The 144,179-nt window shown below is 39.6% G+C and overlaps 1 pseudogene; it reads right to left on the reverse strand.

Annotated features, from left to right (window-relative positions):
* Positions 1-22,674: 22,674 nt before the first annotated feature.
* Positions 22,675-114,565, reverse strand: LOC131858101 (probable glucan 1,3-alpha-glucosidase; annotated as a pseudogene).
* Between the last annotated feature and the right edge of the window lie 29,614 nt (positions 114,566-144,179).

A 144,179-nucleotide genomic window follows, 5' to 3' on the forward strand; every position in this document is an offset into this window, starting at 1 on the left:
CATCTTGGTCTACATGTCAATCTAGGATATAAACTTGTGAAAGATGTCACAACTATCTGCACAAGGGTTGTAGGTAGTGAGATGAGTGGAGATGAAAATATACCTAAAGAAAATCACAAAAACTACTTTAGTGAAAATTTGATCTAGTTTTTCTCTTATGATTCTGTGATAGGAACTGCAACATGAATTGCAACAAGAATAGAGTGATAGGAATTGCGATAGGAATAGAGCAATAAGAACTGCGATAAGAACAATGCATCAATCTGTTACAATAATTGTAATAGTGGAAACTATTACAAGAATAGTAGCAAAAATTGTTACAAGAACAACACAAACTATTATAGCAATAGTAGCAGAAACTGTTACAGTAGCAAAAACTGTTACTGAAGCATAAATTGTTGCCAAAAACTGTGACAAGAAGTGATAGGAATTGTCATAGTCTATTAAATACCAACAACTTCTGTATACTTAAAACAAGATTCACACTTAAAATACTTCAACAAACAGACTAATGTTTAAAAGAATATCAATACTTGCAACAAATATAACCAAATTATAGCTAATTAAATGACAAAAGCATTACTATAAATTAACACACATTACTGAATTAATTCAACTATACGAAACCATTAAGTAACCAAAGAAGTGGGCTCCACCTTCTTGGTTTACTAGGTGATAGAATGATTTACTAAAACTCTTTTACTCCAAACTAGTTGATGTCTATTATTTCCTATTTGAAAAATACATTCTCCTTTCTCATGTCATTTCTTATGTATTATATAAGAAAGACATTTATTAATTTACATAATGCTTCCCTATAATCTCTCCACGAAATCAGATCTCAAATGAGAGATTCATGCAAGATATTTCTAACATGGTAGGTTTGTTTGGTAATGAATAACCAATATATCAAATTGGTTTTAATAATATTTATTTTTATCCCATGACTATAATAATAGGTATCATAAGAGTGGTTTATGGCCAACACATATTACATTTATTTTATGGCCATTGCGATAGAATATTATAATATATCTATCAAATATAGTAAACAACATTTATTGGTTGGAAATAATTCATCGGAAAATGAACCCACGTCACAATTCATAGGAACTATGTCATAGGTTTGACAAGAAGTAAATATTATAAGTGACAAGAATCATGTCATAGGTGCGACAAAAAGTCTGCATTCTTCTTCTTCAATCAACATGTTGCATTGTATAGTTTCTTAATATTGTTGAAGGAAGTATAAGTAAATAGAATCTAATAAATATTATTCATTTATATTATTGTATACATAAGAAGAACTATGTTGCATATCTTTTAATTGATAATTCCATTCTTCTACTTCAATTAAACCAAAATCGCATCTCTTAATTGCACCAATATATTTCAATTGTGTGAACAATTTCAAGCACATTAGCAAAATATAAGGGATCCTTGAAATTTTATTCTAATATGCAATTTCAACCAGCTTATTGTGTAATGTTGTATTAGGTATTATGGTTGCCCTTGGCGGATATGTGGAAGTGGATGGTAGATGATATGAATGAGATAATGAAAATGGTAAAATTTGTTGTGGATATAAAGTGACTAGGATTAGATAGGATGGGTATGGTGGAGATGGTAATAATGGATATTGTGGTTGTTGTGAGCATTCATTTTGACATGCTTTGTAGTATGAAGATTGTTTCCAATCACCATGCATACCAGATGGAGAAGAATTTTCTGAAGAAACATATTGTCTTTCTAATCCAATAGAATTATGAGACATTTTAAAATCATCGTGCATACCTTGGTCTTCCCAATTTGATGTGTGAAGTTGTTCTTGAGTTACTAAGAATAATTGTTCACTTCCATTGTTGTCTCGTTGAGGCTCACTTATAGTGTCTATCTCCTTAACCATGTCCTCTTGAATAGCTTGGCATTTGCACTTATCCTCTTCCTTGCAACAAATGGTCAAATTTTCATCTATTGGTTCATTTCCAAAAATCCATTGTCCCTCTAAAAATTCATCAATTACATGTTCTTGCTCATGTATAGGAATTAAATTTGTAGATGCACGTGACAATGGTAATGAGAGATTAAGGTAATCTAAGTTGCATTCCTTAGGTAGAGGAGATATAAAAAAATTACCTTGCACAATTTCCTCACCAATTTTCTTTTTGGTTAAATTCAAAAGTAGGGGTCTATGGGTGGCAACTCCCACCCCTAGCCACATTATCTTTCTTTTGCGGAGTTAAAATTCTACATTTTTGAAACAATTTTCCTTGAAAATTGATTTGTTTGAACTACCTTGAAAATGCAACACTTTTAATATATATATTTTTAATTATTTCTTCAAAAAAAATTCTTTCTTATTAATTGACTCACAACAATGGGTGTGGATATATAAATGGTTTTATCTTATAAAATCTACCTACAAAATCAAACTATGCATCTATATGATTTAAAACAACACAAATTACAATTACTCACCTAGGCAAGGTTGACAATTACGTGAGATTTCTTTCTAATGCATTGGTCCTAACTCAACTAAGCATGCTAACAGGCCTTTGGTACCTTTCCTCAGCAACGATGCCAAAATGATAGGCCAAAACAAGGGTGAAGAATGAGTGAAATTAATAACTAGATTCATCTTAGTCTACGTGTCAATCCCGGGGGTAAACTTGCAAATGATGTTGTGGCTATCTGCACAAGGGTTACAGGTAGTGAGATGAGTGGGGATGAAAATGTAGCTATAGAAAATCATGAAAACTGCTTAAGTGAAAATTGGTCTAGTTTCTCTATGTTAATTTTGTTGCACGACCTATGACAGGAACTGTGACAGAAACAAAGTGACAAGAATAGTCCAACAGTTTGTTACAGTAACAACAATGATGGAAGCTATTACAAGAATAGTAGCAAAAATTGTTACAAGAACAACACAAACTATTACAAGAATAGTAGCAAAAATTGTTACAACAACAGGAAATTTTGCCAAAACTGTGACAGGAAGTGACAAGTACTGTGTCACAATCTATTAAATTCCAGCAACCTGTGTATACTTAAAACATGATTCACACTTTGTATGTTTCAACAATAGCCTAATGTTTAAAAGAATATGAATACCTGCAACCAATATAACTAGATCACGACTAATTAAATGACCAAATCATTACTAAAAATTAACACATCGCTGACATAAATCAACCAAACTAAATCACAGAATGACCCTGCCTCCTTGGTTTATTGAGTGATAAAATGATTTACTGCAAACTCTTTTACTACAAACTAGTCATTGTGTATTATTTCCTTTCTGAAAAATAGTTTCTTCTTTCTCATGCCATTTCTTATGTATTATATAAGAAAGATATTTACTAATTTAGATAATGCTTCCCTATGATCTCTACGCGAAATCAAATCTCAAATGAGAGAATCATGCAAGATATTCCTAACATGGTAGGTTTGTTTGGTAATAAATAACCAATATATCAAATTGCTTTAATATTTATTTTTATCCCATTACCATAATAATAGGTATCATAGGAGCTGTTCATAGCCAACACATATTACGTTTAGTTTATGGTCATCTAAGTTGTCGAATCGGGTACGGGTACTGGTACGGGTACGTGGGTACGAATTGTCGGTACGATAGAATTGTTTTTTGGAGGTTGAGTACGTTCATACAAATATATATATATATATATATATATATATTTGTATGAACCAAAATAAAGTCTAGCATGTCATATACCAATACATATGCTAAACAAAAACATTAAAAATTTCTAATTTTGAAATATAACTGATAACATACTAATTTAAATTCAGTTTTCAATATCAAAAACTAAAAGAGCAAACTACAATCACTAATCGGTAATCAGTTCTGAGTTCACTAATCAACACCATATGGGTCATCACCAAAATCAAGATTGTCATCAACATTAACATTAGATGATGGAACCCCACTACCACTTGCACTAAAAGTATGTTTGCTACTTGACTCCTCAATAACTGAAGATTGTGCAGCAATAGAGAGATCCAAGTCAGTACGCTTAGGTTCTACATCTCACAACTTTGTTGCTCCTTCCTTGTACTCATCATTTTTGTGAGTAAGAAGTCACAAGTTGGAATGCACGTAGACTAGATCTTCTGCTTTGCTTGATGCCAATCGATTGCGCCTCACTGAGTGGATGAAGGAGTATGTACTCCAATTCCATTCAACTGAAGAAGAACTAGCAACCTATTGAAGCAAAGGGAGCTCTCATTAGAGTCTTTAAATCAACAATTTTTTAACTCAAAATTAAACTTTCAAAATAGTAATTTTTAAATTGCAACCAAACTTAGAGAGTGGGTAAAAATTTATAAGCTTACTTGTGATAAAACTTTGATCGTGAGAAGTTGGAGGTGTGGCATTTTGTGGCCATTGAGGTACCACCAAGAGTGAGCATCCTTCTTGTATTTGTCACGAAGAGTAGTGTCGTGCCCAAACTTTTGGGCAAAAACGAAACAACAATTTTTTTTTTTAAAACAACATGAACTCACAACATATCCTACATTATAATAACTTCCTTAGAGTTTTGTCTTAACTAGGATGTAAATAAAAATTGTTTTCTAAGGTTGGATTAATTAACCAACTCGAACAAGCGACTTTATTTGGTGGAGATTAATTAGTGTCGCGGATTAGTTAGCTAGTTCAATTATCTTAATTAAGTTGTCACTAATTTAAAATGAGGGTTAATTGGTTATCTTAATGTATTAAATCATTCCCGACCAAATAATGATAATGCTATTAATTAATTGATGCACACACAAATTTATTATTTAAGTCCAACCGATAAGGGTTCGAATTTTCTATAATGCCATTTGCCAACTAAATCCGATATCAAGCTAAAGTCAGTTTTAATTTCCCTAAACCCTTAATTTTGACGATTTAATTAATCCGGCCAATATTGGCCTTAAGGATCAGGATTCCAAAGAAAATAATTAATAGTCCTCAATTATAAATTTGCTTCCAATTTTTTTTTTTTTTTACTTTAATGACCATATACATTCGAATATATTTAATAACTGTAAAATATCCCTAGCTAAATCATTTAAATCAATTATACGATTAATGTAAATGACATTAATTCCTCCATTTTAAATTTTAAGAAAAAGGCTACACAACAATTTAATTCTCTAAACAAATTAAATTAATAAATTTCTTTATTTAAATAACTCTAATGACTAAAGTTATATGGGGGAAATTCATCTTCAAAATTGTAAGGCATTCCCCCCCTTTTATTTTAATTTTAATTTCAAATTTTAAATTTTAAACCCTAAATAGGGTTGAGTAAATTTTCCCTATACCTGATTTTTAAATTCTCTTTAAAAATCTATATTTCTTATAATGCTAACCCTAACCCGAAATTGGGTTAGGGTTGCATTTCTATTTTTTTCTTTTTTTCATTTAACACCCCTTTCTTTTTCTTTTTAATAATTTATACTCTAACCCGAAATGGGTTAGGGTTTATTATACCATGTTTTTTTTGTTTAGTGTGTGTGTGACTGTGCAGGTACGGGGTCGGGTTAGGGCACGGCGGCCATGGACGGCGAAGAGGTTTCGAGGGGCTACGGGCGGAGGTGGTGGCGCGGGCTCCCCCGGACGCCACTGTGCGTACACACAGTGGCGGACAGTATTACCGCCGCCCACTGTGTGCACACACAGTGGCGGACAGTATTACCGCCGCCCACTGTGTGCACACACAGTGGCGGACAGTATTACCGCCGCCCACTGTGTATACACACAGTGGCGGGGTGTCGCCCACTGTGTGTAGCACAGTGGCGGCCGCGGCCGTTCCACTGTGTCTACAGACAGTGCGGTGCCTCCCGCACCACCCCACTATGTGTAAACATAGTGGCTCGGCCGTGAACTTCCACTATGTTAACACACAGTGGCTCGGCCGGTACCCCCGATTTCCCTCTTTATTTTTTTGTTTTCTAGTTTTTTTTTATATGATATTTTTTTTTATAAAAATATATAAGTATATATATATATATATATAGATACAACCATGATCAGAACATATATTTTTTTCTTTTTTTAAAAAGTTTTCATTGAGTCTATTTTTTTTAAATGCAGGGATATATATATATATATATATATATATATATATATATATATATATATATATATATATATATATATATATATATATGAATATCAACCTAATAGGGTTAGAAAGCTCTTTTTGAATAATTTTAACACATAAGCATGCAACCCCTATATATTTTTTTTTAACAACAATACATAAGCCTATGATATATATTTTTTTGTTTTACAGCTTGCAGAAATGGATGAAATATTGGCACATTCAATGATTTTAGATTTCATTTCCTAGGTGTGATTTATCTTAATATACAACATTTAGAAGTTATCTTTTTTTTTTAAAAACAGTTATGCAACATGTTTTCTACAACAATCTACTTGTTTAAATACTAGTTCTTTTTCAGCTATGCCTAAACAGAGTTAAAAGTAACAAAATAACAGTAAATAAACTTTGCAAGTATATACTTAAAACATAATGCATTCCCTTTTTTTTTCCATTTCCTTTCTTTACTTAAAATTGCAGAAATAAACAAGGCAACAAAATTCTTTTTTTTTGAAACAGAATTTGATACAATTTACAGCAACATAATAGATTTCAGAATTTAAATAAAATGTACTTTGCTTATAGAATATTTGAATACAATGGCCCACATTTACAATGGGTGAAAATAATCCAACTAGTCTCTCATTCTTAATGACGAGGACTTGAATAAAAGAATACATTTCTTTATACAGAAGGTAAAAGAAACAACATAAGTCTCTTAATAATATTTTTTTGCAACAAAACATGGTACTATTTTTCTTTGCTTTTCTGCATCTAAATAAGAATCTGCAACCAAACAAATCTGCAACTCCTAGTCTCCTCTCCAAGCAACCTGCATACAAAATTTTAGGGTTGTGACCATGGGGTGCTCACCTCTCAGCCTAGGCTTACTAGAAGCCACCCCCGAGCTTGGAGAACCAAGACCTAGACGGGGTTACAACCAAGCAACACAACAAGCAAAGGGGAAAATCAACACAACATACACATCCCTTCCCAAGTTGAACTCCATCACAAAATATGATGTCTTACTAGGGTGGAAGTGGACCAAGTACCCTAGGGGAGAATTCTGCTAGATAGAATTCACAGCCAACTCATGGCATCCATGAAAGCATAACCAAAAATCATCCTTAACCTCTACACCCTTATGACCCCCAAAGAGGCAAACATGCCATATTTACTCCCCTTATGACCCCTAAGTGAAATAACACAAAAGAAAAGCAGCAAGGGTCTCATGGACAGACCCTTGAGATCACTCTCATAATGAGAGCCTCTCACCCTAAAGGCTGTCAAGCTCCTTCCACCCCCAAGATCATTCTGTCCTCCCAAGGAAAGGATGGTCTTGAACACTCCCCAAGCACAACAATACATAAAACATAAATAAACAAGAATGCACATAAATTTTACAAGTACAACACAAATAAAAATACAACAATTTCCATTCAAGCATTCAGATCATATTCACATTTACATATGAAGGAAAAGATAACACCAACCTTGAACTGCCAAGGGAATCTAGGGGAAAGCTTGATGAAGAGCAACCCAATCCTCAATCTTTTTCTACAAATACTTAGCCCAAATTTTCTATCCCCAAAACTGGTTTTCCTCCAAAAATTTCTCCAAAAATCTCCAAGGATGGAGAGTGGGTGATTAGCTCCCTAAGCTTCCATTCCTAGCCTAAGAAGGCCCCTCTCACTCCTTCCAACCTCTTGGATAGAGTGAGGGATCCCCCATTGGATTGGTCTTCCCTAGGTCTTACACACTCCCTAACCAAGACACCTAGAGAAGGGAAATGGAATGGGGAAGAGGGATTACTCCCATCAAAAAGGTTATCCTACCAAGGATGGCACTCCTATAGATGGAATTCGTCCATCTTGGGAAAACCACTTTTTTGGGTGGTTAAACAAGCCCCAAGGGAAAGACACGTGGCCAATTTTGGCCTTCACCCATAAATACCCCATGAGGCCCAATAGAAATGCTCTAAAATTGACTCTAGGAGTTTATTTGACCCTTAGAAAGTCCACCTAAAGTTAACCTACGGGTCAACTCTGAGTTGACCCTCCTTGTGGCTCACTAACCTAGATTTATTGGTTCCTTCAAGGATAATTAGGAGATATAACAATTAACAAAAAATAAAACTCTCCAAAAAGGTGACATGACAAATTGCCAACACAACATACTACATAGGTGTCAAGTGACACTACAAAATAATTCCACATCATAATACACACGTGGCATTGTCCCTTAAACAATTTAAACAATTTCAATAAATACAATTTACACTCATGCAACATTTTACATTTATGAATAAAATACAATACATACGGGGTGTTGCCTCTCCAAATAGACAACCCCTGGTTTTACAAACGCACATAGGCCTAGGCTTGATTCTCCATAATATTTCCATGGTCACATGGATAATTTCCTACACATCTCAATTTAAACATTAGTACTTCCCAATAGCCTCATATAATATAAAACACATAATTAAAATACAATACAATCATTCTGCACAGACTTGTCATTATAAAATACGATTGTCACATATCAAAGCAATTCATCATAATCCTCAAAATTTGATCCATTTACAAGATATGCAAACATATTTCTAGCATTATAATAAATCCTGAAATTCAGATAATAACATACATTGTCACCATGTTACCCTATTCTAGGATCATATAAGATTCTATAACCACAAGGCATAGAAATGAAGCATCAATATATATCAATATTACCAAATTCGTGGAACCATATAAAGTTCTATATCCATAGTGTGTCAAAACAAGCATCCATAATAGTTCCAATATGAAAATAACTGAAGAGATAGGATGGGTCGGGGTAGGGCCTCACAAGCAGCACGTTTGACCAATGTAGGCTGCAAAATCAGCAAATTCACTTGTGATTACATCTTCCATTTCAGCATCAGGGAAGAGTTTAGTAAGAGCTTTCCTAAACCCTTCACCGACTTCTGTATCATGATATGGTGGCACTCTTGTTGGCATAGAAAGGATATCTTCACTATAATATTTGGGAGTCAGTGAGTAGGCAAGAAAATGGAGTGGGGTGGTCATTTTGTTCCGTCACTCAACACAAATTGACTGCACCTGTTTGAAGAATGTTTCTTCAGGGTCCTACTCTTTTTCATTTATGAAGGATTTTATTTTCTCAATCATTGAGTCTATTTCATCAAAAACCTCCCCCAAGCATGGCTTGTCTATGTCAGTATAGCGGATCAAACCCAGAATGGGCTCAGTGAAACTAAGAAGATATTCTGCATGATCCCACCAGGTGTCATCTAGAATCTTTTGCTTCACATTTGTTTCCCTCTCAGTATTGGATTGCCTCCATATGTTCCATGCTTGGCTAATAACCATACCAAAAAGTGCCTCTCGAACCTTCACAAATCGTCGCAAGACGATTGTGTTGGATGCAAATCTAGTCTCAACAACCTATTTGAAAATTAAAAACCCAAGTAATTAAAGTAAAGAAGAGTGAATATATATAATTTAAAAAATAAATAAATTACTAAGCATAGCATAAAATCAAAATATTACATTATTTGAAATTTGAATTACCTTCAATAGCTCTAGCCGTGAGAATGATCTAAAAATAGCTTGCGATGTGGTGGTTTGTTATGAACATTTGGATCTCTTTAGCTTCAGCATAGACTTATTTGATCCAAGCTATTTTTGTACCCAACTTTTGTAGCATGAGGTTGAGTGAATGCACAGCACAAGGTGTCCAAAATATATGTGGGAATCGTGTCTCAACTATCATACAAGCTGCTCTACAATTCTTTGCATTGTTCGTTATAACTTGGACAACATTTTGAGGACCTACTTCATTAATGCACTGTATAAGGATGTCAACAATAAATTGTGCATCCTTAACTTTCCCCTCACAATCAACCACTATTAGAAACATTGCCCCTTTAGGGCATACCGCAATCACATTAATTAATGGTCTATTTTTTGCATCCTTCCATCCATTGGAAATAATAGACACACCCGTTTCTTTCCATGAGGCCTTAATGGGAGCTAATGTAGTTTCTATATGTTTGACCTCTTTCGACAGTATAGTACGCACCTTCTCATTCCTTGGGCTCTTGTATCCCTTTGGACCTTCATTTATTTTTCTTACCATGTCTTGCCAATAGGGGGATCGAACCACATTGAATGATAAACCGTTTGCATAAGGCATCTAGCAATGGATTGGTCAACAATATCTCTGTCATCATTATTAAATGCCCTCTCCAATGGTCCCTTTTCTCTCTTTGAATGGCTTTCTACTACGATATCATGATCTTGAGATGATGAAGTATGTGGTCTCCGTGAGCCCTTTTTTTTGTTCAGTGGATGTGCCAATCTACTTTCAGCTTTTGCATATGCTTCTTCTTGCTCCTTAATATATTTTGCTACTTTAGAATCTGGTATAGGAGCATTTTTTTTCCTGGACATGCTTTAATTCCTTTTCTCGGAATTCCACACAAATGTCCCTTCACCCAACTGTAGGAACTTGTATATTGAATACCAAACCCCAAACATATCCAAATACATGTCCCCCCACCTGGAATATGCTCTACTATTTGTACATGCCTCCATAATAGTGAAGTCAGGTCAACGGTGAATGAAGGATTGACAACAGGATTGGAACTAGTTGCCATAGAAAAAAAAATTTAGCACCCTGCAATTTATATAGACAAGCTTCAAAATTATTAATAAAAATTAATTAATTAAATCTAAAATATTTACACAAATTTAAAATCTAAACAAAAACTACATAGATTTATTATTTAATCTTGATATTAAAATATATTAATATATTATTTAAAAATTTTAATAAAATACTAAAAATTAAAATATATATATATTTTTTATGGTTGGTAAAAGTTTGTATTTTTATTGCATCATAAAACAATAAAGGATTACATAAAGTAGATATCTGATCTTCCCATCTTTCAAAACAACCCATCTTTAGAAAAAACCCATACAACCATCATCATTAAAGGAACCCTCTTCACCTAAACAGACTCATAAACAAACTCATAACAATGTAAAAAGCCATAAGAAACCCCCTAAAGTTGGGAGAGCCACAAAAGCCAGCCATCTGCAATAAACATATCCCACTATAAACCATCATTTTACAAAAAAGTCCTATTCCTTCTTATTGCAACACGACTAAATAATATCTGTGTATATTTTATAACAAAAGAGAGCCACTTAACAGCAAAACCACCTTTATTATATGAGATTTTTGCCACACTGCCTAACCAGTCCTGGCTCCTCCTATGAATCTTGCACCAATCTCCTGCCTTCCCCTGATCTTGGTTCGCCTTCCTCTAGGAATCTCCCTCGGCCATGCTCGTGTCAAGCCATTGTCTTCTCTCTCATGGCGCAAAATGACTTCCTTGAGTCTCTCCCAAGTCTACGCTCTTTCCAACTCATAAGCCTCCTTGTCCACCTTCCCTACCCACCTAACAAAGGAGACAATGTCAAATTCGTTAGCATCCCTTACATCCTCAAAACCTTCGGAATAATCCAAACCTACACCAGGCACAACCCACTCCAAAATGGAATCCAAACCTTCTAACATCTCCTCTTCAAAAATTGAAGTGACAACCCATTTTACCATCTCTGTGTCATCCCCTAACCCCAATCCCCGGGCGATGATCATGGATATTATGTCCAAATTGACTTTCCACTGCATTTTATTCTCCATAAAAATTGGCCCCAAGACCCCTAAGGCAGCGTTGACGGCCTCATCTTCCTTGAAGCGCAACAAGCCCTACATTCTATCTTTACTAATGGGTCCCTTGAACCCCTTCTGTTGTTTTTTTGTGTTCACTGTGAAATTTGCTTCCATGAAATTAAAACTAGGCATCACACTTCCAGTTCACCTTCTCTCAAAACAGTTTTTTCAACTAAATAACACTACTCAACACTTTATATCTTAAGCCAGGCGAGTTTCATCTCCTTAAATGCCAATTGCAACCAAGATTATGAATCTAACAACCCACCCTGTAAACGTGCCAACTCAGTTCCAATCATCCTTCGGGACTTCAAACTTGCACTGCCAATGACCTGTACATGCTCACAAATACTTTTTGAGGATTTGGAATGAGGTGTCCTGAGAAAACATGTACATCCACCACCATTAAAAAGATGGGATAAACTAAAACGCCGCCATTCCCAACTTTAAGGTCCAATCGGGATCAAGTCGTCCTTTCCAAAACATTTAAGAACCACCCACCACCACACTTCCCAAAAATATTGCACGATTAACCACTGCAGGATGACATCATCTTCCAAGCACCACACAACCACCATCCAACTGTAAATCATAGCACTAACACTTCATCTAAAATAAAATCGTCTTGAAAATCTTCAATTCTCGATTCACCTTCCTGCTCAAAAGATAAAGCCCATTTTGATAGTCTGTCTGCAGTTTGGTTTCCATCTCTGCGAATGTGACTTATTTTAAAATTGTCAAAAAAAATTTAAATCTTCAATGATCAAAGAAATAAACCCTTGTAAATGTCAGGCTCTGATAGCCCCATTCATTATGGCCTGAATTATAATCAGACAATCCCCTTCCAGATGAAGATTACAGATACCTAGACTTCTAGCCATTCTAATAGCTAAAAAAGCAGCATGAACTTCTGCCTCATTATTTGTGCACCTCCTTTATCTTTTTGCTCCACATTTGATTTAGTCACCTATTTCATCCCTAATAACAAACCTTGCCCCTGCCAAATTTCTACAAGCTTGTGCTGTCCCAAAATTCGCCTTGAACCAACCCTTGTCAGGAGGATTCCAACACACACCCAAGACCTTATTACTAGACCATGAACCATGTCTTATTTTGATTCCAGGCCATGCTCTTTGTATTTTGCTATCCATAGATGTAAAAGGGGTTGTCAGTGCTAGGGACTGTGAGGTTGCCACACCAACAACTTCTTCAATCACCCGGTTGATTTTGCCCAGTATCCTTATAACATCCTCTTCTTTATCCTGAAAAATTCTGCGGTTTCGCTCTTTCCAAATTTCCCATATGACTAAAGAGGGGCTAATATGCCACACACTTGAAAGAGTAGACTTACTTGGCTGTCTTGGCAAACTTTCAAAGACTTCTTTAAGGGTTTGCTGAAGAGGACCTTGCCAGCTTAACTTCTCTTGAAGATCCAACCAACATCTCAAAGCAACATCACAACTTAGTAATAAATGATCAATTGATTCCTCCGACCTGCTACACGTCACACATTTGAAGGGCCCATAAACCCACACCGTTTCCTCCTCTCCCCAGTAAAAATTCTGCCTTTCACTGCTAACCATGCGAAAGCACCAGCTTTCGGAAGGCAATCTTTCTTTCAAAACAGATCCCAAATCCTTGAATGAACCTCCTCGTCTTCCAAGAATTGATAACCTAGTTTTACTGAGTAATTCTCATCCCAAGCTCCACATCAAATCACCCTATCCTCTGATCCTATGAGAAAAACCTTCCTCTGGTCCAAAACTTCCATGAGACATAGCTGAGACTGATTAAAGAGCCCTGTTGAAGACAAATATTTCCACACCCATTCCTTTCCAAAGTCCCCTTCTACAAATACCATATAGTCTTTTACACAGTCACCCCAAAGGGGCACCAAATGATTCTGAATAGTAGAGAAATCTGCAATGTCTTTGATGGCTGAAAACCCTACCCAAGAGTCATCCCAGAACTTAGCTTTAGAGCCTTTACCAATTTGCCAAGATAGATGATTAGTGACCACCCCTTTGCAACTCACTATGAACTTCCATATAGCCGAACCTTTGGGAGGTTTACTAATTGTGAAAATTCTATGATCTTCTAAGGAGTCCAAATATTTAGCTCGCAAGACTTTAACCCACATTTGATCCACATTAGTATAGATATTCCAACCAACTTTGCCCCTAGATATTCATCTTGTGCCAATCTCTCAAACCTGCACCACCCTTAAACTTTGCTTGGCAAACGTTTTCCCACGCCCATAAGGGGATTTATCTTGATCATTTGCCCCATTCCATAAAACATTCTTGATTCTTTGTTGGATCACACTATTCACCTTTTTCAGAATCTTTAGACACATCATTGAGAAGATTGGTATTGCAGATACAACTGATTTTAACATTAAAATTCTTCGAGCCGAAGTAAGCCATCTACTTTTCCATCCATCTATTTTATTAAGACAGCTATCAATTAGATTTTTCCACAAATCAGACTTGTTCGCACCACCAAAGAAAGGGATGCCTAAATATTTACTGGGAAGGGTTCCCAACTTCATGCCCAAAATTCTACAAATCTCCCTCTGTTTACACGGTTTGGTGTAGAAAAAGAAAATTTCAGATTTGAACCAATTAACGCGATGTCTTGAAGCCTCTTCATAAACATCCAAAGTTCCCTTGATAATTCAGGTTTCTCTAGCTGACGCATCACCCACCAGGAAAGTGTCATCTGCAAATTGCAAGTGGGTAAGGGAGTTCACACCTTCTGCAATTTGAACACCTTTCCATAAACCTTCACTCCACTTCTTAGAGATTAGTCTCCCTAGAACCTCGCCATTATGATGAAGAGAAAGGGGGAGAGAGGGTCACCTTGTTGAATACCTTTCTGAGACTCAAAAAAACCTTGAGGGCTACCATTTATAATAACATAAAAGCGAGGGGAACTGATACAACTATTAACCCAAGCAATCCAATCCTTACTGAAGCCAAATTTCGAAAGGACTTGCACAAGAAAGTTCCTATTTACCTCGTCATAAGCTTTCCTTATATCCACCTTTACCATCATCTTTTATGTTCTTGCCATCCGAATAGAGTGGACAACTTCATGTGCAAGAATAATACCCTCATAAATTGATATACCTGAGGCAAAACCACTTTGTTCACTTGATATCACATATTCCAGAACAAGTTTTAATCTGTTAGCCATTACTTTGGATATCACCTTGTATATTGTGTTACATAAAGAAATCGGGCAAAAATCATTAAAAGATGTGTAGTCCACCTTCTTTGGGATCAAGGCAATAAAAGTGTTATTGAAATCCTTTAACACAAAGCCTCCTTTCCTTGATTCCTCCACCACATCCAATATATCAATTGCAAGAATGTCCCAAAAATTTTGATAAAAAAGGGCAGGGAAGCCATCCGACCCTGGGGATTTATCAAATCCTAGCCCAAAAACTGCTCTTTTCACCTCCTCCAAAGACACCGGATCCATTAGCATTTTGTTCCGTTCTTCCTTGACACATGAAGGAACAACCTCCAAAATCTGGCGAAGATCCCCACCAGGGTTAATTTCACCATTAAAAATTTCAGAAAAGTGTCTACCCGCCTCCAAGTTAATTAGATTCATATCTGAGACAGACACCCCATCTCTATTCTTAATTGAAAAGATCTTGTTCTGAGTCCTCCTTACCTTTACTGAAGTGTGATAAAATTTTGTATTTTTGTCTCCATCTTTCAACCACGTTTTCCTTGACTTCTGTCGCCAAAAGATTTTCTCTTTGGCTAATACTTGAAAGTAGCATTTATTTAGAACTTTTTCTTTATTAAACACCTCTTCATCCATTCCCTGGGCGATGATTTGTTCATGGAGTATTTTTAACTCATCTTCAATCCCTAGCTTCTCACTGAAAATATTACTAAAAGACTCTCTATTCGATTTCTTGAATTGCTCCTTTAAGAACTATAGCTTCTTGAAAAAGATAAAGGCTTTGTTACTAGATTTTTCCAAGATATAATGCCACCAACACTCCACTAAGTTTCTGATGTTACTATCCCTTAACCACATAGCTTCAAATTTAAACGGGCATCTGTCCGGAGCATTGTCATCCTGAATTCTGTGGCATATTGGATAATGATCTGAACCTGTTATAGGTAGGATTTCAACAACACAGTTCCAATGACTTTCTGACCAATCCCCAACAATAAAAAACCTATCTAGCTGCTCAACAATATTAAAAAATCCACTCCTATTAGTCCAAGTGAAATCCCCTGTTCTAAAGGGAATTTCAAAAAGCCCACAATCCATCACAAAGGCACTAAAATCTCTATGACTCTGTCTATTCCAACCCACACCACCCATCTTATCTGAGGGGCATAGTAGAGCATTAAAATCTCTGCCAAGAACGAATAAACTTTCCCTATCATGCCTCAGAATGTTAGATAGATCAGACCATAGCTGCATTTTCAAATTTGTATTATTAGGCCTCTAAATATTAATAAGGAAAAAACTAGTGTGTCGTTGTTTCGATCTGATTTTTAGCCACTGCCACCATCTGTTTGTTCTGATAACATCCACCTCAATAATTGAGTTCCACCAAAGAGCAACAAGGCCTCCAGAAGCACCTTGAGCTCCAACAAGACTATATTTTCATGATTGGAACTTCCTAGAAAAAACACCAAAATCTTCTTCTTTAATTTTTGTTTGTTGTAAAAAACAATATCCAGCCTAACTTGATCAAGACACCTTTTGATCAAGCGGATCTTGTCAGGGGCATTGTAACCCCTGACATTCCATGATAGGGTCCTCATTGCTCCCGAGAAAGGCTATGCCTTTTCTCGATCTCAATTTACTTTGGCCTATTGCATTGCCCGCCATCTCCAATTTGGCCTTATTAGATTTGGCTCCCCTCTTCTTCTTTTTCTCCCACCTTAGCTTTTGTTTGGAGAGAAAGCGTCATCTCCAGTGATCTTTTATCTTGCATTCCTGCGAGGGCCGTTAACCCCAGTTCATCCTCTCCATCATGCGAGAATGAAGACTCGCCCTCATAGTTTGAATCTAGGAAATCCCCTCCACTGTCCTTTACTCCTTCAAAAGAACTTTCCAAATTTCTTATCGGGGATATTTGAATGTCTTTAAAAATATGTTCCTCCATATTTGATTCAGGATTGTCATTCTGCATTTCTGAAAATACCTTTACACAATCCGGGTTTGGGAGCATAGGGATCTCCATCTGAGTCATAACTATGAAGTCTCTTGCAGGCATCATTGATGTTTCAAGGGGTTCATCCCCGTCCTCCATAGGAGAAACACCCTCTCCAGAAACCTTAAACTCTGGGATTGTAGGGAAATTTTTTGCTTCCTGATCATCAATGATCTCCCTTTGAAGATTTGCCCTACCCTCTGAGTTGGCCTCCTCTAGACCCAAATGAGCTACCTTCTCACACCTTCCCTGAGGAATTGTTGCACAATCGGATCTATTCATAATTAAGTCCACCTCTTCGTCCAACCTCATAGAATCTCCTTTGGTTAAACAACATGAATTTGAATCCTTAACAAAAGTTTCATCATCTTTCTGAAACTAAAAAACAACAGTCTTTTAAAAAACACTACCTGAGTCATTTCTACACTTGGAAGAAGATTGAATCTTGCAGTCCTTTTCATTCCAGTGTTGTTCCCAATGATTACCTTCTGACAACCTAATGATTTCCTCCACTAGCTGAAAATGCGTCACTATTTTGCCTTTTTCATCTTTTTTACAGGAACCCGGAGGATGAATTTTGGCAATACATTTGGAACAAGATTCCATCTCTTCCTCTAGAAGTATCTTTTGCTTCCAAAACCCCCAACCTATTTTAATCTCTATGGTATCAAGGAGATTGTGAATCGGTTAGCAATTTATACACATCCTAGAAACCATACTAAAATAAGAGGAATCTACAGATTCCTTTGCCATAACAAACTCACCTAGTTTGTTGCCAATTTGTTTTAGGGTTTCCAAAGCCTTATATTCCTGAGGAAGTCGTGGCAGTTTTATCCAAATGAGGACAATGTCCACCAAAGCCTCATAGGGGTTAAAGTTAGGTTTCCAGTTTAAGATGGTGAGCCCTTTCCCTTCCAGAAAAAAACAACCCATTCTCTATAATCCAATCTCGATCTTGGGTTGTTGGGCAAACGACTTGATAGAAGTTGTTTCCTAGGGTTTTGAGATCCATCCCTTTTCCCCAATTTTCATTACACATGTCCCTAAACTTAGTAAAGGTCGGCTATGCTCCTCCCCATTTAACAAAAAAAAAGCTTTATCAGGTAAAGAAAGGACCCTATTGTATTCTGCTTTAGGGTTTACCTCTAAAACCTTTGCTGCTTCAGGAGAGGGTTTTGGTCGCCAAAACTTCTCTTGGACCGTCTGAAAATCCACCTTCAAGCCTAAGTAAAGATCCTGATAGCCACCAAATCCACCAGATTTGCGTGCCCTAGTTGATCTAACACCACGCTCACCAAAACGATTCCAACCTTTTGAGGTCACCGGAGCCTTCCATGTCCATCTGTTTTGGCTATTTTGCTTTCAAAAACCATTATTCCTGCCATTGTTGAAGCTCTTGCTTAGAGGCCATCCAGATCCTGCACCACCTCTATAGAGGAAACCCTCATGTTTCCTAAACCTAGACCTACCGCTCCGATCCGCCATTATAAACTAACAATTTTAGGATTGAACAAAAAATAATATTGGATTATAGTGTCATTATCATTAGAACTAGATCATCTCTCCGAAGTAAACTAAAATTAAAATATATTAATATAATTATAATATGCTATTTTATATTGAACAAATCATAAAAATAAAACTATAAAATTAAAATTATAACAATGAAAATAAAACTATGAAATTAAAATAATAACAATTTATAAAACTATAACAATAAAATTATAAATTTACAACAATAATAATAAAAATAAAATAACAATAAAATTATAGTCCACGTTATAAACGATAAAATATTTATCGGGCAGAAGACTTCATTCTGATTTTTTGGCATTCATTCTACCTCTAGGGTGTCGATGTGGATTCTTGGGATTAGCAGAGCTTCTTAGATCACATGGATTACTAAATAGCAGGTACATTCCTACTGGTCCGAATTGATATGAGGTGGCATCAGGAAGTTAAATCACAAATAGCAAGTACCCCCTCTTCGATTTTTGCCCTCTAAGATCGAATTAACTTAAGAGATCAAGTGAAGAATTTATTCACAACAGAGGACCATGTCCATGATGCTATTGAAGGTCTCATTAGAATTGCCCTCAACCTTCACAGACACTGGTGCGACGCGTTGGTGCTTGAGGCTGTCCTGCTGCCGGTAGTTGATGTACTGGAGTCAAATGAAAAAGCTGTGGAGCTTCTCAACGGGTTCATTAAACCAGTTGTCGCAGATTGTGTTGCCAACTCACTGCTTAGCCTGCCAACGAATAGAAGGTTGAGCATTCTCAAGGTGTATTTCCAGCTTGAGAAGCAGAACAGATTGGTTATGAGGCATCTGGCGATGGAAGCGGTAAAGGAAAGAATAAAGACATTTGGTGAAAACGCCTGAGAGGTTTGTCACTGTGCTGTAAGAAATGGAAACATGGCCCCCTTCCGCAGACTTTCCAATTCTGATGAATGGCGGTACTCAGAGCAATCCACCAACAACGTGGTTAATGTTGGAGAGTATACTGCTGAAATAATAGAGGCCATTCATGGCAATTATTAGGAATAGTTTGTTAAATATGAATATGACTAAAAATGCCATTTTGTAAATTTCAGGCATTTGGGCCTAAAAATGCCATTTTGTAATTCTCAGGCATTTGGGCAATCCGTTATGTAATAGTTTTTCCTGCTTTTAATATAGGGCGCTATCCCCTTACTTGATAGCACTTATCCTTTTATATATATATATATATATATTGGGCAAGAAATTACCTGTGTTCATGTGACAAAATCCTCTACCTGTTCGGACGGAATACTTTGCCTGTGCAAAATCCTTTGTGTGTGACGCCTTTGTTTGGATAAGGCTAGACCCTACGTGTCTCGCGTTTGTGTGGCAGTCGTTAGCTTGTGTGTGGCTCCTGTGTGGCTCCTCTCTCGGCTTGTCGCGTTTGTGTGTGGCTCCCGTGTGGCTCCTCTCTCAGCTTGCGTCGTGTCTGTGTGTGGCTCACGTTTGTGCAAGGTCGTGCAAATATATAAAAGAAAATGATGCAACGTGTAAGAGATTTATTGCCATTTTTTGGCACTTCGAGAAGGCAAGTTGGTAAGAAACGAAGATTTCTTGCTATTTTTCAACTCGGGTCTGCGTGGAAACGCTTCAAATCTCAACGTCGGAGCAAAAAAACAGGTAAAAAAACGAAAAAAAATTAGCAAGTTCGATTTTAGGGTTGAAAAACGATTTTGACCCAACTCCATTACGTATCATTGTAGATTTTGATTTCGGGTCGTTTTGTACTTGGAATCGACGGGATAAGGGCAATGATTCGGTAACTTAGATGGCCATTAAAATAGAATATTATAATATATCTTATCAGATATAAAGAACAACATTTATTGGCTGGATTCAAATTCCTCACTAAGGAATGGACTAGAAAGCTGCTCCCTAAGAAAAGCCATGGGAAAAAGAAATAATTTTCTGCATGTGGAGGATTTCTGATTTTTTGACTATATCTAGTAGCCATTGGGCGGATAAGGCTAGTTTATGCTTTTGTTTATACTTCTCTGTTTATTGCCCTGCATGGCAAATGACAAAAATTCTGATTAGTATTACCTTACCGCTAATAAACTCTCGTAGTATGGTTTTTGTTTTTGATAGAGGTAAAAGACTGCTACTTTGTTGATTATATGCGGACAATGGTTCTGCCACTGTCCTTCTAAATTGTTCCTATGGGTCAGCCCCCTCGTTTTTGGCTGCTTTTAATATCAAAAACATTTATTGGCTAAAAATAGCTTGCTGGAAAATGCACCCACGTCACAAGTCACAGGAACCATGTCACGGGTGTGATAGAAAATCTATCACAAGTCACAAGAATCATGTCACAGGGGCAACAGGGAGTCTGTCACAAAAAGTCAACATGCTTCTTCTTCAATCAGCATGCTGCATTATATAGTTTCTTAACATTGTTGAAACAAATATAAGTAAATACAATCTAATAAATAGTATTCACTTATTTTATCTAAAAACTAAATTAAATATTACTTATTTATATTTAATCATATGCAACATAAAATGGTAGAATGTTATGACATGGAATGAACATGGAATATTAAAATATGATTTAAGGCATAAAATGGAACATAAATAGCTCTCCTAACCATCCCTCCCATTCAACAAAATGTGCCCATACTTTCTGTCCTCTCCAAAGAAATTTCTTTCAATATTTGTAGTGATTGAAAATTCTAAATGTTGGGTAGAGGTCTTAATATAATCACACAACAATAGGAAGATTTTTTCCCTATGTCACATTAATGGCAATGTGCTAATGTTTCATGCAAACGGTGGTCGCTCCAGTCTAACGCGTGTGAAAGATGGTTATTTGGAGACTAGGCTTGGCTCCTTTTTTCACTATATGTTGCTAGTTGCTAGGAAGATTTCCTTGTGCTGCATCAGTCCAAGCTCATTATATAGTGTAGTGTGGGTGTTCTTTGCATGAGTTACCATATAGAGGGGTCATTTCAAGCTTACAAAGATACTTGTTATCCCCAATGAGGACACCCTCAATTTATTAAGCTAATTCTCATACTAGATGATTGGTAACTTCTAGACTAGAGATTTCATTCTAGCCAATTTTAAGGACAAATTGGATGCAAGGATTCCAAATGTAGAGGTGAGAAAATGGATTCAAAGCAAGGTATTGTCAGGAGTGGAGGACGTGATAGCTCCAAGGAGTTGTTTGTGGATCTTGAAGAAATCCCAATTTGAGGTTTGAGTAAAGAGGATTTATCACTACAAAAAAGGAAATTGTGTCACTTGTTTGTTAATTGACCTTGTACATTGGCCAAAAAAGGGTTAGCCTAAGAGATGGTTGCTTGAAGGTGTCAACCCTATTTACCTTGCCTATCTTCTCAACAAATGGGGTTGCCCATGCTAAAAAGCTAGTGCTTCTGAAGTTGGGTGTCCAAATGGCATGGAGCTATTCAGGTCTCAAGGCCTAGATGAAGCAGACGATCCAGGGTCGTGATTTCTGCAGGTAGTTTGGACAACTGAAGATTTTCTAGTTTCCGTGTATGGGTTTCCCAATGTGGGATGGTCTTGGGGCAAACTTGTCTTTGACTATTGCAATCAGATTCTAAGAATTTAAATGAACCTTATTTTAAGAGTAAAGCAAACTGTTCTCTCCAGTACAACTCGAGGCTACTTTCCAATTTCTGGCTCGAAGTGGAATGTAAGCTTATGTGTCAATAGTACAAAAGTTAATTAAATGGTCCACATGCAAAGGTAATTAAGTTTGAATGCATTCTATAAAGTGCTTCAATACAAACCAGAGCCTGGGTAGACAGACTGCTCTTATTAATTATGCATTAATAATTTAATATGCAATAACTAGCAAGAATTGAAACATTACCAGCATCAGGCTTGCTATCTTAACTCTAATATCTAATCCCTGGCTAGCTGTAAAGAAAACTTTCATAAAAATAAAAGACTGTCCAATTTTGCAGCGCAAAGTTTGAAATGTCCACGAAAACTGTGTTTAATGATATGTAGAGACCAATGAATTCCAGCCCTATAAATCCACTTCAAATATGTATAACATGGGCCAGACAAAATCTAAGAAACTTGTTGCAGAGATAAGAAATTAATAAAGGCATGACAAGAAAATAATCTGCATTTGAATTATGAGGAAAATTGCATTTGTTGATTTTGTCAGAAAGAGATTCTTGACCAACATAGTTTCATACCCAGATCAAATGGTCTACACTCTACAGTATTTTTATTGACCAATCCCCATCAATCTTGACATTTGGTTTCCTCACAATAACTGCACTAGTGTATGATCTTGGCCGCAGCATAAGTGGACCAGACTCAATAGCAACTCTTCGATTTGATGGTTCGACAAAAGCAGCTCCTCCTCCTGAGATCTTTGACTGTAGACCCAATATTGTGATTCTCTCGATAATACAGTTTGAAGATAATGTTTTCTTGTTTGACTCATCAGATGCAAGGTTCATAGAGGTAAGTCTACCATTTGAGAAAACAATCCGTTGATGGATATACACCCCCTTTTCATAATCATAACTCCTCCCATCATCCACAAGAGCTCACCTTCGGCCTCCAATGATTGATTTAATGCTATGACCTGAACAACAAACGCACTCAGAGATGAGAACAAGTATTTAATAGCACCTCCACATGTTCATCAGCAGCAGCAACAAGCCATTTAGTTTGTATAATATTCTTCTCAAATTCAAATCCATGAATTTCACTTGCTTAAAGACATATCCTAAGATAGAAGATGATATACAGATAAAGATATTATAAAGAAAGACAAGATTGTAAGTAGTGTCACTAGCCAGTTTCCTCAACTTCTGAAAAGCCCACCTTGCTATTCAAGATTGTCAATATGTTTTTTGAAATTAACTCTCAAATGTCAATCTAATTCACATTGAATCACAAGTGCACTTATGAAACAATATTACAAGATGATATCAAAAGGTCTTGAAAACAAATCGGCACATAGAATTCCCAATTCGGTTGGCTTAGTACATAACCCATTTAACTCTATCTGGTAGGATATCCTTAACAGCCAAATTTGAATGAATTTCATATATGCCAGAAATTGTGGTTGTGTAACTGCCAAGTAATTTTTATACACAGATCCATTGTTCATCACTATCCCGTCTTCAAGTCTCTAGACTCTTTATGTTATTAGTGGTATAGCTGAAAGTCTTCCAATGAAATGCAATTTATATCTATCCATCTCTAGAATGGTATGGTCAATTATAAATTTGTAAACAGAGACCCTCATTGTTATCTATTTACCAGCTTTCTTTTAGTCAAGAGGTACAAAAGAGGAAAAACTTTCTGCCGTTTAATTTTCCAACCAATGTTAATTCCTAGGCATCAGCAAACAGTTGCAACTGGAAACATCTGAAATCTAAGTCAAAGGCCTTTATTGAGCCAATGAACAAAATCAAAATGTAATTGTAGGCAATTGGCTCAGTAAAGCACTTGATCCAAGTAATGAATCTCCAGTTACAAGAGAGAGAGTGCCTCAGAATTCCCAAAGGTTGAAAAAATGTAGACCAATTATATTAGCACAATACCACAATCTTGTTTGTGCTCCCCATTGTTACTCATAAGTATTATAGGCAAAGGTGGAATCAAAATACAATCATTGTATAAAAAGATACATTACTAGAGTCTTCAAATTTTCAAAATTTAATCCAACCCAATAAGCTTCCTTTAATCTTTGCAAAGCCATTGCAGGCAAAGTAAACTTTGCCATTGATATCTAATGAAGCCTGAACAAAGGAAAGCAAATCAAATAAGGCCATCTTTTCACTTTTCATTTAAGTGCCCCCAACAAGTTAGAGATTCAAGGTGATGAACCATTGTAACAACAGAAGCAATAGAGTGCTTGAGTATTTACAAATTCCTGTCCAACAAACAATTAGCGAATTAGCTTAGTTTCCTTTCTAAGAGCAGAGTTGCCTATCAATGATTAACTGAGTCAATCAAACATGAAGAAGTTGTCCGTTAATATCATCTTGAACCTACTACTAGAAATGTGCATATGATAAGGTTTGTGTGGCCCACTCAAGCCATGAACAAAACATAGGAACCGAGAACAAATAAATGGCCTTAGTCAATGCAAACTTTCCTAATCTATATGTGCAGAATTTGGACCTAAATGCACAGAAATACTACCTAAGTGGATTTTACGCTAATAGGATAGATCCTCACATACTACTAGACATTTTATGAGACAGCATCAAATATAGGGTAATTTACAAATTTGGGGATTGTTTATTATCTAAGACTGAAATAAAGGATTTATGCTCACAGATAAGACATGTGCATTACTGGTTACGGCCAAAATACTGTTTTGAAAATTCTAGCCTACTCTTGCTGATTTTTATTCGATGCTTATGTCTTATTTTTTTATCTATCAACCTTACTGAAAAAGGATTACCTATGAAAATGGATAATATTATTGATGTCAATGCCTTGGCTTTTTGATATTGCAGATAAAACTTTGATAATGTTGTTGTCCCAATTTTTTTTATTTTCAAAAAATTGACAACCCCTATGAATTTTTACACAAAATGTGTCGTTTTTGTCTCTAAAGCACGTTTTACGAGGTGCAAAACTCGTATTTGCTAATGTCCAATCGTCAGGGGGTGTGTTTGCCATTGTTGTCCAAGTTCTGGTTAGTTTTGGCCTTCATTTTCCTGTGCAAAACTCGTATTTGCTAATGTCCAATCGTTAGGGGGTGCGTTTGCCATTGTTGTCCAAGTTTTGGTTAGTTTTGGCCTTCATTTTCCTAGCTTTCTGTGCAATTTCGGGTTTCAGAACAGTCACTGCAAGTAGGAACTTTTTGCTGTCATTGCAAGTTAAGTCACTGCAAATAGGAACTTTTTCACCTCACTGCAAGTGGTAGGAATTTTTGGATGACATTACAAGTAAATGCACTTACTTGTAATCGGGCCTCTAAGACCCGATTACAAGTTAGTTCATTGATTTAATTGTCAAGTTACTTACAAAATCAGGTCTCTAGAGCATCATTACAAGTTGCATTATAACACTTGCAATTGGGTCTTTAAGACCCAACTGCAATTCAAGTTTCTTTGTTGGTGCATTTTTGTCAATGTCAAGTCGGGTTTTATGTCCATCATTGCAAGTCTCTTTATGCCTTCTTTCTTGCAAGTTATCTCTACTTGCAGTCGGGTCTCTAGAACTCATTTGCAAGTGGTTTTCAACATTCAAACATCACTTGTATACAAGCTCCCAAATCTCAATTTTCAAAAAAGTGTTTCATGTTATGCCTTTCTTAAAACCCGATTTGTCTTAAGTGTATGTTTTATGCAACATGTAACACAAAACCCGATTATTGTCTCTTGCTGTTGTTATGTGTTGTGCCTGCTACAAAACCCGATTGCAAATGCCTATTGTTGTTGTTTCTTCTTTATTATGCCCTAATGTTTCATTTCAGGTTTCAAAAGGGTGATTGCAAGTTCATTATCAATGGCTTTCTTTACTTGCAGTCTATGAGACCTGATTGCAAGTGATTTCAAAGTTGTAAAACATTGCTCTCCTCCACAAAACTCCCATGTTCTAATTTTAAAGACAGATTATGAAGGTTTTCCCACTCATTTGCAAGCTATTCCTAGACATGCAAGACATGCTTACTTGCAATTGGGTCTTCAAGACCCAATTACAAGTGGAAGTGTAACAGATTTTCCCTACATTGCACTCACATTCCACCTCCCAAGATCTGAAATTGGTCCAAAACGAACTCAAAAAAACTTGAAAATGAGTCTCTAGGATCCAATTACAAGTGCAAACTTGTATTTTCCCATTACACATGAAGTTGCATGTTTGTTCTCCACAACTGCAAGTCAATGCTCTTGTTTTTCCACACATGTAATGGAGTCCTCAAAACCCAAAACTCACTTGTGAACCCATTTCTACATCAATTTATCCCTTCCCTTGTCAATTCAATGCTCTTGTTTTTCCACACATGTAATGGAGTCCTCAAAACCCGAAACTCACTTGTGAACCCATTTCTACATCAATTTATCCCTTCCCTTGTCAGTCTTGTTTGCACACACGATCTATCAAACCAACAAATCAAGGCATGGGCATTGTTTTATAACAATTTCATCTTGAATAAGGTGTTATGGGTTCTTCATCAATAAACAAAAGAAGAAGAGATACAACAGTAATTCATGGGGCAGCCCAAGGGTCAATAATCCTCATGAAATCATCCAGTGACAAAGTGAATCAAGCAGGGAAAAGGAACGCAACGAAGAGAAGAATTTCCCCCCTGAAGAAATGGTACTACCCCAAGCATGTGATAAGGTTGAAGTTTGCTAGCCAAGGACACAAAGACTATCAAGGGTGAAAGTTCTTGTTCCGGTTCAAGATGTCATTCCCGAACCGGAGTACTTCAATCACAGAGTATCTTATAATAGCATGAAGATCAAACAGAGGATGATGTAAATAGAGTCGTTTCTTGGACACTTGAGTAGTTCAATTATGCATTTGTAATTTAGTTTTAACAAATTACATGTAAAGTGAAAGGTTGTAATTGAAAGTAATCACATTACTTGCATTCTTGTAATTTGTAATCGCATGTAAACAAATTACAAGTCGAAAGACAGTAGGACTATAATTTGAATGTCATAGTTAGATAATTAGTTGTGGAATAAGTTTCAGTAAGTTAGACTTCTCCCACATTTTGCTCTCAGCCCCTCTCCTATATATAGACGAGGGTGCTCTATGTAGTCTTTATCTTTTGGCAAATGCAACAAAATTCTATCAGTTTGTATGTGCACTCTACGACTTTGAGCTTAGATGTAAATCAAATTGCTTTCAATAAAAGAGGCAAGTTGTGTTGAGACTTTGTGCCAATTCAAGTTGTTATGTGACGACATTTTCTGGATTTGATTGTGATTTTTGTTCTATTGCTCAAGAGGGATTTAAATTCAATCTTGCAAACTTTGAGCTACTAATTGTATTTAGAGTTATAGGTTTGGTTTTCAGCCTTGGTCTTGCGGACTTTGAGCTGCTTATCACATTTGGAGCTAGTGTAGAAAGTTCAAGGAGATAACTTGTAGATTTTATGTTGCTTTTATTTTTAAGACTTGTGCATGTAAAGTGAAGTGCATCATATAGACAGACTTTGAGCTACTGTGTGTTGTACACTATTATCATTTTGAGAAGGTTGATAGGACAGTAGGAGTGTTGAAGACTTTGTGCTTTCATTTCTATTTACCCACTCGAGGAAGTGACAAAAGTCTTTGTGCTTTCATAGAAACTTTGCTTCCCTTTATGTTCTAAAAATCCAACAAAAAGTATCATTTATGTATTTACCATTGTTGCTGTAACTTCTTTTTTGAAATAAGAGAAAGAATATCGTTTGTTCTGAAGAAAGAGAATAAGATGATATCCCACCCAAATTAGATTAGTGTTAGTAGTAGTAGAGGGGGAGCCTTCCCTAAATTATGAGAGTTTTATTCTCACACACTGTGGCTGAAACCACAATTTTGCACATCTTCCCAGGTGTACAAAATTTTCAACCAACAAATGCAATTATTACTATCAGCTTAATTGAGTGCAATATTGTTTAAACTATTTGTAGAGGTGACGTTTATGACCACCATGATGAAAACTATTCCATTTTACCTCTTCAAATTAGAATAATATAATTGTTTCAAAGAAAATCTCTTTGTAGTTAACATTGGTGACTAAACTGATCTTATGTCTCGTAGGATGGACAACTATGTTAGACTCTAGCATGAAAGCGGTGACAAATATGATATAGATAGCAACTATCAAGGATTGCTACAGCAGGTTTAATGAGGTTCATACTCCAGTCCTCCCCAAGGATTGTATAGTAATGCGTGTTTATTGCTTTCCTTGCAGTGGTTGAATAGGATTGCAGTAGAGGTAAACATAAACCATAATGGCTGGCAACTTTTATTTACATTGTGGGGGGCAGGTATAGGAAAGGCAGTTTATAATGGTTTCAGAGCTATGTTAATCCTCATCTCCTTTGGTTTACCAAAAATAGAAATCTTATGATGATAGGGATATGTATATAGTTATCATAGACACTCATGGAGTAGTTAAACACATCAAGTATGAATCAAACATGAAGCATACACATGACTATATACATACACAAAGTAACACACAAAGACAAGTATTGTTAGATCCTTCTCATTGACTAGAATGCATCCATAGATTTACCCTAACACATTTTGGAATCAATTTTTTTATGCAAGGAAACAACAAATCAATAACATGCCAAGTAAACTCAATCTACCATAAATGGGTTTAAGAAACGATGACCATTTAATGAATAAGAAAATTATGATAAACATTATGACTAGCTAATTATCCTATAACCAAGAATTGCTTAGTTTGGTAGGAGACTCGAAAGGATTTTAGTAAACTGCCCAACCCAACTAAGCTTGAGAGCACGCAATATCCAAGGCCATTTGCATCATGTCCCACAAGAGGCAGGAACGTCCAACCAAAACTAGATCCATCCCTTGGGGTAGTCAATTGATTACTTATCCCACAAGAGGTAGGAACGTCCAACTAGGACCGGATCCATCCCTTGGGGTGATCAATTCATTACTTTAGCCCACAAGAGGTAGGAACATCTAGCTAGGACTAAATCCATCCCTTGGGATGATCAATTCATTACTTTAGCCCACAAGAGGTAGGAACATCTAGCTAGGACTAAATCCATCCCTTGGGATGATCAATTCATTACTTTAGCCCACAAGAGGTAGGAACGTCCATCTAGGACTAGATCCATCCCTTGGGGTGATCAGTTCATTACTTTAGCCCACAAGAAGCAGGAACGTCCAACCAAAACCAGATCCATCCCTTGGGGTGACCAATTCATTACTTCAGCCCACACGAGGCAAGAACGTCCAACCAAGACTAGATCCATCTCTTGGAGCAATCAATTCATCATTTAGCCCACAAGAGGAAGGAACGTCCAACCAGGACCAAATCCATCTCTTGGGGCAATCTAACTTGCTTCTTATCTTAGTCATAGGACTATCACTTCTCATTACCCTTCCATGCAAGGTTAATTCTCAAGAACCCTTCTCTTGCTCATAAATATGCCCAAGCCTACACTTTCCTTTGCATTGGGAGCATAAGTTCTTGCTTCTTAAGACATCACGGTCATCTCTAGAGATAAAGGTTCTCTTATGCCTTTCATTATAAAAGAAGGTTTTGTCTTTTGATATTGTGTGTTTACAGTATTCCTTTTCCCTTGTTTGGGCAACATCAAGTCATGTGGCTTTGTTAATAGCAGCACCTTTGCAGACTATTGTTTGCACACAGAAATCATCACCGTGCACCAAACCTTGGCTAGAAACCAGAACTATAAATGTTCTAAAAAGTAAAAAACCCTTGAGCATATGAAGAATTGTTCTCTCCATCATACTGATATTGCGGAGTTTTCTCTGATCAGTGTGAATCAGAGAAACGGGACTCGCCCGGACTTGCCCAGACTCGGCGAGTCCGAGTCCGAGTCATGCTCGGCGAGTCCCAGGGGCTCGGACTCGGACTCGTCCGAGTCTGGCGAGTAAAATCGCCAGACTCGCCGAGTTGGCGAGTTTGGCCCAAACTCGCCAAACTCGGCGAGTCCCGAGCCTCAGACTCGGCCGACGTAAGGCAAATGAAAAACACAAAAAAAAAATATAATGCAAAGTTTTTTGAAGTCCGTTTTTTTATGTTAATTGTCTTCTAGCCCTAAAAGTGACTTTCATTTCATTCACTTGCAAAAAAAGGAAGAGCAACGTGAGTTGGGAAGAAAAACAAGGGTGCATAGAAGAAAAACCGGCAAGGAGGAAGCTCAAGTTTTCTTCAATTTGTCACATTGGAGTTGCATTGTGTTTCGATTTGGTGCATCAAGAGTTGGATAGGAAGACTTTGCAGCTCGTTTCAAGCTTGTTGTAAGAGGTATGGTTGTTTTTTTGAAGATTAGTTTGTTTCTTGTATGCAAAAATTCCATTTTGTATCCATTTATTTTGAAAGTTTTACATCTTTCAAAATATTTTCTCTGTGTGTATGTAGCATGTAGTATGTAGTTGTAGTGTTGTACCATGTAGGGTTTGTAAATTTCTTTTTTTTTAAAGTAGGGTATGACAAACCCTACTTTAGTTTTTTTGAATGTATGTAATATGTATTAATTTTATTTTGTATTTGTAATGTTTTATTGCAGCAAACTTCACTTTATTATTTCAATTTGCCTCAACTTCAAGTTTCACAAAACTATCCTAAAATGTCTACTTCAGCTTCTAGACCCCCCATTAGAAAGGACCTTGCTTGGAAATATCATGAGGATTTTCCAGGGCAAGGGAAGGGGCAAACTAAATGTATGTTTTGCAAAACAATTTTCCATGGACGTATATATAGGCTGAAATACCATATTGCTGGTGTGCGTGGACATGATGCCGAACCATGCCTAAAAGCAGTCCCTAAGGCCGTATGTGATTGTTATGTAATGGTTGAGGAGATTGAAAGAAAAAAGAAACAAAAGGAGGATCGAGCGGCCATTGGGAGAGAGACAATTTTAGGAAGAGGGACACAGTTAGGTTGCGTTGGAGGCCCTTCTTCCTTACCTCCATATCGTCCCACTCAGTTTGCTACTGCTGGTGCTTCCGTTTCTGCTTCTGCTTCTATAAGTGGCAGTGCCACTGCCACTTCTCATGCTCCTACCACTAGTAGTTGTAGTGGGAATGTTACCATTGGACCTAGGATTCGTAAATCAAGGTTGGATTCCTTCTTTGTGCCTCGCACTACTCCTGGGTCCCAACCGATGCTTGAGGGCATGGGTTGGAACAAGGAGGTCCATGATGCTGCTAAAATGGCAATTGGCAGGTTTTGGAGCTACAACTGTATTCCATTCTTTGTAGCCAAGTGAATGTTTTACTAACTTTTATGTTTGATAACTTTGATTGTTTTAATTTTTATATTTAACTTATCTCATTGAATTTTTATACTTATCTCATTGAGTTTCTTTGCGACAGGTCTCCTTATTGGCAACAAATGGTTGATGCCATTACCATATGCGGGGCGGGGTTCAAAGCCCCTAGTGAGAGTGATTTGAGGGGACCCATTTTGTCTCAAATGGTGGATGATGTGAAAAAGGATTTAGATGAACAACGCCACATATGCAGCACTAAAGGTTGCACCATCATGACTGATGGTTGGACGGATAGGAGAAATAAAACTCTCCTTAATTTTTTTGTTTCTTCCGCAGGTGATTGATTAATTTTAGTTTCATATAGTCTTTAATTTTTTATTTTTTATCTAATGGTTTAATGAATGATCATTGACCTAGCTTTATTTTTTTATTTCAGGGGGCACCGTTTTCATCAAGTCCATTGATGCCTCCGCCCGTTGCAAGAATGCCACCTACCTATGTGAGCAGATAGAGGAGGTGATTGAAGATGTGGGTGAGGAGAACGTGGTACAGGTGGTGACCGACAATGCAGCAAATTATGTTGCTGCGGGTAAACTTTTGATTACAAACTAATTTTGTTTGCAAATTAATTACTATCTTGTAGTTTGTACCTCCATTAATTACAATTTACAATGCAACAAATTATGTTGCCGTAGGCAAACTATTGATGGAGAGGCACCCATCTATAGTTTGGACTCCATGTGCTGCTCATTGCATTGACCTCATGTTGGAGGATATTGGAAAAATCCCATGGGTCAAGAGATGTGTAGAAAGGGCAAGAAATGTCTGCAAATTTGTATATAATCATTCATGGGTATTGGCTCTTATGAGACAATACACAGAGCAGAAGGAGTTAACTCGTCCAGGAATAACAAGATTTGCCACAAACTTCCTCACATTGCAGTCCATGCTTAGGTCTAAGTCTGCCTTGAGACGTATGATTGTTGGTGAGGAGTGGTCTTCCTCATCCTATGCTACCACCCCTACAGGGATAGAGATGGCAGACTCCATTTTTGATGAGCAAGGCTTTTGGGTCCCTTGTGATGAGATACTGAAGGTAATTTTTTTATAAACTCTACAATTTAACTTCATGTTTTATAACTTATTATATGTATTCTCTTATTTGCTCATTTTTCTAAATTACACAATATTTTCAATTTTGCAGTTTGTTAAGCCCTTGGTGGTTTTGTTGCGAGTTGCAGATGGAGATAAGCCCGCAATGGCTATATATATGAGGGCATGGATAGGGCGAAGGAGGCCATCAGATTCGTCTATCGAGCAGATGAGAGCAAGTATGGTCCCATTTGGGAGATCATTGATAGGAGATGGCATCATCAGCTTCATAGGCCCATCCATGCGGCAACCTATTATCTGAATCCGGCATTTCGTTTTATCCCTTCTTTCAAGGTTGATGTGGAGGTCCTTAATGGGCTATATGCACTGCTGGTACTTCTCAGATAGACCTTTTTCGAGAGCTACAGATGTTCTCAAATGCACAAGGGGAGACCTTCTCTCGTCCTGTCGCCAAAGATGGTAGGACAACTATGATGCCAAGTAAAAATAAATTGTTAGGCTTAATTTTAGTTTTATTCAATACTATATTGTAACTTGTTAAATGAGTTCATGAGTGAGACTGATTTTATTTGTTTTTCTCATTTCAAACTCAGATCATTGGTGGAACTTTTTTGGCCCAGACACACCAAATATTCAGAAGTTGGCCATTCGCATCTTGAGCCAACCATGCAGCGCATCAGGTTGTGAGCGCAATTGGAGTATGTTTGAGCACATACACTCCAAGAGGCGCAATAGATTATCTGTGGAGAAGATGAATGATCTCGTCTTTGTTCACTACAACCTCTGCCTGAGAATGAGAAAGAATGCAATAGTTGACATGTCTCCTATCATTCTAGATGAGGTTGATCTTGAAGCAGAGTGGGCCAATGAGAATCAGACAACTCCTGGGACTCCTACAGCTGTATTTAGTCATGATGACATTGATTGGATTGACCAGGTAGATATAGAGGCTGAGGCTGTAGCCATGGCAGAGGAGGAGCAAAGAGCACGAGCAAAGACAGGAAATACTAAGACTCAGAGTGACATAGTTGTTCTTGATGTTGGCGAGCATGACACAGCTGTTCCTGATGTTGGTGAGCATGGCATGGTGTCACAGGGAGCGACTATGGCTGTTGAATCATCCAGGACCTACTTTAAACGCCTTCGCAGGGGGCCAGGGCGAGAGGGTGCAGTTGCACGGCCCTTTGAGCCTTAGGCTTGTACACTTGTAGTTGTATTTAGTATTTACTATTTACCTTTGGTATTTGTATGAAACATTTGATGATGATCATATGATGACATGGATTTTTTATTCCATGAGTTTTGTAATATTGTATACATTTGACAATATTTATATATCTATGTTTGTTATTTTCTTCAGCTACAATTTGCGTTTATGCTTATGTGATTGATGTATACTTGTGTATGTAATCAAATGAGCTGAGTTTGATGATGTTTTTGTGTCTTTAAGGTGTATTCAATAAAGGGTGTCTGAAACAAGTTTTAAATCTTTAAAAATCTCTAAATTTCTTGAGTTTTTCACTTTCCCGAGTCCCGCCGAGTCTGGAGCCGAGTCTGGAGTCCGAGTCCGAGTCGGCCTTGCTGAGTCCGAACCGAGTCCGAGTCCCGTTTCTTTGGTGTGAATACAATCACCAAAACAATGAACTTATCATAATTTGAAACCTTAGCAACCAATCATTATGATGGCTGAAAGCCTTAGACTCTAGGAAACTTCAAGACTAGAAAACTGCTGCTGAAAATCTGCTTATTGCAAATGTTTCAACCTTGTAGATTTATGCTTGAAACCAACGATATTGTGCACAGCTATCAAAATGTTTGAAAGTCTGTCATCATATATCTGAAAACTTGCCTGAAATGATGAAAAAAATCCTGCTGATATCTGATGTAAAATCCTTTGAAGTTCAGTCACTCTTGACAAGATTGTTAAGGGTTTAACTAAAAGGGATAGATGGTGATCACAACTTTGCTGACTGTCAAAGAAAGCCTACTGCTCACTAAAATCCTGTTCTGCTGATGACGAAGGTCTGATATGAAGATACGAATTGGTATCACATCTATTAATAGGTGGTTTGCTTTGTTTGGAATGTAATCACCACTACCTTTAATCCCAAGTGCTTCACTTTGATATTAATCGCTGTCATATATCAGAGGTTTACACTTTGATCGCTGGTTTAACACTCCGTATTTCATGAAGTCACTGCTTTATAGATTAGAAACAAATTAATGATGATTGCCGGTTGTGGACTGGAAAATTGTGATGTCTTATAAATAAGACAATTTTCCATTTAATCGATTTTAGTTTTACTTAATATATTCTGTCTTTTAAGAATGAATTAAGGAGGTATTTGGCAAGGCATGACATAAAGACACAAGTCCATGCCATGTTCTCTACAAGCTTTGGTTAATGTTTAACCTACCATCAAGTCAAATGATAAATTATATGGGCTTTCATAATGGAGACTCATCCTCAAACCCCAGGAGATATGTTACACGCTTAAATAAACAAATAATGAGTGTCAAATCAAATATACTACCACATTGTAGTGTCAACAAGCCCCTGATCTGTCGATGAAGCTGAATGGTTCTGAATGAGCCCACCAAGGATCAAGTCTTGCTGAGTGCAAAACCTCAACATCATAAGGGATGAGGCCGATATCAGGCCCTCAGTAACTTTGGTGGAGCTATACCTCTCCCTCTCCCTCTCCAACAAAATAGATTTCCTGCAAGTCTTGGGTGAATCTGACAAAAGAGATTCCCTTCAGTTGTGAGTGAATATGACGAAATAGTGTGTGAATTTGACAAAAGAGATACCCCTCACTTAAGGCATCTAATCTGATGCTGACAACACAAGGCGAGTTATTAAGCCCTTAAAAACACTCAATAACAAAATAATAAATACAGCAGATCATGATTACTGGCACTTAATAATAAGTTCCTCAGGATTAATTCTACAATGGTTCATACCAAAGAAACGGGACTCGGACTCGGCTCGGACTCGGACTCGGGACTCGGCGTCAGACTCGGCTCCAAACTCGGCTGGACTCGGGATAGTGAAAAACTCAAGAAATTTAGAGATTTTTAAATATTTAAAACTTGTTTCAGACACCCTTTATTGAATACACCTTAAAGACACAATAACATCATCAAACTCGGCTCATTTGATTACATACACAAGTATACATCAATCACATAAGCATAAACTCAAATTGTAGCTGAAGAAAATAACAAACATAGATATATAAATATTGTCAAATGTATACAATATTACAAAACTCATGGAATAAAAAATCCATGTCATCATATGATCATCATCAAATGTTTCATACAAATACCAAAGGTAAATACAACTACAAGTCTATGGCTCAGAGGAGCCTGCACTCTCCGGCCCCAGCCCCCTGCGAAGGCGTCTAAGGTAGGTCCTGGATGATTCGACTGCCATAGCCGCTCCCCGTGACACCATGCCATGCTCACCAACATCAGGAACATCCGTGTCACTATCTGCCTCTGAATCTCCTGTCTGTGCTCGTGCTCTCCGCTCCTCCTTTGCCATGGCTACAGTCTCAACCTCTATATCTACGTGGTCGATCCAATCAATGTCAGACTCGGAGGTTAAATTTTCTCTACTTCTATCGACGCAGTTTCCCCCATATTTTTCGACGGGGGTTTGGGGGCAGCGCCCCCAAGGTGGGTGCGCACTCCCTGTCGCGATACAGGGCGAGGTCGAGGGGCAGTGCCCCGTGAGGCCAAAAAAACTTATTACAAGTCTGAATTAGGGTTTCTTTGAGAGTCTTCCTTAGGGCCTGGTTTTGCTCTTGTTGCTAATTGGGTCTTGCTTGGTGAGTGAGTATCATTCTTGAAGGTCCAAGCTAGGTCAAGTTGGTGAGTGATAAAGTCTGGAATGTCATCCTGATCTTCAAATGCCCTGAAATTTGGCTAAGTCTGGAATGTCCTGATCCTGAAATTTGACTAAGTCTGGAAAACTGAAGAATCCTCCAAAAACTAGATTTTGCAATATAACTCCTGGAGGCCCGAAACCACTCTCAAACATCCTGACAGTATATATGGAATATAACTTAAAGTATAAGTGGCATTTCCTTTCTTATACTTAAATGTTATATTCCATAAAATAATCCTGACGGAGAGACCAAAATGTCAAATTTCGCCCTTCCAAAAAAACTTTTTAAAATGTTTTTTTTTTGGTCATTTTATTAACCCAGCCAGTAGCCGAGTCTGGGGCTCAGGACTCGCCGAGTTTGGCGATTTTGAGCCAAAATCGCCAACTCGGCGAGTCTGGCGAGTTTACTCTCCAGACTCGGCCGAGTCCGAGTCCGAGCCCTTGGGACTCGTTTGGCCTGACTCGGACTCGGACTCGGACTCGCCGAGTTTGGGCGATTTCGGGCGAGTCTCGTTTCTCTGGTTCATACTATTTTCATCCCATGTTTAATGATCCCTTGTTCCTGTTGGTCCTTCTAAAGCATCATATAGTCATAATGTTAATTCCACCCTACTTAAAAACCTGTCATTTGACTCTACAGATCCTAGCAAACTACTCAGAAAAATTTCTCATTTGACTCTATATAATCCTAAAATAGTCATGTTGACGTGTTTTTTATGACAACGTCTAACACAGAATAAAGTTGCTCAATGGTCACTTTACTCTCTCTTGATCAAAGTTCAATTGTATGCTAAGATTGCAATAAGTTCAACAATTGACTCCAAGGTTCTGATTATGAAATGGATGTGACTCTGTTGGCTTGATGTGATATGCTGGTAATCCAAGGGGACTTATGTTTGAATCATTTTTTCACTCTTTGTTGTGGCTGGAAATTCATCATCGGATATAGCAATTCTATGATGCTTTTGCTTCGAACAAACTGAACTGGAATGGATTGAAATTAAAGGGGAAAGGGTTAGAAGGATCTAGATCTACTCCTAAGGGCAGCGATATCAATAAATAATGCTTTAGTGGACATATTCAAAATAAACCAAATTCTGCTTCGCCGAGTTTAACTACAACTCCGCAAGAACCGGTGCAATCTTCTGAGGATGTTGAAGAATTTTCACATCGAGAAAGTGCATTTGAATACCCAACACGGCACAATCCAAACAACTATTCACAATCGAACTTAGAACAAATTTGGTGGCTCGAGCTAACTTTACACTACAACTTATAATCAACAAGATGCAAAAAGTATGAAACATGGAAATTCATCAAACACCATTACATTCTCCATTGAAATCAAAGCACTATACTATTTCTACTGTGAGGAAGGTGAAACCATGCAAGTTTTGAAAAATAACTTAAGTGGACACCATTAGAGAACAATGTTTCACTATTATCATCTCAAAACTTATTACAACAATTTCACCCTCCATTTACAAATGAGGGGGGTCACCCCTTTATATAGGTTGCATGCCTTGGCCACATGCAAAACCCTAATTAGGGTTTTCCCCTAAAAGATTCCCCACACATGATGCAACAAGGTGGGAATCAACAATAAATGCCCATTATGCCCATATACAATCAATTCCAGCCCATTACAATTGGTACTCAAAATGTATTAAATGCACCACTCCTCACTAAATTAGCCCAACATGCACTGAATATTCCTCCATGCAAAAATCGCCCCATCATGTAATAAATGCACCATCATCTCCACATGTGACGACTGCATGCTGTTGATGTGTTTTTTATGCACATGAGAACACAGAATAAAATACCGAAGTATCTTATCCTCTCTTGAACAAAGTTCCCAACTGTTGAAGATCTTGCCGAAGGATCAGTCGAGGCAACTCCAAGGTTCTTGTATGTAGGATCTCTACTCGTGGATAAGCTCTCTGCGGTACGATGTGATTCTGCTGGAATCACAAGGGGACTTACACTTGATGACTGAACGTCTGATTTGCTGGAATCACAAGTTTTCACTAGCCTAGATTTTTTGAAAAAAGGGAAAAAGGATGAGGGCGAGGGAAGGATCTAATTCTGACACTAAGAATGTAGGAGCAATGAATGATCTTTGATGAAATTCTAACTAAGTCTTGTCTTGACATCCCAGGACCATCTCCACAAGGTTAGTGCGATCTTCGGAGGAAAGCTTTATGATGTTCAGATCATCGCTACAGGCATAGACACCATCAGGCTGATGCATATCAATGAAGAAGCGACAATTGAAGTTAAGCTTAAGCTGAATGATTCCAGTTGACTACACAAGGCAGGTCTGCAATCAACAAACTGCTAGTAGTATGGATATACAAATTTCACCATCAATCAAACACATTTCTTCCACTCATCTAATAACATGAAATCAAATCTGAGAAGTATAAAGACCATGCAAATTGTTGAATCGACCCATAGATTTCACCATTTCTTCAATGAAGTTTTACAAGTCTTTTACAACAACATCTTGGCAACAATCTTTGCCTTCTCTTTCTATTCTATTCTAATTGCTATTCTATCAACTGACTATTCACTATTAGCTAACTATTCACCTTCTAACTACTGACTAACTATCAGCCTTTACAAATGAGGAGCCAAGGCTTATATAGCGCCCTCAATACAATTCAATGGCTCAGATCAATTTGAGATCAATGGCCGAGATTTTACAATGAAAACCCTAATTAGGGTTAGTTACAACAAACTTAATTCTGACCAATGAAATAATTGCATTATTTGGACACGTCTTCTCTGGAATATTCGACCAATGGAGAACCGGGGTAGGTACATCGAAGTTTGTGCCATCTCCCATGAGTCAGGTACATTGAATCTGGACACGCTGAGGTGGACCAATCCGACTAGAGGAGTGATGACTGGGATGCCACCTTGTCTGACACTTGTAACTTGGTAGATATTCAATTTGATGTTGCTAAGAAGCTAGCTTTAATTAACTCTTCTGAAACTATCTGCTTCTTCAACGAACCCTTGCTTTAACTTCCTTTGTCTTCGATGTGCAGGATGGATGGTGTACCTTTCCTTCGAATGCTGGACTGGAAGAGGTCGTCCCTGATGATGCTGGACCGGAGAAAGTTGTCCTTGTTGATGCTAGCCTGGAGAAGGTCATCCTTGTTGATGCTGGGCTGGAGAAGGCCGTCCTTGATGATGTTGGGCTGGAGAAGGGCGCCTTTTAACTGCAAGACAAACAAAAAGATGATTAAGGACACATAATAAAGTCATTTCAACATAGCATTTTATACCTTAAATCATCAACAAGAAGACATCAAAATTAAGTTTGTTCAAGAGTCTTTCCAGGACAGGCCCTATAAGAATTTCGCCCTGGACCCTTTGGAAGGGTCAGGAGCGAATTTTGCATTCCTGGCTCAAATTCTTCTCATCTCCTTCACTTCAATTCATCTGGACTCCCCCACATTGAATCCACTTCCCAACTTGGCAACATTGGTTTGATCTTCACAAGGCCAAAAGGTCAAATTTGCTCGAAACCTAGCTAGGGACAGGACCCATCCAGAATTTCGCTCTGGACCCTTTGGAAGGGTCAAGAGTGAAATTCCAATTTTATCTCAAAATTTGCATCTTTGGTGGATAAACACCTTTTCAAGCCATTCCAAATAGCTTCTCTCATCCTAGTCTAGGCCTGACTTAGCACAAAATTTGGAGAAAATGATGGTTTTAGTGTTTTTCGCTCTGGACCCTTTGGAAGGGTCAGGAGCGAAATCCTTGGTTTGGGCTAATTTCCATCATTTTCAACACCAACTAACTTCAAAAGGCAAGAACATGTCTCCTCGCACCCATCCAAGCCATGAAAACCTAACGTTTGACTAGACTTGCAAGGAAAATAGGTGGTTTTAAGATTTTCACTCTAGACCCTTTGGAAGGGTCAAGAGCGAAAATCACTTTTTGGCTCAATTCCTTCAAGTTTGATAATCATTGCTAAGTCAAAGTCATTCCTAAGGACCTCTCCATCAAAACTCACCCTAGTCAGCACTTGGCTTGGCACAAAATTGGGAAAAAAGGTGATTTAGAGAAAATTCGCTCTGGACCCTTTGGAAGGGTCAGGAGCGAATTTCTTAATTTAGGCTTATTCCTCCATCATTTCAAGTTGCATTCACCTCAAAAGGCTAGAAAACACTTCTCCTCTCACGTCCAACCCAATTTTAACTTGATTTTGCAAGGCAAAATAGGTGATTGAAGGATTTTCGCCTTGGACCCTCTGGAAGGGTTAGGAGCGAATTTCCTCCTCTGGCCTAAAATCATCATTCCTGGAGATAACAATCAACTCAAGGGCAATCTTAAGGGCATCTTTCACCTTGGTCTAGGCATAGCTTAGCATAAATTTGAAAGGAATAGGTAGATTTTAGGATTTTCGCTCTGGACCCTTTGGAAGGGTCAGGAATGAAAATCTTGTTTTAGGGCTATTTTGCCATCCTTTCAGCTTCAAATTACCTCCAAGACTTAGAACATCTTGCCTCACTCCTCTCCAGGGTATAAAAACCAAAATCTTGACTTGATTTGCAAGGAAAAAGGGTGATCTTAAGAATTTCGCTCTGGACCCTTTGGAAGGGTCAGGAGCGAAATTTTCATTAGGCTTCAAAATTTGCATTCTTGGCAACCAAAATCCACTCTAAAGCAATCCAAATGACCTCTCTCATGCTTGTCCAAGCTTGGCTTTGTTCAAAATTTGGAAGAAAAGATGATTTTAAGGATTTTCGCTCTGGACCCTTTGGAAGGGTCAGGAGCGAAAATCACTTCTAGGCTCAATTCCTTCATCTTTCATGGTCTCTAGCAACTTAAAGTCACTCTTAGGGGCAACTTCCTCTTGATTTTACCTTATCCCACACTTGATCTAGCAAAACTTGATAGCAAAAAGAGGTTTTGAGAAAATTCGCTCTGGACCCTTTGGAAGGGTCAGGAGCGAACTTTTCATTCTTGACCAAATATCATTATTTTTTCAACTTGAAACTTCTTTGCAAGGTAGGATTTCATCTTTCATTGCCTTAGGAACAAGGTTTCATGTCCAAGAAAGGTCAAAAAAATAGGCTAATAAGGAATTTCGCTCTGGACCCTTTGGAAGGGTCAGGAGCGAAATTCACTTTCTTGGCTAGAATCCTTCATTTTCATAACTTCCAAACATTCTCAAAGGCTAAATCATGCTCATTCTTCTTCTCATCATGTCTTGGTCATCAAGATTTGGCTAAACAAGGAAAGAAATGCCTCTTAGAGAGATTTTCGCTCTGGACCCTTTGGAAGGGTCAGGAGCGAAAATCTTAACTTGGGCTAGATTCTTCATTTCTCCCTTTCAAAACGACCTCAAGAGGCAAAGACAAGTTATTTCTCTTCCATCCACGTCATAACAAATCAAAACTTGATCTTCTTCATTGCAAAAATAAGAGCTTTTAGGAATTTCGCTCTAGACCCTTTGGAAGGGTCAGGAGCGAAATTTCCTTTTTAGTCCAAAATCCTTCATTTTCATATGCTTTCAAACCTTCAAAGGCAACAAGGATGTCCCACCTTCCTTCCAAGATACCCTGCAAATCAAAATTTAGTCAAACAAGGAAAGAAAATGAGCTTCAAGAAGATTTTCGCTCTGGACCCTTTGGAAGGGTCAGGAGCGAAAATCTCATTCTAGGCTAGATTGCTCACTTTTCAAACTTCAAACCACCTCATAAGGCAAAATTAGATCATCTTCCATATTAGGAACAAGGTTTCTAGTCCATCCAGGGTAACAAACAAGGTTCATGATGAATTTCGCTCTGGACCCTTTGGAAGGGTCAGGAGCGAAATTCCTATTCTTGGCTAAAATCTTCATCTCATCCACCTTTACTCACCTCCTAAGATCAGAACATGTCAAAAATCCCCCAAACATGCCTAAGGAACCATGAAATTGGTCTTGACAAGTGATAAATTGAGCTGCATAAGGATTTTCGCTCTGGACCCTTTGGAAGGGCCAGGAGCGAAATTCCTAATCTTGGCCAAAATCCTTCACATTTCTACGTTCCATCACCTCAAAAGGCAGAGACATGTTATTTCCTTCCCAAATTTGCCCATGGAACAAGGTTGGTATCCAAAACAAGGGAGCAAATGAGGCTTATGAAGAATTTCGCTCTGGACCCTTTGGAAGGGTCAGGAGCGAAATTCCTATTTTTGGACAAGATCCTCACTTTTCAAAACACTTCTCAAGGCAAGAACACATCAAGACTCACACACAATGCCTAATAAACCAACGCCCATCCAAAACACGGAAGGAAAATGAGGGTTATAAGGATTTTCGCTCTGGACCCTTTGGAAGGGTCAGGAGCGAAATTCCTCTCCCAGGCTAGAATCCATCATCCCAAGGTCTAAAATCTCCTCTCCAAGGCAAAGTTGCATCAAACCTTCTCAATTATGCCTCAAAAGTCTACAAACTTGGTCAAGCTAAGGAGAAAAATAGAGGAAATATGAATTTCGCTCTGGACCCTTTGGAAGGGTCAGGAGCAAAATTCACCTTAGGCCATGATCCTAACTTCATTTTTTCGCATTTCTTCATTCAAACAAGTGTTTTTGCCTTCATTCAAGCCTGGGAATGCGTTAGTTCTAGGTTTTGGTCAAAGTAGAATGTCTTATGGAGAATTTCGCTCTGGACCCTTTGGAAGGGTCAAGAGCGAAATTTGACATTTTGGTCTCTCCGTAAGGATCATTTTATGGAATATAACATTTAAGTATAAGAAAGAAGCTTATACTTTAAGTTATATTCCATATATACTTCCAAGATGTTTGAGAGTGGTTTCGGACCTCCAAGAGTTATATTGCAAAATCTAGTTTTTGGAGGATTCTTCAGTTTTCCAGACTTAGTCAAATTTCAGGATCAAGACATTCCAAACTTTGCCAAATTTCAGGATCAGGGCATTCCAGACAGTGCCAAATTTCAGGGCATTTGAAGATCAGGATGACATTCCAGACTTCATCACTCACCAACTTGACCTAGCTCGGACCTTCAAGAATGATACCCACTCACAAAGCAAGACACACTTAGCAACAAGAGCAAAACCAGGCCCTAAGGAAGACTCTCAAAGAAACCCTAACCTAGAGCACCTGCTGACTCCCCTGGCTCAAGCAAAGCCTACCATCCTATTGAGCCCCTGGCGACACTAAAAATGCAAAGGCTAACAGACAAACCCTAAAAGACCTAGAAAACAAACCCTAGAAAGAAAAAAGCAGGGGTCCCCATTTGCAATGTGGCGATGTGTGAATACGTCACAACACATGCAAAAAGAATCAGCCATAATTCCCTAAATGTGGTGGCTACATGCAAAGAGGTGCTACATCAATTCGGCATGCATTGACCTGGCTGCCACTTGGCGAGAAACCCTTGGAGAGAGAAAATCCTTGGAGAGAAAACTTAATCCATGAAGAATTTTCTTGAAATTTCGAATTTGCCTTGTCATGGAGGATATTTTTCATCAATTTTCAACATCTATTTTTTAGGAATTTTTACAAATTTCAGTTTCAGGGTCCATGAGAGAAAATTCTCACTTAGCCAAATTTGTTATCTTGAAATTCAGATGAATTTTCATGCCTAAAAGAAGATTTTCAATTTTTTCCCCTAAGGAAATTTTCTTTTCAATTTCATCCTTGACTTCACATTTCCATGCCTTGGAATTCATCCTTCAATCTTGGGTGTTGGAATGACTCTATGGAGGAATTTTCTTTTGGAAATGTTGATGTGTGTTTTATGCACATAACATTCAGAATAAAATACCAAAGTACTTTACCCTCTCTTGAACAAAATCACCTGAGATACTAAGGGTAAGATCAACAAAAATGATTCCAAGGTTTCTACAGTCAGGACTTGACGAGTGGGTAGCTCAATGATCGATGTGAATTGTTGTTTTCACTTAGGGACTTACACAAATGTTCGAATCAATTTCTCTTATCATGGAATGCAGAATGGGTGTGTTGATAACTTAGGATATGGCAATGTAATTCTGGACTCAAGACTTACTAAAAAATGGATAGGGTTCAGAAAATCTATTCTAAGCCTAGGAATGTAGGAAATGATGAACAAATTTAGTGGAATCAAATTAGACAAGGTCTCACCATCAAGTCGAACAGATTTTGACACGAGCTTAGTGCAATCATCTAAGGTATACTTATAGATTTTCAAATCATTACCATCAAACACTGACACCATCCAAGTTGATGCATATCAAGGGACGCATAATAATTGAAGTTAAGTTTGCATAATTTCCAGTTGACCATGCAAGACGCAATTACAATCAGCAAGAGGCTAGTGGTATGGATTAATAGATTCCACACAAACATACTCAACAATTCTTTCATTCAATCTAACAAACATTGAAAGAAAATTATAATTTAACTTGGAGGAATTGTGAACCTTGAATGGAAAACAACACTTGAAAGACAAAATCACCATCAAGTCGAACAATGATTTATATTCAAATAGTTGCAGCATATACCAACAATTCTACAAAAACTCTCCCTTACAAATGAGAGACAATATATATAGAGTCTCATACAAAATGGATGGCCAAGATTAAAACTAAATCAAGAGCCAAGAACATGCCAACAAAACCCTAGAATTGCCCTAATTAGGGTTTACATAAAAAATGGAGCCACCAACATATGGCCCAATAGAAAGATACCTAGTCATCAAAAAGGAAATCTTCTAGAAGATTACGTCCTGCATCTCTCTCTCTCTCCTAGCATACTCCAAGAATCTAGCCAATACAAAATCTAACTCCTCCACGGAAATGTTGGGTAAGGTATCCTGTTGTAAATCAGTCACGTCCAACGCATCCGAGCAAGCATCCAAAGTGTTCTCCCAATCTGGCATGAGTTTCTGCGAACTATGAACATGAATCAATAAAGAGACCAAGTCATCTATCTGACTCTTCTTCAAAGAGTCCAACTGATTGAAATACATGAATTTCATCGTGTCTCTTAATTCTGCCAAGTGTAAACCACTAGCCTCACTAAAATCAACCCCCAATAACTCCTCAATTGAGCCAAGGATCTTCAACTGAATATCATGAGTTGATCCTTCCATCTCTGCACAACTCAATTGTGAGCTCTCATAAGTTGATTTCTTCATGGCTAATGAACAATACCAGCCATGGAAATCGTATCTATCTCCACTGTGCACAACATTCTCCCTAACCAATGTGAACTTAGGAATCTTCTTCAAAGCTCGGAGGCGTGGAATAGTCTTCTCCTATATAAGTCTGAATTTTTCCCAAAATCCTCCCAAATACTGTATTCTGAATATGAGCCTTGTTGTCCTATCAAATGCTTGGACAAACTAAGTAAAAAAATCATCCACTTGTCTCTTTGTATTTTCAATCCATTTCTCCACCTCCGAGAGTGTATCTCTCACTGCCTCATAATGTGAATGTAGTCCACGATCAATTGCAATAGGGGAAATAAGGGTGGGATTCTCACGCCTTATCCCTACAATGTACTCTTTAAGTCTGATATTCTCTTCTTTCTACTTCTCTTTTTCTTCAATCTCTCTATCCAATCTCGCATTGATTGCCCTAAGGTTATCACCAACCTCCTAAAATTCCTGCTCTCTTGTAGTATGGCCAAGGGCAACTGAAGTAATCTGGAAATCCATGGGAGTAGCAATGTCTGCCGTCACACCTGCAATAGGAACAACCACCTGTGCAATCCACATTCATGTCTCATCTCTAGCTATGTGCGACAAAATCTTAGCTCTCTTAGGCTCTAACTCCTTATTGCTCCTAGCTAAGTAGTCATCAATGTCATCAATAGGTTGTACCTCTATCATCTTCTTACTTTTCTCCATACTCTTCATCAGCCAATCAGGAATAGCGGCCATCTCCATACCATCATCGAGACACATCTTTCGATCAAGCTCTCTCAATGCCGTGATAACATCATCATCATTAAGATTATCCCTAGTCAAATCACATACATTTTTCCCAAACTAACCTCCAAAAGGACAGTAAGGGATCTCGGTTGATCATCATCCTCATTAAGTGGAGCAGATGTTGTTGTGGCATGTAAATCCTGAATATTCTTTGGTGGTATCATTGTGTTGGAACATTGCTCAGTTCCCTTGTTTTGTTCTGGCATTTCAATTTTCTTGATTGATGACACACTGAGGGGTGGTGAAGGAATGATAGTCTTTTGTTTCTTCTTCTTGACCCCCTCAATATTCTTCCCTCTAGCCTTGACTTCTCCTAGTGTGTCCTTCCTTCTCTTGAGAGCTTGACTCTCCTCATCCGCATGAATCCTAATATCACTAATAGTCCTCTGATCATCTTTGGAAGAGGGTTCCTCTGGTTTCATCTTTCATAAGTGAAGGTAACACCCATATCAACTAACTTGTTCATCTGAATATCCACCCATGCTCAGGAGAAACTCAAGACTTCTCTCATCAATACATTCAAATCTATTTCTTCTGATTCTGACAATTAGGCAATAGAATTGCCTTCTTCATTTTATTTTCATATTGTGGATGTGCATATGATCCCTGTCGTCTAACACTTGGTCAGGAATGAGAAAAAGTCCACACTTCCTCATGAAATCCACTGACATTCTGGACCACATTCTTCTCTTTACTGCTTGCTCGTCCATTAGGTTGGCCCAATAATCTTCTATGTCTACCTTGTGGATGAACTTTTCTCCCCTGATCCTTCCAACTTTCTTATCTGGATCAAATCTTTCTCTTCTCTTATATGTTGCAAATTGATAGAATGCAAGTTCCTCACTTGTTGTGCTAGCTGCTAAGGCGGACTGACAAACCTCCAATGTCTTCCCAACTGAAATAGGAAATGACATGTCTGTTCTGTGCTTTTCCTTCTGGATAGAATCAAATTTCAGAAGTTGTCTCACCACTTCCAGCAAGATCACTCTGTCAGAAGGATACCTAGGAAGCCTATAGGGCTCAGATTGAAACCCATGAATCCTAAGGTATGTGAAAGTGGGAAACTGTATATACCACGATCCATATTTCTCTATTAGCTCCGTTGCCTCCTTGGACAACCTCCTGTGGACTCCACCTTGCAACATTCGCGTTATGTACATTGTGAATACATCATTCACTCTCTTATAATCTTCAATTCAGTACATGTTCAGTTGTGGATAGCACTCATAACTCTTGAATTGTCCTTGTCCATTCCCGAGCACCTTTGCATATCAATCCCTTGTATGTAACAAATTGTGCAAGCAGGTACACCAAATAGGAAGTCATGGCGAATGACCTGGACCGCTCCACATTCCTCAACTAAAAGTCCAGATTGTCATTTATGATTCTAGACCAATTTATCAATGTTCCTTTTAGACAATCCTGGATGAAATAGAACATCCATCCGTCGTATAGTGCACCCTACGGCATCCCCATCACTCGGTTAAGCAAGAATATCACTATATTCCTCTTTGAAGTCTGTGCACATGAGTGTCTTGGGAGCCTTGGAATGATGAGGCCTAGGCTCGATCATCCACTCCTTGTTTATATCTTTCATATCTGCTCCTCATGGAATTCCAAACACCTCAGCAATCGCATCCTCGGCAAGGTAGGTAATGATGGTACCCTTAGGAGTCTTGATCATTCAGGAGCGAGGATCATAACATCGTGCACACTCCAGGATAAGTTCACTGCACTATATGGATTGCGGAAATCTAGCGGCCTGATAAATGCCACTATTCATAATGTTCACATAGGCTTGGGAAGGAATTTGGCTTCCAATTCCGAACATATGCAGTCGCATCTAGTTCATGTTCAAGAAATGCATGTTCGTGTTTGTAATCTCTATCCATTTGGATGACATCTTGGACTCTGGATAGAATCCAGTCTCAACTATCTTCTGTTGTTCTCTCCTTTCCTTGAGTCCAGACTTCGACATCGTACCTGTACGAAGCTAGAAGTTAGAACTTAAGAAAATATTCCTGATAAAAATTCTGATTTCCTAATGATTTAGACTAATTTGAGTATGGAAATTAGGAAAATAATACACATTTCAAATAGATTTCAACAATTGAATGCAAAAATGTGACAGGGTTAGGGTATAAAACCCTCATGAAATTCATTAAAATCAATAATTTTCAAACCAAAGTCTGAAAACACCTCCTTATACTTAGAATATATGTTCAAATTGGAGTGCAACGGAGTATACTGGATGAACAATGACTAAGGAAAGGTGTGAAAGGATGTGTTTTCACACAAAACTATGTCTAAAGACACCTTCCGAAGTCAACAATGGCTGCCAGCAAATCTGAAGACAACCTGCAATTTCACAAATTCATCTCTAAAAAACATGTTGCAATCACCCAAATGTGCACAAACTTGATGAAAATCGACCTTAATGATGAAAGCAATCATATCCAGGAATATAAGTATGGCTGGTAAAAAATACATTTTTCTTAGGACAAGTCTTAAAATTAGTTGTTTCAGACTTACCAGCACCTTGCAAAGTAGTGAAGATCCCTGAAAATGATCAATAAATGACAAAGGAATGAACTCCAAGCAAAATCGCCCAACTGGGTAGGTGGCTGGAAATGAAGATTTCTGAGGACAGCCGCCTACAATGGATTTTTCAGACCTGTAACAACTAAAAAGAGCTCTGAAAATTGACTTAAGATGCCTCCAATCAGCCTCTAGGCAAAATCGCCCTAGGCAAAAATGGGCTGAGAACAAAGTGTGAAGTCTGAAAATCGAACTTCCAGCCAGAATGAAGGTATAAAATCTCAGCAATGAAGGCAAATAACAGATCTGAAAACATCAACCAGCAAGCTTGCAACAATGGCGGCACACACCAAGGAAGAAAATCACCCAAAAATGGTGGTATAACCTCCCAAACACAAAATCACCTTCCTCCCAAAAATCGCCACCTCACCAAAAATCATGTAAGTCTGAAAATCTGTGGCAAATTCACTCCAATGGCAGCCAATAAAAATCGCCTTGGGCTGGAAATGAAGAAAAAATGGGTAACAAAGCAATCTTCAACCCAATATGTCAACTTGACACTTCATCAAAATCACCTTTGCAAGCATACACTTGGCAAATATAATAATAAAATAATGTTGGGATCTCTCCTTTTAAACTTGCTTTCACCATCAACTTTCACCACACAAGCAATGTGGGATAAAAAACTCGTTCTTATACTTGCTACTTGATTGGCAAAAATCGATTTGCTTCTAGAAGGTCAAATTCATTTAATGCTCATTGCAAATCATTTGTTAATTGTTTTTTATTTTTAAATAATCGTTGCACTTCATCAAAAACAATTAAATGAGGCTCATTTATTAAAATATTTCAAAATTGAAATAAAAAATGGCCAATGGGGGAAAATCGATTTAACTTGGGATAAAAATCCCAACAAAAATCATTAAAATATCCCCTTAGGGGAAAATCGATCCAAGTAGGGATAAAAGTCCCTATCAAAATTTCATCAACTTGCACAAAAATAGGTTTAGGGAAAATCGATTTGAGTCTGGAATGAAACTTCCAATTAAAACTTCATCATTTTGCACAAAAATGCCCCCCCGGGGGAAAATCCATCCTAGTTTGGACATTCATCCGGACACAAAATCATCAAAATCACTCTCAGCGGAAAATCGCCCAGGGTCTGGAATGAATATCCGCATAAAAATCCACAAAATCTTGTCACAAAAAATCCTGGTGGAAAATCGTTCCAGATATGGAATCATCACAAATGTCATCCACAACCTTATCCATACTCCCAGTGGAAAAACGAAAGTAGTCAGGATAAAATCCGAACACTTAGTCAAAATTAAAGCATCCTGGGGAAAATCAACCCTAGTATGGATTCTCAATGGTGGAAAAACGGGGTATGTCTGGATTCCAAGGAAAATCCATCACTATAAGGATTTTGAGTGGGGGAAAATCATGGGTAGTCAGGAATATGAAGGGAAAAGCACCTCTAGTGTGGACTTTTGACCTTTTAACCCTTAAAATATGGATTTTCATCCGGAAAATGATGATTTTTCCGCTCGAAACCACTAGAAAACTTCAAAACTCAATAAAACTCATTTGGACTTAGGCAAATTCATCAAAAAATTGAGCGAAAAACAAGGAAACCTATCGGGATAAAGAGCAAAATCAACTTGAATAACTTCCTAGGAGCGAGAAAACAACTCCAAAAGGTCTTGAAACACCTTAGCACTTTAAAATCACCGACGTGGACGTTCAAAAACACGTTAATGCTCAAAAGGTCTACACTTAGACAAAATTAGGATCATTTAAAATCTCAACTTTATGTGCTTGATCCTATAACTTCAAAAAACCCTAAGCGACAATAGGCATGATCAAAATTCAGAGACTCGGGCACGAGAAACTCAGAATTGCCCATTAAGCTGCTAGAACCCTAACCTAACCAACGCAGAACGCAGGAAAAGAGCGGGTCCTTGTTTGCAATGGGGCGGTGTGTGAAAAGGTCACAACAGGAAGGAAATTCCTTCCCTTGGTTTGGCATTCCTCTTCATCCTTCGGCGCAAATTCCATGCAGTGGAGGAATGTTGACTTCAATGACTTTTCCTTTACACCCCTGTTTTGGCGCCCAACTTCCTGTTTGGGCGGAATTTTGGCATGATGAAGGAAAAAAGTGGCGTGGAGGAAAATTCCTCCACACCCTCACTTGAGCACTCTTCTTCTCCTTTGGGTGCTAAAACAGATGGGTGATGTGTTGGTGTCTGTTTTATCATCTACCAAACATTAGGATAGGATACCCAAAGGTATTCTATCCTCTCCTAAAAAATCACTACTGATTCCAAGGTCTATATGTGCGAACAAGCGACTTTAGTGGAATAGCTTCTTGGGTAGTGTATGCTGATATTTCAAGGGGGACTTACGTTTGACAAGTATCTTGAACTCAGAGAAACGGGACTCGCCCAGACTCGGCGAGTCCGAGTCCAAGTCATGCTCGGCGAGTCCTAGGGGCTTGAACTCGGACTCGTCCGAGTCTGGCGAGTTTACTCGCTAGACTCGCCGAGTTGGCGAGTTTGGCCCAAACTCGCCAAACTTGGCGAGTCCCGAGCTTCGGACTCGGTCGGCATAAGGCAAATCAAAAACACAAAAAAAAAATATAATGCAAAGTTTTTTGAAGTCCGTTTTTTTATGTTAATTGTCTTCTAGTCTTAAAAGTGACTTTCATTTCATTCACTTGCAAAAAAAGGAAGAGTAAAGTGAGTTGGGAAGAAAAACAAGGGTGCATAGAAGAAAAACCAGCAAGGAGGAAGCTCAAGTTTTCTTCAATTCGTCACATTGGAGCTGCATTGTGTTTCGATTTGGTGCATCAAGAGTTGGATAGGAAGACTTTGTAGCTCGTTTCAAGCTTGTTGTAAGAGGTACGGTTGTTTTTTTGAAGATTAGTTTGTTTCTTGTATGCAAAAATTCCATTTTGTATCCATTTATTTTGAAAGTTTTACATCTTTTTTCAAAATCTTTTGTATGTGTGTATGTAGCATGTAGTATGTAGTTGTAGTGTTGTACTATGTAGCGTTTGTAAATTTCTTTTTTTTTAAAGTAGGGTTTGACAAACCCTACTTTAGTTTTTTTGAATGTATGTAATATGTATTAATTTTATTTTGTATTTGTAACGTTTTATTGCAGGAAACTTCACTTTATTATTTCAATTTGCCTCAACTTCAAGTTTCACAAAACTATCCTAAAATGTCTACTTCAGCTTCTAGACCCCTCATTAGAAAGGACCCTGCTTGGAAATATCATGAGGATTTTCCAGGGCAATGGAAGGGGCAAACTAAATGTATGTTTCGCAAAACAATATTCCATGGAGGTATATATAGGCTGAAATACCATATTACTGGTGTGCGTGGACATGATGCCGAACCATGCCTAAAAGCAGTCCCTGAAGCCGTACGTGATTGTTATGTAATGGTTGAGGAGATTGAAAGAAAAAAGAAACAAAAGGAGGATCAAGCAGCCATTGGGAGGGAGACAGTTTTAGGAAGAGGGACACAGTTAGGTTGCGTTGGAGGCCCTTCTTCCTTACCTCCATATCGTCCCACTCAGTTTGCTACTGTTGGTGCTTCCGTTTTTGCTTCTGCCTCTATAAGTGGCAGTGCCACTCCCACTTCTCATGCTCCTACCACTAGTAGTTGTAGTGGGAATGTTACCATTGGACCTAGGATTCGTAAATCTAGGTTGGATTCCTTCTTTGTGCCTCGCACTACTCCTGGCTCCCAACCGTCGCTTGAGGGCATGGGTTGGAACAAGGAGGTCCATGATGCTGCTAAAATGGCAATTGGCAGGTTTTGGAGCTACAGCTGTATTCCATTCTTTGTAGCCAAGTGAATGTTTTACTAACTTTTATGTTTGATAACTTTGATTGTTTTAATTTTTATACTTAACTTATCTCATTGAATTTTAGTTTCTTCCATTCTTGTTTCTTCCGCAGGTGATTGATTAATTTTAGTTTCATATAGTCTTTAATTTTTTATTTTTTATCTAATGGTTTATTGAATGATCATTGACCTAGCTTTATTTTTTTATTTCAGGGAGCACCGTTTTCATCAAGTCCATTGATGCCTCCGCTCATTCCAAGAATGCCACCTACCTGTGTGAGCAAATAGAGGAGGTGATTGAAGATGTGGGTGAGGAGAACGTAGTACAGGTGGTGACCGACAATGCAGCAAATTATGTTGCTGCAGGTAAACTTTTGATTACAAACTAATTTTGTTTGCAAATTAATTACTATCTTGTAGTTTGTACCTCCATTAATTACAATTTACAATGCAACAAATTATGTTGCTGCAGGTAGACTATTGATGGAGACGCACCCATCTATAGTTTGGACTCCAGGTGCTGCTCATTGCATTGACCTCATGTTGGAGGATATTGGAAAAATCCCATGGGTCAAGAGATGTGTAGAAAGGGCAAGAAATGTCTGCAAATTTGTATATAATCATTCATGGGTATTGGCTCTTATGAGACAATACACAGAGCAGAAGGAGTTAACTCGTCCAGGAATAACAAGATTTGCCACAAACTTCCTCACATTGCAGTCCATGCTTAGGTCTAAGTCTGCCTTGAGACGTATGATTGTTGGTGAGGAGTGGTCTTCCTCATCCTATGCTACCACCCCTACAGGGATAGAGATGGCAGACTCCATTTTTGATGAGCAAGGCTTTTGGGTCCCTTGTGATGAGATACTGAAGGTAATTTTTTTATAAACTCTACAATTTAACTTCATGTTTTATAACTTATTATATGTATTCTCTTATTTGCTCATTTTTCTAAATTACACAATATTTTCAATTTTGCAGTTTGTTAAGCCCTTGGTGGTTTTGTTGCGAGTTGCAGATGGAGATAAGCCCGCAATGGCTATATATATGAGGGCATGGATAGGGCGAAGGAGGCCATCAGATTCGTCTATCGAGCAGATGAGAGCAAATATGGTCCCATTTGGGAGATCATTGATAGGAGATGGCATCATCAGCTTCATAGGCCCATCCATGCGGCAGCCTAGTATCTGAATCCGACATTCCGTTTTATCCCTTCTTTCAAGGCTAATGTGGAGGTCCTTGATGGGCTATATGCAATCATGGAGAAGATAGGACCTGCTGGTACTTCTCAGATAGACCTTTTTTGAGAGCTACAAATGTTCTCAGATGCACAAGGGGAGACCTTCTCTCGTCCTGTCGCCAAAGATGGTAGGACAACTATGATGCCAAGTAAAAATAAATTGTTAGGCTTAATTTTAGTTTTATTCAATACTATATTGTAACTTGTTAAATGAGTTCATGAGTGAGACTGATTTTATTTATTTTTCTCATTTCAAACTCAGATCATTGGTGGAACTTTTTTGGCCCAGACACACCAAATATTCAGAAGTTGGCCATTTGCATCTTGAGCCAACCATGCAGTGCATCAAGTTGTGAGCGCAATTGGAGTATGTTTGAGCACATACACTCCAACAGGCGCAATAGATTATCTGTGGAGAAGATGAATGATCTCGTCTTTGTTCACTACAACCTCCACCTTAGAATGAGAAAGAATGCAATAGTTGACATGTCTCCTATCATTCTAGATGAGGTTGATCTTGAAGCAGAGTGGGCCAATGAGAATCAGACAGCTCTTGGGACCCCTAGAGCTGTATTTAGTGATGATGACATTGATTGGATTGACCAAGTAGATATAGAGGCTGAGGCTGCAGCCATGGCAGAGGAGGAGCAGAGAGCACGAGCAGAGACAGGAAATACTGAGACTCAGAGTGACAGAGTTGTTCCTGATGTTGGTGAGCATGGCATGGTGTCATGGGGAGCGACTATGGCTGTTGAATCATCCAGGACCTACTTTAAATGCCTTCGCAGGGGGCCAGGGCGAGAGGGTGCAGTTGCACGGCCCTTTGAGCCATAGGCTTGTACACTTGTTGTTGTATTTAGTATTTACTATTTACCTTTGGTATTTGTATGAAACATTTGATGATGATCATATGATGACGTGGATTTTTTATTCGATGAGTTTTGTAATATTGTATACATTTGACAATATTTATATATCTATGTTTGTTATTTTCTTCAGCTACAATTTGCGTTTATGCTTATGTGATTGATGTATACTTGTGTATGTAATCAAATGAGCCGAGTTTGATGATGTTTTTGTGTCTTTAAGGTGTATTCAATAAAGGGTGTTTGAAACAAGTTTTAAATCTTTAAAAATCTCTAAATTTCTTGAGTTTTTCACTTTGCCGAGTCCAGCCGAGTCTGAGGCCGAGTCGGCCTTGCCGAGTCCGAGTCCCGTTTCTTTGCTTGAACTGCTGGACTTAGATGGATTTAGCAACTCTAGGCTCCTTTTTTTTTGGAATTTTCTAGGATTTAGACTTTCAAAAGAAAGGGAAAAAGAGATAGGGTTCAGGAAGGCTAATCTAATCCTACGAATTCTGGAGACGGTATCAACTGGGTGTTCTCGAGAAACCAAACCTTGCTTCGCCACACTAGGGACATCTACACAAGGCCGGTGCAATCTTCAATGGGTTGTGCTTATGATCGAGATATTGGGATGCACAGGGGATGGGCTCAGACTAACTTTACACGGTAGAATGGAAATCATCCATTTACCAAAAGTATGAGCGGAGATACACCATCAATTGACACTTATCAAATCCTTCATTCAAATTAACAACAATGAAAGCAAATCTAAATTAATTCTAACTAAGTGTTGAGGCAATTGAAACCATGCAAATCATTCAAATAATAGAGATTACGAAGCAGCGCACATGCAATATATTATCTGGAAATGACCTTAAGCAACAATACATCAAAAACCTCACACTCTCCAAATGAGAGGAGGCAACCTTATATAGTTCTCAAAAATAAATGAATGGCCGAGATCAAACAGCAATCAAGGGCCAAGATTGAAAGTCTTAAACCCTAATTAGGGTTTCCCGAAATACTATCAGTTCAAACAAATGAAAGAGTGACAAGTAGCACAACTGCTAATTTCACTGAGGTGAGTGACCACTTTCTTCTTTCAGAGATTCAACGTCTCTGGACACAATGAGCTTGACCTCCTCCATGGTGACACTTGGCAAACCGCCAATCTGGAAGTCGATGAGGTCCACGTCATCGGTACATGTGGCAAGGATGCCTTCCCACTCAACTGCTTGGGTGAGGAAATTATCATCGATGGAGAGGAAGTGTGCAATCTTTGAAAGATCACCTTCGTCAATTATCCCTGAATCCCTGAAGAAGCTCGCCTGAATCCTGGCTCTCAGGTTCTCTACTAGTAAATGCTTCTCCTTTAGGCTTTCCTTCTTCCAGATTTCTGACGCCACACGGAATATGTTTGTGTCCATGAGGACTTCTTCTGGTGTGACGCTTTCTTGGTTTTCAACTGATGTCTGCATCATGCCTACAAAATTTGGAGATTGTTGTGGGACATCGGATGATACAACATTGGTATTAGCGGGAACATTAACCGTCCCTCTGTTTACTGCATTTGGTTGAGGGATTCTTGGTGCCACAACTTCAGTAATACTACCAAAGATTGTTTCTCTAATTTCGTGGATTTTCATCAATTCAATCAAAGGCAAACTGACTTTTATCCTTTTGAATTCTTCTAGTACGAATGAACTTAGCCTCTTTAGTTCCTCCTTAGGGTTGTCTTTTGGTTGAGTGTGAACTGGCCCTAGCTGGGGAACTGTTGGTCGCCTTTGGTCAACTTGATGGGAACTGACAGGTTTTGAACCACTGGGTTGGACATTCTACTCGTGATATTCAGGAGAATCCCTAGGAGGTGTTGATGCATTGGTAGCACTGGGATTTGGTGGGGTCTGAAAGTTGTTGGGAGGAATAGATGTGGTTAGAGGCTCATTGTATCGATTATTCCTTTGGTATACGCGGGGTTGATTTCCGGACGTTTGTTGGAATGCTTGCACCTCCCTATTGCCTTCAACCAAAACACTATCATATAATGGGGGGAAGTTATAGCCATTGATGGTGGTCGGCTGGTTTGATACTAATTGGACTTCAGGCTTAACTTGACCTTGTGGCAGTTCCACGGGGCTATTAGCAGATGCGGGTGGGAATCTTTGGTTAGGCCGGTATGATGGACTGTTCTGGAATGGGGACTTGACATTTTCTATGACCAAAGCTTGATCATATCTTGTTACAGGAACAATCTCATACCCAGTTGGTGGAGCTTCTTCTACTCTTAAATTCCTTCTCTCGCTTTAGAAAATGTTAGCTGCTACCTGGAATTCATGGCATTGTAACTCAGAATGTTGATCAGGATTGTGCAACCTACACCATCCTAATAGTGCAGCTTCTACTAGGAATACTTTGTCTGCGGGACGACTGTCTGCAGCAGGTTGGCTATCCAAGGGGGAGGGTACAGTACCGTTGTTGGGCCCAGTATTCCATGTTCTCTTCTGGGGAACTTGATTATTGTTTCGGAAATTCTGATTATTCCCTTGGTAGTTTTGATTGTCTCTTTGGAAATTCTGACCGTCTCTTGTATATCCAGAAGAACCTTGTCCTGGATGATTTCCTTGATAATTTCTCTGCATTTGGTTGTTCTGTCCTTTCTAATAAGTTACCTCTGTCGACAATTTCTTTACTTGATTGATTAATTCCCTCATTTCTTCTTTCTCCTCTGAGGTCCGACTTGAAGTTGTCACGCTTTGGAGATATACCAGTTGCGGCGGAGGTACTTGCGAGACCGGATTTCCAGGATGAAGAACCAACTGATTACTAGCTATGGGAATTGGGTTCATCACCGGAGTATTCTGAGACAATGCTCTATTGATATTTTGGATCTGTCCCTGTGCGGCGGGATTTCCTAGATAATTCAAGGGTCCTGTAGCGGCACCTACTTCCACATCATTGCTGACTGAAATAGCTGAAGCGTATGCTTCTTTTAGACTGGTTGGGGGGGTGCCTTTTGTTTTTACGAACATGGAAGTGAGGTGATCCAATGCTGCATAGTAAATAAGCAGTACAGCAGCATTATTCAGATTGTAGGGATCTCTTAGCCTTGTATATGCTTTGTGAAACTTATTATTGAAAGTGTTAATAGGCTCATGTTCTTGTCTTCTTATTTCCACAAACTGTCGATATAATTTAGATGGAGAGATTGGCGATCTGAATTTCTCTAAGAAGATATCTTTCATCTCTTGCCAATTATGAATGGAGTCAGCTGGCAGGTGTATATACCAGGAGGCTTCTTCATCAAAGGTGTAAGGAAACAACCTACAAGCCACGTCTTCATGCTGGATATCTCTATTATGCAGGAGATCCTCGAAAAATCTTGATATGTTCATCAGCTAAGCGACTTAGATCACAACTATGAAACCTAGAACAGAAGTGCTCAGGACTCTTTGGCATCGCATTATAGGCTGTGAAGACCATAGGGGATGCATTGGCCGGATGCCACGCCATTGGGATGTTTGCTTGGGAAATCACTCGCTGAACTTGTTGGACAATTGGTGTAAAGGAGACTGAAGGCAAAGTGCTTGGGACTTGAGGGGAGGGGGTTTGGAATAAATTGGAAATGTCTTCCACCTCTGGTCTATCTTCTTCTGCTTGATTTTCTCCTTTCTCTGGTGAAACTTCTCTTTTTTGTCTAGATCTGGTGGGTCGTTCTAATTCTACAAATTCTTTGGATAAACTTTGTGCTGATCTGAGGATCCTCTGAAATTTATCCAGGGAGAAAGAACTTATGCAATCCAGCGTAGTGTTTATTCTTGCTGAGGCAGTGCAGGAGCAGGTCCAGGGGCTAGATTAACTTCCTCTTGTTCTCTGTGATTTTGTGTGTTGATGCGGTTAGCAATCTCTTCTTCTTCTTCGAGGATGAAGCACATTCGACACCAGTCAGGATAATTTCTTTTCACAGACCAGGCTAAGCTATATAACTCAATGATGATATTTTCTTGTTCGTCGTTGAAGCTCAAATCTGGTTGTATCACTGGTTCGGGGTCTCTTCCTGGTTCAGGAGGAGTGATGGGCAGACCCATCTCTTACCATGTTAGTGGACGGAAAAGAAAATTGTCGGATTTCTTTCAGAACTTGCTTGCAAAGGGTAGAAATCCTTTGTCTCTCTAGATTTCCTTTGATCACGTGACTTACTTGTCCGAACTGAGAATAATTTACTTTTGATTTCCAAGCAAGTGCTCGCAATTGATCTGTAATGTATGACTGATTCAGTCCTTGTTCAGGTTGTTCAAGAGGTAGATTGAATGGGAATTCATGCGGCAATACCATGCTGCATCATATTTACTATCCAAAAATAAGTAACTTTAGGATTTGATAGTGATTAAATCCTGCTAATGCTCTTGTATGCTGTGTGCGGGAGGAGGGTTAAAAGCTTTGGGTAAGCTCACAACTATGAATTGGTATGATCTCAAGTCCAACTGTTTAGAAAGTTGTTCTCTTGGTAAAGCCCTCCTTCTAGCGCCATTTTATGTTGGTGTTTGTTTTATCATCTACCAAACATTAGGATAGGATACCCGAAGGTATTCTATCCTCTCCTGAAAAATCACTACTGATTCCAAGGTCTATATGTGCAAACAAGCGACTTTAGTGGAATAGCTTCTTGGGTAGTGTATGCTGAAATTTCAAGGGCGACTTACGTTTGACAAGTATCTTGAACTGCTGGACTTAGATGGATTTAGCAACTCTAGGCTCCTTTTTTTTTGGAATTTTCTAGGATTTAGACTTTCAAAAGAAAGGGAAAAAGAGATAGGGTTCAGGAAGGCTAATCTAATTCTACGAATTCTGGAGACGGTATCAACTGGGTGTTCTCGAGAAACCAAACCTTGCTTCGCCACACTAGGGACAACTACACAAGGCCGGTGCAATCTTCAATGGGTTGTGCTTATGATCGAGATATTGGGATGCACAAGGGATGGGCTCAAACTAATTTTACACGGTAGAATGGAAATCATCCATTTACCAAAAGTATGAGCGGAGATACACCATCAATTGACACTTATCAAATCCTTCATTCAAATTAACAACAATGAAAGCAAATCTAGATTAATTCTAACTAAGTGTTGAGGCAATTGAAACCATGCAAATCATTCAAATAATAGAGATTACAAAGCAGCGCACATGCAATATATTATCTGGAAATGACCTTAAGCAACAATACATCAAAAACCTCACACTCTCCAAATGAGAGGAGGCAACCTTATATAGTTCTCAAAAATAAATGAATGGTCGAGATCAAACAGTGACCAAGGGCCAAGATTGAAAGTCCTAAACCCTAATTAGGGTTTCCCGAAATATTATCAGTGCAAACAAATGAAAGAGTGACAAGTAGCGCAACTGCTAATTTCACTGAGGTGAGTGGCCACTTTCTTCTTTCAGAGATTCAACGTCTCTGGACACAATGAGCTTGACCTCCTCCATGGTGACACTTGGCAAACTGCCAATCTAGAAGTTGATGAGGTCCACGTCATTGGTACATGTGGCAAGGATGCCTTCCCACTCAACTGCTTGGGTGAGGAAATTATCATCAATGGAGAGGAAGTTTGCAATCTTCGAAAGATCACCTTTGTCAATCATCCCTGAATCCCTGAAGAAGCTCGCCTGAATCCTGGCTCTCAGGTTCTCTGCTTGTAAATGCTTCTCCCTTAGGCTTTCCTTCTTCCAGATTTCTGACGCCACACGGAATACCTTGCCCAGGATCTCTCTAACACTTGCCTCTGTTTCAAAACACTTGGTCTCGGATTTCTTCAGAACCTCAATCCGAGTGACCAGAGTATAGTACCACATGCCGAAGTCGTACCTGTCTCCTGTCTGTATGATGCCTGCATCCACTAAGCTTCTCTTTGACATGCCTCGGATAACCTTCAGATGAGGGAGTATTTCATTCTGAATTTCATCCACCTCTTCCCAATTGGAGGCTAGATCCTGGATACGATCAATCAACAAAAAAGTTGCCTCATGTGCCGATACTAAGTTTTCCACCAGGGTGTCAACACGCACCAAAGGGTCTGAAATCCATTCCTTTTCTTGAGTGTACGAGCCCTTCCTATCATCATAGTCCTTCATTGATCCCTGCTGAAGAGACTGTGGCGGAGTGGTCGGGACTTCACGATTGAGTGGGCTGGTAAGATGGAGAACATACTTCTTCCACTGTTGGTTCTCTTCTTCAACCTTCTTCCTCTTCTCCTTTTCATGAGCTAGCCTAGCCTTTAGAACGTTGCAGGAGTCATCAAAATATTGGACCTCTTGGTCCTGGTTGGGCTTACCCAGCTCTATGGTGGTAACCTTGTAATCATTCGCGGTGACATTGTCTCTGGTCTTCCCTTCTTTGGGCACCGCTATTTGGACTGTCCTGAATCCGGCACTGTCTCTCTGAATTAGGGAAAACTTCCTTGCGAGTTTGGGTGGTTTAGCTATAGCGGGCTCATTCACCTTCTCCAGGAATGCTGCGGTGACCTCCTCGGTTGAGTGGGCCTCCTTGGGAACTTTGGCCTTTATCCTTGCTCTCAGCCAATCCGGAATGGTTGATTGCTCTACGGTGTTCCAATCAAACTCATCATCCGCCTCTCTTGGGTTTGCTGGTATGCCATCCAAGAAGATTGTAGGTGCTTCAATTTTCTCTTTGTCTGGACCTTGGAAGACCTCTTCCACTACTTCCTCAACTGGTTGGGAAAGCACTCTTACTTCATCATCAATCACACAGATGTTCATCTCTTGCTCCCCAGTTGCATTTTGATCGGGCGCAATGGAAGCAGCACTTAGGATGGAGTGACTCTCGCTGGATTCTCTTCTCTCACCTACAACCCTTTTCCTTGTGACCTTTGGAGAGCTTCCAACCAACTCCTTCCTCTTTCGAGACCCAACACTTTCTGGATTTCGCACATCGCCGGTGGAGGTACAAAGATTGACAGACAGAGTATCATCTACTCCCATTAATTCAGAAGTCAAGGTCACACCTTTGGCCTTCAACTGTTTTGTCTTTTCAGCCGCCCACCACCTTGAATACTCAACCACCGACCTCATGAGGTCTGCTAGATCTGATTTCTCTCCCTCTGTCCAATCTATTAAGACTAAGGGTTCATTTTTCATCTTTTCAAAGCCCGACTGTTGAAGTTCTAGGATTTCTTCTACCTGATCGGCAACTCTGAATACTTTCGTTGCTCTCACCATGCTCAAAGGGATTCTTGACCAGAATCTCTTCCTGATCTCGAAGCTATCGGCTGCATTAGCCTTGTAGTCTTCTAGATCCAGTCTATGCTCAAACGTTGTCCCTTCGATCTTCTTTATCCTATGGAATGGATCGAAATCTTTTCTTGCCTTGTATTGGTAGAAGGGATACCAAGCCAACTCCTTCTCCACGGTTGCAGCAGCTTGTGATGATGGACATGTTTCCAGCCCATTACCAATTGTGAGTGAGGACGTTCTTGCCTTCTTTTGCTTATCCCTTTGAATCACTATATACTCCTCCAATTATCTCACAACCTCGAGCAACACCACTCGGTTGGTAGGGTAAGCCGGAAGCTTGTATGGAGGCCCGGAGAATCCCTGAATTCGAAGGTAAGTGAATTTTGGATATTGTATGTACCAAACCCAAACCGACCGATGAAGTCCATAGACTCCTGAGAGAGCCTCTGGTGCAAGCCACCTTGAAGTGTCCGAGTGATGTGCATCAGGAAGGTATCATTCACTCTTTTAAAATGAAATTTCTCTTCCATGTGGAGCTGAGGATAGCAATCATACACTGGAAACTGGTTCTCCTTGTTCCCAACTTCTCCTCTGCAAGTGAGACCTATGTATCTGTAGGTCCTGGCCAATGAATAAAACAAGTAAGAACTCATGAAGAAAGTCCTATTCGTCTCCAGGTTTCTCAACTGGTTGTCTAGGTTGTCGCTGATCATCCGGGCCCAGTCTATCATCCTTACTCCATTGATTATTTCATTAATGAAATAATACATCCAGGGTTCGAATGGAGCTCCCTGAGGATTTCCTATTATTCTATTGAGCAGGACAATCATGTCCCCAATGTCCTCCTTGAAGTATGCTCGCACTAGGCTCTTTCTCTGGAGTTTGGAGGCGCCCTTCCTCGGCTTGTCTAGCCAGGAATGGTTAACTATGGCATCATATTCCTCTAGGTGGTCCTGGTACAGACTATCAACTTCGTCCTTTGTCATATACATTGTGTTGTGGTACTCTGGGATCCTGAAGGCCTCTCTGATGGCCTCATCGCTGACATTCGCCAACACTCTTCCATCAAGTGCAACAATGTCCTTACTGATGGGATTGTAGTGTTTGGCACATTCAACTACTAGTTCATTGCACTGCATGGTGGGGAGGAAGCCAGCAGCATGCACGATACCACACTTCATCATTTTTCGCGCAATGGTGGTAGGCACAAGGTTGTCCAGACCAAACATTCACTTCTTAAACTCCCTCAGATTGATGTGTCTGAGGTTGGTGTCGCTGATGTTCTTCCACTTTGAAGTCATCCTCGACTCTGGAGGAGCATCTTTGTCTACCTGGAATTTCATAATGTCTAGGGCCTGCAGGCAAACAATGAAATTTTAAAGTTAGAAAATGATTTGCAAAGTTTTGAAAATAATGGGGCTGCGAAATGGCTAGTGTTGGAAAATTTTCATGCTTAGCCATAAAAATAGAATTTTCCACCTTAAAACCCTCAGCCTTAAGGCTGGTTGTGGTTACCACCAAGTGTCAAAACTTTCAAAAAAAATTCATACTTAGACAAAAAATGATTTTCTTTCTCCAAAATTTTCGAAAAAATCATTTATGAAATTCTGGAAAATATTCAGAAAATTCATAATTTTAATTTCACCTCCGACTTGGATAGAAGTAAGGCTAGAATTTTCTCCAAAAGACTCGGAAAATTCAGAAAGTTTGGATGATTCTTGCTCGTACTAGTTGCCTTTCTCCAGAAATCTGTAAACCTTTTGCCAAAAAATATTATCCAACTTCCAACAATATCTAGAATTTTCTCCAGATGATCTTCAGACTGACATACTTTACTAAGCTTTCCTTAGTAACTTTGAACTTCTTGGTGTAATAATGAAGTTGATAATGAAGTATTTGTAGACAAGGTTAAATCTTCAAGTAAAAACCCCTAAAATCATCCAACTCATACTTCTAATTTTAACTTTCATGTTTCCCAGTTTTAACAATATCTCAAAAAAAACTTTCCATTTTGATTTAAGTTTGAAGATATTTATCAACTCTCCAATATTCCCTTTCAAAAAAAACTTTCCATTTTGATTTAATATCTCAATAATCTTCCAATATTCTTTCAATATTCTCTTCTTCCAAAAAAAACTTTCCATTTTGGATTTATTTTGAGGATTTTTAATAATCCTTAGATATTTTCTTCATTTTGGATTTAATTTTGAAATCTCAGTGGATTTTGTGACATCATTGGCATCTTGTTGATTTTGTTGGACTTTTCAATGCGTAGGTGGACTTTTGAAATTTATCTCCATCTTCTCCAAGGTATGGCGGACTTTGAAGTTAGCTCCCACATGACCTCTCTAGGTGAAATTTTGGCTAAGGCATGGGGCGGACTTTAGCCTTTGCTCCTTCATGGCCTCATAACCCTTGGTGGACTTTGGACTTGGCTCATCCATGGCTTTCTTACTTTGGCGGACTTGGGAGAGGGCTCCCACATGACCTCCATCTTGGGCGGACTTTGGTGGCAGCTCCCACCTTGGGCGGACTTTGGTGGTGTCCCCAACTTGGGCGGACTTCCATCACTCCTCTTTAGCTTCCCAACCTTGGCGGACTTTGGGCATAGCTCCTCATAGCTCTCTTACCTTGGGCGGACTTTAGGCATAGCTCCTCCATCACTTGGCATGCTTGGGCGGACTTTGGGTTATACCCCTATGTACCCCACACACATACATGGCAGACTTTGAAGGTGTCTCCTACCTGACCTCCAAGACAATGGCGGTCTTTGGTGAGTGCTCCTTCATGGCCTCCATCAAGGTGAAAATTTGGCTAAGGCATGGGGCGGACTTTGAAGGTCCCTCCTCATGACTCTCCTAAGGCATGGCGGACTTTGAAGTTAGCTCCCACATGACCTCTCTAGCCTTGGCGGACTTTGGTGAGTGCTCCCACATGGCCTCCCAATCTATGGTGGACTTTGAAGTTAGCTCCCACATGACCTCTCTAGCCTTGGCGGACTTTGGTGAGTGCTCCTTCATGGCCTCCATCAAGGTGAAAATTTGGCTAAGGCATGGGGCGGACTTTGAAGGTCCCTCCTCATGACTCTCCTAAGGCATGGCGGACTTTGAAGTTAGCTCCCACATGACCTCTCTAGCCTTGGTGGACTTTGGTGACTGCTCCCACATGGCCTCCCAATCTGTGGGGGACTTTGGAGAGTGCTCCCACATAGCCTCCCAATCTATGGCGGACTTCGGAGAGTGCTCCCACATAGCCTCCCGCATCGTTGGTGGAGTTTGAACTTGCAATACTTCAAAACCCTTGTTAGCCAAACTTAGAAGAATTTTCAGAGAAATTTCAAAATTTCACAGCTTAATCAAATTTAACCGGATTAACTTGAAATTTGAAATCCATGCCTAGGTGGATCATTTGAAGCAGCAAAAAGCCTAAAATCTAGGGATTTAGCTTTTTTAGGTCAAAACTTGGAATTTTCGAAGCTGGTCAGTGGTGCAAGTGTACTTGGAATGGTCGAAGCTGGTCAGTGGTGCAAGTGTAAACCCTAGGTTTGCATCCCGAAAAAGCAAAAAGCCTAAAATCTAGGGATTTAGCTTTTTTAGGTTAAAACTTGGAATTTTCGAGTTCCGGTCGAAGCTGGTCAGTGGTGCAAGTGTAAACCCTAGGTTTGCATCCCGAAAAAGCAAAAAACCTAGAATCCAGGGATTTAGCTTTTTTAGGCCAAAACTTGGAATTTTCGAGTTCTGGTTGAAACTGGTCAGTGGTGAAAGTGTAAACCCTAGGTTTGCATCCCGAAAAAGCAAAAAGCCTAAAATCTAGGGATTTAGCTTTTTTAGGTCAAAACTTGGAGTTTTTGAGTTCCGATCGAAGCTTGTCAGTGGTGCAAGTGTAAACCCTAGGTTTGCATCCCAAAAAAGCAAAAAGCCTAAAATCTAGGGATTTAGCTTTTTTAGGTCAAAACTTGGAATTTTCGAGTTTCAATCGAAGCTGGTCAGTGGTGCAAGTGTAAACCCTAGGTTTGCATCCCGAAAAAGCAAAAAAACCTAAAATCTAGGGATTTAGCTTTTTTAGGCCAAAACTTGGAATTTTCGAGTTCCGGTCGAAACTAGTCAGTGGTGCAAGTGTAAACCCTAGGTTTGCATCTCGAAAAAGCAAAAAGCCTAAAATCTAGGGATTTAGCTTTTTTAGGTCAAAACTTGGAGTTTTCGAGTTCCGGTCGAAGCTGGTCAGTGGTGCAAGTGTAAACCCTAGGTTTGCATCCCGAAAAAGCAAAAAGCCTAAAATCTAGGGATTTAGCTTTTTTAGGTCAAAACTTGGAGTTTTTGAGTTCCGGTCGAAGTTGGTCAGTGGTGCAAGTGTAAACCCTAGGTTTGCATCCCGAAAAAGCAAAAAGCAGACATCCCTAAAAAATAGGAAAAACTTTCTAAAAATAGTCATACCGGGGATCGGGCTGAAAATGCCAAAAACAAAACTTCCTAAAAAATAGGAAAAAGCAAAAAAGCAAATTTTCTAAAAATAGAAAGTTGTCCAAATTCGTCCAAATCAATTGCGATCTTCGTCCTTTGGCCTTTCTAAGCACTCTGGTGGTGTTCACACTTCGGAATCACATAACATGCAAAAACTAACTTTCAATCGTCAGGGCCTGAAATGCTCTGAACTGGACAAGGCTTGGTGAAACTACAGCAAAAGGTCACAGGACACTAACAAAACCCTAGAAAGCAGGAAAAGAGAGGGTCCCCATTGGCAATGGGGCGATGTGTGAAAAGGTCACAACATGGTGGAATTTTAGGGGTGGAGGAAAATATGGTGTGGAGGAAAATTACTCCACACCCTCAATTTGGCACCCACCTCCATGCTTGGGCGCTAAATCAACACGGTGAAGGAAAATTGTCATGGAGGAAAAATCCTGCATGACCTCACTTCAGCACCCATGTTATCTTTGCTATCCATTCACTGCCAAGGTAAGGATTCTCTTGGATTTTACCAGACAGCCATTTTTGCACTTTCCAGATCGGGATGCCATCTTAGATTCTGGATTTCCATGCCTTAGGAGATTTTTTTCCAATGCCTTTCCACTTCTGGAATGAATTAAGACAGCCATTTTTCGATCAACTGCCTACTTTTTCAACCATCCAGATTTAGACAAATATTCAGGAATACTCAATCTTCAATGTTGAGACCCCTGCCTATGAAGAACTTGCCAAAAATAGACTTACAAAAAATAGTAAGTGCTTCAAAATGTTAAGATTAGGGCAAAACATGTCAGGAAAGCACTTAGTAAAAATAGAAACTTACTAAAAATAGTAAGTTTGATTTTTGGTGAAATAAAGACAATCCGGGAGGCAGTGAAATCCCTAAAAATAGGAACTTTCTAAAAATAGAAAGTTGCTCAGAATTCGCTCAAATTTCACTGGCGGGTTCCTTGAAGGGTTCTGATTCCAATGCAATGTTCAGTTTTTCCAAAACCTTAAAGGAAAGGCCTCAAATCCAAGTCCGAAGGATGATGGACAAAACAGGCTCCAGACTTAGCCAAATTGCTCAAACGAGTTGCAGACTTGATCAAATTGACCCCCAAACATTTACCAACTAAGAGGATTGACGAGATTGTCATGAAAAGACCCAAAAACCAAAACCAAAAGATCGAGAGGGCCTAAAAAGTAGGGGGTCCCCATTTGCAATGGGGCGATATGTGAAAACATCACAACAAGTCACCAAAAGTGATCAAAATGAGAGTAACAGGTAAAAATTAAAAGATTCAACTTCCAAGAACAAAATTGTTGATGCTTTGTCCTCCTACCATTTAGATAAAATGTTAGAAGCATATGCATGGGCATGTTGCAATTTCACTTGTCTAGCACTAATATTTCTCGTATTCCTTTAGTATATACTTGCTAACCATCTAAACAAGTACATCATGATCTAATTATGTAGGATTTCAAGTTCTCCAACTTTCTATGAAATGAGTTTTAAATTACTATTTCAGATTTCTTAAGTAACAAACCACTCATTTAGTGGCAATGTTGGAAATGCTCACATTTATTTCTTTGGGTTATTATCCTTCCTATGTTTTTCTGTCTCTTGAGTGTGAATAACCAGACCCAACTAATCAAGGCGAGGTTCATTGGAGGTTGTTAGGGTGGTTAAACCACCTCTTGGTGCTTTTTATGTACCTCTAGTGTACATTGATTGAAAAAATGAATAATGACAATATTACTGTAAATGTCCTATATGTGTTTCTTAATCTTCACTCTTTTTCTTCCTCCATTGACCCTGCAGATTTTAAGTGCTATTAGAGGAGACTTATAAGCTGCAGAACAAACAGATGATAACATAGAGGTTGGTGACACATACTAGTGTGTAAGGATCCCCAGTCATTTGAGTAGAGCTGCGCCGAATTCTGTCCTTGCGAGGAATAATAGTCCCACCTCTCTGGAAAGCAGGTATGCTCTCATCAGAGACACCCAACTTATGGTATTCACCTCCAGTATACACAGCTCCAGTTCTCAAGTCATACCAATACTGTGAACCTCGCAAATAGACTGTGATGGAAGTAGCTCCCTGAAATCATAAAAAATATGAAATACTTGTTATAACAAAGAAGCCAATGCCTCCAAATCATTAACAAAATCCCTATACACAAAAATTGAATCACCTTGCTGTAAATACCCTGGACCAACATACTGCCTCCAACCATAAATGCCTCATCATTCGAAAATGTTAATTTATCATTTGGGAACTCCATCCACAGGGGACGCATAACTGGAGCTCCAGTAACACTAGCCTCTCTAAATAGTGTGTAATAATATGGAAGCAATGCATAACGAATGTGAATTGCCTCTCAAATCAGCTTGGTCATTCGATCCCTGCAAACAAATGGTAAAAAAATGTGTTGGACTGCTGTGGATATTTTCCTTGGATAATAATTATTTTTCTTTCCAATGTTTGATATTAACAACATTCAATTATGAGCAAATCCTTATTGTCCATACACAAATAATGCTTTCAAAACTACCTGTTAGACTCTAAAAGAAAAAATGCAAAAGACACATACATGTCCATAATGTATAGTTTCATGCATCAGCTTGTTTATCTGCTAAACATGTGCCGCCCGTGAATGTATATCATTTTGCATGCAATGAATGCTAAGTGGACCATTATTACTCATGATAGACAAGTTCTTGCAAACCACTACTCATGAAATATGGGTCAATATAAATCAACTAGAAATCATACTGCATATGTTGACCAAAAATTGTCATTGATGTCAAAAAGGAAGCTGTCTCAGAAGGAGACTATTGGACGCAAGTTTTCAGTGATGTTGCTTACTTAAGCTGTATCTGTAAGGTTGAAGAAGTTATGTTACTTGTCATGTCATGTCAAAGCATTTTGAGCAGCAGCAGTCTTATGCAGTCCCATTGATTGATATGACTGCGAAATTGGATGAGACATGTCTGTACTATCATGGTGCACTTGCTCTGGTAACTTGCTGAGAGTTGCAAATTGTGGTTTGCAAGGAGACTATGCCTACACCTGTTCTATCAATATCCACTGTTTTCGGAATTCAAGTGTAGCAGAACACAATGTTTGTTTCACCAGTTTAGCTATTGTGTTGCTGACAGACCCTGTTCATATTTTGGAATTAGCCAGCAGTTGTTTTGAGTAAGTGCTGCCCGAAATGAAGGGTGGATATTCCTTACAATCAGATAGATCCTCTGTAGGATACACATGAGGTGTTTTCCTGTGAGGAACTGTGTATGAGCTTATTGAGCCAGACCTATTACAAGTTTGATATGGCTGACTTGCAGATGAAGTGTAGTGTGTGTCTAACGGAGACTGCAGGTGAACAACCTTTTGGACCTGCTTAAGCTTCCATGAGAAGCATGTGGCGCTTGCATTGATGTGTGTATAGGCTATTTAGGACCTAACCTACTACATGTTTGGTGAAGAAAAGCTGTATGGCCAGCTTGTAAATGATTAATTATGCTTAGACTGACTTGTAATTGTAATTGTAATTGTGACACATATATATGAGTGTCCTAGATTCATTTCATGGCATAGTTGTGATAATGTTGATGTCCTTCTGAGGATACAAGTTCATATCATGCAAACTGGAGAATGAGATAGAGTGTGAGTTCTTGATTCATGTGCGCTATTATCGAAATATCATAAGGTTCAGAGGAGATTACATTGAAGCTGATTTGATCAGAGGCAAGTTGTATGTTGAAGGTCCTAAAACCATATCATTCATATTGTTGAGATTGAGGTCCTAGCTACTGAGTTGTTGCTTAGACCTAGGCATTTGAGATTGGTGTCTCTTGTGGGTTGGTGCTCACAATAAATAAGGAGATTGTTGTCTCCAGTAGGTTGATGCCTACTTAATCTTTGTAAGTGATTCATTATTCTTGTGAGGCTGGATTTAGGCAGTAGATCCAACCAGCTATTCTCGTTATGGTTTTTGCCATCCTAGGTTTCCACGTACATATGGTGTTCATTGTGTAGGTGTGTTTTGTTTTACATATTTTAGTTGTTGCATCATTTAAGATCTTAAGATAAGTGAATTTGTTGATTCATGTTCATTTAGTATATTGTGTGTGCCTTTCAATTGGTATTAGAGTAAGGTTATGTGGATGAAGCTTAAAAGCTTGAGGTTGATCTGAGATAGTATACTCAATTGCTCAAGAAGGTTTTTTGATGGATCCAATTATGCTCTTTGGAGTGGAAAGATTGTTGGTGTTGGAAATAAGCCACACCCGGACCGACGATGGACTGGTCCAAGAGGGGCCAGTAGCTCTGTGGTAGAGCACTCCAACAGCGTATGGAAGGTCCTAGATTCGAGTCCTAGCTGGTCCATGTCTCAACATGGTATCAGAGCCAGGTCCAAGCTAGGAGCCCCAAGCACACAAGAGGTGTGGCTTAAGGGGGGGTGTTGGTGTTGGAAATAAGCCACACCCGGACCGACGATGGACTGGTCCAAGAGGGGCCAGTAGCTCAGTGGTAGAGCACTCCAGCAGCGTATGGAAGGTCCTAGGTTCGAGTCCTAGCTGGTCCATGTCTCAACAAGGATGGAGTCCTATTCGATGGCGCTATGTTTTGAGGTTTGGCAATCTGTTATAGATGGTTATGAGTTCCCTAAAACCCCCCCAAGGGATTAGGCTGACAAGAAAGCTAGAGAGAACAATGCCAGGGCTAGGAATGCTATCATTTGTGATTTGACTAACTGTGAGTATGTGAAAGTAATGCACTGTAAAACATCTAAGGTTGTGTTGACCAAATTGCATACAATCTATGAAGGAGATGAGAATGTCAAGGAAGCAAAACTTCAAACTTGTAGAGATCAGTTTGAAGGTGAAGGAGGATGAAAACATTGCTGCATTTCTACTCCAGGTGGATGAGATAGTTTGCTCAATCAGAGAGGCTTAGTGGTTGTCTAGGTGTTTATGTCAGCTATGATCTTGTAGGGTAGGCTCCTGGTGGTGATTCTTGGGCTCTCTCTCAATTGACGTGATAATGGGTGATGAAAGGAACAGGATTGACCCATTGACGTGTGACAATGTCAAGAGAAATGCAAAGGTTTGGAAAATTCTGAAGAAGGGTAATGTTACTCCTTACTTAGAACGCCTCCATGTTTCTGATCCTAAAGCTTCAAAAAAATTCTTTAAAGGATGGAAGGATCAAACACTTTCAGCCTATGGAAAGAAAGTGGAGATTTCTAAAGAGCTCATCACAGAGATTACTAGGCTCTCATTGGAGGGAAGAAAAATCTTTTGAAGACAAGAAATCCTTTGAGGTGGCTGAGCAAAAATTCCTCAAAGGGAAGGAGGGCAATAAACTGGTTAAGAAAGCAAATGGAGGCTATCAAGTCAAATCCCTCAAACCTATCTAGGCACTTATGGTCAAGGTAATTATGCAATACTTCTCCTTGGATGCAAGATATACTACTGTTTTCGAATTTCATTTTACTTTGTTAAACCACTTTAGGCATAAGCAAAAGGTTTCATTTCCGTATTACTTGCTGGCTTCATTGGAGTTGGGGATTAAAGAGCATAGTAAGAATGCAAGGAACCCTATTCTGCATGAGCGTTTAATCCTCCTTTTACTTGAGCATGCCAAGACCCTTCCCTCTCCTTCCAAAGCTAGGGTTCAGAAGGGTGGCTCCCCTCCAGATGATGATAAGGAGTCAAGTTCTAAAACAGGGGATGACATGGATACTGAGACAGAGAATGAAGAGACTGGGGATGAGGAGTGGAATATCGAAGATAATGAGTCTAATTCCCAAAAGATGGGTGCCTCCCCTCCTCCTAATGTGAAGGGTAAGAGTAAGAAAAAGAAAAGGGCCAATGTGGCGACTTGGAGGTCTAATAGTTCAGATTTTACAGGTGATGGTTCAGTTGTAAAGTATAATTCAGGGAACGAGAAAGGAAATAATCCTAACACTGGGAACCAAGATATCACTCCCATGGGCAAAATTTTTTTGGGGGATACCTCTTCCCCTCCCTCTCCACCTAGGACAAGTGAAGACAGAGAGGCTCGCCCTCCTTTTCCAAGAAACTTGCAAAAGGATTCCGCTCTCCTGAATTTCGACAGATGATTTGCTTGGAGTGGCCAGGGATGCGGCTATTGATCAATTCATAATGTCAAAATAGTTATTTTTAGAGATCAACCAAATCGATATTAGAATTTGGTCCATGCAGAGTAACATTGCTTCTTTTCAAAATAAAGAAGGTAATCCCAAGTCTGAGGAGGATAATAAGAAAATGTTGGCAGCTCTTGAAAATGTTGCTAAAGATGTCAATACCATGAAAACGGACAATGAAGGGTGAATTGTTGGGCTCGAGGCCAAAGTTAAAAAGGTGCATGACAATCCGGTAAATAAGGCCACTACGAGTTATAAGGCTATTCATAACAATGTTGAAAGAATTAAGTGCCTAGTTGAAATGTGGCAGAAGATTCAGGCTTCTAAATCTTTTGACAATACCTATGTGGATTTGGAGAGCTTTGATAAGGGTAATCAAGTTGCGATCGAGAAGAGACCATGTTCTCGTACTCGGGGCAACTTAAAAAAGTCTACTGAGCAAGCTAAAAATGATATGCAAGAGATGAACAATATGTATCAAAACATAAACCAATTGGAGGTTGAGGCTGTTGATACTCTCAAAAACCTCCATTAGTGGTTTTTGTTTGGTTTTTGTTCTCTAATTGGTCTGTGCTTGTCTCTTTGTTGCTAGTGTATTCCTACTTTTCTGCTGGCTGTTGGTTGCTGGTCGGTTGTGAGTATCTTTATGGCAGCTTCTTATAAATAGGGTTTCGGGTCCCTTCAAAACCTGCTTTATCCTTAATCAAAAACTACAATTAATGAATCGCAAAAACATCACTTTTATTTAAAAAATGGAATGTTATTCATCATTCAACTTTATGAAATATTATTGTAGTCACTTAAATTATTTTCAATGTGTCTTTTTGTCTTTGTTGGTGTGTGGAGTAGGTGGCTTCAATCCTGAAATGACCATGTTCAGGCACTTGCCTTACTTCTTGTTGTGCCCATAACATATTTCCAAAGGAACAAGCTGTGTGGCTTCTATGAGGGAGGTTTGTTCAGTGAGCTATTACCCATCCTACAAAACTATGGTTTACTTTTGGAACCTGGTAAATAATCTATTCAATCAGAAGATTTCAACTTCCACAACAATTCATGAATTCTTTCACGTCACTTCTAAAGCCTATTTTTAAAAGTGCAAAGCATCTTACCTCTCAATTCTATGTTTGTTATGCTCCTATTATTCATAGAAACAAAACATGTTTTCAAAGAGATGCATTTGATCATGCACAAAGAGGTGCACTTTCACTCCACTTTCAAAAGACTCTCTCAACATCCATGATGCATCTTTTTGACAAGAAACGGCAATGCTCTAATAGTCTAGACTCTAAACATTTTGGGCATCTTAAAATAGGTTGACTTTGAACAATCTTATCTTAATTGCAAAATCTGCCCATGGTTTGAGAGAACATTTGAAGGCTTTAGAACCCTTTTGCCAAGAGGTCAGCATGCAAGTGAACACCAGCAAGACCAAAGTGTCATGCCCCCGATCTTTCCTCATTTATAAGCTTGCAAGTGAAATCGTCTTACGAGGTGAGACTTCACAATTTCACCCATAAATCGTTGCTAAGGTTAAACAATGTCCAATCATGCTATATACATCATGATTGGTACAGCTATGATCGGTTATATTGGTCAAAACCATGTTAAGGCTGTTACATCTATCAAACATGTGTTAAAGGTTGAAGATTAACATCAGTTAGAAGGGAAAGAATCCCAAATTAATATTCATTGCATTAAGATAGGATTAATAATGGTAAAGGCCTCACAATGGTGAAGAGCCATGTCTAAAAGAGCATGTCCATTTGATAAGTGACCCATCGGTAAAGAGTCATGTTCTTACAACCAAACCAAGGGATATAAAGAATCATGAAGGAGATCATAAAGCAAGGGGGTGCTCAACAAGAAGACAAATCATATTTTTCTGACAAATATCGTGTGGCAGCCAACTGAGTATGTTGTAGCTTACTCATAATTAATACTGATTTACAAAATGTTATATATGAATTCTACTAAGAATAAGAGGGCCAATATAGGGTCTAATACATGTTGTAGCATTTATCAATAATAGAACAATCAAATTTATATTTAATTTCTTATACATTCGTAATAATTGAAAGACCAAGATATTAAACGGTCCAGTCCTTGATCATTTGCTAACGCCTTCGTGAGAATAGATTGGTCTGTGTAGGGAGAGGCAAAATAATTACTCACAAGACGGATAAGTCCCAAGATGGGGTATGGACAGGTGTTTCAGACACATTGAGGGAGAATTCCCAAGATGGAGTAAGGACCTATGTTCCTAAAACCTTGAGAGAGCCTACTTGTGGATTGGTTTCCAAGTGCCCTAGCACAGTAATTCCTCCATCCTCTGTTAGGGTTAGGAAAGTAATAAGGATAACCCCCAAACGCTTAATTTAAGGCACAATAATGTTTAATGATGTATTTTCATCATTAATAAACTGGCTACCTCCTAGTAGGGAACATTACAATTGGTATCAGAGCTATATCTTGCCATCCTATGAAAAGATAAGTTAATGCAACATAATCAAAGGGCACAAAGAATCTTAGAAAGGGAAAGAAAAAAAACTAGCTGCAAGCTATAACCCCAATCAAAACAATAACATGGATGAACCAAAGGGAGATGAATTGAGAACATTCATGGAGTTGACAACCAAAGCATTAATGGATCAGAATGAAAGAACCCAAGTGCTTCTACAAGCCCTACAAAACACGCGTAATTCAATTAATAATCTTAAGACCAATTTCTCATATGGAAGGACATTAGTTCAAACCATTCAGAAAACAATAATGGGTCCTCTACATCTAAGATACCAAGACCCCCTTTCCTACTGTTGTGACGTATTCACACATTGCCCCATTGCAAATGCGGACCCCTACTTTTTGCTTTCTAGGGTTAGTCTTCTTGGCTTTGTCGTTTTGGTCTTAGCTATTAATCTTTGCATTGGAGAGTTGCCAGAGGGCTCATTAGGATAGCAGGGTCTGCTTGAATTGAAGTGGGTCAGTAGGTGGTCCAGGTTAGGGTCTCTTTGAAAGCCTTCTCTAGGTAAGGCCTTGCTCTAGTCTTGGGGTTATGCCTTGATTGAGTTTGGGAGAGACATTGCATTATGTCTAGAGCCTTGTTTGATACCAAGTTTACCCTTCAACGAGCAAAGAACATGAAGATTGAGCATGAAAACTTGAGAGTTGAATGAGGAATTTGAGTGATAGTGTCAAATTCGCTCCCGACTCTTCTAAAGGGACAGGAGTGAAACCCTCCTTAGCTCCCTTTTGACTCCTATTCTGGACAAAACCTTCACTTTAAGGTGTGGATTGGGAGGAAATTAGCTTGAATTCACCCTTTGGACGCCTTGGACAAACCTAGACTTAGAAATTTGGAGAAAGGTCATGAATTTGAGCATTATTGCAAAATTCGCTCCTGACCCTTCCAAAGGGTCCAGAGCAAATTTCCTTAGACTCTTCTCTTGCTCCCAGTTTAGACCTCAAAGCTTGCTCCTAAGCCTTGACTGAGTGAGGAATGACCTATCTATGCCTTGTGAGCAAGTTGGAACGAGATGGGATGAGGAAATTGAGCCTAAAACATCAATTTCGCTCCTGACCCTTCCAAAGGGTCTAGAGCGAAATCCTTCAAGGGGCCTCTTATCTCACTTAAACAGTTGAATGAATCCTATTTCAAGTAGATTTGAGGACGAATAGACTTGATAGAGATGGAGGGAGGACCCAGAAGCCAAGTCTAAGAGCAAAGTTGATGGGAAAATTTGGAATTTGCGCTTAAAGAAGAATTTTGCTCCTGGCCCTTCGAAAGGGTCCAAAGCGAATTTCTCTAAAAACCTCTCCTACTTCTAACATGGGTTTAAATGAATGAAAAATGATCTATCCATGCCTTTGGAAGTGAGTTCCAAAGGGTCCAGAGCGAAATTCCTCTTTAGGTCCTGTCCTTCCAAAGGTACCTAAGCGAAATTGTCAGGATGTGCTTGTGATCCAACATTTCGAACTAGGCGCCTCCTTAAGGTGATTTGTTAGCATGTCCTAAGGTGAGAGCAATGTGAATGAGGGTGAAGTATTGAATGTTTGAATGATATTGAGCCTAAAACATCAATTTCGCTCCTAACCCTTCCAAAGGGTCCAAAGCGAAATTCCTCTTTACGTCCTGCCCTTCCAAAGGTACCTAAGCGAAATTGTCAGGATGTGCTTGTGATCCAACATTTTGAACTAGGTGCCTCCTTAAGGTGATTTGTTAGCATGTCCTAAGGTGAGAGCAATGTGAATGAGGGTGAAGTATTGAATGTTTGAATGATATTGAGCCTAAAACATCAATTTTGCTCCTGACCCTTCCAAAGGGTCCAAAGCGAATTTCATTAGATCTCCCTTCTTTGCATCAAGCTTAGGTTCCAAAGCTTTAATTGAGGTTGATTGAACTTAGAGGCACCCTTAGGCATGCATTTGAGTAGGTCATGATCACTAAATGTGAGGGATTTGAGCATTATTGCGAATTTCGCTCCTGACCCCTCTCAAAGGGTCCAGGGCGAAATTCATCTAAGCTCCTAACCCTTCCAAAGGGTCCAGAGCGAAATTCTCCAAAGGACCTAATCCCTCACTAGTAACATTGAATGGTGGTCATGCATGGCAAGAAAAGGATTCAAGAGTCAAGTCTAAAGCAAAGCTAAGTGAAAAAGGATGTGAATTGAGCCAAAAGGAGCAAATTCACTCCTGACCCTTCCAAAGAGTCCAAAGCGAAATTTTCTTAGAGGTCTTATACCTTGCTCAAACCTTTGAACTAGCCTATTCCTAAGCATTTTTGAAGGCAAAACACTTGTTTTTTATGAGGAAAGGTTGAAAATGAAGTCAATGAAGGAAAAATTGAGCCTAAAGGGGCAAATTCGCTCCTGACCCTCTCAAAGGGTCCAGAGAGAATTTTCCTAAGACCCTCCCTTTTGCTTCAAATATGGACTAATTTCATGCCTTGTAACCTCAACTAGGACGTTATCATGCCTTGGAGACTATTGAAGTAAAGAAAAATGATAAGAAAGTGAAGAATTTTTGAAGGCAAAATTCACTCCTGACCCTTCCAAAGGGTCCAAAGCGAAAATCTCATTATAGGGTCTGTCCTTCCAGAGGGTCTAGAGCGAAAAATCTCTTTATAGGTCTTGACCCTTCCAAAGGGTCCAGAGAGAAAATCTCATTATAGGGCCTGTCCTTGGAGAGGATCCAAAGTGAAAATCTCATTATAGGTCTTGTCCTTGGAGAGGGTCCAGAGTGAAAATCTCATTATAAGGCATGTCCTTGGAGAGGGTCCAGAGCGAATTTCATTATAGGGCCTGTCCTTGGAGAGGGTCCAAAGCGAATTTCATTATAGGGCCTGTCGTTCTAAAGGGTCCAAAGTGAATTTCATTATAGGGCCTGCCCTTCCAGAGGGTCCAGAACAAATTTTATTATAGGGCCTGTCCTTCCAGATGGTCCAGAGCAAATTGATCCTAATGCCTTCTTGTTAATGGTTTGAAGTGAGAAATACCATGTTAGGATGAATATATCATATGTGCTTGACACCATCTTTTGTTTGTTTTGCAGATCTACAAGACCAAGTTGGAAGAAGATTAGACAAGGACAAGGACGACCTCTTCAAACCTCATCATCATCAAGGACAGCTTAAGTGCAAGGAAGAAGACTAAAAGTGTTAAAGACTTCAAGTGTTCAAGGAATTGCAAGTAATGGAGCTAACCATCCTCAAGGACCTCATTCTACCACATTAAGAATTCACAAAATGTTAGAGGAAGGATCATACAAACATTTCAAGGTGATATGAGCTACTAGAGGAGTGACTTAACCGTGAAGAAGCCTCATCAAACACAGGAGAATCAAGGAAAGGTACATCGTTCCTCAAGCACATTGAGGACGAAGGAGGATCAACCAAGGTCAATGCAAGGGTACGTTGAAGAAGCAGATAGTTTCAGAAGAGTTAATCAAAGTTAGCTTCTCATCATCATCAAATTGAATATCAAGAAATGCAAAGTTCCTTGACCAGGCACAAACGCAAGACAAGGTGGCATCCTAGTCACTATTCCTCCAATCGAAAGTCTCCACCTTAGCATGCCCAGATTCAATGAACCACGTTTGCACATGAAGGCACAAATTCCAATGTACCTACCCCTGTTTCCTATTGGTTCTCATGCATTGAATGTAATTTTATCATTGGCTAGAGGAGTTGGTTGTAACAAACCCTAATTAGGGTTTTCATCTTGAAATCCTAGCCATTGATTGTAAATCAATTAGAGCCATTGAATTGTAAAGAGCTCTCTATATAAAGCTTTGCCTCTTCATTTGTAAAGGTTAATAGTTAGTTAATAGTGGTTAGAATAGCAAATAAAAAAGCAATTAGAGTAGAGTAGGAAGAGAAGGCAAGAAATTGTTTCCTTGGTTGTAAAAGATTCCATTTTCATTGAAGATATGGTGAAATATGTCATTTCTTTGCAATATGCATGGTTTCTCGTTAAATCTTCATTTTAGATGGTAAATAATTAGATTGAATGAAGGAAGATACTAAATGCACTCGCGTGGAATCCACCTAGTCCAAACCACTAGCCTCTTACTCATTGTAAGTGCGCCTTGTGTGGTCAACTAGCATTGAAAGAGCTTAATCTCGAATTGTTATGCGTCTATTGTTCATGCATTAACTTGAATGGTGATTGGTGTCTGATTGTGTAACGATTTGAACATATTCGAAGCATCCCTTAGAAGATTGCACCGAGTTGGTGTCAGATTGTTCAACCTGATGGTGAGACCCAACCCAGTAGGACTCCACCTAGTCGTTCATCTATCTTCTTACATTCTAGGTCTTAGATTAGATTCTTTAAACCCTACACCTTTTACTATTTCTTTATTCTCCTTGGTGAGTAGATAGGACTTGAGTTCCAACAAATCAAGCATTCATGCATACAAACGTAAGTCCCCTTGTGAATCCAGCATAATCACATCATACCGCAAGAGCTTATCCACACATAGAGACCCTACATATAAGAACCTTGGAGTCTTCTCGAATGATCCTTAAGCAAATCTTCAACATCCGAGAGATTTTGTTCAAGAGAGGATAAGATACTTAAGGTATTTATTATGTGTTCGAATGTGCGTAAAAACACATCAACACCTACCAAGGAATGACATACCAAGGGAGGAAGAAGAAATTAATCCTCCCACTAACAGCACTAAGGAAATTGTTGTAGCATACACAAATTTATACCCTGAGGTGAGAAGAACCATATCATTTAGCGAATTTTGTGAAACAAAGAAATATGAGGTACCTAGAAAAGAAAAGGGACATCCAAGTAAAGACTTGAGCCAAAGTAAATAAAGTAACTCTTCCAAACTTCAATGGATCTGATAAAATAACAGCCCATACATGGTTACAAAAGTTGAACACCTAGAAACTAAGATCCTGGTCTAAACAAGGAAGAAATGGGTGCCATCTAGGAATTTCGCTCTGGACCCTTTGGAAGGGTCAGGAGCGAAATTTCCTTTAGGCAAAAAATCTTCATTTTTTCATGCGTCCAACCACCTTTCAAGGCAAGAACACCAAAAGTTAACCAAACCAAGGAAGAAAATGAGGTTTACAAGGACTTTCGCTCTGGACCTTTTGGAAGGGTCAGGAGCAAAAAATTATGATTTAGGCCAGAATCCTTCACATTTTCACATTCCATCACTTCAAAACTAGAATGTTAGTCTAAACAAGGGAGAAAATGAGGTTTACAAGGATTTTCGCTCTCGGTGCCTTCATTCACTTCTCTTGGCCAGAGTACATCAATCTATCCCCACTATGTCCAAGGAACGAGGTTTGTAGTGCAAACAAGGAAGAAAAAATGTGTTTATGAAGAATTTCGCTCTGGACCAGGGTCAGGAGCGAAATTCATATTTAGGCTCAAATCTTGACTTCATTTCTCACATTTCTCCATCCAAACAAGTGTTTTGCCCTCAATAATGCATGGGAATGAGTTAGTTCTAAGTTTGGGTCAAAGTAGAATGTCTTATGGAGAATTTCGCTCTGGACCCTTTGGAAGGGTCAGGAGCGAAATTGAAATTCGCCTTGAACCCTTTGGAAGGGTGTTGATGTGTATTTTGTACACGACCAAACACAGAATAAAATACCCAGAGGTATCTTATCCTCTCTTGAGTAAAGTCTCCGAATGCTGAAGATATCGCAAAAAGGATCAATCGGAAGGACTTCAAGGTTCTTCTTTGTAGGATCTCTACTCGCGGATAAGCACCAGTGGTCGTTGTGTTTACTGTTTTTTCAAGGGGCCTTACGTACTTTCAAAGAAAGCTTGTTCGTGCAACTACCTTCCAAATGAGGAAACAAGATTCTCCTAATACTAACAGATTTTCAAAAAAGATCAAAAGATAAAGGTATCGAGGAAGTGATACTTAAACTAATCCTAAGAGTGACTTAATGAGGACTGGTCTTGATAAGATTTTACCAATTTCAGTATCGCCAAAGGATTACAACTCCACTGGAATTGGTGCGATCTTCTAAGGGGATTCAACGATTTTCAAATCACCAAGGAGATAGATACTATCAGGGAGATACATATCAATACTTCTAATGATGATTGAACTCTTAATCAATCTTAATGTTTCCAGTTGACCACACAAGGCGTTCTTACAATCAGTAAGAAGCTAGTGGTTTGGAATGTGAGTCTTATCGAAGATCAGGCACAACATTCGTCCTTCAAATTTAAAATTTAAAGGCTATCTCTACTAAGAGTGATTCAAGAAGATAAACAACCATGAAAGTAACCACAAGGATTGCAACAAAACACCATAACTTCAATATTTCATTGATCTCATAGCCAAATAAACAACAATTGTTCAACTTTCTCTCTTCACTACTCAATTCTTTGCTACTAACAAAATTAAACTTGCTTCTCTCCAACTTTCTAACTTTTCTCACCCTTTCTAATGAAATGAGTGAGGGCTTATATATAGCACTCTCAAATACAATGAACGGCCTGGATCAAAAGAAGATCGATGGCTGAAATTCTGACACCTAAACCCTGATTAGGGTTTGTTACAAAAAAGTCCCCATTTAGATAAACATTATCAATCTATAGCCAATAAAAATTGGCACAAATAACAAGGAGATATAGACCAATAGGAATTAAGCTGCCACATCATCTTATAACAACTTTTCGTCTAGAACTTTGTTCCCCTTCCTATGCTCTTTTCTGGTATATTCAATGAATCTGGACGTAATCTTCTCAATCTCAGCAATAGGAATCTCAGGAAGATTCTTCATTCGTTCTTCCAAGTGAAGGACTTGATCAAAAGCTGCGAGAAGGGTCGCCTCCCATCCAGGCTCAAGCTCTTTTGTTTTCTCGATCAGGAACATAGTAGCATGCATCTGATTTCGTTGCTCCTTGGTGACAGTGTTCTCCTCTTTGCAACGGGTGACGGCTTGCCGATGTAGGGCGCCTCTCGAAACAACTTCATATTGAAGTTTCCTAGGTTGGTGTCTCCGATATTGCTCCACTTGGACACGATCCTGGTCTCCAATTCGTCATTCCTCTGATCCTCCTTGATGAGAGCCTGTCAAGTAGTGGATCCTCCGGCCTTGGGGGTCGTCATTTGATACCTACACCAAAAGCTTAAAGTTAAGGTTTGAGCATAATACTTAAAGTATGGGATTTAAGTCTTTTCAAGGAATTAACTAAATATTAATTTGAAAATAATGTGATAAATCCTAGAATTATGAATTTTCAAATTAATATTAGTTGAGAATTGAAATCAGATTGCACAAGACTTAGATTTTCAAAGGATTGCTATGGAAATCAAACTAAAATCTTGAACAAACTTTCAAAAATCTGATTATTCATACCTCTCCCTTGATTTTTAGCTATCATCCTTTGAAAAATGAATGAAGGAAGATGAGAATTTGCTGGACAAGGATGTTTAATTTGAATTTCTGGTCCTTTCTTTGATGAATTCAATCCTCAATCGGCCTTCAAGAAGAAATTCGCCTTCAACTAGCCTTCAAATACCTTCCAAATTCTGGAAATTTGCCTTCAACTAGCTCAATTTCGCACCTCCAAATCTGCTCTTCAAGTTCGCATGAGAGACAATGAATGAATGATTTGAATTTGTCAAAACACACCTCTCTTTATATAGGGCGCTCACCTTGATTTCCCTTAAGGCCGACTTGGTAAAGGTTAAAATAAAATAAAATAAAACACCTCCACAAGCATGGCCGACTTGTTTTGCAAAGGCAAAATAATGAATATTGAGCGCTCAAGCATAATTTTTAATTTTTTAAATTAATTTCCAAGCTAAGGGTGGATTTTTCATTTATTTTAAGGCTTAAAAATTAATTAATCAAATTATAAGTGCCTTAATTTATGCGAATTTGCCTTAATCTCCCAAATGTGCTTTAATTGGCAAATTTAGTGAAAGGCTATAGGCCAGCTTAAGGAATGTTAAAGCTTGATCAAGGCTTGAGGTATCTTAGGCATTAAAATGTTCAAAGTTTAGGTCTCTCCAAGGAGGCTTGCTTGAATTTTTATCTAGGTTTGTTTGCTTCATCAACATCCTTACAACCTGGATTTGCCATCTCCCATGTTCTTGCCATCATAATTTTGCAACTTGCCTTCAATTTAGCCTAAACAAGGTGAATAATAGGTGTTTTCAAGAATTTCGCCCTAGACCCTTTGGAAGGGTCAGGAGCGATTTTCTTGATTAGGCCTTGAATACCTCCTTTTCTTCACTCCAAAATCCTCCGGAAGGCGAGCTTACGCTTGTTTTGGTCTAACAAAGCCTAGGATTTCAAATTTTAGCCTTTCACATGGGTAAATTAGGTGCAAATGGGAATTTCGCTCTGGACCCTTTGGAAGGGTCAGGAGCGAAATTCACTTTTTAGGTCAAAATTCACCTTTGCTTGATCATCGACCTTCTCCAAGGCAATCTCCAGGGTCCATTCTCCTTGAACACTGACTTGTCTTAACAATATTTTGAAGGAAACACTGCATTTTGGGAATTTCGCTTTGGACCCTTTGGAAGGGTCAGGAGCGAAATTCACCCTTCAGGCCAAATTTCCAATCTCCTTCACTTCAATTCATCTAAACTCCTTCAGTTTGAATCCACTTCTTAACTTGCCAGTATTGGTTTGATCCTTACAAGGCGAAAAAGGTCAATTTTGCTCAACAACCTAGCCAGGGACAGGACCTATCCAGAATTTCGCTCTAGACCCTTTGGAAGGGTCAGGAGCGAATTTCTCATTTGAGCTCAAAATTCACATTTTGAAAGTCAAACATCTTTTCAAGGCACCCTAAATATCTTCTTTCACCGTAGTCCAGGCCTGGTTTCACTCAAGTCTTGAAGGAAAAAGTGTTTTTAGGGTTTTTCGCTCTAGACCCTTTGGAAGGGTCAGGAGCGAATTTCTTTGCTTGTAGCTCATTTTTCATCATTTCAACTTCAATTCACCTCACAAGGCTAGGAAATAGTTCTCTTCTTTCATCCAATCCAAGTTTGATTTGATTCTGCAAGGCAAAATAGGTGATTTTAGGATTTTTGCTCTGGACCCTTTGGAAGGGTCAGGAGCGAAAATCTTGTTTTAGGGCTATTTCGCCATCCTTTCAACTTCAAATCACCTCCAAGACTTAGAACACCTTGCCTCACTCCTCTCCAGGGTATAAAAACCAAAATCTTGACTTGATTTGCAAAGAAAGTAGGTGCTCTTAAGAATTTTGCTCTAGACCCTTTGGAAGGGTCAGGAGCGAATTTCTCATTTGGCTTCAAAATTTGCATTCTTGGCGAAAAAAATCCACTCTAAGGCAATCCAAATGACTTCTCTCACCCTTGTCCAAGTTTGACTTTGCTCAAATTTTGGAAGAAAAGATGGTTTTTAGGATTTTCGCTCTGGACCCTTTGGAAGGGTCAGGAGCGAAAATCACTTTTAGGCTCAATTCCTTCATCTTTCATGGTTTCTAGCAACTTAAAGTCACTCTTAGGGGCAACTTCTCCTTGATTTTACCTTATCCCACACTTGATCTTAGCAAAAAATTGATAGCAAAGAGAAGTTTTGAGAGAATTCGCTCTGGACCCTTTGGAAGGGTCAGGAGCAAAATTCTCATTCTTGACCAAAAATCATCATTTTTTCAACTTGAAACTTCTTTGCAAGGTAGAATTTCATCTTTCATTGCCCTAGGAACAAGGTTTCATGTCCAAGAAAGGTCAAAAAGTAGGCTTATAAGGAATTTCGCTTTGGACCCTTTGGGAGGGTCAGGAGCGAAATTTCCTTTCTTGGCTAAAATCCTTCATTTTCATAACTTCCAAGCATCCCCAAGGATTCCAACATGTCAATTCTCTCCTTCAACATGCCTTGGTCATCAAGATTTGGCCAAACAAGGAAAGAAATGCCTCTTAGAGAGATTTTCGCTCTGGACCCTTTGGAAGGGTCAGGAGCGAAAATCTTGACTTGGGCTAGATTCTTCATTTTTTCAATTCAAAACATCTTCAAGAGGCAAAGACAAGCTATCTCCCTTCCATTCAATTCATAAAAGACCAAGAACTTGACCTTCTTCAATGCAAAAATAAGAGCTTTTAGGAATTTCGCTCTGGGTCAAGAGTGAAATTTCCTTTTTGGTCCAAAATCCTTCATTTTCAATGCTTTCAAACATTTCAAAGGCAACAAGAATGTCCAGCCTTCCTTCCAAGATACCCTGCAAATCAAAATTTAGTCAAACTTAGGAGGAAGTGAGCTTCGAGAAGATTTTCGCTCTGGACCCTTTGGAAGGGTCAGGAGCGAAAATCTCATTCCAGGCTAGATTGCTCACTTTTCAAACTTCAAACCACCTCATAAGGCAAAATTAGATCATTTTCCACATTAGGAACAAGGTTTCTAGTCCATTCAAGGCAACAAATAAGGTTTATGATGAATTTCACTCTGGACCCTTTGGGAGGGTCAGGAGCGAAATTCTCCTTTAGGCCAAAATCTTGTTCTTCAAAATCAATCAACTCCATCTCCAGGCAAAAACATATCAATTCATCCTCAAACATGCCTTAGAAACCAACACTTAGCCAAAATTGGGAAGGAAATGTGGGCTACAAAGATTTTCGCTCTGGACCCTTTGGAAGGGTCGGGAGCGAAAATCAAGATTTGAGCTTGATTCTTGACCTTTTGAACTCCAATTTTCTTTGAGAGGCAAACAAAGACCCTTCTTCATGCATCCCCATCAAGATCCTGACTTTAGCCAAGGAGAAATGAGAGCTTTCAAGAATTTCGCTCTGGACCCTTTGGAAGGGTCAGGAGCGAAAATCATATTCTTGGCTAAAATCTTTCATCTTACCCATCATCAATCACTTCCTAGGGCTAGAACATATCAATTTGTCTTTACTATGCCTAAGGAAGCTATAATCCTAGCCTTGACAAGTGAAAATTTGATGCTAAAGGGGATTTTCGCTCTGGACCCTTTGGAAGGGTCAGGAGTGAAAATCATATTCTTGGCTAGTTCCTCTCCTTGGTTCATTTTATTTTCCTCCAAATTTGATCAAATCAACTTCCTTGCTTCACAATCAAGACAAATCTCCATTATATTGGGTCTAGATGAGGTCAAACTAGGTTTCAAGGTCAAAGGAAGGCAAAAAAGGAAGATTTCGCTCTAGACCCTTTGGAAAGGTTAGGAGCGAAAATCTCCATTTGGGCTAAAATCTTCATTTTCCCAAGGTCTAAAAACTCTTCTTCAAGGCAAAAAATGTATCAACTTTCTCAATTATGCCTTAAAAGTCAACAACCTTGGTCATATCTTTCAAAACTCCTTCAATCATCATCAAGTGCATTTGTTCATCAGTTTCAAAAATCATCACTTCCATCTCTCTTTGACCACTGACTCTACTCAATCGACTCGGACCTGGAGGAAAACTGGACTTTGACAAGAAAACCATCAATCCAGACCTACCCTGACCTGAGACCTATTCACCCTCTTTCTCGATCTAACCATCTCGATTCACAACTAACGACCTCCCAAAACTAGGCTAGACTCAGCTTGAAAGAAACCCTAATACGAGCATTCAGAGATAAACCCTAACCTAGCCAGCCCAGGCAACCACTCACTCACTCCGAACCTAGCAAGCAGGGAGAAAACCTAACTAAGGGAAAGCAAAACCCAAAGAAAAAGAGGGGGTCCCCATTCTAATGGGGCGATGTGTGAAATGGTCACAACAAAGGGTCAGGAGCGAAATTTGACATTTTGGTCTCTCCGTCAGGTTTCATATATGGAATATAACATTTAGGTATAAGACTTATACTTTAAGTTATATTCCATATATACTGTCAGGATGTTTGAGAGTGGTTTCGGACCTCCACGAGTTATAATGCAAAATCTAGTTTTTCGAGGATTCTTCAATTTTCCAGACAGTCAAATTTCAAGATCAGGATGACATTCTAGACTTAGCCAAATTTCAGGGCATTTGAAGATCAGGATGACATTCCAAACTTCATCACTCACCAACTTGACCTAGCTCAGACCTTCAAGGATGATACTCACTCACCAAGCAAGACACAATTAGCAACAAGAGCAAAACCAGGCCCTAAGGAAGACTCTCAAAGAAACCTTGATTCTGGGGCCCCGTGGACTCACCCTGGCTCAAGCAAAGCCTACCATCCTAGTGATCCCCCTGGCGACACTCAAAATGCAAAGGCTAAAAGACAAACCCTAAAAAAACCTAGAAAGCAAACCCCAGAAAGCAAAAAAGTAGGGGTCCCCATTTGCAATGGGGCGATGTGTGAATACGTCACAACAGACCCCTACTTTTCGCTTTCTAGGATTAGTCCTCTTAGCTTAGTTCTAGGTTAGTGTTGGGTCTTTCGCTATGAACCTTTGCATTGAAAAGGTATAGTGGGTCAAGAGGTCAGAGGTTGATCAAGTTTGTCTCTTTAAGATGAACCGAGGTTCGACACTTCCTTTGCCCAGCCAAGATTTTATCATTTCCACTTCTCCCAACACTGCCCAGGCCCGATCACTCTCATTTCCATTCCTCTCCTTCGCCATCACCATTCCACCCTTCTATCCTTTTCGTCTCTCTCTTCATTCCATAACCCTCCATCTTGACGTCTTTCCACTTCCCCTTTTCTACCATCACCATTTCACCCTACCCTTTCCACTTCCATATCCCTTACCTTCTACCTCTCTTTATCTTTTATAACCTTCACCTAACATACTCATCTACTACCCTTCACCTGCATTTACTCCTACCACTACACCCCTTAACCTCCATCCCATCCTAAACCTCCCTTCACTAACTTCCTTTCCACCTTACCCCTACCCCTATTATATCCTAACATCTCCCTTCCCCTCATACCTTCTATCTCACACTCCCTTTAACCTACCATCCACACTACCTACCCCTTTATTCCCCTAAAATCACCTATTCTAACCCATATCCCATAAGTCTTACTTCCTTTATTTCCCTAAGCTTACCTCTACCACACCTATTAACCTACCCTTTCCACCCTATCATCTACCCTCATCCTAGCCTACCCCTATCCTATCCCTATCCCAACCCCCTTACATCTCACACCCCTTACCCTTTTCACTACCCCTTATACCTCCCGCTCCACTTTACTCCCCATATCCTAACTCCTACCTCCCACCGCAACACTTCTTATAACCTCGTATTCACTTTCAATTACCCCTTATGTCTCCCTTTCCCCAGCATCTTCTCCTTCCCTTCCTCACGTGCCACTCTTCCCTTCCCCCACAACACCTCACATTTCTTCATCAATCCCTGCCTAATCACATCTTGGGCCCCACACACTCTAAAATGGAGAATTAAATAAATTCTTTCAAGGACTCTCCTGCTGGTCCCACATAATCTGAAATGGAGATTTGGAAAGCTTGTTTCAAGACATAATATTTCCTTTGATTTCCTTTACCACGTAGCTTTGATTTGGCCCCACCAAAATTTTGAAATAAAAGAAAAGTTTTTAAAAGAATCCTCAAAAAACAAAAGTTATCCACCTCATCAGTCTTTGCAAGGTGTGGTAACACAAAATAAGGAGCTGGCCCTTAATGAAGATGTGTCACTTTAGTGAAGATAGAAGAAAACAGACCCGTTAACATCCACCGGCTATATAAGAAGACACTCATCCTCATTGTAATGCATCGATCAAAGCAATTTATACAATCTGCTCTGGATAAAATGATTGATCATTTCATTGATCAAACATACGTTGACAAGGAGAATTGGAACAAATTTGAGTTTAAGGCAAGTTGCAGCAGACAGAGAGGCAGAGCTACAAATTTGAGGATCAAAATTCAGATCAGAACTGATTGTTATTTCCCAAATTTCTGATTGTTATTTCCCAGATTTGAATTAATGATGCATTAAGGGTGTGAAGAATTGTTTTGTTTGCATGTTTCTTGATTCATTATATGTCTTTCAGGTTTTGATAGGAGGATCGGAAGCTGATAAAGAGATGGTTTCAGACTACACTCAGGCAAATTGAATTCAAGGACTCACACATCAATATCCACATTTGAAAAGGGACAATATCAAAATTTGTGAGATTTTGCCAAGATCAAGGGCACAAAAGAGAGACAATAGTATGACAAGAACAAAATTGTATTCTCATCAATATGCAAATGATCAACTGGATTAACCAATACAATGAATATGGGTCTGCTTATATAGGCAAGGCCATATGGATATGTGAGCACGCAATCATGACATGTGGCTCAATGAGAAACAAGGGTAGGTAAGAAAAAGTAGGGGTAGGTAGGAGAAATAATATAATATTCCACAAGAGGTGGATGACCCACCGAATGTGGAGTGTAATAGCAAGATAAGACCACAAAAGGTGGAATTTCTCCTATAAGCTATATCCCTATGTGCACACTTCCCTATGTGCCTCATATCCAAACTACGATGAGATGCATTATCCTAAGTTAACTTAAGTAGAGTGTAATAATATCCATGATGAATAATTATTTACACCAACACCCCCCTTTAAGTGCAACTTAGGGGAATGAAGACTCAAGTCAACAATGCAAGATGGGTCCCGACTACTAGGCCATGATAGGTACCCATGTACAATATGCAAATGCAAGCAAACCTATGCAATGCAATCTCTCACAAATGGAGAAAGGGAGAAAACCCAGTGGGAAAAAACTCCCCCCCAAAAGAGAGATGAATGTACAAAAGACTCTCAAAAAAGAAGGACAAAACCTCAAAGAGGAAAAAGTCCCCCTAATAAGAGAGGAAGGAGAAGTTAGCCGACCCCCCCTAATAAGACATCCCGCACCCCCAAGAGAGCTCGCAACTGCTGGAACTTACTCTCGGTGAAAGGTTTGGTAAAGATGTCAGCAACCTGCTCTGCTATAGGAAAATACTGCGAATCAATGACTTGCTCCTGAATCAGCTCTCAGATGTAATGCATATGGATCTCGATGTGTTTGGTCCGCTGATGCTGGATCGGGTTCTTCGAGATTGCAATAGCACTCTGATTGTCACAATGTAGGACTGTCGGTCGTGGTGTGGTGAACCCAAACTCTGTGAGAATCTGCTAAAGTCAAATGGTCTCAGTTGTTGCATTAACAGCCCCTCGATACTCAGCCTCAGTCGAAGAGAAAGCAATAGCATGTTGCTTCTTGATCTGCCAACAAATGGGGCCCCAACCAAGGTGAAAGTTGTAACCCGAAGTAGACTTACAATCATCAAAATCGCCAGCCCAATCGGAGTCTGTGTAACCAACCAAGCGAAGTCCTATGCCTGCTGCATAGTGAATCCCATAGTGATGTGTACCCTGGATGTAATGAAGGATGCGTTTGGCGGCTTTCCAATGAAGCTCATGTGGTTCCCGCATGAAGCGGGAAACCATGCCAACTGCAAATGAAATATCAGGGCGTATGTGAGTCAAGTAGATGAGACTACCCACAAGCTGACGATACAATGTGGCATCAACTGGTGGAGAAGAGCACTGAGCCTCAAGCTTGACTCCTGAAAGAAAGGGAGTCGATGCAAGCTTACAATCAGCCATATGAAAGCGTGCAAATAGATCAAGAGCATACTTGGGCTGCGATAGTGTAATCCCGGAAGGTGACTGTGAAATCTCTATCCCGAGAAAGTAGTGCAAAAGACCCAAGTTAGTCATAGCAAATATGTCATGCAAAGCAGATTTGAACCTGCTAATGATGGATGCGGTGCTCCCTGTAATGATCAAATCATCAACATAGAGCACAAGTATCAAGTGAGAGTCATCCTGTCGCAAAATGTAGACATTCGGATCGGAATGACACCTGGTGAAACCTGCAAAGAGAAGAAAGGAATCCATCTTGGCGTACCAAGCCCTGGGGGCCTGCTTAAGGCCATAGAGAGATTTCCTTAGTCTGCAAACCAAGGAAGAATCCTGGATGAAACCCTATGGCTGCTCCATATAAATCTCCTCATCAACATCCCCATGAAGAAAAGCACTCTTCACATCCATCTGATGTACAGCCCAACCATGAGTTGCGGCAATAGCAAGTGTCAAGCGAATGGAGTTCATCTTGGCGACAGGTGCAAAGGTCTCAGTATAGTTAACACTTGGAACCTAAGAGAAACCTTTCGCAACAAGACGAGCCTTATGCTTATCCACACTACCATCCGCTGCAAACTTGGTCTGATAGATCCACTTGCATCGAACCATCTTTCTCCCCTTAGGGAGAGGGACTAATTCCCATGTGTTGTTCCTCATTAAGGAACTATACTCTTCCTCCATAGCGTGGTCCCACTCGGGAACCCTTGATGCTTCCCGAAATGTCTGTGGATCGGAAGCGGTAGCAATGTATGCATGTGGAAGGTCATGATGCTGTGATCGAGTCCTTCGTGTATCAGAAGGATCCCCAACAAGAGAACCTGCGGACTCAAGTGTCTGTCGAGCCCAACGAGGTCTAGGTGGAGGTGGAGAAAAAGGCTCCTCAACTGCAAGTGGACCCTGTGGAGGTGTAACCCTACGAGTCGGAGTTGAAGGAGTCTCATCATCTGAATCACTGGCATCACTATCCACAAAGGAGGAAGGTGGAGGAGGTAGAGAGGCTAAGCTAGGAGAGCTTTCCTCAAAATGAACACTCCTCTCAATGAACACCTCATGTGTCTCAAGATCCATTAATCGATATGCCTTAACACCCTCAAGATATCCAACAAAAAGACAAGGCCTACTCTGAGGTTACAATGCCTTGCGTTTCTGCGGGGGAATGCGAGCCCATGCTGGACACCCAAAGACTTTGAAATGTCTCACAATCGGTTTCCTACCAGCCCAAGCCTCAAAAGGAGTAATACCTATCAAAGCTTTGTGAGGAACCCGATTTTGAATGTGTGTGGCACAACTAATAGCCTCTGCCCAAAAGGCGGGATCAAGAGAACGTGCATGTATCATACAGCTAGCCATTTCTTTGAGAGTTCTATTCTTGCGCTCTACAACTCCGTTTTGTTGTGGAGTGTAAGCAACATAATGCTGAAGATCAATCCCTTCAAATGTACAAAAATTCTCAAGTCTTTTGTTCACACATTCCCTTCCATTATCTGTGCGAAGAATCTTGACCACTTTCCCTGATTGCTTCTTTACATGAGCCTTGAAGTCTAGAAATCTGTCAAACACTTCACTCTTATGAATAAGAAAGTAGACCCAAGTGAAGCGGGAGTAGTCATCAATGAAGGTGAGGACATAGCGGGCCTAACTAAATGAAGGTGATGGAAATGGACCTGCTACATCGCTGTGAACAAGTTGAAGAACTTCCAAAGCTCTCCAAGCTTTCCCCTTATCAAACTTCTCCTCGGGATGCTTGCCCATGGAACATCCTGAACATACACCCTCTGAAAAACTGATTCGAGGTAGACCTGTTGTTGAGACATGGACCAGCTAGGACTCGAACCTAGGACCTTCCATACGCTGTTGGAGTGCTCTACCACTGAACTACTGGCCCCTCTTGGACCAGTTCATCGTCGGTCCGGGTGTGGCTTATTTCCAACACCAACACCCCCCCTTAAGCCACACCTCTCGTGTCCTTCGGGCTTCTAGCCTGGACCTGGCTCTGATGCCATGTTGAGACATGGACCAGCTAGGACTCAAACCTAGGACCTTCCATACGTTGCTGGAGTGCTCTACCACTGAACTACTGGCCCCTCTTGGACCAGTTCATCGTTGGTTCGGGTGTGGCTTATTTCCAACACCAACACCTGTGACCATGTCTTTAGTGTTGAGCTGCTGAAGATAGCGGTAGTTGAGGTGACCAAAGCACTCATGCCAAAACTTACTTTCTGAATTTGAATGAGTAAGCAAGGCCCTAGAAGGAGAACTTGGCACAAAGTGGGAGAATGAATAAAGCCTTGAGTTGTCATTGACTTGTCCCACTGCTACCAAGGCATCATTATCAAGTTCCTTTACCACAACTGAATCAAGTGTAAAATCAACCTTTTTCCCATTCCCATAGTGAGTGATTTGGTAGATAGAGAGAAGATTGGTAGACAAGTTAGGAACATAGAGAACATTCTCAAATGTTCCATCATCCATGTCAACTGAACCTTTCCCTTCAACCTCAACTTGTGTATCATCACCTATGTAAATGTGAGGTACCTTTGATGGCTCCAATGAAGAAAGTTGCTCCTTTGTAGAACCCATGTGATAAGAGGCACCCGAGTCAAGTATCCACTACTGTGAAGAACCTGTTGTAGCCACAAATGCTTGCCCTTTTCCCTTAGACTGTGAGGAAGAGGAAGGAGATGAATCCTTCTTGTTGTAGGCGGATGGCAAGTTGATGTTATTTTTCTTAAGAAGATTTGTCAACTCATCAACTTGCTTAGCGTGGCATCGATGCTCATCATGACCATACTTCTTGCAATAAGCACAAGTTGGTTTATCCTTCTTAGGTGGAGTCCCCTTCTTGGAAGAGGATGAAAAATCGCCTTGTGATGGAGAGGATGATTGTCCTTTTTCCTGTTGTGGCTTTGACTTAGATTGCTTCTTCTTCTTGTTGGAATCTTTGCCTTGACTCGCTTGATTAGCCACCAAAGCCTTGGACTTTGAAGACTTGAGAAGCCCCATGTTCAACAACTTAGATTGTTCCAATATCAACATTTCTGTGAAAGCATCAAATGTAGGCAACAGTGTAGGAACTCCCCACTGTCAAACGACGAGTTTGGAAGCTAGAAACAAATGCTGCATATTCAGGTGCAAGCTTGTCCAACAAGTTGAATATCAACTTAGCATCCTTTTTGTCAATTTCACAATCCTTAAGCTTTGCTCTTAGCTCATTTGCTTTGGTGACATAATCTTGGATTGTATCAAAACTCTTGGGATCCAAGTTGGTGAGCTCATTGTCAATCTTGTAACCTCTGATTTCATCAACTTGACCTTACAATTTCTAAAACATTTCCCTAGCCTCTTTGATTGTAGAACACTTCTCAACGTGAAAAATGAGGTCATCTGATACATACTTACGCAAAGTTCCAAGAGCCATGCAATTCTTAGTGAGCCATTCTCACTGAGCATTAGGATCAGCCTTAGGATCAGGTGGTGCTGCTATTGTTCCATCTATGTAATGCGTGAGTTCTTTTTCCATTAATTTGCTCAATGTTTTAATTTTCCAAGATGCATAATTATATGAAGTTAAAGGTGAAAATTTATGAGGACTCATAGCAACAAAAATGAAAGAGCACAAGGAAAGAGAGGTACAATCACACAAGACACCCCCCCAAATTCACCCAATCAAAGAACCCCCCCCCACCCCAAAATGATGATTTGGCACGTTATACTTAGAGCGTGTACAATGGGCCACTTGCAAAAAATGGCAAAGTGGACTTCTGATTTCAACTTTACAACTGCCTCAATGAGGCCAAAGGAGACTCAAACTGATAATGCAAGAGATCCAAACTAAGATCCAAACAAATTACAAGTACCAAATAGGCCAAAAAAGACCAATATCTTAAAGTACAATATCCACTCAAAATCTTTGCAAACTGATCATAGATTATGAAGGTAGACGAAAAATTATGCACTTCAAAAAAAAACGGCACCTGAAAAGGAGGTCGTATGAGCTCAAACGAAGCCTTTGAAGTTGCAAAATCGAAGATTAGACGGGTACAGCTGAGAGAATCCGCAAATTCTGAAAAACTTGTGCACCAAAATCAGAAAATAACCACACCACTGCGGAGAGCACGAAAAATTAGCCCAAATCAAAAAAAAATTGCACCCAAAACGGAGCAAAATTGAGCAAGTTATGAGCCTCCAAAGTTGACCCAAAAAACCAAACTGCTCAACGGAGACGAGTCTAAAATTTTCAAAAAATGTTGACGTCAACAAAACATTGTGTTAAATTTGACGGTCGTATGACCGTCAAAATGGTCGTTGCACCCCTTGGTTGACCGTACGGACAAGCTGTCTGGGTGCTGACGTGGCGTCTGACAGGGCGTTGACTGAGCGCTGACGTGTCAAAGGATTTCCACGGGCCAGTGGCCTCCTCCCACGTGGCGGGCATGGATTCGCCGGTTTAAGCGCTGACGGGGCCCGGTGGTGGGCGGTGGCCTGTGGGTTTCCCGAAGCCGATGGCTGGTGCTGGTGGCTGGAGCCGAAACCAGTGGCGGTGGGCCCGGTTGCTGGCGGGAGGCAGCTACTGCCGCTGTCAGGACTGTCGGAGCGGGGTGAGTAGGGCCACCGAGGACTGAAGCAGTCGTGGCCGCCGGGAGCTGTGCGGTGGCCGCGGGAGGCGGCAAGTTGTCGTGGCCGTCAGGAGCTGTGCGGTGGCCACGGGAGGCGGAGAGCAATCGTGGCCGTCGGGAGCTGTGCGGTGGCCGTGGGAGGCGGAGGAAGGCGGCCTATGGACGGAGCTGGCCGGTCAGCGAGAGAGTTCGCGGTGATGGAGTAGTCAACGCCACCTATCGGGCTGCAGAGTACGGAAAGGTTCAGGGGTGGGGTTAAATGAACCCCCCAAACCCTGAACAATTCCTTCCCTTTTTCTTTTTTTTTTTTTTCAAAAAAAAAAAAAATTCCTTGCGTAGAAATATTTTTATTTATTTTTTTAAATCCAAAAAAATCCGTACCGTATCGCCCGAATTGGGCAAAAATTTTCTCCACACCCAAAATTCGACTTTCACCAAAATAGGTCAAGTTTATACTCAATTTTTATGGAAACGGCCTCCCGGACGCAATGGTGAGGTCGAAAACGCTCTAGGATGCCTCCAAAACGCGCAATACCTTAGATCCGCAAAATGAAGTCTTCCAAGATGTCTCCCAAAACCAATCAATGAAGCCCCAATGGCTCTGATACCATGTGAGATTTTGCCAAGATCAAGGGCACAATGAAAAGCACAAAAGATAGACAATAGTATGACAAGAACAAAACTGTATTCTCATCAATATGCAAATGATCAACTGGATTAACCAATACAATGAATATGGGCATGCTTATATAGGCAAGGCCATATGGATATGTGAGCACACAATCATGACATGTGGCTCAATGAGAAACAAGGGTAGGTAAGAAAAAGTAGGGGTAGATAGGAGAAATAATATAATATTCCACAAGAGGTGGATGACCCACCGAATGTGGAGTGTAACAGCAAGATAAGACCACAAAAGGTGGAATTTCTCCTATAAGCTATATCCCTATGTGCACACTTCCCTAAGTGTCTCATATCCAAACTACGATGAGATGCATTATCCTAAGTTAACTTAAGTAAAGTGTAATAATATCCATGATGAATAATTATTTACACCAACAAAATTCAGTCACATGAAGAAGATGGATCAGACCATTACTATGCACTTACAGAGCTGAATGCAGGATATTCAACACCTTAAATAGAATTGGGGTTTGATACAAAGGCAAAGGGGCAGATTTCAAAGGAATTCCAGATCATTTTCCAAGGTTCTAATTTGATGTTTGATATGAAGATAGAAGAAAAGAGAAAGATGAGCACCTAAGGAAGCATGGAGGACAAGTCACGACAACATCAATCTAGAAGATAATTATCCAGAAATAACTTCCTCCACTATTCAAGAGATCTGATTACACTTGCATTGAGAAGCAGGTTGAAAGGAAGTGCTCCCTGATTGGAGTAAAATCTGCTTACATTGCTCATAGTTGGGAGCGATGTAGGCACTTGAATGGATTGGATGAAATGAAAGGAGTGGCTAAAGGATGTATTAAATTTCAAGTTTGCATTTCAACTTCATTTGAACACTTGAGTGAATTTCCTAACTTCGCTCCTATACCTTCCAAAGGGACAGGAGCGAAGTTATTCAATCATGTACCTTGCTAAGATCAAGAAGACTGGATTGGAGAAAGAATGGACAAAGAAAAGGAATTGACTTGTACATGCCCTTGGGAATGAATTCAAACCAAGTTGAATGACACAAAGTGAGGAATTTGTGCAAGTTTGCCTAATTCGCTCTTGTCCCTTCCAAAGGTACAAGATCGAATTTCCTAGTGGATCCCGTACCTCTCTAAGGTACATAAGCGAAATTGTTAAGATTTGCCTTTGATCCAACATTTTGAACAAGGGGACCCCGTAATGTGATTTGCTAGCATGTTCTAAGGCCAAGGCAACGTGAATGGAGGTGAGAAGAGAACGTTTAATAGATATCCAAGCCTAATACCTCTAGTTCGCTCCTGACCCTTCCAAGGGTATAGGAGCGAAATCCTTGAAAACTCCTAATTCCTCACTCAAGCAATTGGACGAATCTTATCCTAAGCGAAGTTGAGGGCAAATTGCCTTGATTGTGGTGGAAGAAGGATCTAAAAGCTAAAGTTTATGGCGAATTCAGTCAAAAGAAGAAATTCGCTCCTGACCCTTCCAAGGGTACAGGAGCGAATCTCTTGGAGGACCTCTCATCTCACCTAGGCATTGAATGGATATCATCCTGAGCAAAGTTAGGGAGCAAATTGACTTGATCATGGTAAAAAGGGGATTCAAAAGTTGAATGGGGGATGAATTGAATCAAAAAACGAGGAATTTCGCTCTTGACCCTTCTAAAGGTACAGGAGCGAACTTCTTAGAACCCCCTATCTCACTTAATGCACTAAGAAGATCTTGTTTTAAGCTAAGATGGAGGCCAATTGACTTGATCATGGTGAGAAAGGAATTAAGAAATCAAGTCTAAGGCAAGATAAAGGAGGAATTGAGTGTGAATTCAGCTGGGAACAAAATTCGCTTGTGTCCCTCTCTAAGGTACCAAAGCGAAATGCATTAATGGTGAATGATTTGCTAATAAAGGCACGTTAAAGGATTTCTTCGAGGTAATTTCAAGTGGCCAAATGTCCTAAAGATCATAACAACTAAGCATGCCTCCATTGAATAATCAACTGATAACAACTAAGCATGCCTCCATTGAATGTTCAAAAATCGCTTGTGTCCCTCTCTAAGGTACCAAGGCGAAATGCTATCAAGGACATGTACCTCTTGAAGGTGCAAGAGCGAAGTTATGAAGAGGGTATAGTGCTTCATGATATAAGCTGAAAGAATGGAGGAAAGACTAAGCAAGCAAGTCGGCCTACAAAACATTTGATGCATTGATAAAACTGATTTCACCTTTTTGGTGCCAAGAACAATTTTGAATTCCTAATGAGAAAGTCGGCCAACTTTGGAATGGATGCAATTAATTTTATTCATTAGGACAAGTCGGTTGTCATCAAGAAGGTGCAAACCCCTATGTAGGCGCCTATAAAAGAAGATCACACATTAGTCATTTCATCATTCATCCAATCTTTCTTCTTTAGATCGAATTTAAAAAGCAGATCAAGAAGCGAATTTTCATCAGCTGATGTGGAGCGAATTTTAGAAGGAGCTAAATCCAACAAGATCAGATTTGAAGAGCGAACTTCAGCAGTCAAGAGGCGAATTCTCAAGAAAGGATCAACATGTCTCCAGCTTAGACCTGATTCAAAAAAGTGAACTTAAAGAATGAGATCCACCAACACTTAAAGGAGTGAATTCCAGATTTGTCGATTACAAGACAACAATCTCCACAAGCTGAAGTTCATCAAGGAAAAGAAAGAAATCAGAAGGACCAGCTTGGAGGGAGATCGGAACGAGGATCTCAAGAAGGATATTTCGACATCAAAGTCAAAGGAAGACCTCTTCGAGAGGATCTCATAGGCAAACACAAGAGAGCCAAGGAAGGGTGCATCGTTCATCAAGTACATCAAGGACGATGGAGGATCAACCAAGGTCATCACAGAGCAAGTACCAAACAAGGTGGCATCCCAGTCACTACTCCTCCAATGAGAAAGGTCCACATCAACATGTCCAGATTCAGTGAATCATGCTTATGCACGAAGGCACAAACTCCGATGTACCTACCCTTGTTTCCTATTGGTTCGCATGCATTGAATGTAATTTTATCATTGGCTAGAAGAGTTTGTTGTAACAAACCCTAATTAGGGTTTTCATCTTGAAATCCTAGCCATTGATTGTAAATCAATCAGAGCCATTGAAATGTAAAGAGCTCTCTATATAAAGCTTTGGCTCTTCATTTGTAAAAGTTAATAGTTAGTTAATAGTGGTTAGAACAGCCAATAGTCAATAAGTTAATAGTCAATAGAATAGAAGTTAGAGTAGAGTAGGAGAAGACAAGAAATTGTTGCCTTAATTGTAAAAGATTCCATTTTCATTGAAGATATGGTGAGATATGTTGTCCCTTTGCAATATGCATGGTTTCTTGTTGAATCTTCATATTAGATGATAGATAATTAGATTGAATGGAGAAAATTGTTGAATGCACTCGTGTGGAATCCGCCTAGTCCATACCACTAGCCTCCTACTGATTGTAAGTGCGTCCTGCGTGGTCAACTGGCATTGAATGAGCTTAGCTTCAAATTGTTATGCGTCCATTGTTTATGCATTAACTTGAATGGTGATCAATGTTTGATGGTGATGATTTGAACATCTTCAAAATTCCCTTAGAAGATTGCACTGAGTTGGTGTCGAATTGTTCAGTTTGATGGTGAGACCTAGCCCAATAGCATTTCGCCTAGTCGTTCATCTATATTCTTACATTCTAGGTCCTAGAATAGATTCTCTAAACCTTATGCTTTTGATATTTCTTTATTTCCCAGTAAGTAGTTAGGACTTAAGTTCCAGCTAATCAAGCATTCAAGCATTCGAATGTAAGTCCCCTTATGATTCCAACATAATCACATCATACCATAAGAGCTTATCCACACATAGAGACCCTACATACCAGAACCTTGGAGTTGCCTCGATTGATCCTTAGGCAAAATCTTCAGCATTCGGGGAAACTTTGTTCAAGAGAGGATAAGATACTTAAAGTATTTTATTATGTGTTTGCATGTGCATGAAAAACACATCAACAGGACCCCCCCACTTTTTTTTGCTTTCTAGGTTAGTTGTTGTGTCTTTTAGCTATTAGCCTTTCATTTGGAAGAGGTGTAGTATCTTAAGTGGCTAAGAGGTAATCAAGTCAAGGCTCTCTCTATGGATGAAGAAAGGTTAGTTTTCAAGGCTTAGGAAATAATGATTCACATCTTTGCTCGCTCTAATGGAAATGAAATGTTGAAATTTGGCTAAGACAAGTTGCTTTCGAAGGGTAACTATTCTAAGTTTGCATTTTGTAGAACAGTCATTGACCCCCCAAAAGTGCAAGATAAGCTTCTAGGGACAGTCATTGACCCCCTGAAAGTGCGACTTAAGAGATTGATCACTTCCTTTGCTATGCTAAAAGTGCGACTTAAGGGTTGAGTGATTGCCATTGACACCTCCAATCAGCGAACTAAGGTGTTTGCATTCTATTGTTTGAAATGAGATCATAATCATACTAGGTGCATTGCTAAGAAGGTGATTGTGATATCAATTGATGACAAGTTAGGAAGGACATCAGCACTTCCTTTGCCTAGCCAAGGCATTGACACCACTTTGCCCAACCATGGCATTGACACCACTTTGCCCAACCATGGCATTGACATCACTTCCATCTCCCCTCATTTCCATTCCCTACCACCGCTATCTCCCTTTCACCCTTCCATCTTTCCATCTCATTCCTTCATCTGGCAGCCCTTCCATCTTCTCTTCCTTCCATTCGCCACCTTCCACCCCCTATGCCTTCACCACATTCTTCACCTCTACATTTCCATTTCCTTCCATCTTTTCTTCACCTGCCTTTTCCTTCCATCCTTACTTCCTACCTTTCCACTTCACCTTTCACTCCTATCTCCTTTCACTACCTTTCTTCACCTTCACCTATCATCACCACCTCACCTACATCTTCTTTCCCTACCTTCCTTTCACCTTTCTACCTTCTCACTTCACCTTCTCACCTTCTCCATCCATCCTACATTTCTTCTTCCCCTCACTTCCTTCCATTTCACCCCATATCCTTTACCTTCCACCCATCCTTCTCCTTCCATCCTCTATCTTTCATCCCTTATCCCTCCATCTTTCTTCATATTTTATCCTTCCATCTCTTACCATTTTCGCCTTCCCATTTCCTAACATCCCATCCCAGCTACTATCCTAGCCCACTCATCCACTACCCACCTTCCTTTCCCACGACACCCCTTACCCCTCGCTTCCCTTTAGCCTACCCCTTTCACTACCCACCTTCCTTTTCCATGGCACCCCTTACCCCTCACTTCCCTTTAGCCTACCCCTTTCACTACCCACCTTCCTTTCCCACGGCACCTCCTTATCCTTTTTACTCCCCTTAGCCTACCCTCTTACCACCTTCCTTACCACTCACTTCCTCTTCATTGCATCCCTTTACCCCTTATGACTCCCACCGCAGCACTTATCCTACCCCCACATCCCTTCTACCTTATCCCCATGGCATCTCTTTACCACATCCCCTCATCCTTTCTTGCCACGGCATCCCTTCCAACTCACTAGCTTTGACTTCCCTTCACTACCGTGCCATTGCTTGGGCCCCACAAACCTTATAGTGGAGATTTAAAAGGTTTTCAAGGCATTTACAATGCCACCATAGAGGCCAGATCACCAACATCAGCAATTCCTTTGGTCACCAAAAGGAGAGACTTAAGCATATCAACACTGCCTTTGACCACCAAAAAGCACGAACTAAGCATTGAATATTTCCTTCGCCTATCCAAAAGCACAATCGAAGCCTTGTCACTGCTGATGCCTGGCCAAATCAGCTCTTCCTTTGCCCCCCTAAAAGAGCGACATAAGGATTATGTGACTGCAATTGACCATTCAAATCAGCAACTTAAGAGATTAAGCAATTAAGCTCTTACTTTGCCCCTTGAAAGTGCGACATAAGGAATTGATTATTTCCTTTGACATATGAAAAGAGCAACATAAGGATTGACCCCCTTCCTTTGCTAGGCTAAAAGAGTGACTTAACAATTGATGACTTCCTTTGCTATGCCAAATCAGCAAACTAAGAATAGTCTGATTTCCATTGCCATGACAAAAGTGCAACTTACGACCATGAGATTGCTATTGCCCATTCAAAAGTGTGAATTAAGGAGTTGTTTATTTCCTTTGCTATGCCAAGGGTGCAACTTAAGGTTTTGTTCATTTCCATTGACACCCAACATGTGCGCTGGCAAGGATAAGGAAGGCCGGCTCATCAAGGAGGCATTTCAATTAAAATTTCACCGTTGAAAATAAATAAAAATAAATAAAGCATCACATAGCAGGTCAATCTGGAGCAAAATTTATAGCGTTTATACCGATTTCCAGCCCAAGTTTCTGGCAAATTTATTACGGTGGAGCTAATCTGGTGTAGACCTGAGCTAAGTCATTAAAAATCAGACTTGACTGAAAGTAATTTCCCAGCTAAGGCATTCTGATTTGAGCAGATTTGTTCACAGTCTAATCAGATTTTAAGTTGAAAATCATTTCCAAACCTTAGTTGTTCATTTCCAGAATTTCAACAGGAAAAAATTTCCAGACTATTGAAATTAAATCAGAACATAATAACATCTATTTTTCTGGAAATAAGGGTAAATTGATGTGTTTATAATCAATACACAATCATGATTTAGGTGCTTTCATTGTCTTTTCAGGTCTGATACAGGGAGTCAGTATGAGGAATAATGGAAGTTGAGCAACATCAAGGCAAAGAGTAGCAATCAACATGAAGCATTCAAGGAAAAAAAAATTACAATCTTGAATTTCCTCCAGATTTCCAAGAATCATTGCTAGTATAGCCAGATGAAAGCTCTAGGGCGCAAGTGATCAAGATGGAAGTTAGTTTCAGAAGAGTTAATTAAAGTAAGAGGATCGATTTGAGCAAAGTTATCGTCACATCAGGCACTTGGAAATGTTGAGTATCAAGAGATATGCCTCAATCACCTACACTTGTGATGAGTTACAAAGATCAAGCACGTTGAGGTGGTGCCTAGTCATCATTTAGCCAATCAGATAATTCTAAGCTAAAGCATCCAAATTCCATGTACCTGACTCATCCATCAAAGAGATAACTACCACATGTGGGCATAAAGTCTGATGCACCTACTTTGTCATCTATTGGTCAATTATTCAAGAATGGGTATGTGTCCAATCAAATGTAAATTTATCATTAGTCAAGCATTAAATGCTTTGTAATGGGTGTAACAAACCCTAATTAGGGTTTCTACCTTTCGATCTTGGCCATTGATTGTGAATCAATCTAAGCCACTCAATTGTAATTAGTGCGCTATATAAGGCTCCACTTCTTCATTTGTAAAGGTTAATGGTGGGTAGTTGATCAATAGTAGTAGAAAGTAGCTCGTAGATAGTTAGAGTAGAGTAGGAAGACAAGGCAAAGATTGTTGCCAAGACATTGTTGTAAAAGACATGTAAACTTCACTAAAGATATGGTGAAATTTATATGTTGATTCGGCAATTTGCATGGTCTCTACTTCTCATTTAATTTCATGTTGTTTAGATGAATGGAAGAACTTTGTGTATGATCAATGGTGAAATTGTATATCCATACTACTAACACCTTGCCAATGGTAAAGTGTCTTGCATAGTCAACTGAATCCATATTAGCCAGGCTTAACTTCAATTATAGCTCCTTCATTGATATGTTTCACCTTGAGGGTATCTATGCATGTAGTGGTGATTTTTAAATCATCAAGCTATCCTTAGAAGATCGCACTAACCTTGTCGAGATGTTCGTTGCATGTCAAAACAATGCTTAGTTCAATTTCATCAAAGATTGTCCATCGCTCTTACATTCCTAGAATTAGAGTAAGCTTCCTAAACCCTATCCTTTTTTCCTTTTTTTCAAATCAAGTAATTTCCATGTTCCAACAATATTCAAGCATTCAACGTAAGTCCACCTTGTGATTCCAACAATATCACATCAAACAACTAAGCCTATTCAAGAGCACATCAAGACCTGACATTAGAGAACCTTGGAGTCACTTCCTATGATCACATAGCTTAAAATAAAAAGGATTTTGTTCAAGAGAGGATAGAATACTTAGTATTTTATTCTGTGTTGCATAGTGCATAAAAACACCATCAACAATAACCTACAGTGAATTGGAGACAATGACATATGCATCAAGGATCAAAAAGTTAGCTTACGGATCCTCCCATTAAACGGACTTGGTTAAAAGAATCACTACTTGAGGACAAGTAAATTTGGGAAGGGTGGATTGTCCCCGATCTTTCCTCAATAATAAGTCTAAGTAAAATTGTCTTACAAGGTAAGACTTCACGAATTCACCCATAAATCGCTGCTAAGGTTAAACAATGTCCAATCATGCAATATACATCATGATCGGTTCAGCTATGATAGGTTAAATTGGTCACATCAGTATTAAAGCTGCTATAACTATCAAACACATGTTAAGGGTTGAAAATTAACATCGGTTACAAGGGAAAGAATAAAAAATTAACATCGATTGCATTAAGACAAGATTAATAATGGTTAAAGCCTCACAATGGTGAAGAGCCACATCTAAAAGAGCATGTCCATTTGATAAGACCCATTGGTAAAGAGTCATGTTCTTACAACCGAACCAAGGGATATAAAGGATCATGAAGGAGATATCATAAAGGGAGGGGGTGCTCAACAAGAAGACATATCATATTTTTCTGACAAATATCATGTGGCAGCCAACTGGGTATGCTGTAACTTACTCATAATTAATTCTGATTTACAGAATGTTATATATGAATTCTAATAAGAATAAGAGGGCAAATATAGGGTCTAATACATAGGCTGTAGTATTTATAAATGTAGTACAATCAGATTTATTCTTAATTTCTTATATATCCGAAATACTTGAAAGACCAAGATATTAAGCAATCTAGTCCTTCATCTTTCACTAATGCCTTTGTGAGGATAGGCTGGTTTGTGTAGGGAGAGGCAGAGTAATTCCTCACAAGACGGGTAAGTCCCAAGATGGGGTATGGACAGGTGTTCTATAAACCTTGAGGGAGAAGTCCCAAGATGGGGTAAGGACTTGTGTTCCTGAAACCTTGAGGGAGCCTGCTTGTAGATTAGTTTCCAAGCGCCCTAGCACAATGATTCCTCCATCCTCCATTAGGGTTAGGGAAGTAATACGGATAAACCCTTAATATAAGGGGTTATTGATTGTAATATGAAGAATTACTTGTTCACTAATCTCAAATGCTTAATTTAAGGCATAATATGTTGGCATTGTGTTGTCATTGATGTCAACCGGTATGGGATGACTACCGATAGAAGAGATATTTGTGCAACATTGTCATGCAGAGTACAAGATAAGATATCCTTGATATCACCTTGTATTGCTGATCATCGGTAAGGATGCTTGGATGTTGTTTGTGATGAAGAGGCAGAATGTTACCTAAATCACATCAACACCGGAGGAGAAGGATGTACAAGTCACCGGTATGCTGTGAGGTTGCAGAACAGCAAGACTCCCACTGGATGAAGATACAGTCACCATGCAAAGAAATGACTAACAATGAATGTGCCCACGCCGGATCACATGTGCCCGTTTGAAGATGTGTTGCACAAACAGGGAAGTAACATGAGCGCATTGCAGGATGCAAATGACAAGGTATCACTCCACCAGATAAGGAAGAAGAGATAAAGGCAAGTGTTTAAAGGCTCACACTGGTTCTACCGGTGAATCAAAGGAATGCCTCAAGTGCATGAAATCAGGGATATGCACTGGACCGACAAAGAAGACATGTTGAGTTGTTGGAACAGATTAAGTGTGATGTGTTTGTCACTTTGACAAACCGGTTGAGGTATGGTCCGGTCTGATGATGTAGAAGGCAAAGTGGAGCAGCTGAAAATAGAGAATGAAACTGGCATGCAGATGCCTTAGTTGGAAACCACTAAAGGTTGATGACACGATGTCATCAGGATGGCTACCGATAAGCATGAGAACCGGTAAGGAAGCGAAGAGGCTAAGAGATGTGACTCTACCTGATGAGAATGAGCATGCTATGGATAGACATGTCTGGTGACCGATTAAGGAGTTCCACCGGTAGTACAGCAAAGAGCAGACATGAAAGTTAACCGATAAAGTGTGAGATACCGACAGAGTTAGTAAACCAGTAGAAAAGAAGAACCGGTTGTGTGGTAGGTCGATGATCCTGTTCATACCAACACAAATGATCTAGCAGAGGTGGAGGTCGACGTGGATGCCACATACAGATGATGTGGCAAGCTCGCAAAGGTCAGTGAAGTGTCATGTAGGGATAGGTGTTTCTACAGGTGTGCATTTAATATGGATCTCGTGATTTGTGGATCGGATCAGAAGAGTGCAGCTCGAGGAAGAATGAATGACAGAGAAAAATCAGGGAGTTGTTGGCACCTGAATCGAAACAAGAAAATCAGATTGTGAGAAGACCTCGAGAAGGAAACAGCAGAGATATTAATGGCGTTTTGACAGATGCAGGTCGAGATACAAGGCCGTGTTTGCTATGTTTAATAAACGTGTATTGGAAGGCACATTAATGGCGGTGATGTGCAAACAGTTGTCTGGGAGATCAGATCAAATAAGATCTGATTGGATTTGGTTTGCCTCGAGGTTGATGAGGAAACCCTAACCGCCTGTGATTTGAATTGGCTTTTTGGCGGGAAAACTAGGTTATAAATAAGGAAGCCAAAATCATTAAATGTTGTTGCTGAAGAGAAGAAGATAGAGCTGTTGCGAAGAGATTGAGTGTTGCATGAGACAATCAGATCAGTCAAAGGGAAAATAGCTGACGATAACAGTGGCTGAGGGAGTGAAGGTTAAATCAGTGATAGGGTTTAACAGAGGCTTAACCGGTATGGTTTGAGCAACTGGTATAGCAGCTAGAGGGCATATGAGAAGATAACCAGTAGGTGCTTGTATCGGTAGGAAGACAGTTGAGAGGACTGAAGAGCAGAGCAGTGAGGAGGAGATCCAGTAGAGCAGAAGAAGAGTAGAGGTGAATTGGTAGAGTTTACCGGCAATGCAACAGCAGATGAGTGAACTGGTGTAGCAGAGAAGGTGTCTCATCGACAGAGTGAGGTATATAAAATGGTTACAAGATTCACTTGTAACAGCATGACTAATTTTTGTATTTGAAGCTATCATTGTGATCACTGAGTTGTAGCTCGGTGCAGGGGTTGTAGCTTCTTTGGGTTGATGCCCATAAACTAGCAGGGGTTGTAGCTCCTTTGGGTTGTAGCCCATAAACAAGTTAGGGGTTGGTGCTCCTTGGGTCGGAGCCCTAAATCAGGGGTTGTAGCTCCTCGGGTTGGTACCCTAAACATTGTAACAGAGTTTCATTGTGAGGTTGAATTGGAGCAGTAGTCTCCAACAACATTGCTCACCGAGATTTTCCCATCTTGGGTTTTCCTCATACATACTGGTGTTATGTGATGTCCCTTTGTGTGAGTGCATTTGTGTCTAGTCTCCTCACTAACCGATAAGTTTGCATTCAGCTAGATCTGTTAATGGGTATACTTTCATAGGGATAGTTAAAAGGGAAAAGTTTGAGAACCACTGATTCACCCCCCCTCTCAGTGGTGCATTGTGTCTAGCATAATAATATTTAATGATATATGTTAATTATTGGTAAACTAGCAACCTCCTAGTAGGGGGCATTACACGATGCATCTTTTTGACAAGAAAGTGCAACGCTTTGATAGTCTAAACATTTTGGGTATCTTAAAACAGGTTGACTTGAACAATCTTATCTTAATTGCAAAATCTGTCTATGGTTTGAGAGAACATTTGAAGGCTTTATCACTCTTTTGCTAAGAGGTCAAGATGCAAGTGAACATCAGCAAGACCAGAGTCATGATCTTGTCCTTGACAAGGAAAAAACAACAGGTTAACTTTATCTTTAAGGGAAGTCCTTTGGAGATAGTAGAAGAATACAACTAGGCACTGATTTTCACAAAAAAGATTCGAGGCGGATGGAAAGCTTCTTGCCTTTTTACGAATAGGTGTAGGAAAGTAGAGATATGGGATTGGAAGACCAAAAAAACTCTTTTTGGTTTGTTGGTTGTGCCAATTATCTTCTATGATTGTGAGGTTTGAGGGAGTAGCATGTCATACCACAAGTGGAGACAATTAAAAAGAAATAAAAAATATCTAATCACTAATAGTCTCAAAGTCAAATCAACAGTCTATGACATCCCTTTAGCTGAGGCTGATATGTTCCTAGTGGAGGCATCAGCAATAAATCGTTTTTTAAGCTATTTAAAAAAAGGTTAAAAACATGGATAAGCATCACTGGCCCAAAATGATTGTTGAGGAATTAAACCATAAGGAAAAGACTTGGAGGAAGCAAAACAGCAAATGCATGGACAAATGAGACATTAATTTGCAAGAATGTCCTAACACTAATGAGGAGATAAAAAAGTTGATGTTAGAAAAATCCAAGACTGTCATGTGGACAAAACAGATTGGCCGAAAAAAAAAAAGTGCACTATGTCAAAGAATTCAACCCCACGTGGAAGCATGATGGAAAAGCCTATTTGAGGGCTTCAATTAAGGGAATGGCTAAAATATTAATCATGCAGTTGAGGACTGATTCTCATCATCTTGGATGTGAAACAGGTAGATGGACGGTCCTCAAGGAAGATTTGGAAGAAAGAACTTACATTTTTGTAGAAAAGGGGTGGTTGAAACTGAATGCCAATTCATCATAGAATGTGCAGCACATGGGTATATCCAATATCTATATTCAATTTGAAAACAACTTGAAGGTGGACAGTTTAAACGAGCTATTTAAGGAGACAAGGCTACACAAAACAGCAAGTTTCTTGGTCAAGATTCATAATAGAAGAGCTGGCATCAAAAGGAATTTGAAAATGTGTTAATTTTATGTCTCTTGGTCACTTAGACTGCTTGGTCTTGTGGATGTCATTAAATTCCTTCATTCATTCATTCACAATATTACTCATTTTGCCCTCTCAATTTTGTATGCATGCCACTGATACAAGTTTTAAACAGAAAGTAATTGTGTTTTCAATTATTTATAATCATACGTTGCCTTTTATTGGGGCAAAAGTTTTCCTTATTGAAGGTTTCCAGTCAAAGTTGCCCTTTGATAGTGCAATTACGTACAATTGTTTTCTCTATTATAACTTACAAGTTTCCAAAGGCAAAACAACATCCAATACCAATGACTAACAACCAACCTTCAAGTGAGACCATGCTTTCTTGACCAGGTTATCCACCCTTCAATTGCCAAGATAGTTATGGATGTTTCTGCCCTATCGCAGCAAAGCTAGTTAAACTGCATCATTACCAAAATCACAGCATCTAATTAGAAAGTGCACCCTGATGCTACTTCTCTTAGAGAAATGGGCTGCTGCCACACTCCCTTGCAGCACAAGAACCATGAGACGGGTTGGAGGGGGGCAGATATGGACCACATTAATCCCCATCCTATTTGTAGTTAGAACCTGCAAGGGTCATGCTGCCACAAGGAGCTGTCCTCTTAACACATGGAAGTGTTGCATTAGACAGTGTAGCATTAATGCAGCAGCTCTACATTTCTAGCAGATGATTTGTGCGCACTGCAAACCTCCAGCCTTCAAATGTTTGCAATCTTCAAGTTTGTGTCCAGAATAAGTGAAAAGTAAAAACTTGGTAGGATTGCACAAATATATGGTACAGTTGTTACAGCTCCTGGGTGATACAAAGCAGGGCACACGTTCAAAACTTGCTACTGCTCTTTTATAGCTAAATTTTGAGTAGGGGCATAGTCCCCAGTCATTTTGGCTCTCTGAAGCTAATCTTGGGAGCCTTAAGTGCCTCAAAATCACCAAGCAGACTTTTTTCTTTAAGATTATTTTTATGAGCTAATTGGAACGGTTACCAGACACTATGGAAACTCCCTTAGCTGTCAACACATTTTGCCATCCCTAGTGTGTGCTTAGGCAACAGTTGCATTCACATAAAATGCCACATCCAGCAATGGAAAATACTCTGCAAATGATGGTTTTGATCAAGTTGTAGTTTAAATAAGCTTGGTGCCAGCTACTTTGTTAACCTAATTTAACATGTGCAGGAAATAGTACATTCTTATTAATTCACATGCAGTGCAAAGTGTTCAAGTGTTAAAGATTGTAACTTCAGTAGATATCATGCCTGCCATATTTATGAAATTCTCGAGCTCTCATTTGTATTCGGTCTTCAATAGCTAGAAAATGTTTCGGTTTCGTATTACATCTGTCACTGATCATATTTCTTGTATCGAAGTCTTTGTATGCTATCACCGACCTTGTATTAGCTGGTAAAACGTTTATTTTCTTCCACTGGAGTTCAACAGCTCGTGGTGTATGTCGGTGTGTAACTGGCATCTTCCTTAATGCTTGGCCTTCCGTCTTTTTTGTGAGCCTTATCGGGTCTTGTGGTGAGCTATTTTTTGATTTGCCGAGGGTCATAATGAAGGTGATCGACATTCTGTTTTGATGATCTCTGATAAAAGACTCAGAACTTGGGTGCTGTGATATTGCATCTTCTTTAGTCTTCCGAGATAATTATCCATGTTCGGCTGTGTTCATTGGTGTGTGGAGATTTGTTCTATTAGCATCTTCTTCAACCTTATTTTGTAAGCAGTTTTCTGATAGTCGTCTTCTATTTGAGCATTATCAATCATTGTTAAATGATTGTCTACTAAGTGTGAGAGCTCTGTACTTATTTTGAGCATTCAATAAAATCTATTTTTGGTGTGGCTGGGTTTTTCACCCTCAGGTGGAGGGTTTTCCCAGGATAATTTGTTGTGTTTCTTGTTCTCTTAAGCTTTCTTAGTTTTATTGTCTGAGTTTGTAGCTTTCTGGTTCTAAAGTTAACATCAAGCAGCACACTTGAGTACATTTCTGTAATGCATCACACTATAATAAATGTCCTTTTGAGATGCTTATTGCAAGTCATTATTATTTATAATTTTTTGTGAAACATTTGGTAGCATATATCTCAACCGGAATCTTAAAGTGGATCTTACTTGAGTCACATGACTCGCATTTTACAGAAACTCAGAAAAGATGAAAAGTAAGAATACAACCAATATGTGCGAAACGTGTGCAGACATATCTGAAGAGCAAATGGAATCATCTCTTCTAAAGAGAGCCAAAAATGACCCTATCAAACACCTCATAAAGATTTATGTTGTATTGTGAAAAAATAATGTGAGTTGATCAAATGGCTAAATGGTTCTCATGTGTGTCAGGTTATCAGAAAAGCATGATAATTTGTAGGAAAGGTTATATTTTTACCCAAACAGCCAGGGCTCCCTCCTCTTGGACTCAAGATGTGCATGACCTCTAAAGAAAGGATAGTAGGCACCTAATTGATACCAACGAAGTAATAATTCAGGCTCAGGATTTCCAAAGTATCCGCCTACATCAGCACCTACAAGACCGTTGAATCAGGTGTAAGCTTCCTTGTAAGAAAGAGCTAAACAAAGGATTTTTGCAACAACAACAAAAATGCAATCATTTTTACCAGAAAATGCAATTCCTGCAAGACCAAGAGTCAACACCATGGGAACAGAAACTTTCAAATGCTCCCATTCTGCTGTATTATCTCCAGTCCAAACTGCACCCACCCTTTGGGTTCCCGCAAAAAATGATCATGATAATACAAATGGCCTATCATTCCCACCTCCTCGTCTCAAAAGACCATCAGCCGTAGCCATATGAAAGTAATAACCATAAGCATTGTGGACATCACGATGCTCAACATCACCATAATGAAGAGCATCTCTAGGCATTGTCAGCTGCACTAGAAAAGGAACTTCAAATGAAAGAATTAAAATAGTGCTCTTGATTAAGAAATGCTTATTTCCAATAGATATTCATGGATTTCGATCATAAGGAGAATGGGACAAAGAGAGGTGACAAATGTTAGCCATCTAGCCAATAAATTTCAAGAGGTCCTCAAATATCAATCAATTGAAAATGACGATTTGCTAGTCTTTATTTTTGCTTTAGGAATTTACGAAATTTTTGTATAAACCAACATACAGAATAATTTAAAAATTGGGAATTGCATAGTTTTACCAGGCTTATTAAATCAGGAGCTCAATATTGAAAATGATTGGCAGAAATTACCAAATCCGCTCAAATGCATGGTTCCAATGATTTTTTGGAGAAAGAAATGTACCTCTGGACCATTAAAAACAGAAGGCTCGTTCATATCATTCCATATGTACAAAGAAGGCGTGGAGCCACCATAGTTGCTCAGACAAAATTTGACAGCCCACCACGATCTTATCTCTCGATTCAACATATCCAAATAGGATGATGCACCCGGCCAACACCATCCATCATAGTCCTTACCATAAGCATCCTTGACATAATATCCTTTCCGAGCAGCCTCCTCGTGCAGTGGAAACCCATCATCCCTCTTAATATGAGGATCAACAATGGTCACCAGGTGCCGACCCTTGGCTGCGAGCTTATTTTGCATCTCCACTGGGTGGGGAAAGTGTGTCTTGTCCCAAGTAAAATATCTCTTCCCATCAGTGTGCTCGATATCAAGCCAGAGAACATCATAGGGTATATCAAGCTCGTCGAATTTAGCATCTACCAAAGCCACATCTTCCTCGTCCCTGTAATTCCAGCGGGACTGATGATACGCAGTGGCAAAATGCTGGGGCATGGTGGAAGTCCCTGTGAGACTAGTGTATTGCCTTATCACATCCTTGGGTTTGGGGCCTAAGAAAAAAAACCCATCGACAATACCACTTTCTGCCATCCAGTGTGTGTCAATCGCAGCCCCCAAGCGATCCCCATCCCAACCAGGAGCAATGACATCTATTTGCATCTCTGCTGCATTAAGCCAGAAAAAGCCCGTTGTAGACTCCTTGGCGTGAGAGATCATAAAGGGAACGGAACCATAGAGACCAAAGGGGGAATCCGAAATGTACTCAAACACATCGAGGTTGAACAAGCGGTAGGGCTCGGATTCGACCTCGGGACCTCTGGTTGGTTTCAGAGCCAAACCGGCAGCATGTTCGGGGATTCCATACACAAATTTAGCTCCATGAAAAGACACGTCTAAACTAATAGACTGGGGACCATGAGGCCTTGAATCGGTATGGCCACGAAAGCTTTCCTCCCAATTCTCTTCATTTTTTTGTCTCAAATGTTCAAAATGAAAAAGGCCCTTGCTGTTAAACGAGATTAAACGCTCCTTACCTTTGCGAACATAAACCTGAAAAGGATCGTGTTGCAGGACGCCCTCATATCCGGGGGCGAGATAAAATACAGATGACAAAACGCCGCCTTTATTCTCTTGTTTTACTCTTTGCAGCCACAGCTTATTGTTCTCCACATCTTCCACCAGCACATCGGGAACTTGAAAGCGCTTTCTTTTGCCTTCCGCCGCCTCTTCGTCCACCTTGAAACGCAGAATTCCGTCCTGGTACACGGAGATTTCCAATATCAAGGCTGGGGAAACATTATGTTGGTGTTCGAGCCTGGCGGCTAGCGCTCCGTCTTGGAGGGAAACGTCTAGGGCTTTGAGGTAAGCTGTGTGGGGTTTTCTTGCTCGTCCTTGTTTGCAGAAAGGGGTTTGCCTGCAATTTCGAAACTCCTCCTTTTTCCAGCACGATACATTTGCTATTTTTCCGAACACAAGTAGCCATGCTAGTACTAGTTCTACAGACCGTTTTGAAATCGCCATGCCCCCGATTCTTGAACTCAACTGGCTTGCCATTTCATTTCGCGATACTTGCAGGTACATACTCGGCCTACGACGCTCCGTTTAATCGCTGTTAACCACAAAAATACATGTTCAAAATATATAGTCAAGTCTACATTGACGAGAAAGGGAAGCTGAAATTGTTAGATCGACGACTGAGAAGCGGTAATAGAGGTGGCGAGACTATAGAATTCATCTTCGCCCAACACATATCAAGATGTCACGTCGTTGAACAGCAAAAGGCATGTCTACTGATCTTTTCAACGGTGCTTCACGGTCAATTTTTCGTTGCAGTAATAAATGTCCAAAATATGGTCCTGACTGGGTAATTTGCCATCCTCAAAATACCCGTAGCGCCGATGTAAATGTCGCGGAACACACCCTGCAGCAACACCTTTGGCGTTTGCTTCTGAAACCGTCATCTCCAAAGCAAGAAGAAGTTCCAGGAATGGTAGAATTTGATTCTCTAACTTGATTATTTATGATCTCAGACTTCACGACAGGAGTGCCGGATTTGTCCCCAAAAATGGGAGGCCACGTTCCCCGAGCTCAAAATACTTTTTCAAATAACTTGTCAATATTTAATTTTTTTTTGCAAAACACAATGAAAGAAGCATCCCGAGCCATCATCCAACACAGTACATCTCCATTGTAGTGGTTTGAGCTCGAATCAAGCAAGTGAGAGGTGATCTTAATTCTTTAGAGTATATCTGTTGTTTTCCAAAATGGTAAGGAAATATGATACCAATTTCAAGCACTTACACATCTTTATACTTCACAGTTAAAATGTAAGGAGACGTCTCATGCAACTGCCTTTCAAAAGATTGATCATTTTACGCCACTCTAAGCTGGTTGGGTTCTTATAGACGGAGCTTTCTAAAAATAGAGTTTTTAAGAAAATCTTAAATTAGGTGGTCTCATTAATTTTGTAGTGTAGTTCAACTTAAAATTTTGAACTCCTAAATTTAAGGAAACTAGTGATCTTATGAATATAATATCTTTTGTATGTGCATAATAAAAACAAGTAAAAATAATTTATTTCCCTTCAAAACTATTTTTTAATAGAAATTAAATTTAGATGTTTGAGAAGTGGCAAATAACATCTTTAAATTGGTGGGGCAATTTCTAGCCCTACCCCTTTTTCACTAGTTCAAATTTGCATGCCAAAAAAGTAGAGGCTTTTATTTTATTTTTTTTAAATTCCAAATAATCCCGCGGCACAAATTTTTTTATTCATGGGACTACCTCTTCCTTAAAAATAGAGCTTAAACTCCCCTCATAAGACCCTTGCCTAAAAGACTAATCACTTCATGCCACTCTAAGGGCACGTCCCCATGCGGTTGCTTAGCTTATTTTGGCTAGCAGCTGCTGCTCCACTTTTTGTGCAACAATTTGTGGAGCTAGTGACCCCATGCATAAAAAAATTGTGCTTATTTTTTTAATAAGAGCTGCTGCTTATTTCCAGCCCCTCCTTTTTTTTCCAGCTTATTTTTTATTATTAAGCAACCGCTGCTCCACAAAACTAGGAACAGATTCCAAAATATCCTTTCCCTCTAATTAAAAAATTCCATGGGAACACTTTCAGTGCTTATTTTTAAGCAGAAAATAGACTTAAGTAGCCGCATGGGGACATGGGGTAAAAGACTGATCACTCTGTGCCACTCTATATAGTGTAGTGTGAAGTGATCAATCTTTTTCAAAGGCAGTTGCATGAGACGTCTTCTTATATTTTAATTGTGAAGTATTATTTTTTTTATTTTTTTTTTAAGATAAGTGCTATCATTAATGGGGATAGGTCCCTATATTGCAGAATTTAGAAAATTACATATTGTTTCATACATCAGACAAGACTAGCCTTGCTTGCCATACACTCCCATCAACTCAGCTAGAAATCCAAGCCCGACTACCAAAAAACCAATAACATCACATATTAATACAACCCCATAGCCCACAGTCCTGTTACATTTGTCCACCAATAGCTTGGTATATCATTGCTGCAAAATCACCAATATTGATAGCATTACGGGTGGAGTTCTCAGGGAGCCACCAGTCATTTGACTCAGTCAATCTTCAGAAAGGCGCCATGTTCCCATTAAACACCGCACATCTGAACACTTCCCATGCATTCTCCCCAAATGTCTTTATACGCTCGTGTTCCTCCTTCCATACTTCCCTTCTAGCCATCTCGCGTATGGTGTCACTATCGGCAGAGCCACCACTGTCCTCAGATTCCTCCTTCATCTCTGAGGGTAAGTAGTTTTCGAACTGGAAATATACCTTCAATATGCTTAATTTGACATCCTCATCCAGGTTTAATATGACATTAGCAACACTGTCCGCAATGAGTGGCTTCAAAAATCCAGCAAAGAGTTCAATCACATGTTCCCCAGAGTCAATGACATCAACAAGAGGCATGAGGACTGCCTCCAACACAGCTGCATCACACCAGTGTCTCTCAAAATTGAGAGCGATGCCCATAAGCCCACGAATTGCATCATAAACATGATCTTCAGTGATGAACAGGTTCCTCAATTGTATTCCCAGTGCATTTTCGCAGTTGACACAACTATGTTGGCATTTGATGAACCGGTATGTTGGCACATGATGATATGATAATAATGTATTTTGTTATTGATGTCAATAAGTATAGGTCAACCGGTATCAAGATTGGAAGCAGTTGTTATTGATGATCAAGTTGAAGAACCGATATAAAGAGATGTAGTGAATCGGTGTCAGGGTTTCACTAAGTGTGACTACCAGTTGGTAGTCTCAGCTCTAGGGTTTCCGGTTTGGCAATCTAGCTTGTGCAATGCAACCGATGATATTTTGTGATGAGTTAGCTAAGAATTGAGGATGAGATCGAGATGCCACGTCAGTTTTGTGCACGTGAAGGATTTCCTTGAGGATCTTGCATGTGAAGATCAACTGCATTAAATGTCTACCTCGGGAATGAACATTCTTCTTAGCGGTATGAGAAGAAAGCGTGATGGGTTACTGATTTTTATGTGCGGTGAAGAATGGACGGTGTGGAATGACTTGTGATCTGTTTGAGATTGTTTCATTCTATGAAAAGTGTATGGACGGTCAGGATTGGACCGCTTGTAATTGTAAACCTAAATGCTTAAGGTTTAGGGTTTAGGGTTTATGCTACCGACCTAATTGTTGTCTATAAGGTCGATGATGTTTGTTATTGTAAGTTGTTGGCAAAAGTTGTGTATGTATTCGAGTGATGAGATACTTGCCAGACCAGTGAGAGAAAACTGCAGAGTGTGATTGCAGAGTAGAGGAACTGAAAAGGATCTGCCTTAGCATATAGTGTTGTTATCATATCAGAGTTTTACCTATTGTCTTCTACCCATTTCAATAGAAGGAAAATCCCTTTGTTGAGTAGCTTTAACAAGCTTACTATAAATCCTCTAACCAGGTGACTCAAGTTCATTGAGTTCTTTAAATCCTCTAGCAAGGTAACCTTTAACAAGGTTAACAGGGTATATAGCCATCCCTTAACTGGGCGATCTTTAACAGGATTGGTTCCTAGCAGAACCTTATTGTAAAGTCTTTAACCGGACTGGGCTCCTAATAGAGAGAGCTTCAAAAGAGTTCAAAACAAGCTTGTGGGTATTCATCCCCACTGTGGTTTTTCCCATTTGGGTTTCCACGTGAAAAATTTATGTCACGAGTTGTGTATTTTCATGTGATGATTAAGTATTCTTTGTTTAAGGGATTATGCATGCAAAGCCAATGGTTATGGTATTGTTGATATACCACATGCATATGTTTATGGGTGAAGTAGTTATCAAGTATTGAATGTTTTTGAAGTATTCAGTTTTACCTGTTTATGTTGTTTGAAGTCTTATTGTGTTTAACCGGTATTGCCATGGTTAAGTTTAGTAATGAAGACAACCGGTTAGCATTATTTTAACTTGATAAGTTGCTAAGAAGTTTTTGTATGTACTGATTCACCCCCCCCCCCTCTCAGTACCATTGAGAGTATTCATTGTTCATCATTATTCATCAAACTAACCATACCAAAATAAGCCATCAGCCCCAACTCGGTCTCTGCATACACCACAAAAATGGCACATTCGGCCGCTAAGTAAAACATCTCCTAGAGAGTCTTGTATAGAAAGACGCAGCTTGCACATCACAATCATTCCTACTTCGCCCATATCTATTAGAATCTAACTCTGAACTGAAGCACATCTGATGTGATGGTGTATCCCAAACTACATAATGAACTGCCTAGGGGTAGACCATGACCTTCCCATGTGATTCCACCTCCAAATTGGATATCATTACCTGAGCAAATACATAACCCATCAATAATCAAAGTCGTACAGTTCTTTACTCATCCGAGGCATATATCGGTGCCACCACTCAACCCAAGAAGGCATGTAGATCCAAATAATGTAGGCATACTACCTGATACCTTGTCATGAAGATCTATGGCAATCCATCAAACATTGTCTTGTAATATCCTCCGTAGTTGAGGCTCGACTGAAATAGACAGAGTCATCATTCCGTCCAACCCCAAGATTTGCAAGGTAATCGGCCACTTGATTGCCTTCTCTATAAACATGCCCAATCTTGTAGTACTTGATTGTTTTAAGATGGTTGTTTATCATTGGTAACCATTTATTAAGTTTGCAGTTATGCAAACTTGACTTAATAATCCTATTTATTATAATCTGTGAATCGCCTTCTATTATGATTCGAGAGATTCCCTGCATAATACATAGGCGTAATCCTACCTCAAGTGCACATATCTCAGCTTCGTTGTTTGTGGCAATTCCAATGCCACCAAACAGACCAGATAAGATATTACTCTGCTCGTCTCGGATTATGGCTCCAATACCGGATTCACCAGGATTCCCCTTACTGGCACTGTCGAAATTGAGTTTTGTCCAATCCTTTGGAGGGGCCATCCATCTGATTAAGTTTCTATCAACATACTTTACCGGGGGAACATAAGTTTGGGGTTCTTTAAGAGCCCACTGTTTTTCCATTAAGGCATCCCAATTATTGTATATTTTAGGACCACCTTTTAGTTTCTTACCATTTAACACTTCCTCGATTGCAACTTTTATTTTGTCCACCAACATTACATTTGACAGTGATGTTTCTTTGAAAATTATTTTATTCCTTTCCTTCCAGATGTGTCATACAATTATGGATGGTCCAATCATCCATATATCACTCCATTTTGACTTATGTTTGGTTGGCCAGGAAAGAATGAAGTCGAAAAGTCTTTCGTTTTTCACCGTAGCCCAATTGATCTTTTCAAGGAACCAGTTCCAACAAAATTTTGCCACTGGACAACTGAATAGAAGATGATTTGCAGTTTCTTCATCTGCACAGCACATAACACAGCGATTGGGACCCAAGATGCCAATAATTTTAAGTCTATCACTTGTGAGGATTCTACTATGTAAGGAAATCCACAAAAAAACCCTTGCTTTTGGAAGTATTTTATGATTCCAACATAATTTATGCGGCCAGGTATTATAGGATCCCCTTTGTCTTTGAACTTCATACCCAAGTTTGGAGTTGTACACCCCGGATTTTGATGCATGCTAAAAGATGTTGTCTTCTTTACCAAAGTCCAGTATTTTCCTGTCTTTTATTGCTTTCCAAAGTTTTTCACATAATGAAGGATTGCCAATATTGATTTTCTTCCATATTCTCAAACCATTCATGTCCACTTGGTTTTCCATGTAATTGCATATATGTTGCCCTATGCAGTTTTCCACCATGTCTATCCACCCCTTATCTTCAAAAGAGTCTGAGAGAGATGGAAACCTGTCCCATGAGTCCCCCCAAAACAACACAGTTCTACCATTACCAATCTGCCATGAAATATGCTCTGAGATAATATGTCTGCAATCCCATAAGAAGTTCCACGTAGCCAAGCCCCTTTCAGTATTGGCCACAGTGAGTATTTGGTTAGGGTCTTCTAAATCTAGATATTTCTTTTGGAACAGCCTGCACCACATTTTTTGAGGCTCCTTGCACATCTTCCAGAAGAGCTTAGCACCAAGGGCAGAATTTTGTAGTTCCATTTTCCTAAGGCCAACTCCCTCGTCTTCCTTAATTAGGCATAGTGTATCCCAATTGATAAGCGAAATTTCCTTGTTATCTTTAGCTCCATCCCACACAAATTTCTTGAGTAAATTATTCAGACTTTTTCCAAAAGCGAACGACATTTTGAAATAGGACATACTGTATATTAGGATGGCCGATAAAACTGATTTGATCATGGTAAGTGTACTTGCTTGGGTCAGCCATCTATTTTCCCAATTTTTTGATTTAGATTGGCATGATTTAATAACATCTTCCCAGATTTGAGATTGACTGCATCCTTTGTTAATACGAACCCCTAAGTATTTGATCGGGAGCTCTGCAATTTTTATGTCCATGAGTTGTGCAATTCTGCCTTGGGCCTGCCTATTGGTGTTAAAGAAGAGTAGCTGGGATTTTTCTTTATTCATAGCTTGGCCCGAGGCCATTGTGTACTCCTCAAGTATTCTCTAAATGCCTGTAGCTTCCTGGGTGGAAGCTTCACCAAATATGATGGTATCATCAGCAAATTGGGAATGTGTAATTGCCTCAAATTGCTCATGAACTTTGATTCCTTTCCAAATGCCTTCATTATGCCTCTTTTTTATTAGCCTCCCCAATACTTCCACCATGAGAACAAATAGTGAAGGAGATAAAGGATCCCCTTGTCGTGGACCATTTGTGGCTCCAAAAAACCCACTCAATTACCATTGACAAGAATTGAAAATTTAATTGTGCTAATGCAAAATTTTATGCATTCAATCCATTTTTCTGGGAAACCAAATCTGGCAAGGACATGAAAAAGAAAATTCCAAATCACCTTATCATAGGCTTTGGCTACATCAAGTTTAATAACCATACCTTTTAGTTTTTCTTTGTGGAGTGAGTGTATGATTTCTGATACCAGGATGATGCTATCCGCAATTTCCCTACCCAGAGTAAATCCATTCTGATTTTCAGATACTAGCTTGGGTAGCAATACCTTCAATCTTTCAGCCATTGCCTTGGATATTATTTTGTAGATGGTGTTGCATAATGATATTGGACGGTAATCAGACATGGTGTCACAATCCTGTTTTTTGGGAATAAGACAGATAATGGTGTGGTTAATCTCTTTCACAAACTTATGCTTTTTCCGAAATTCTTCAACCACATTCCAAATATCTTTTCCCATGAAATCCCAGCATTTTTGAAAGAGCTCTTTCGTAATGCCATCAGGTCCAGGCGCCTTATGAGGATGAAGTGAGAATGTGGCCTTTTTAATTTCCTCCAAGGAATAAGGGGCAAGTAGCATGTCGCAATCAGAGCAGGAAATCAGGGGGTTAATGACTTCCTCAACAATTGGAATTGCATCCGTATTTTCTTCCTCAGTGTTGCCCAATATTTTCTCAAAGTAATTAAGAGTAATTTGCTCCATATCTGTATCCGAAGTTTTTAAAATCCCATTCTCATCCTTAATTGAGCATATCTTATTATTGATCCTTCTAGCTTTAGAAGAAGCATGAAAAAATTTGGTATTGAGATCCCCCTCGGCAATCCAAAGTTCCCTGGATTTATCTTTCCAATATAATTCCTCCTTCTTCAAAATTTCCAAATATTGTGCTTTAAGTGTTTTCTCTAATTCGAACTCCACATTGGTCATGCCAAATCACATTACCCGATTACCGACCTCTTCTAGTTTTTCCTCTATTCTACCTTTCTCAACAAAAACATTTTTGAATGAGTTCTTGTTCCAATCCTTAATTTTGTTTTTCATGAACTGAATTCTTTTGATAAACTTGAAGCTAGGGGAGCTAGAGAATATTGTGAAGTATAATTAAATGACATATATTAATTTGCTAATACTACGGTCCAATAGAGGGTTTTGCTATAATTTTTAAGCAGAAGTGGGGTGCAATATTATGCTATGGTCCCATGCTTCCCATTATTTAGATTTGTTGTTTAAATTTTATAAGTTAAAATTATGTATAATGAAAGTCTAAAGGGGTGGGTAGTTGGTTAATAGTTTTGGGTTCGTCTCTTGTAGGTTCTAGATCAATTCTCTCCAGTTTGAGTTATTTAATAGTTGGCTCATTTGACTCAATCATTCACCTCAAGAGGTTATAGGAGGGCTCACCTCGTCAAAGAGCTAAGCTTTGAGTCATTGGACTAACTTGTCGATCCTTTCAAATATAGAAAAAAAGTGTAATGAGAAATATGTCATGTGTTAATGGATTTTTGGTTGAGTAATGAAGTTTAATGGTCTTCAATGAACTTGTGAAAGATCAAGTCTTATCTTATAGATGACATAAAATGTTGTATCAAAAAATATATTAGCATAGATATCTTAAATACATGTATGATTAATCAATTTGGAGTTAGTTTATTTATTATAAAAATATTTTTTTATTATTGAGAGGAATCAACATGTTAGTTCCATTTTTTTTTATTGAGAGGAATCAACATGTTAGTCCAATGACCAAAGCCTAAAGCCAGGTTAATCTAGACGAAGAGAATCAACTTCGGGACCTATATAGAACTGTGTAACCAGAAATCTAAAATGCATAAATTATCAAAAGATAACCACTAAATCCTCCAATCTATGCAAATATCTAGCTACCCTATGAAGAAAATGAAAATAAGAGGTGTGTAAATGAAATAAACATAACAAAGCATGCTCTTCTCATAAATACACAAATTACATAAAAAGAAAGATCAAGCACAAGTACTTAAAGAGAAAATGGAGGAAGAAGGTTGAATTTACAAATTTTGAAAAGGGAAGATCAATGGTCTTTTTGAATATGTTCTAGAAAAGATGGACGGCTAAAATTTTGTAGGAGAAAATTTACCCAAGATGGGGGAGAAAGTGGGAATATGGAGACAAGTGGAGCGGTTGGAAGAAATAAGAAGGTAAGTGGTTGGTGAGTAGGAAATTGAAATTAAATCATTAAAACTATTTAATTTCATTTGCAAGGCTTGAATAAATAAGGATTTATTCATTTATTTAACTAAAAGAATTTTTTTTTAATAATTTATTAAATTATATAAAAGTGTTGGATGGTCAAATAATTCTAAAAATGGTTTAATTGTGAAAGGTGAAAGGAATATGGAAAAGAAAATTAATTAACAAAGGAAATTAATGAATGATATTATTAAAAAATAGAGTTTTCAAAATGTTGTGCTCTACATTTTCTCGCACTCTTGAATTTTCTGAAGATAAATGCAAAAGTTCTCATGATGTTGTTTATGTTGATGGAGGTCTTAAGGGTAGGGCTTCGTTGAGGTGATATCTCCATTCTTGATGCTTTCGGCCTAGATCCTAGGCATAAATCTGGGAAAAATTATATAGAGACACTACAAAATAATAATGGGGTTTCAATGGTTGTCTTGTGGATAAGGGTTCGCAAATTTGTCAAGGTAGCAATACTAGATCTACTCCACTTAGGCTTTGCATTGCAGCTTCTAGGCCTCGCACACCCGAGGCCTGTTGTTGTTGTTATATATTTTAGATGCCTCTAGATCATCTAATTCTCTTATGAATGATGATGGTGTAGACACCTAAAATTGTCATGTCTAATTAAATAAATATTTTATTTATTTAATTATCTAAGCCTAATTCTTCTATTAATTAAATAAATCCTTATTTATTTAATTAATTCATTTATCCTCTTCTAGCCTTATTTCTCATTTAAATAAATACATTTATTTATTTAAATTATCATTTTCCTAAATTAAATAAATATCTTATTTATTTAATTATCCCACTTCTTCTATTAATTAAATAAATCTTTATTTATTTAATTAATTCATTAACTTTTTCTACACATGACACATGTCATTCATCTCTTAATTCCTACACTACCTACCTCTTTCATTATTTTACTATTTCTTCTACCTACCCTCTAATCCTAGCCGACCTCCTTTTTGGCACCTCTCAATCTTATCCCTCCATTTCATATTGTGTCTTCTATATAAGGAGATGCTTCCTTCATTATCAAACCCTAATGACTTAATACCCTAATGAATCATCTTAAGGACTTGACTACACTACGATCCTACTTGCAACCGCATTCCGTTCTTTGTTGAGCTCTTGTGCACATAAAATCTGAGAGCAAATATATCAAGCAAGATCAATGGAGATAGGAAGAATGGAGATCAAAACCCTATTGGACATGTGATGGTATAATCTTTGAGATTTCATGTGATTTGCATTGTCTTAGGTAATCTTCATATGTTATGGTGGATCTTTGTTGATTGTTAGGCTAGGGTTTTGTGGTTGAATTCATTTAGCCTTTCAATATTGTTATTATTGTTATCCATTTTCACCATATACATTTTGGCACGCCCGGTGGGACTCTTGTCCCTTTGCATTTAACCTCCTTGTTGCAGATCTTGTGTTTTTGAAGTTGCAGATCGGACATTTTCGGTAGCATTTTCAGTATTTTCGCGTCTACGCACTTTCGGATCGCGTTTTTGGTTTTCAGGCGCGTCTGCGACAACTGGATCCGCGTCTGTGTTTTGTCAATATTTCATTTTGTAGGTTCCAGGGAGGTGCGTCTGTGTTACAGAAGCGCGTTTGTGTCATTTTTACCCGCGTCTGTGTTGGGAAAGTGCGTTTGTGATTTTCACTCGCGTCTGTGTCTCACAGAACCGCGTTTGTGTCTCAGAGTCACGTCTGCGTAGGGGGTAATCGCGTCTATGTATTGCCTGTTCCAAAATTTTGAAATTTTAGTGATTCAGTTTTCGGATTTTGCATTTAGGGTTTCAGATCTGGTTTATTTTGAGCTAACATTTTCAGATCTAGCTAACAAAATTGGTGCAGCTTGTCTTAAAAGAAAAATCGTTTGGTTGAAGGCCCCTATTTTCACAAAGTCTTTTGGGTTTTAAAATTTACCTAACTTGTGTGTCTGTAGGAAGGGGTGATTATTTCAAACAACCCAAACTACTAATAACTCTTTGTTGCAGGTCCTTGGCAAGGTTTTTTGGATTTTTATTGTGTGCCTTGTTTTCATAGACTAGCAAACACTTCCATTGGTGCACTAAAATTGAATAATTGTCTTTTGTGTCTTGAGCAATAGGCTCTTTTTGTTTAATCTTTAGAGGGCCTGTCTTCCCGTGTGGTCATTAGGACTACTAGTGAGAAGAAAACGACCCAAGTGGTAGCGAGGAAAACCCACCTCATCCGAACCACTATAATCAAATGTATTCATGGTGAAAACTATGAATAATGTGTGCTGATTAGTTCATATCGACACTATGTCTCCCCATAAACCCGTTTGATCAAATTTATTTGATCAGTTGTAGGGCGTAACCCCTACCGGCTGAGAGCCTTCTGTATTTACAGAGCTGAAAGTGCCGCATGTATGGCCACACGAGCGGATGCCCTTACTAGCACCATTTTGTTTTAGAGGCCCAAATCCTTCTAGTTATTGGGGCAGGAGGTCGGACCTCTGGTAGCGGCCCACACACATACGGTTCTTAGTAGAGATACAAAGTTCGCCATGGGGAGTTTTCATGGGGACTGATGCTTGGATGACCCGAGAAGTGAGTGCCGAGGGTGGAGCCAGTGAGGTCAAGCATCTAAGTATCCGCTCTAAATAGCGTAGCCTCGGGGGTAAAACCCCATGTGGGATCAACAACTATTGTCTTGGCCAGCCATAAGAATTGTGCTTGACTTATGTTAAACATTCAAAACATTCAAGACCAAACAGCAAAACATTGTGTCTTTTGTGTCTTCAAGTGTATGCAAAACATTTTTACATCAAACAACACACTTTTCTTGGAGTCATTTTGAGTCTAAACACTTGCAAACATTGGGTCTTCATCAACACTGTGTCCTCTTGTCACGAAAAACAGTCAAATAGTCAGATTGGGTCACAACAAAACAACTTCACAGATTGGAAAAATTGCACAAAATTTGCAGAAACGCGTCTGTGTCGGGCATAATAGCGTCTGTGTTGTCTAGCCGCGTCTGTGAAGGACAAAATCGCGTCTGTGTTCCAACAGTCAACATTGCATTTGGCAAACAAAAAATCTCAGAAGCGCGTCTGTGTTAAACAGAGTAGCGTCTATGTAGAGTTACCACGTCTGTGAAGTATACAGGCGCGTATGTGTCCAAAATTGAAAAAACTGTTACAGTCCAGCAAACATAACCAAGAAAATCTCATAAGCGCGTCTATGTTAAACAGAGTAGCGTCTGTGTTAGGAAACCGCGTCTGTGAAGTATACAGTCGCGTCTGTATCCAGAATTGAAAAACTGTTACAGTCCAGCAAACAAACACAGTCAGTTTCGGAATTCTTGAGCTTCCTAGGTCATTTCTCCAGGGTTTCATTTAGCATTCAACCTGTCTCTGGGTCTCACAAAGTCCATCATTGCTTCACATCTCTCATTACATTCACAATTGTCTAAACTTGAGTCAAAAGGTCACTTGCTTGTCCTCATCATACTTTGTCAACACACTACATACAACAACACTTTGCTAAGTGGTCCCTCATCAAGGTTTCTTACCTTTGGGTCTCATTTGGTCTTACTTAGAGTCAAGGTCAACTTACCTCATCAAGAGAAACTATCCTCTCTTTGGAAGTCACACCTACTCTACTACATACATACTTGGTCTTACACTTTGGACATTGCAAGTACACTTCAGATTCATTTACATTTCATCCAACTCTTGGTCTTCCATACTCTTTCCACTTTTCATCTAGTCTCTCACATCTTGGTCAATACCTAGTTCATGGTTGAAACCCGTCTTCAAAAATCTAGGAGAGAAACTAAAGAGGCTCAAGAGTCCACAAACATGAGTTCTTATGAGTATGACAATGATATCTTTTTCAATTCTGATCATACTACATTACCTGACATGGATACCTATAGAAACAATCCAAATGTTGAGAACATGGACACTATAAACAACAATGTTACACACAATGACAATTTGGACAACTTTTCAGTACATTCAGCAGATGTGGAAGAATCCATTATGAATCCCCATTTCAATCGATTGGTTGAGGAAATAATGAGGAGGGATAGACAATACTTCTTACAAATGATGGCACAAAGTGGAGCCAAGATACCTCATGATTTTGACATGTCTCAAATAATGGAACATAGACCTTTGCAACAACCTCACTCCAATATGGATCAAAGGAGACCTAATAGTGGAGGAAATAGAGGACCACATATGGTACCTGAATCACCATCAGCTTTGCTTCAAAAACCAGAGGTCCCACATACACATGGTCAAACATATGATGCTCACCTTCGCAGACCATTATGGAAGTCTTATGGAGAAAAATATGCTCAATCACATACCAATGCTAAGGATCAACCACCAAAGCAATGGGATGTTCAAAGGCATGCTCAAAATTTGGACACAAGGAAACCTCATGTCAAATTTGGGGGCAACACAATGGAACATGACATGCCTGTAGAATATGGTATACATGCACAAAATAGATATGGTGTTCCTCAACATGAATCTATACCAAGTGGTCCACATATGCAGCATCATTACAGACCTCCTCCATATGAACATGTGTATGATCAATACCATCCATATATGCAACATGCTCCTCCTCCAATGGGTACATCAAACATAGGATATGGTCCAAGAAGTCGATCTCCACCTAAGAGCAGTTTGGAACAACAAATCAGGGACTTACAAAAGAAAATGGAGGACATAAATGCACCAAAGCCAACATACACAATAAGGGACATATGTCCTTATCCATTTGACAAGAGCATTCCAATGCCTCCTTTTCCTACACACTTTGTGACGCCTAAATTTGATAAATATAGAGGAAAAGGGGATCCTAAGGCACACATAAGACAGTTTTTCACAGCTTGCATTGAGGTAGCAGCAGAAGAGACATATTTGATGAGATTATTCCCACAAAGCTTAGGTGATCAAGCTATGGAATGGTTCTCCCAACTTCCACCTGGAATTAAGTCATGGGGTGACTTAGCAAAGGCATTTATTCAACATTTCTCCTACAACATAGAGACAGACATATCAGTCACTACTTTGTGCAATACTAAGCAAAAAGAGGGAGAATCTTTTGCATCATTTTTACAAAGATGGAGAAATCTAGCCAGCAGATGCTCTTGTGAAATTCCACAAAAACAAATGGTAGAAATGTTCACCCAGAATGTTAATAAAGACATTGGCTATGATCTAAGGAAAGCTTGTTTGTCCACTTTCAAGGACGTCATTGAAAAAGGCTTAGCAATAGAGAAGGTCCTAATAGAACAAGGAGTCATTAAAATATTCAAGGAAAACAAAGATGACTTTAAAGGAAAAGACAAGCCAAGATTTCGGAATAAAAACAAGAACACAGTCAATGATGGTGTTGTTGATGCCAACACAGTGCGACCCAAATTCATCTTTTCAGGATCAAGTTCTACAAACAATCAAGTGAATACTCAAACAACTTCTAGGTCATGAAGGAAGTACACTCCATTGGGAGAACCACTTGAGTCAGTTTTCAAGAAGCTAGTGGCAAACAAAGTAATCAGAGTTCCAGATTTCCCTCCGTATGAACCAAAGGTCAAACCAAATTGGTGGAATGATGATGAGTATTGCGAATTTCATAAGAGAAAGGGTCATAAGACAGGAAATTGTCATCGACTGAAGAACATCATACAAGATCTCATTGATAGAGGTGACATTGAGATTGAGGGACATTCGTCTAATCAAGAACATGAGATGTTTAAGGAACCATTCCCAAAACATGACAAGGGAAAAGCTAAAGCCACAGATGACCAAGCCAACTATACTAAAGCACCTTACAACTATGATTCAACTATCAATAACATCTCGATGGACAATTACGTCTCTACTATTATCATCAAGGACAAAGCATCTGAGAATTCTACTCAGAGACCCAAGATTGTCCTAAAAGGTGTTGGATCTTCTTCCGAACCTACCTCTGAATGTCATGTTACAACCCGTCGAGGTAAGATCACTTTGCAAGGTGCTCCAACTAAAAACACCACTTCTTCATCAACCAAACCTGAGTATGACCTTGTAGAACAGCTAGGGAAGACACCCGCGCTCATCTCCATTCTTGAATTATTACGCATATCTCCCGCACATAAAGCCATTCTTGATAAAATCTTGAGAGATACTGCTGTTCCTACCGATCTGAACGTGGACCAATTTCAAGCCATGGTGGGATACCTTTCCATTCCACACTCCCTTACATTCACAGAAGCCGATGACGCCTCTGTAAGTCAGCCGCATAATGCACCCTTACACATTGAAGCCTTCATACACAAACATCGAATAAAACGAGTCCTGATAGATGGAGGAGCAAGTCTAAACATTTGCACATTAAGCACTATCACACAATTGGGATATTCTGATAAAGCTGTGAATTCTACAAACAAGATCACCATTAAGGCATAAGATGATGAAGAGCGTTCATCCAAGGGTACAGTCATCTTACCTCTCAGAGTTGGGTCAGTTACAAAGGATGTGGTCTGTCAAGTCCTGGATTTAAATCTCACTTATAACATATTACTAGGACGTCCTTGGATTCATGAAATGAGGGCAGTCCCATCCACATATCACCAATGCATTAAGTTTCCTCATAATGGAGTGGAAGTAACAGCTAATGGCGATCCTAATCCATTCATATATTGCAATAACCTGAAATCAAAGACTGAGACCATCATTCCTAGTAATCGGGAGGCAGTTCCTTCGTCGGCATACATTGATCCTGAGTCATTAAAACCTTCGACATCCAAACAAGGTGAGCTTAGAGGCAAGTTTCAGGACAAAGGCATGGGGGAATATACTTTCAATCAGACCATGTACTTAAGACAAGTCATGAGTTCCCCAAAAGAATATGGAAGACCACATCCTAACAAGCAAATCTCCATCATGACGCTCAAATGGGACCCTACTACCTTTCAAAGATGGGTTGAACTAGAAGAGGAAGATTTATACCAAATGCTTTTCAGAGATAATGAAGAGGAAACACAAGATCATGTCAATCTACCATGTGAGAAATATGGCAAAGGCTTCAAAATTCTACAAAAATTCGAGTATGATGGAAAAAGCCCTCTGGGGTTATGAAAGGAAGGCATCATTGAACCTTTACAACCTGAATTGACTTTCAAGAAGGAATGCTCGAAAGGACTTGGTTTCTTAACTTCCAAGGTCCACACCCAAAGGACAGAAGAAACCTTACAAATCAAAGCTGCCAAAATTCAACAAGAGAATTGCTATTCCACAGATTCCAACGAATGGGAATGGGGTTCCGACAAGTCTTCCAGTGACTACGAACTCACCGAGACATTCAGAGAGCCAGGTGAACCCACAGAAGAGGAGGAGTTTTATAACAAATTCAGAGTTGGTCAAGAAACAACCCATGAGGATTCCACACAGTCTTCGTCTCAAGGTTCTAGGTTGAAATCACATAGGATGAGAACACCTGTTCTGGAATGCGCTACTAGTAATGATAATTTGGATTCGTTCACGATCGAGACTGATGAGGAGAGTGCCATCGATGACCTCGATAATTACCTTGACATACCCGAATATAACCACATCTTCACTATTACCCCCGCTAACTTCGAAGACATTAACGGCCTTCCCCTTGTTCACCACCAACTCATTGACTGGGATCATGAAGGACCTGCACAGTTGGATACATTCCAAAATGATGAAGCTTTTATTGATTATCTAGGCATACGAGACGATCTTCCCCCTGGAGACCATAAAGCGGGATACACCATAGAACTTAATAGCGTGGCATATTTTGGTGAGGGTGTCGGATCTTCCAGTCGCAAAAATGTGAAAATAAGAACAAATCAAGGGTCTTATGGCGAAAACCACATTGTGGTGCTATCTGACCCCAAAAAAGTAAAAAGAAAGGACGTATCTGAGGGTGAAAACCTCTCTGAGGCACCCGAAGATGGAAGGCTCGACATTCTCCCAGCATCATATGAGGAAAAATCATCCATGTTGGTAGAGGAGACTATCAAAACAAACATCGGTACAGAAGAGGTTCCACACAACATATTCCTAGCTCAATCATTGACAGAGTCTGAAAGGTCAAAATTCATAAGTTTCTTCAAAAAGAGACAAATCAACTTCGCCTGGTCATATGCTGATATGCCTGGATTGGATCCGGATTTGGTAATGCATCATCTGACAGTCAAACCAGGGGCAAAACCAGTAAAACAGAAATTAAGAAAAATGCATCCACAAGTGGCATTACTAGTCAAAGCAGAACTTGAGAAATTACTCGATGTCGGATTCATACGTCCAATTTATTATCCTGAATGGATATCTAACTTGGTACCTGTTAGTAAACCAGATCGCAGCATCAGAATTTGCACAGATTTCAGAGACATCAACAAAGCTTGTCCAAAGGATGACTTCCCATTACCAAACATTGACTTGATTGTTGATCTCACAACAGGTCATGAAATGCTATCATTAATGGATGGATTCTCTAGCTATAATCAGATAAGAATCGCACCCGAGGATCAACACAAAACATCATTTACTTGTCCATGGGGAACTTTCTGCTGGAATGTCATGCCTTTCAGGTTAAAGAATGCAGGTGCTACATATCAAAGAGCTATGACTACTATCTTTCATGATCTCATGCATGTAACTGTGGAAGATTATGTTGACGACCTCTTGGTCAAATCAATAGATAGAAATACACATTTGGACATACTTTCAGTTGCCTTTGATCGGTTGGAAAAATACAAAGTAAGATTAAACCCTAAGAAATGTGTCTTTGGAGTAACCTCTGGGAAGCTCCTCGGATTCATTGTATCCAAAAGAGGAATTGAAGCAGATCCAGCAAAAGTCAAAGCTATCTTGGAAATGCAACCACCAAGAAATATCAGTCAACTTCGATCCTTACAATGCAGACTCTAGTCCATCCGAAGATTCATAGCACAATTGGCAGATAAGTGTAATCCTTTTCAGCACCTGCTACATAAAAACATCAAATTCAAATGGGATGACAATTGTCAACAGGCTTTCCAGACGCTCAAAGATTATCTTCTAAATCCGCCAGTTCTGATGCCACCAGTTCCAGATCAACCACTGTTATTATACATTTCAGCTACTCCAACAGCATTGGGGGCACTCTTAGCGCAACAAATCGCTGAAGGCAAGGAAAAAGCAGTATACTATATCAGTCGCACATTGGTGGGATACGAGCTAAACTACACACCAATTGAGCGTGCATGTCTGGCCGTGGTCTTTGCTTCACAGAAATTACGACATTACATGCTTACTCATAAGACAAAGTTAGTTGCAAGGATAGATCCGTTGAAATACCTTCTCAATAAGGCAACGCTTACTGGGCGACTGGCCAAATGGGTAATGATACTGAGTGAATTCGACATCGAGTATGTGGACAGAAAAGCAATAAAAGGACAAGCCATCGCAGATCAATTAGCAGATGCTCCCATGATAGATGATGTTCCTTTAAGTTCAGAATTTCCAGATGAATCCATTTTAACAGTGTCACATGCAAAGCCATGGCAACTGTACTTCGATGGCTCATACACACAGCATGGGGCAGGAGCTGGCATCCTCTTTATAACTCCTCAAGGGGATTCTATACCAAAATCATACCGCTTATCATTTCCTTGCACTAACAATATATCGGAATATGAGGCATTAACAACAAGATTACGAATTGCAGTTCAATGGAAGATCCAGGAACTTCGTGTTTTTGGAGACTCCCAACTTGTTATCCGTCAAGCAACTGGTGATTATCAAACAAAAGATGAAAATTTAATGCCTTATAAACAAATGGTGGATGATCTGAAACAACACTTTACAAAGATAGACTTTGAGCAGATACCAAGAGAGCAGAATCGCGTCGCAGATGCCATGGCTACAATTGCTTCATTGATTGATTTACCTCCAAATGAGACCCGCTATGAGTTCTTGGTGGATAACCTTTTGGTCCCTTCATATGAGATAATGCCTACTAAGATGATATGTGTTGTCGGTCCCGAATCCCAGTTATATGGTTCCATTTTCACATACCTACGAGACAATACTTTACCTCCTGATCTATCAAATAACCAACGTCGCACTTTCATTCGCCAATCCTCTCGATATGTCATTTTAGCTGATATCCTATACCGGCGAGGTCTAGATGGCACTCTTCTTAGATGTTTAGAAAGCGACGAAGCTCAGATTGCGTTACGGGAAGTGCATGAAGGAATATGTGGTCCACATGCTAGTGGTCCTACCTTGGCCAAGAAACTCATCAGGACTGGATATTACTGGCCCAATATGGAGAAAGACTCATATCAGTTTTTCAAGAAATGTAAGCAATGTCAAATTCATGGAGATCTCATACATGCGCTAGCACAAGAACTTCAACCACTTGCGTCTCCTTGGCCTTTTTGTCAGTGGGGACTCGATCTCATAGGCAAGATTCACCCTCCTTCTTCCAATGGTCATAAATTCATTATCACCGCCACAGAGTATTTTACAAAATGGATTGAAGCCGTGCCTCTCACACAAGTTACTGGAAAACAGATTGCTACATTCATCCTTAACTATATCATTTGCCGATACGGTATTCCTGTTTCCATTATCACTGATAACGGACGTCCCTTCAAAAATCAGGATGTTCGCGAACTTTGTGACTGCTTCCATATCTCCCATCGTTTCTCCACACCATATTACCCCCAAGGTAATGGCCAAGCTGAGGCGTCTAACAAAACAATCCTTAAAATCCTCAAGAAGACAGTCGACGATGCTGGTCGTAATTGGCATATTCAACTTAATCTTGCACTTTGGGCCTACTGCACAAGCGTCCGTACACCTACAGGAGCTACACCCTATTCACTAGTCTATGGTTCTGAAGCCATCTTGCCTATCGAGGTCGAGTTACCCTCTTTACGGGTCTCTTTGCAAAACATCATCACTGATGAAGATTACAGAGTCTCTCGCTTATAAGAACTGGAACTGCTAGATGAACGAAGACAAACTGCTTTTAATCATCTCAAGGCTTACCAACAACGAATGAGTCGCAGCTACAATCACAAGGTCAAGCCTTGCACATTTGAGGTAGGTGACTTGGTTCTCAGAGAAAATCCTAAAAATCAACAAGATAGAGAGAAGAAGGGCAAGTTCAAACCAAACTGGCTTGGTCCCTATATTATTACAGCAACATATGGATCTGGTGCATATCAGCTTTCAACTACAGAAGGTGAACCTTTGGAGGATCCTATCAACAGCATGCACCTTCGCAGGTTTTACACATATCTCGTCAGAGTATCCTAATTCGAAAACACAAAAAAATAAAAAAATTCAAAAATACAAAAAAATTATAAAACAAAAAAAATCGTTACTTGGTGAAAACCTGGCAAACAGGTGCCTTGTGACACAAAAAACATTGAAAAATCAAAAAAAGTAAAGAGAAATAATTTCGTCCAACGGTGAAAACCACTTCGGTGGTGCCCTGGGCAAATACCATGGTGAAAACTGGGTCACCAGTGCCATGCGTAGAGACATTGCTCCTCCCTCCTTCAGGATTCTCTTTCATCACTTCACTTTGCACACATTCACAACCTATTCATCCATAATAAACTTACCTATTCCCATCATGGCTTGTTATTGATCTACCCAAGATTGGTTAGCCATTCATAATAAACCTCCATTTTCATCCCTTTCCATCCATAATAAACTAGATCCTATCTGTGGCTAAGGCAAAATCCTACGTCTAGTAATGGGTGTGGAACTGAGAACATCACATGTTTCAAGGAGTACAGTTTCTTCCAGCTTCCTTCAGTCTATCCACGCACAATCCGCAATAAAGCAACATCTGCATCACAGTCCGCAATAAAGCTTCATCTTCTCCGCAATAAAGTATCAGCTTCATGGATTCAGTCAGTTTCAGATGAGACAGCAGCAACAATGGGCTTCAACAAATCAAATCTTTCAACAGACTCAGACAATATTATGGTTTAGTGCTATCTATCCTTTCTGTGAAAGTGAACATTGTGACCACAATCAAATAAGACTTATACAAGTGACAAGAGACACTAAACTTGAGGACTACAGTGGATGTTGGTGTCGAGTCTTGGTTTTCTTTTGATTTCATCTTTTCTGGTGACATGTCTTTTAGCTTTTCCAGGATGTCTTTGACTAGAGATTCTATCTCTAGGATGTCTTTGACTAGAAAGGCGAGGATGGGGTATCGTCACCTATTTGTATTTGCTGTCTGTGGATTGTCTCTTAGTAATGCTATGACTTGTCCAAGGATATGAGGACACTGTGAGTCTAGTATGAACTGGGGCATTCCTTGTTTGTGACTGTCTTATCTCCATGCAAACAGGTACAATGACTTTCTGGGTCGAACATATGCCTCGATTGTCATAACCTACTTGCCATAATAAAGCTCAATGATAATAACGCACAAGAAGCTCTTTCACTTTCATATCTTCTGTCTTCCATCCCCCTTTCTTGATTGACTTCCATCATCCTTCTTGAGTCCGCGTAGCCTGCTATCACATGACTGAGTATAATGACACACTAAAAACATTTGCATTTCATGTAGCTGCACCTACATTACCACATATAAGCATTTCATACATACATATAGATATCACAACTGCATCACATTCTGCACACAACACCTGTTAGCACAATTTACATTTGCATTATCATATTCATTTGCATTACTTACATTCACATTTGCATTGGCATACACATATAAAAACATAAAAGAACAAAAATATTGCATTACATACATATTTGCATCCATATCATAAGCATCACATAGAAACATACATCACATAGGTACACATTCATATAGCTGCCGCAAAGATGAATCATCTCATATATATATATAAAGTGTCATGATACAATGATGTCAAAATCATATGGCTACAATCACCCGCAGGTGTCTACAATACAAAAATGGTACAAAACTGATACAAAGGGAGCCCTTTAAGGCTATGATGAACTCCCTCCCTCGGAGCCGCCTGGCCTCGATGGAAGCTGAGCCCCTGAAGGACCTGCCCCAGGATCACCCTGCCTATCTCCTCTATCTGGTGGTGGTGGAGGACCCATGACCCCACCACTCGATGCCTGTCTCCTCCGGCTCCCCCCGTAGCTATCGTTGTACGCGACGGTCTATGGAAGCTCCTCGCTCGCTGATCTGCTAGCACTGCACCATAGTAGAGGTCCCTCCAGTAGCCTATCTCCTCTCCTGCTCGCAGGACATAGGCATATCCAGCCCCTGTATCCTCTGCTGCCTGCCTCCCAACCCTCAGTGCTGTCTCAGCCTCTGTATAGCGCTGGATCGCTTGATCTCTCTCCCGCTCAGTATCTCTGAGCCTCGTCCTGAGCCGATCCCTCTCCCTCTCCAGCTCCTAAATCTCATCTGCCTGTCCCTGGCAGATCTCCCTGAGCTCAATTAGCTCATCCTCCTCTGGGTCAGCCCCCTCTGCCTCTGCCTGTGGCTCCCCCTCTGCGGGTGCCTGCCCCTGTATCTGTACCTGTACTGGTGCCTGTACGGGTACCTGTCTCTGTACATGCCTCTGTGCCTATACCTGTCTCCGTCCCTGCTCCTTTGCCTGTACTGACACCTGTCCCTGTACCTGTCCCTGTCTCTGTACCTGCCTGGGACCCTGTGCTGCTGGCACCTGTAAGGGTAATCCACCGCGACCCCTCACCACCTAAGCCTGTCTCTCCTCCCCACCCTCCCTCCAAGGTGCAACTCACCTCTCTCCCACTACTCCTCTCCTCCTTCGTCGGCCTCTGCCCCCATCACCTCCATCATCATCCTCCTCACCACCACCATCTCCCTCCAGTGCCTCTCCTGGATCTGTCAATCGGGGAAATGGATGCTCTGCCCAATATGCTGAATACTCAGCATCCATCCCGGCATCCTCGATCTCAGGCCACATGTCCCAGGGTAGGGGTACCATCTCTGCTAGCTGTGTGAGTGCCTGGTCATAGGACAGCAACGGCCCAAACTGCGCCTGATCTCTGATTGTGCGGGCATACATGCCCGAGCCCCGTGGCATCCTCTGAATCCTGCCATACTGCCTGCAAACCCTATCCGCAAGCTGCCTCTCTAGCACATAGGGCGTCTGCCCAATCAGGTACCTGCTCCGGAAGGTGTAGGGCAGCTCCACTGCGTCATCCTCCCACTCCTCGCAGCCTAGATATGGTCTCCATATGACCACATCAATATCATCTAGCACTCGCCGCCAATGCTTCAACCTGCCAATCCGTGGCTACGAGGTGATCATATCGTACAGGTGCACAAAACTGCATCCATGTCCCCTGCCTCTGAAGTGTATCGGCCTCGTCACTGGCAGATGCTCATAAGCCCACACCTGCAGCAGTGTCACCCCGCAGCCCAATCCCACTGACCCGTGATAAACAAACTGGTGAAGCTCGTAATACAAATGGACCAGCACACATGGTCCCCAGGTGTATCTGGTGTGCTACATCACCAGTGTCTCCAGTGCTCCCCCCCATCCCACAACCAACCCCCGTGTCGCCCTGTCTGGACACAGGAACCCACTGATAGCTCCTCCGATCACTGCCGGTAATGCTAACCCTGTGGCTGTCATGGTGTCCCATGCCACGTGTCCTGCCCTCATCTCCAATCCAGGGTCCTGAAATACTCGTCTCAGGGCCTCTCTGTCGCCATCTCGATCATATGGGATCAGCTCCCCATTGATCGGCACCCGCAGAATCCTGTATACATCCTCCAGGGTGACTATCATCTCACCCATAGGCAAATGGAATGTGCACGTCTCAGAGTGCCATCTCTCAGCAAGCGCAGTCAGCAAACCCATGTTCGCCTGAAACTCAGGCACATACAGCACATGTCTCAAACCCATCTCCTCGATGGTAGCTCTGTCCTCGAACGACAACTCTGGTCGCAACCTCTACGTCGACGGGAATCTCTCCCGTGACTCTAACATCGGCAAATACTCCTGCAGTCAAACAACTCAATCATGTTAGTTATAGTGGCATTCACTGTTTATCACAAAATGCTACTCGCTATCTAAATGCATATGGCTATCTACCCTAGTGACACTCACTGTTCATCACAAAGTGTTGCTATTTATCCTAGTAGTACTCCCTGTTCATCACAAAGTACTACGTGTGTGACACTCCCTGTTCATCACAAAGTGTTACTCACATTTGCACTCCCTGTTCATCACAAAGTGCTGCTCATATTTCAGTACTCCCTGTTCATCACAAAGTACTCTATCTTGGTACTCACTGTTCATCACAAAGTGCCTTGATCTATCCTAGTCTTCTTAGAGGACCTGCTTGAGTGTATCCTCTCAGCAGCTTATCCAATCGACAGCGTATGTTCATCATAGAACTGCCGATTTGACCTAGAAGACCAAAACTTGCACTTTTCAAACGCAAAAGCGCTTACATGACATAAGCACGCTCAAAGACTGCATAGACGCGCCTGCCTGACACAGACGTGCCTATGCTCTGCATAGACGCGCCTAGTTGACATAGACGTGCCTTTTTGGCACAAACGCGCCTGAACAGCACAGACGCGGCCGCATTTGACACAGACGCGGGTCCAGACATAGACGCGCCTAGCACAAACACAGACGCGCCTAGCAAACACAAACGCGCCTGGCACCAACGCAGACGCGCCTAAACATTTTTTGACACTTTTTGGACCCTAGTCTAAGCGCATTTATTACCCTATTCGACATGCATTAATGACAAAAATTAAATGCGTCAAAGTACAAGGAGGTTTGGTGGTACTTACCGGCTCTCCTGCCTCTGCCGGCCTCTGAAATCGGTGAACGCGGTCGAATCTGTGAGTGAAAGCCATCGCTGCTGACTGCTCCTGCTCTTTTCTCGCTCTGTACTTTGATCTCGTGAAGGTGTAGATGACAATGGGGATGTATTTTCCCCCGTGGTCTATCTTATAGACTACCCCTAGCCCTCGCCTTCATTTTCCGAGTCAGTCTTCTTTATCCCGTGACTTTGTCACTTTATCCGGTCAGTCCATTCTAGCCTTTCTTTCTTATCGAGAGATTGTCTGGGATCTTTTCAGACATTTTCATCCAATCTCTCGAGGGGGCATATCATTCCCATTTTGGGGCAACTCTGTATCAGTTCATCTTATCTTCTTTGAAACAACGCGACAAGTCGCATTGTCTCAAAGAGGGGCAAAATGTAGACACCTAAAATTGTCATGTCTAATTAAATAAATATTTTATTTATTTAATTATCTAAGCCTAATTCTTCTATTAATTAAATAAATCCTTATTTATTTAATTAATTCATTTATCCTCTTCTAGCCTTATTTCTCATTTAAATAAATACATTTATTTATTTAAATTATCATTTTCCTAAATTAAATAAATATCTTATTTATTTAATTATCCCACTTCTTCTATTAATTAAATAAATCTTTATTTATTTAATTAATTCATTAACCTTTTCTACACATGACACATGTCATTCATCTCTTAATTCCTACACTACCTACCTCTTTCATTATTTTACTATTTCTTCTACCTACCCTCTAATCCTAGCCGACCTCCTTTTTGGCACCTCTCAATCTTATCCCTCCATTTCATATTGTGTCTTCTATATAAGGAGATGCTTCCTTCATTATCAAACCCTAATGACTTAATACCCTAATGAATCATCTTAAGGACTTGACTACACTACGATCCTACTTGCAACCGCATTCCGTTCTTTGTTGAGCTCTTGTGCACATAAAATCTGAGAGCAAATATATCAAGCAAGATCAATGGAGATAGGAAGAATGGAGATCAAAACCCTATTGGACATGTGATGGTATAATCTTTGAGATTTCATGTGATTTGCATTGTCTTAGGTAATCTTCATATGTTATGGTGGATCTTTGTTGATTGTTAGGCTAGGGTTTTGTGGTTGAATTCATTTAGCCTTTCAATATTGTTATTATTGTTATCCATTTTCACCATATACAGATGGCACTACTCCAAAGGTTTCTCCAGTATTGCACATGTTCTTGGACTCTGCTTGCACCAACCCTAGTAAAGTAGATGGCACTAGGGTTTCTGACATATCTACTACCCCGTTTGAAGAGTCATACCATTTTATCTCTTGTAATGGCTCTGTTGAATTTAAAGTTGAACTCCAAAGAATTAACCTAAAACTTGTTAGTCCATCATACAATATAAAATTGTAAGCTACAGGAAAATTTAACTTCAACCAATGAAGTAACATGAAATAAGTAAAATAAACAAAGTTATACCTTTCATGGTTTACACCTCATTGTGTCCTAACTCCACTGTTCTTGGTTGCAGATGATTTGCTCTCAGACAAGCACTAGTAGCTTCCAAGATGGTATATGAAGAATGGATTGATAGTTAACTGATGCTATGATATGCATATGCAAATGATATTAAGCTATGAAAGAAATTCTAAAATTGCTTATTGCTCCAAACTCAAACTCATGGATGCAAGATAAAGACTCCTAAAATGACTATTAGATTAGCTATTAGTTTCAAAAATGGCTTGGGAGACCTCTTTTTATAGATTTTTGAGTGCAAAATCTTAAGTGGCAGAGATCAATTGTCATGGTCAAATCTTGCAGATTGGATGGCTATTAGCAAGAGGTTGAGATGTGAGAGAGAAAGGTGGAAAATGTTCCTCCTACACCTACAAGATGGAGAGAAAGGGGGAAGGAGAAGACAAGTGTCACTCATCTCACCTTGACTGAGGATGAAGACTAAGAGAATATAAGATAGTTGGAGAGGATGTAGGAATGAGAGGACAAGTGGACTCAAGTCCTCCAAAGATTTAGGAAGGTTGGAAAAAATATAGAAGAAGGTTAGGAAATATGTGTACGTACACAATATTCATTTATTCTGGAGGTTGGAGATAAGTGGCTAATAAATGTTTTATTTTATTTTATTTTTTTGAATTAATTTAGCCACTTGATGAATGAGTTGGCAAAGAGGAAGATGAAGTGGAGATGGAAAGATAAGTTGGAAATGAATTAAATAATTAAGAAATTAGTATTTGAGACTATAGGATAGAAGATAGGGGAATAATTAAATATTAGATATTTAATTAATTGATTAGAAGAAAAGGATGTAATGAATTAATTAATAAAATGTTAAATTAATTAATAGAAGGATATGGTATGAATTAAATAATTAATCTTTTCAAATTAACTATTTAATAGAAGAATAAATATTAAATAAATTAAAATATTTATTTAATCGCTTATAGCCATTTTTATGTGTATACAATTTGCCCCTCTTTGAAATAATGTTGAGACAACATTGTTTCAAAGATTAAATCAAGTCTCGATAATGTTCCTGGCGATGATAAAAATCCTGATTGTGTGCTCCTTTGGGAGATTGATTGTGAAATTATTTGAAAAATTTAAATGATTAATCTCACAATAATTAATTTCGAAAAAGATCTCTCAATTAAATTCATTTTTGAAAAATAAATAAAATTGCTCCACTTAAAAAACATTAATTACCCTTTCAAATGGTAATTATAAAATTAACCTAGGTCAATTTTATCCTCATTTGCATTCTTGTCAGCTTTTGGAATGAAAAATAAATTGGTGTGTTGAGCTGTCAAAATGGTGATTTAGTTCGAGAGCCATTGATTTGACCGTGTACGACAATATCAACGACCTCCTGAGTATGGCCCACCGATATGTACCTTATCTCAAGCTTGTTTGTAGTTTTCCATACAAATTTCATGATTTTTGGCATGTGTTAGGGCTAGTTAACGAAATTTTCAATTTTCAACACTTGTGATTTAACGCATTTGCATGCTAGTTTAGCGCATATGCATTGAATGTTCTCACATTTGTTAGATTAGCGCATATTTATTTTTTGTTATTCTTTTGATAAAAATGTCGGCGCATTTGATAGTTTTTCGCTTTCATTTTTATGTGTTTGCACATATATCAGAAAGGTTAGCACATTCAATTGTTTTCACACTTTTACTCCGAGTGTTAGCGCATTTATTAAATGGATTCACACATTTGTGTGTTTTAGCGCCCGTGACTAATAAAATAGCGCATTTATTTTGATGAATAGCGCATTTGGTATTGATGAACTTGTTTGATTTTGACTATGTTAAAATTCATTTAGATGATTTGATTTGATCTTTTGATGTGCAACTGTGATATATAGGTATGCAATTGATGTCTGGTTGATAGAGAATTTGAATTTTTTTGATTGATAGGATAAATGATTGATTGATAGATTGATAGATTGATATATTAGCTCTAAGAGACCGATTCAGGCTTTGATGAAGAGCATGATAGAGTTTGATTGAACTTATTGGTTGATAGAAAACCATAACTGATGATTTAAAAGTTGATTTGATAACCAGATTTTGTTGATGAAGCCAATTTGATTGATTGATAGACATGATTATTTTTTTGATTGATAGACTAGAAGTCCCTTGGATTTGATAGATAGATGATTCATAAAAAAAATCAAATTTTCTTGTTAAACAAGAGAAACTCGATGTTCTCCAGTGTCGAGAGAAATTCCCGACCGTGCGCCATCTAGTGCTAGAGCTTACACAGGATGAGATTAGACACATATATGCATGTGGATTACAACATTTGTTATACATGCCTGATATTACCCATAATAGGGGTTTGTTGACTGCCTTAGCAGAGAGATGGCATAGTGAGCATAACACTTTCCACCTGCCCACTGGTGAGATCAGTATGCCGCTCGAAGATGTCTACAGGATTCTACACATCCCCGTGACTAGCGAGTTAGTCCAGTATGATTTTTTAGGATCTTGGAGGGACAGAGGCTTGAAGAGCCGTGTTCGGTAGTGAGAGCATTTCCAGAGGAGAGATCTGATGGGAGGATATGATTATGTACTACAAGACTCTCCCAGTTATTCTTGCAGGGTTGATTGGCGGATTTATTTGTCTAGATAGGAGATCGCGAGGTTTCGTAGTTGGTTGGGGTGGGATTTTACAGAGCATGATACAACATCAGACTTGATATGCTTGGGGTGTTTTTATGCTTGCTCATTTATATCATGATCTTCATCAGGTTGTCTATGATGATAGTGTTAGTCTATCTACAAGATGCACACTTTTACAAATTTGGTGTTGGGAGCACATTGTTGTTTTTGATTAAGGAAAAAGCAGATTTTGAAGGGGCCTCGAAACCCTTTACAAGAAGAACTTAAACAACAAAGCTACAAGAAACAGAAAAGAACAGAAACCACAAAAAAAACCAACGGAAACTGAAGAAAACCCAAAAAAGCCCCAAAAAGCTAGCAGGCCTTCCAGCATTCAGATTTTTTCCAGGGCTTTAGCCAAGGTGTTGCTAATATCGTACAACTCTTTGATGTTGTCTTTGAAGTTGGGGGGATCCTTTGCTGAGGTAGCCACAACTTTCTTGATACTGGCCCTGGTTCTCTTCGCAGTACTGCCCACTGGATTAGCATCACCACTTCCAGTCTAGATGGTCTCTTCTTCCAAGTCAAGATCCATGACCGGTTTAGGAGTACAAGTATGATCAACGACCTTGGCGATGTCCTCCAGGTTTTTAATGATAGTAGAGAGGATACTTGGGATAACTCCCATAAGATTTTTCATCGCTTCATTTCCCTCTTCCAGTGATTTTACCTTATTCTCCATTTCCTGCTTCCAATTAATCTGCTCTTTGTTTTCATCCTCCCTCTTTTCATCCGTTTTAATCCCTTTCTTATCTAGGTTTTTCAGGGTCTCGTAGGTCCATCTATCGAAATCCATTCTGGCCTCAGAGAGCTTCTTGAGGTTATCCAGGATAAGCCCTTTACTAGCACTTTCCTTGTCCTCGCTATCCCTATCCCCAGTCAGTTCCTTCTCAGAGTCTTTGTTCATTTCCTTCTCAGAATTCCCTCTGGTTTCCTCGTTATCCTTGGGTTCCACTTCTTCCATCAGATGGTTGTTGTCCTTACCAGTGTGATCGTTGAGGGTAGGGCTTTCTTGACCAGGCTCATTATTGTCGCTTTCTTCCTCGTTACCCAGCTCCTCGTCTTTTCAACTATCTTCACCGTCGGAGTCATTCGTCTCCATTCCGCTGCTTTCCTTGACAATGTCCTCTGTTTCCAACCCAGGGACGCTTTTCCTTTTTTTGCTGGAGGATGCCTTCTCCTTGCTAGTTTCTCCCTCTTCCATCTTTCTCTTGCCCACAGAGGCGGAGATCCTCTTATTCTCCAGTAGGGCGAGGGTTTTGCAATGCTCATAAATGAGCAGCAGAAGCCCGCAGTGGAGAATTGGGCTGGAAGGGTTAGTCTTGTGTTTGTTGAGGGACCTGGAGAGGGACCGAA

Source organism: Cryptomeria japonica, chromosome 9, assembly GCF_030272615.1.
Source record: "Cryptomeria japonica chromosome 9, Sugi_1.0, whole genome shotgun sequence".
Lineage (NCBI taxonomy): Eukaryota > Viridiplantae > Streptophyta > Pinopsida > Cupressales > Cupressaceae > Cryptomeria > Cryptomeria japonica.